Genomic DNA, 144,179 nt, shown 5'->3' on the forward strand with positions numbered 1-144,179 from the left:
TTTGACCCCTCGCCTGTTCTTTGAACCTTGCTTGTGTTTTCTTGATCTGGTTTTTGTACTGCTGCTTCCCGTTGCCAACCTGTTTTGTCCCTGACTACATTTTTGCTTCTGAGATTAAATCTTTATTTTCCTACAAGTACATTGGGGAATGTATCAGAGTCATAAATTCAGGGCTTTCACATAAATCCACAGGAATCCAAACTGTTCCATAATATTCAGTTGCAAAACCTTGTGGGTCAACGACAAGTATGACAGCTTTCCATCGATTGGAGACTTGGTGGCTCTTAGTGGTAGAGGCCTTGATATGAGATGTCAAGCCTACTAGCAGAGAATCGGTTGATGTAGATTAAAGGGTACAAATGTACTCCTGGACACTAAATTGTCAATCTGTCAACCATTAATACACATGCCATGCCTGACGCCCCTCTGAAATGGGTCTGAAGGATGTAAGGGCTGTTTTGCTGCCATTCCGCTACTCAGCTGTCATTTTCAGTGCCCACTCTGATATAATTGGTGTGGTTCCAGGCAGCTCCTTTGCAGGCAATGTAATACAGATACTAATACCTACTGATACCTTGTTTTAAACTTTAACATCTTTCAATACAAATAGTACATTCTATTTTTAAAATGCTTGAGGGGAGGCGTTTAAAAAGAAACACAGTATATGAGCATACTGAAGCACACAAGCACAATAAGCAAATTTAGCTCAGTGAAGTTTTTCCTGTACAGTCCTGTTCACCCTGACCTTTACATACTGCTACTCCTGGCTGTGAGCAGGAGACAATGAGATAAGCGAGTTTAAGCAGGACAAGAGGCACAAAGGCCTGGAGTCAGAATCAGTCAGGGGTATGAAACAGACACGAGGGAAAGACATAACCTCTGCAGGAATGAAACAAGATTTTTTTATGATGGGCACTTCTAGGCTTGTTATTGACAGTGTCATTAGCGTTACAGCACCCACTGGGTGGTTTAGAAGGGAGTGCACAAAAAAAAAAGAAAACCCAGCAGGCGACAACCACGATGGATTCAGCAACTCATCTCTGTGACTGATGCTGAGTATCACTGTGTCCTAGTCTCACCTTTGCTAGAATTTTCCAGCGTGGGTGCAAATCTCTGACAATGAGGAAAGCACAGCTTTCTCTGTTCACTGTTACCAAATACCCGCCACACACGAGATCCAACCACTGTACCTGACCTGTAATTACTCAAGCTTTTTATTCTTGCCTGGTCTCAGAACTTAATTGGATACTCTGCTCTGATGCAGCTGCATATTGCAAATGACTTTGAAGTAAGGGAAGTCATATCTAATGTGTTGAAAATCCATATGTTCCCATGCAACCTATCCCAAACCATGATTTTTATTTAGCGAGGGGTATTTGACCCTAATTGTGCTGAATACCACAAAAGGACAATCATAGAACTTTCATAACAAAGTTGAAAATGACTGCTGTATAGTCACAATTATTAGACTTTATTACCGCTATAGACTAAGTCATGTTGCGTGAGGAGTGGTTGATTCCTCCCCTACAGATGACACTCACTGTGACTCCCCTTCATGAGCTTGTCTAAGCTTTAAGTTAAGGCTGTAAGGGCTGTCAAAACTGGCTTTAACTTTATATCCCTCATCCCCTTTACTTAAACTTGTCAAAATCCATCTTGCTTCATTAGTGACAGAGATTTTGCAATTAGCTGTAGCTTGCAGTCAGTCAAGTGAAGTATAATAGTGTGGCTAATTATAACAAGGAAAATCTACATCAAGAAAAAATAAGGGCTGCTTTGGAAAGTAGTAGCTGTGTGTTCTACACTGCAAAATACTCATTACCTCTGACATTATTCTGCACAACTACCTTGAATACTACTATACATGTAGCTTGCTTAATTGTTACTGTGCCTGCCTTTATGAAACTGCTTATCTAGAAAACATATGGGCCAGGCCCTCTCTGTAATTACTTTACCTGCACATCTACTGCAACCATTGTAATGAGCATGTTACCATCATATTGCAAATGTTTTGATTGATTCAAACTGACAGTGCTAGGATGGCTATCCTATGCTTTTCATTGTACATCTCTCTGTCTGTGCTGGAGAGAAGTCTGTATTTCAATGAGGGGAGTTAGTCTTGAGTACATCTAGGTCATTCAGTGAACATGTATGGAAATAATTTCCATTTGTTGGCCATATTAGAATGTCCATGACTAGCGAAGATGGAAAAAAAAGGCGTGAAGTCATCTTATGCCAGGATTGTTTTGGTTTGGCAAGGCATTGGTTTGGCATCTGTTTTCATACCCCATAAAACCTTCCCCATATAAGTTCTCCTATCTCCACAATCTTCATTGTTGATCTCTGAAGTCCCATCTGCATTGATTAGATAAGGAACAGTTAAAAATGGTCATTGTTGGAATTTTGCAAATGTGAAATGAATGATAAGTGCCTAAAATCAGCTTGTTGAAGCACCTTAGGTTGCTAGTGAAGAGTGAAGCAAAGCCAGAGGCCAGTTACACGGAACCAATTATTTCAGCTGGCTTCAGGTCTTGTTTGTTTAAAATGTTAATTTCATTTATTTGCTGATAGACAGGTATCAAAACATAAAATGCCATTCAGCTCCCTACATTGTTAATGGCAAGAAGTTTCCATACCCTATTCCGTCATATCAAACATGGTTAAAATGAGTTCTCTTCCATTTTATGTACAGTGCAAATTAAAGTCCATCCATTGCATGAGCTTTGTAATTTGCCCACTATAGGTTGTTGTTTATTTATTTTAGAATCCCTATTAGATTCAATATTTTGCCTCCAACTTTACAGTTAGTTAAGTCAGGTCAATGCAGTAGCCTCTAGAAAAGTCCGACTTTTCGGTGGACCTTACAAAATTTTTGACTTTATATTTTGGATAGAACCGAAATGATTCATCAGCCTTTAATGTTTTGACTTTCAGCCACTGTGTACCTTTGAACTGGAGATCTACCATTGCAGAATAATTCTCAAAAGGACAGTATGCATGTTGGTAACATAACCATCACTTTACTACTTGCATACCTTTTGCTTGTATACTGTCTATGTCAATCAGTTTAACTTTATTTGCTGACATAACACAAAATAGTCATTACAACAAGGTGACCTTGAAAGTGTTTCAAACACCCAGTAACTAATGTATAAATAACTTAAGTGCTGGTGCCACTATTGTAAAAATGTTGACCACATCGTTGACCATGGCACAAAGTGCAGTATAAGATGTACAGACACACGTGCACAGGCTCTCACAGAACAGGTGCAGGGCATTCCATATTTATGTGAAGAAGGATGCATAAAGGAAGTCATGGCAATCCTTTAACATAAAACCATAAAAGATGGCTGTCTGGGCAGTCTCCTGCCCAACAGCAAAGAGGCTTCATGGTGTGCCTCACACCATTGCTTCCTGTGCTCAGTGATCTGCGGGCCTGCTTTTACCTAAGGCCAAACCATTTTAATCTGCCAACACAGAAATGAGCCTATCAATACAACTGTGGGCTGCATAATCACAAGGCCCATTCTTTATTTTATTTATTTTTTTTTGGTTTTAAGTGACGATTTGACAGTGGCTGTGAACAAATTAACAGAAATATTTAACATTTACAATAAATCATTTCTTTCTTTTGTGATAGCCTTTAATTGTTTTCCCTTATTCTAGTCAGCATCGCACAGGTCAGTCATTAGTGTTGTTGTTTCTGAAGACAGCGTGGGTGAAATCATTCATAATGACTGTCCCTTTACACATAGCTCATCCAAGAAAAGATCACTACACTTGTACTATGCTTTGTGGAACGCTATGCCCTCACATATATTGCCTGAATTAAAGTCATGAGTTTTTTTTAAATGTTTCAGTTTCATCAGTTTCTTCTTCGGCTGCCTGCTAGTCCTACTGACAGTAGCTAATGTCTTAAAGATATTTGCTAGCCAATTCATTATGAGAGTAACATATTATGAGAGTAACATATTAAATCTAAATAGTTCAGTGCTGATTATTTAGCTGCATTATCTGTGTTATACTACATATGGTTAACTATATCTGACAATAATAAACTTGTTTTATTACTGTTTTATTCTTAACACTGGATGGGAAACAAAATGGGCTGTAATGAACAGTTTGAATGTGATTTCTTTGTAAATACGATGATAATTCTAAGCAAGTTAGCAAGAAAGTAAGTAGTGTGTACCTACTTTACCACCTAAAGCTTAAACATGTGTAGCATTGTGTTTTCAGTCACAATAAAGCTGCGCAACAATTGTTATGTACAGTCATCAATACAAAAATAATGCTAAGGTATGGTTGCTAACTGATGTTGTGTTGCAAAAATAGTGCAAGAAGAGATTACCCAAACAAGAAACCAAATTTTATGACATACAAAAGTGCTGTTTACACAAAGCAAAATTTTGCAAGAAAACATACAACAATCTGTGGTATTTTTCTCCTTGTAAAATTTTATTGTTAAAATTAGTGTCAGTTACCACACATGAATCACATTATACAATGTTATTTGCAAATTAGCCATCGGTCCGGGTCTGAATATTTTTATGCTGGTGTCAAAACGATCAAAACAGTTATTTAAAATATCATCTAGCGTAACTATGGATAATGTGAGAGGAACGCATTAGTAATACAACTGATGATGACTAGCTAGCTAGCTGTCTACATAGCTTATACAGATTCACTAACAGTGGTAAAGCAAAACAAACAAAATTACTGGTTATACAATATGTTCCAGTAATATGTTTTGCTATACATTATATCATTACACACCTTATACGCTTTCTAAACACAGTGGAATATGACATTATAGACAATCTGGGTTGTGTTTACTTTCCTTTTTTACTGTTAGATTCACAAGTGCATGGCGAAATGGGCCACTAGTTGTTGAATTTAATTATCACAATGCCTTGGCAGCCTTCCAGAAAACAAGACAAGGAAGTTGAACACAATGTGTAAAAGAAAAGCGAAAATTATCAGTAATGTGGATTTGTAATAATGCAAACATATTAATAGAATCTGTAAAGAATTGTACTGTAGCAGACATTTCATGAGTGTTAATTAAAAATAATGTGTTATTTCTCCCTGCTCAAACAGTCATACCTGTCATAAAAAAAGTCTTTGAGGGAAGAAAAGATGCTAAACTTAATTACCAACATCCTGTAGACAAATTCAACAGCTTCAGTATGTAACAGACTATAGGTCAAGAATCCAGTCTGGTCTTCAAACACTTTTAGCATATCCCCAAATCCATTGTCTCCAAAGTGGCTCTGACAAAATTACTTCTGATAAGAACTTATGGAAAAGAAGGCCAGGACACATCAAAGGGAAGAGAGAGTGATAGAGAGAGAAAGAGGGAGAGAGGGAGAGACAGAGAGTTCTACTTCACAAGGGAGGGTGGAATCAAATTCCACTTCATACATGTATTTAACACACAAAATACACCAGCTATGTGCAAACCTCACAGAAGGCGCACAACATGTGGCTTGCACGCATTTGTCATTGAGAGAGATGGCCTCTGGCCATCGAACGCCCATGCTGGAACATTGCACATCCCATGGCCCCACTGTGCCACAGGCAGCACAGTTCTGAATCCCAAGCTGATTTCATTCATGCATGCATAATTTTCTTTTTCTCCTGTACTAAATTATTCATTTAGTTGAGACTGAGAAAAAAGAACATTAAAATATTTTACATTATATATCAAATCCATTAAATAATACATTTAATAATAATATATAATACTAAACATTTCGTGTGTAAAATTTATTCCCTCTGTATGCTGTCAATAACTCGAGAACACAAGGCAAAAGATTTGCAATTCAGTTTTCTCTGCTGTTCCAAAATGATTAAAACCCAGGACTGTACCACCACCTACCATGCAAAAGAACAACTGAATGGATGTTATGACAGACCTCATGGTGAATGAGCAAATGCTACAATTAGGATGACAAAGGCCGCCTTTCTAACCTTGAGAAAAATGCCACTTTGGTATAGTGTAAAGGTCAGTATTTACATAAGCAGTGCTCCATGTGAGTGCGTCTGCAGCTCTTTCCATTTCAAAATGTCATTAGCGCTAATGCTAATGGTATCTTCTGGTCTCTGCACATATGCCACGTTTGATTCTCCGAAACAACACCTTAGAGAGAGCGCACTCCACTAGAACAGCAAACAGTCTCTCCTCTAAATGGTAAAGGGCAAATATTGCTTTCTACACCTTAAATCCGGAACTGGAAGTGATGTGGTGCTACAAGGGATTGGGGTGGTATTTCAATAGCCACACATTCAGTGTGACAGTGATGCTTCAGGGGGGTTGGTGTGGGGGGGGGGGCGTTTTTATACGCAAGGAATAGGAGTCATTGATTACGCACATGGATGTCCACCGTATAAATTAGACAAATGTCACTACAGTATGAATTTTTACAAGAACAATGGGGCCTAAAAAACTGATAACTGCAACTGGGAAGAGAGGTGAGTTTGGGGCAGGGGAACTGGCATACATGACATACTTTATTTTTTCATTGACCAAAATTATGAGCAAAATGGTGAAATGCCTCTTCAAGGTGTGTCACTGGTAGCATATGATGTTTGACATGCAGCAAAGATGGGCACTCTAATCACAAATTATATATCTATATATAGAATGTCATTTTGCTGGCAGCAACAACATAATTATATGTCTTTTTTTAATGCATGGAATATAAACAGAGGTACCTATAACGTGTGGTTAGATTTTGCAATTACTCTTGTATTATGATTTAAACAGAAATTTTGAGATTAATTCTAATTTTGTTCCTCTGGCAAAAATAATAATGTGTGTTCCATTTTAAGTCAGATCCAAGTCAAATGCCAACATTAGCTGGCCAGAAATATGTAGGTTGTCAAGTTGGCTTTTTGGAAAAAAAAAGAAAAAAAAAAGAGCATGTAGGCAGAGAAGAGAAGAAAAACAAAATACCTAATGCCAACTCTAGTCACCTTTGTGAGAGGGGAAGGCTGAATGTTTGCCCAAGATTTATTCTTAAATGAGTGTGTCCATTCCAAATAGATTTAACAAACAAACCTTTAAAAGGTCTCCCTGGCTCACAGTCATTGTATTTTTTTTTCCATTATGTGGCATTTGTGGATTAACAGCTCTCTCAGACTCTGCCTCGGCAATATGTGTAAGAAACCAGGAGCGGCAGCCAGGCCCGTGTCTTTGAGCTCTGGTTGGGAACAGCAGTGATACTGAAGCTGCCCGACAGCCTCTTAGCAGGAGGGTGTGAATCTGACACGCAGCGCTCTGTCACATTAAAGGCTTATACACCACACATCCCATACTGCCGTCACATGACACCGGGGGCCTTCAGCTTTCTAAAAACATGCAATTCTTTTCAATCCTACTGCATTGCGGTCTGCCCCGGATTTTCAATATTGAAATGTTTTTTTTCTTTTTCATTTCTAGCAGTTTTTTTTCCCACATCAGCAATTACAAAACCTGTGATGCTGTGTAAGAAAGAAAGAAGATTTCAGAATTATAGCTCAAAGTGGAAGACAATCGACAGTTATGTTATATTGCAACAAGCCTTAGTTCCAATTGTCCACTGAAGGTGTGAAACCTGACTTATACATCCATAAAATATATAAATTATGAAACCTAGTGCAATGACTGTTGTAATGTTTTAATAATGTAAATATAATTCACCAGAAAAGCTAACGGTGGCTTGTTAACCATGTAGTCCAGCCAATGAATTCCTCAGCATGAGTAAGGAATTACATATTAGGCATCATTATTGGGCAAAACCATCTGGCAGCTCTTACTCAAACCAATATCACTTATTCTGTCTGTGCACTGAGTTTTATACCACTCAATCAATAATGAGCCCATCACGCTTAACAAACCTTACTAATCTATACACTGCCCAATGACTGTCCTCATAAATAATGAAGAATCCTGGGAAATACATTGATTGAGGCAGCCTCTCTCAGAGAAATTGAAATGCTGGTGGGGAGGCTTCACCACCTGGGTCATTGATTGGTTATGTTGGCTATTCCAATCAGTTCATAATCATACTGCTCCAAGACTCTTCACCGTCATGTATCCAAAACTAAAAAAGTTGTTTACCAAGTAATGAGAAGGAAAATGATATTGATGAACTGAGCTAAAGTTTGACCTCTTGAATAGTTCAGTGAGTTATCACATGGAATTGCATCACATGGACTCACATTTGATCTTAAAACAAAAAAGACAATTACAGTGCACATTGGCAGACTACTGGAAAAGGTTGCCACTGTGGTTCTGCCCACTGTCTGCTTCATTCCCTAAGGAACGTTTTCTGCTTTAGCTGCAATGCAGCAGCTGGCCAGCTATCATTGTCAAAGTTGCCTCGGTGTCTGATGTTTGTTACAGCAGAACAAATGTCGCCTAGGACACACAAAGCTACAGCGACGTCATCGGTGTATGGCAGTGCCTCCCAGGAGATAAATGCAATCTTTCTATAAGAAACATTATGGAACGATTCATTTTGATGTTATTGGAATGAACATTTAAATGAAAGGAAAGGCTGGCGGTCTTAATAGAAATAATTACAAAGACATAATTACACCAGAGCCTCGTTGAACCTAGCAATTCAATCGAAATGACTCAGAAAAAAAGAAAAATACTGCAACAGTCAGACATGATTCTCCCGTAAAGGCTCAAAAAAGGAGGCAAAATTTTTTACCTTACCTTGCACCAATTATTCTGAGACAACATGACAAAGCTGGGAAATAATGCTGTAGGTGTTAGCAGAAGGAAACATTGAAAAGCTAGGGCAGAAGAGTGATCTTTGTACTTTCTACCATCTCTCGGAATCTGTATGCAATTAGTAGCCTGTACCATGGGGGTGTCCTACATCACAGTTAACTGGTTTGAGCGCTGTTGAGTCTGGAGCATGGAAAGTTTAGACTGGGGTTAGGACCAGTTTTTGGTCTTTCTGGCAACAAGGTTGTGAATGAGTGCATGGTTGATGTCTACACTAGTTGTGAAGTTTTCTAAAGTTATTTTCATTGTACTTATTTGTTTTTGGCAAATTTGTGATGCTGTGGTTGCAGGATCTTAAATTCTCCGTATATATATATATATATGCTCTGGGCCACTGATTCTCAATCCTGTTCCTGGGGCCCCCCTGCTCTGCACGTTTTCCATCTTTCCCTGCTCTAGCTACCTGAGTGAATACATCAGTGGCACTTTTGATTAGCTGAGCACACCAGATTTATTCACTAATTTCAATCAGATGTGTTTTGAGCAAGGATAAATGGAAGATATGCAGGACAGGAGTAGGATTGAGAAACACTGCTCTGGGCCATTGCAGGGACAGTTGGGAACTGTGACATGTACCTGAACACCAGTCACTAGTCATTACACAGTCACAAAATTCGAAGCCAGGTTCAGATTGAACTCATATACATTCGCACACCTAAGACCTTTGCCTGCACTTGTAATGGTACCTTTTCAGGTTGTGCTGGCCTCTGATTCTCTCCCAAAAACTGGATCTTCTTATAATTGCTGCTCTCCCAGCAGAAAGAGAGAGATTAGCGAGTCATACTCATCCAGGCATGGCAGACAATGCTGTTCCACTCCTTAATTGTCTTACTTAGCCTCGTTTCCTTTGCTGTGGGTAATTGGTTGTCATGACAAACGTTAGGTAGACCGGAGACAGGTGTGAAAGCTGTGACGCCACCGCAGCTTGCGCATTAATACGCGCGGAGGGAAAAAGTCATCTCCCCAGCAGAGTGCCATATCTGCATTCATTTTAACGCGTGGAAATTCGTCACTATTACACCCTGCTCATCTTCTTGCAAGAACGAAATCCACATGTGTGTGTGACATTTGAAAACATGTGGCAAAATTGCTCCATGCCTGTTGATTCCAGTACCAGACAAGACAACCATGACTAACAGCCGTTGCTTCTAGCATTTGAACGCGCGTCACGTAGGAAGGTTTTCACCGTCTCTGAAATGCTTGGAAAGCCACCCTCCTTTGCTGCAGATGAAAAGCCGGCAGATGTTTCTGAAGAGCCATTTCCAATCTCCCATGAATGCTGTTAATTACTTATGCTATGAAAAACTAACAAAAAAAACACACTTGGGTCTGACATGATGACCAATTCATAAGAGTTCTAGTTGTAGAGTACTTCAGAGCTAATTAGTGCACCATACTTAATATTCAGTTCTTGGTTAGTTAGTTACTTAATATAAGATTAAATGTGAAGCACATTTCAATCAATCACATAAGATGAGTGTGATGCTGTAAATGTACTGTAAATGTGTCTTATAGCTGAGGATATCACTTGCGAGTACAGGTGTAACTCGTTTTAGCTTCCTTGATAGCTATCTAGCGTGCATCTCATGTTACCTAGCCTGCCTAGCATCAAACATAAAAATACATCAAATGTCTGTCTTTTTGAAGGAAGTTCAATCTTGCTCAGATGTGAGTGAGCAAATGACAGACTGGAATGAGCTAGCATAAATTTGGGATGTTGTAATGTAGTGTTTTTTTTGTCTTTGTGCTAGTACTTTGAGATTCATACATATCAATAGCATTTTTATAAAAAATGAGTTGTATTTAGTGTTTTTTATTAACAGCATTATATTTTACAGTGTCCTGCAAATTTTCTTTGATAACTTGTTTGAGTGCACAAAATGTCTGACGTCTTCACTATGACACGCAGAACATATATCCATACATTGAGACAGAGATCCTGAAGATATCATACTCTTCAAAATCACCTTCTGAAATGGTCGCCAGCTCTTATTGGTGCAGCACTACTGTGCTGTCATAATATTCTGGGTAACAAAAAAGATGCGCAGCTGGGAAAGGGATGAGAATGTTCTGCCAGTGGGCTTAATCAGATCCTTTTGTGTGGTAACCATTTATATTTTTTAAAATGCTGATTTAAGAGTGCAGATGATATTATGTTTGTTGAGCAAACACATATTCAGAGTAACTAGCTCCCTATTTTTAACATGCTCTACATTAATACAGCTGGATACCTTGCTGAGGCAATTTAGTTTAAATACCCTGCCCAAGGCTAACAGTAATGGCCCACCTGGGAATCCAGGCAACAACCTTAGGGTTATGTGCCCAGCTCGTTACCAATACATCACACCAGTGTTTTACTCACATAAGCTGATTTTACTATTGTTTTATTTTTAGATGAAAGTTTAGGACATTGACGAGACTCTTTCAAGCTATTTTAAGTGCATGGATTATTACATCTTCAGTTATTCAGTTATTAACGTAAACAACCATGGCCAACCGACCTTTTACTATTCATAGAGAGCTCTGTTAGTTGTTAGAGTAAACACCATTGGGAGTGATTTTATGATGATAATATATCAACCCTAGCAGACATCCAAGAATACTTCATCCCATCCATTGTGACACCATGAGGCTTTGTTTGGTGTGGGTCTGCTGTGCAAAATGTCAGGTTCATAAGAAACTGCAGTAAGCAGATCCAGTCTGACAGGTCATAGACCACTACATCTGACTGAGGTGGTCACTTCCTCTGGTCGCAACCAACATGCAGATCAGCAAGTCCATTTAAGTAGCCAGCAAATTGAAAAGGAACAGTCAATTGATAACAACACACTGTCAAACGTGATAAACCCCGTTCCCCGTTGCTGTGTAATAACATTAGTTGGTATTATGCCATTTCAGATCCTTTTGGCACCTTTAGGCATGCTTGTTTTACTGTAGGCTTCCAATCTTACTGGAAATAGGTCATGTTGTCAGGAAAGAGTCTGATTCATAGCCCAGAGTGGCTCAGATCTGCCTCCAGCTGCTTTCTTTATAATACAGAGAAATAAAAATACCTCTGACTGGTATGTCCTCATAAATAATCACAGAACATGAAAACTCAACATTGATTCAAATCTTGATGACTGACAGCTTGTATGTGCTTACTCACTTTTATTCATTTTTTTAAGTGATGGTCTTCCTTTATGCAATGCAGAATTAAATAAGTCAAGAATGACATCTGTGGATGAAAACATCTTTCGTGTCTGTTAAATACAAATGAATGCATTAATAAATGAATGAATCTTGATTGAAATGGTACACTTAGCACATCTATTCTAATTGAAGAAAAATATAGAATATATTTCCTTTTCTCCTTGATGTTTGACTACCAGATTACTAAAAGGTTATGTATGTTTATGCACTGATCAACGAAAAGTTAGACAAGTTAGAAATGTTGGTAGAGACAGAAATTTGCATAGTAATATGCATGTGTAGAATACACATACACAACAACACAAGATTAAACTGAATTTAGAAAGGCTGGGTACAATGAGTAAGATGAAACGTAAAAGGGTACATATGATTTATTCCAAGATTAAAAGGCCAAAGAATGAAGAGGAGAAAACAGGAAAACAGCAGGAGCACAATTAAATTAATTACTCATTCCACTGGTACATACTGTGTTTTTTTTTAAAACTTTGCCAGGGTGTGTCTATTAAATTTAATATTTGTCTGAGCTTTCCCCAGAATGTGTCATCTTCAGACAATACAGATTTGAAAATAATGGATAAGTTGTTCATTGAATTAATAGTAATTCATAAATTCACCTTCATAAAGGACAAATTATACACCTTATCTTATTATTAATTTATACAGTTGCATAGTTATTAGAATGACACTGAATGCCTTGATCAATGACACAAAGTAATGTTCAATTCAATTTAAATATTTATTTTTTATTTATAAGATGTACAATAAGCAATAAAATACCTGTATGCTGTGAATGTTTTGCTCTGTGGGCCCTTTATTGTACACTGCCTAGTGATTTCTTTGACTGACTGTCTCTCTATGACTGACACAAATGAATGCTAAAAAAGCTAAAAAAAAATGCTTCATGTATTTCCACATCAGCACCCAATATTATCCAACACAAGAATCTTGAATCTTGACCCTCTCGATTTTCTTGACACAATTTGTCTCTGCATAACACTACCTGGAAGAATTAATTCTTGTAATTATTCTTCCATCTTCTCTTTGACAATGGGGGAACTGGGCTGTTAGTCCAGAGGTTGCTGGTGTAATTTCCTTGTGGAGCACTGTCATTGTATTCTTCAGTGAGGTGCCCAGTTGCAACTGCCTATCCAGCCATAGTGTCAACATGTAAAAATAAAAGCTATGTAAGCAAACACAGTGCCGTGCGATTCCTGCTGAGCAACGAAACCTAGTCTAATGTATCTGATGCAGAATATGACACTACCCTCTATGAGTATTTCATTCCCAGGATCCATCTCCAGTATTTATGTATTAAGCTTCACCATAAAGAGCATTCTTATTTATGCAAGTAAAGTTTCATCAAAAAAAAAAATAAATAAATAAATAAATAAATAATAAAAATAAAAAATATATAAATAAAACAGAGATCATGGATATTGATTCAGAGTTCGGATGTCATTCTGATTGATTGATCCATCATGACTGATCAGGACATGCTTTACTCTTTAAGCACTACATCATTTTAGCAGTCAGAGCCGTGATCGGGCACAGGTGGTGAAGTGAGTTTGACCTATTGTGTGGGTTAGATATGAACATCCTACTGTAGGTACCAGTGTGCTGACTTGATCCATCCTCCATCATACTAATGGCATGGAAATGTTGCTTTCTTGCTAAAATGAGCATGTTGGTTCCTTGATGTATTTTGCTCTGTTGATTTTCACCAGGCTTGTGAGATTGCAGGCTAAATCATCACATTGCCTGTGTCCACTTTAAGCAACTGCCAGTCACGCAAGTATGACAGTCAGTTATGAGTTATTACTAACTATCTAAGACACTATTTAAGTGTAATTTCATATCTCCCAAATCATATAACCTTCATGAGAACGGCGTTACTCCCTTTTAAAGCATTCAATAAAAAAATAGAGAGAAAATAGCATATTTTGAAATGAAATGAAACCATGCATATCTACTGTATATATACAATTTTTCACTCTGTGCCAGGGATTACAAAGTGCAACATTTGTTTGTTACTATTTTGAGAGTGGATCTATAGATAATCAGACAAATGAATCGACTAAATATTACAGGTCAGTGTGGGGTTTTCATGGACAAAGTTCTTTAGAAAAGGGAAAAAAAGCATAATTATAATGTGCTACATTTCACACATCATTACCTGTCAGCCTGGGGGAATATACATCCGATTAAGGTTAGTGTTAATGGCCTGTAACCAGACAACAATTCAGCATAGTGGACGTCAATCATTTTATGGCAAGTAAGTGAACGAGAATTGCAGTTTATGAAAGATTATATGCAGACCAGATGGCCTATGCCTTCCTGTTTGTTGAAACATGAGACAATGCTTCCATTGTCTTACAATTGGCCTACAATTTCTCCTATCAATATTGTTTGAGAGAGGACTGTACCCCTAAATTATACTGCAAGAAAACCAAAACTCAGAAAAAGGCAGTCTTATATACAATGATCTAGTAGCAACATTAGTCTTTCCTATTAGTGAGTCAGTGAGTGTCACCGGAGAGCCGCGGAACTTTATTTGAGGTTTGGATGTGTGACATATAGCTTGTTCCCCTGTTGTGGGTAGACTCGTGTCTGCCAGGTGTCTCTTTTCACCTGTCACACCCCCCACCCCCACCCCCCCCTTGCAGGCAGGAGGGAGAGGATATCTATGAAAATTCATCATAACCAGAATCTGCAAAATGATGGGAAAAATATAAAACCCACACCTTTGTGGGTTTGTTTTGGATTGTGGCACACCTGCAGAAAAGACTGAAATTTGTCACTACTCTCTGTTCTTTTTTTCATTTGATCAGCGCCACTAAATGGTGACAGGGAGAGCAACGCAGTGCTGACGCTAAAATGTCCGCTGATCACACTGATATTGTTTTAAAGGAAAATATGGAAACCAATAACTGGAATGATTCAGTGATTGCAAGTTATATGGGAATGTATGGTCCACCATATGACAAGGATGGGATGGAGGATGACAAATATGCATTTAATAAGAATCAACTAAATGAATGGCGGGGATGAATGTATTTGCTGCTTGCAAAGCTGCATCACCAGGGAAAGAAAAGGAAAGAGGATGAGGGGACCAAAGGGTCATACCCTTTGACGTCCATTACTTAAAATGTGGTTACCGTAGCAGTGCAGAGATTAACAACAGAAGAAAGGGCCGCAAGATTCATTCATTTCTGCCCCTCCATTGGGAAATTAATTTCACATGTGGAAAAACAAACATATCATGACAAAGGGGAAAAAAAATGTCTGTGGGAATTAAACCTACAAGGAAAGGGCTTCCATGCACATGTTCTGCTAGCCTGTTTGCCTGAATTAATGTGAAAAGCTGAAGAAATTAAGAAAATGAATGTCAAGAGGCCCTCATGATTACACGATATTAGAGGCTTTCAAAAGCTAGAAGTGCACAGGAGCTGCAGTGTTCTCTCCAGATGGAAATCGATGTGTCTTTGGTTCTTGATATGGTTAGCTTCTCCTCTCGAGGCCCAGATATATTACATTCCTTCCATTAGCTGCCAGTTCATTTTCTGTGCTTCTCTGATTTGCTGTTTTCAGGTACTTATTCATTGGACTTGAGCAGAGCCTTTGCACAGCCTCAATGCGTAGAGTATTTAGGGGAATTCATCCAACGATGAACAACTTGATTCCCCTGGATTTAGCCAAGATAAAGACTCACTTTTTTGTAGGAAGTGGACCTGGGTGGGAAATTGCCATCCCTTGAATAAATAAGTCTCAGTCAATATTCAGCCATACAATATACAGCGACAATGCATCATGTCAGATCTATAGAGTGCGCCACCTTAGATAAGGGTATGTACTAAGCAAATATGAGGTTAAAATATGGCGTTAAAATAGGTAAATGGTAAAGGATAAGTTTCCTCTATGCTTTAATTGAGAAATACAAGGTGAAATGTACATTACCAATCCTCAGATCATTATATATAGCATAGGACACTATTTATTTTAAATTACAGCCTTTGCACGTTTAAATCCATACGCTCAATCAAACCATAGAGGAACATACATATAGAGCCCCCCGGAAACTTGGCTGGTATCTGCTTGGTGTCAGCCAGTGAATAGAGTGCTCTCCATTACGGAGTCTAAAGCTAACAGAGCTTTTCAGAGACAAAACCCCAGCATGTTTGCTCACTGAGAGAAATTGACTGCACCCAGAAGATAAACATGTCCCACACACTCTAACTGATTTTTTTTTCTTTTCCTCTACAGGAACCACTGTGTTTGTGTCTGTCTGATGTTCTGGCCTTTTTTTTTTAACCTTTGACATGAGTTTCAGGCCTATTTCAGTTGAGTCAAATGGACAAATTATATAAATAAATGTACAATTTCAGTCTCTTTCCCTCTTTATAATATGAGAACTGAGATGAAAATTATCTCTCTGCACTGTACATCCAAAACATTTGAATATCTCACAAATGAATAGCATTACATACAATATGTGGTGCTGATGTTGATTTCAGATTCTTTAAAAAAAACAGATACCTTTTACATGCTCTGGCTGTTCATGCACAACAATGCAAGGAAACAATGTGTTGAAATGTTTCACTTTGGTTATAGTGCTTAATGTTTCTCTGCAGCATCTGCACACAATTAGCATATTTTGTCCCAGTATCATTGAATGTGTACACTGTAGAGATGGTTATTTATAGGTTACTGTATATGCGTTGTGTCATATCTGCCTTGCGTGTCAGAGAATTAATTTTCTCATGTGGTGCCTCTGTTAGCCCAACAATATAACCACTAGCTATGACAATTGAGCATGTATTTCTATTTCTTGTTCTTGTTATTATTTTTTTTTTTTTACTCCTGTACATGTTACATTTTTTGTTTATTCACATGCTCTGAGGAAGGTCTGTATCAAGATTTTACATGCATGTAAAAGCATTCCATGTGGCAAAATAATACAAACACTATGTTGGTTGTAATTGTGCTCTTTACCTGAGCAATGCTGTAAAATAATCTCATTGAAATATTACTGAAGCTATTCAGTAATATTCAATTCATAAATTCAGTTCATAAATTGACATGTCATTTTCTATGAAGATTGTCAATGAATGAGTTGAACTTAAAAATGGAATTTACCCCAACGCTAAACACACTGCGTGACCAGGCTTCAATGGTTGGCCAGGCAAGGTAAAGCTAGGTTTTTTAAAATAATTTTATTTTATAATTTAGTAGGTGACAGTTTGAGACATGAGAAGTTCCTTTAGGGGGTATTGTATCACATGCTCAGAAAATTGTTTTACTTAGTTTTACAACTAACTATCTATCTAGCTAGTGGACACCTGTCATTGCCTGTAAATTTACTGTTATAATATTAATATGTCAAATTGATGTAAAGCGAGAGCTAATTGGTGCCTGTGCTTGCAAATTCTATGCATGACAGTTGAGAAAAATCTACCATTCTGACATTTTTCTCACCTGGACAAACATCAGGATCTGACTGCTTTTTCATGAGATCAGGTTGATGTATGAGACATGCTAGAGACTGTAACTGAGCACTCATTAGTCATGAATTGAAAGGGTTCATAATTCACCATGAACAATGCTGACAGAGATACACTCTTGACTTCATGTGGCAGCAGGAGCTGAGTACTAATGAATAGTCGGTGAAACCTGGAGACACCTCAGATTTCATACATTGCCTCTACGTCCTACAAGTTAATTCGCTCAGGTCTAGGGGTTATAATTTCAATTCATCTTCATGCTGGTCATGATAAAACTGAATAAAAATTCCTTCAGAGCATTCTAATGAAAATGAATCTGTACGACAAACAGAGACTGCCCTTTCCACTCTTCTTATTTTCAGCACAGGTAAGGTAAGCTCTCTGCCTCTGCTATTCAAAGTTCACAAGCTGGCTGGTATTATCTCCGCATCAGTATACTGTGGCTTTAAGCTTGGAAAAGAAAAATATAACAGCAAGAAAGCAAACCTTTAGAGAAATATTCATACGTGTTTGACATGGTGAGACATCAAAGTGATGTATTCACCAAACAAGTTAAAAAAAAAAAAACAGGGATTATGGACCTCCATTATTGTGGAACTCTGAGCTGAGCTATCTATCTGCTGACCACAAGATGGTTTGCTAAAACTATGTGGCACTTTCAAAAGCTAGCTAGCTTTCCTATGACTAAATGCATGATATATTAGGTATTGGCTGCTGTTAGATCTGTAGCTACCTCATATTAAGGAGCTAGCATTTTTGTTAGTTTCTGTAAGACATTTTTGTTGACAATATGATACGCTGTATATAGGATATATACATAGTGTGACTTTAGGACAGGTCTGCTGTAAAAGTCTAATTGAGTTGCAAATCCTGATGGGTTATTCCTGTGACAAGAGTAAAAATTATGCTTCTTCTGTGAAGATATAATAATGGTGACATGTTTAAGCATTGTAGTTTTCTGACCTTGGGGACACAGTCTGTCAGCATTCCAGCCTGAGCTGCTTGTTTCCCCCTGCCTGTCAGTGTGGGTGTGTCTTTTGTTTGTTTTTTCCCTGCATGTGCTTTTGTTTTGCTTTTAGCCTTCGCCCCACCTATCTGCCCTGCTGCCTGTAGCAAAGGGCGAGGGCAGTCACCCCACCCAGCCTCGAATCCAGGTCTACGGGGTACCAACCATGCAGCTTTGACCGCGACGTCAAAGAGCTAGGCTCGTCGGTATTGCAGTCAGAGCGCATACTCAACCGTAGTGAAGGCACTCCATCACACTGCCCTCCCGTTCGGGGAGCGGGCCCATGCGCTTCACGCACCATGGCGTCCCTCACGCATTCTCCTGCCGTACTTCTCCCATTCCAGGGTGCCCCACTCACCAGTGCTTCACCCATCTCTGGGGTCCCTCACACTGGGGTCAACCTAACCTGGGGGTCCCTCATACGGCTCATACACTGGGCACGCCTACAATGGCCTTGCAGCCAGCCATCCCACTCTGACACCATTTGTAGCGAAGGGCGAAAGCAGTCACCCCACGCGGCCTCGAACCCGGGTCTACGGGGTACCAACCATGCTGCTTTGACTGCGACGCCAAAGAGCCAGGCTCGTTGGTATGGTAGTCAGAGCACATACTCGACCGTAGTGACAGCACTCCGTCACACTGCCACACCCCCCACCTGAAGCCCATTCTGCGCACCTGTTCCCTGTTCTCTCATCACCAAGCCGTGTATATATACCCTGCTGTTTCCTTTGTTCTTTGCCTGATTGTCTCAGTTTTGTTCGCGTGTCGGTCTCGCCTTTGGATAAGTACTATTCCTGATCGGTTTGGTTTTTGACTCTGTCTGTCCCTCATTTACTCTTTCGCCTGCCATTTTTGATGCTGAGTTTTTCCTGTGGATTTTTTTGGTTTCCGATTTTGGACTGTGCTTTTCACTACGATATTGCCTGTGCGTTTGGACCTGTAATTTAAGGATCTCCTTGTACTGCCTGTTTTTGTCTCCGCCTGGGTCCTTTCCCTGCAATCCCTGACACAAAGTATCTGTTTTGTCAGGAATGTGGATTTCAACATATGTGGTTGTGTTTGGGAAATTCAGATGTTTCTAATGTACAGAACATTAAAAGTGTAGGACCATTGCACCCTTCCCACCCCACCCTCCCCAGAAACTACTTTACAGGAGACCACTCTAAGCTCTGTCAGGGCTGCTACCACCTCAGTCACACTGTGATGTCTGCTGATAGCTCCCTGTCACCCCAGCACAGCCAGTAGCCATGGAAACCTCCTTAATGCAGGCCTCTTTTGATTGGTGCTTCAAATAGACCAGCTATAGGCTTGTCTGGGGGCTGAGCATTCTTTGCGATTAACTGTCTGCAAATCAATACAGAAACTCACACATGCGGTGGCATACACTCTGTCTTAATTTATTTGTAGGTCAGGAATGGCACAGGGGAAATGGTATCATTGTACCGCTGCACACGTCTGCTTTTGGCCTACCTATACAGTAGGCTGTAGTGAATCCCAACAGAACTTTTCTGTCACAGTGCAACTTAATCTTATCTAATAAAAAAATGCAAAAAATTGATATTGAAGATTTTGATGAGTTAAATTCACTACTGTATATGTGAGATTTTTATTGTGAAACTGGTGTTTTTAAAAATGGAAAGACAGTTTGTATGTAGAGGTGTATGTTAGAAAAAAAATCTGACAAAAAAAATCATCAAATACAAGGTGATATTTAGTACTTATTTATAGTGATTTTTGAAATTATTTTGTATAATTTGTGATAAATGGCTGTAACTGCAGGACTGATGCCAGACATAGTGGCAAGAAAGAATTAATGGTGAATGCTCAGACAATTTTTGAGCAACAGCTTCCCCTAGAGCCATACCAGTGAAACTGCTTTTACTACCTTTTGAATACCAAATCAAAATAGGCCAAAAAGAAATTATTTTTCAGTAGAGATGGGGTTGAGGGGACAAGGTGATAGAAGACTATTTTATTTTATTTTGATAACAAAATACCTTGCAAGCTTTCAGAAAAGCTTGAATGATGTCCATGCAATCTATCTCTATAACATCGGAATTAATAGATGTAAAATACTGCATATTGTTAGATCTAAAATAAGTCAATAAATACATCCTGTAATGGCAGCTTCTACACTTGCTCCCTTTAGCAATACCACAGGGTGCTTATCAGTGAGATCTCAGCTGAGTCTCTATGTCTCATCTCTGTAAGATAAATTGTAGCATAAACAATCATGGAAAGATGGTGCTGGCAGTGAGCAGGCACTTGAGGTTCTTCCCCTGACAGGCCTACTCTCTTTATGGTCTGATTTGGCAGCTGAGGGGGGAGATTATCTCTGAAAGGATTACTTTGTCATTCTCAGCTGCACTGCCTGCATACTTAGGAGTCACTACCAGATGGACAGTTGACCATGTTTTTGTTTGCTCTCTCCTTCTTTTGTGTACTGCACAGCTGTTAACCATTGATTCCGGACACCCAGGTAACAGAGGCAGGATTTGGTGGCCTTTTATGATGGGTTTTGGCAGGTACCGTTTCACGGTATCTGGCAGGGAAAAGAGCTTAAAAAGAAAAGAAGATTCTCTGGTTCTGAGGGCTTTGAGGTCCAAACAAAGGACGGGCTCACACACTGCGAGCTCAAAAAAGTGCACACAAAAGGAAAACAAAATCATATTTCCACAGGTGTAGAAGAAAGAATGTCATTGGTGCTTATTGCATGGCACAGAAAAGAAAATGCATTGTATTGGCTCAGTTGTTAAAGGTGACTGTTCCGAGTGCATGCTGCAACTTACACCCCAGGACACTTCAGGTCTGTTGTGCCAACAGTGACCAGAGATCTGAAACAGCGGAATATAACTGGCACCATTCTGCTGGGGTATGGTGATTTATAGTGCATCTCTCTTTAGCAGCCTCTAGCCACTTGTCAGGAACCTATGGTGTCCTTAGATGACACCGGTGAGGGTTGTGGCTATCCTCTGGTCAGTGTTTTCTCCGCTGTGGAATACTGTAGCCACTGACTGTATGCAAGTATACTGGAGGATTGCATTCAGCATGCGTCAGTACTCCTGTGGAAATGAATAAGATGTTGGATGAGGTAAGCTTAATGCACAACTGCTGATTTCAAAGCAAGCAAAAGCAAGCAAAATAAAAACATTGTATTGAGCAAAAACAATGTGTAGCTTTGATCACTGCTTTGACCACTTCCTTTGCAACAGATGACAGGGTTTCAAGGGATGCACATATCTCGTAGGGAGATGTAAGGAGCTGGTTCGCCTGTCACACAATGGGCACTGAGAGCGATTTTTCAATGCCCACCCTGGGAGTGTGGTTTATCAAGCACAGTCAGAGCAGATTAGATTAAACAAAACCTAAGCGTGGCCTACTAATTTAGTATTCTGAATCTGGTAATATCATTGGTTTACGTACCAGAAGATGGTTCCTTCTACCCTTCAGAGAGAACACTTCCCTTGGTACATACAACCTTGGTACACCCTTTGACCATCTGCAAACGCAGATGCATTCATTTATACCACACCCCAGCTTCCTTTTACAGGGTTGGATTTTGTGCATTTTTTCAAAGCGGTTTACTGTGTACTTACCCAACCCATGTTCCAGATTGTTGAATGTGCAGACATACTGTGAATGGTTATCATCACAAAATTGCAATACTAAAGGTTTGCTTGGGGAAATGAAATTTCATGCTCTCTCTGTCCATTGGTGATGGTATTATATTTGAGAGGCCTCAATGCAATCTTACTTCACCCAAAACACAATTACTTGTTATTGCCATGTCCAATATTGCACTATAAATTGCACTTTTGAATATTATCAAAGGAAACGTATGCCTGACAACATCCAAAAATGTCTTACTGGCCAAGGCAAGCCACTGTATTGTCTGCTTTTATTTTTTCATCGCAATATTGTAAGATCAAAAACAGGTTCTTATCTTGATACACTTGTCTGGCATTCCTTAAGTAATTGAAATTAATTTATTATGCTTATGTGCACTACCTTCTATATCCTCAGCTCACCTCCCCAATAAATAATAAATAAATAAATTGCAGTATTTAATGTTTAGACATAAACTGTTCTCAGAGACCAACTGTTCAAGGGCTGATTTGTCCTTTGTCCTGATACATTTCCAAAATTTTATCTACTCAAAGCTATAGTATGCTGCAATCTTCGGATAGTGTTGAATGATGAAAAAAAGATTTGTATTCTGAGACTGTAAACATCCAGAGCAACAAAAGATGAAGATATCAGTCATATTCACATTTTCATGCTGTAGTTCTGTAACACCCTGCAGCTGGCTGCATACTGATCATTACAGAAAATGTCAGAATTTTAGCCTTAAATGTTATTGTTGCTCCCCCAGAACCAGCTTCCCACAGAATGGGTTGCTCTTCCCTGGAAGCAGGTCTCAGGACTGCAGTTAATGAACATTAAGAGAAATTTGTGTTGAAGCAAACAGAGGCCGGTTGAGACTGATGCAGTTTGTGTCAGGTCAGGTCTCATGCAGCCTGGTGTTGAAGCATATTACTAAATCCTATGATTGGATGAACAAACAGCACTCAGGAAGCAAACCAGGCAGAAATCGTCACCAGACTATGATTACATAGTCTGGTCACTTTGGCACCTGCTGTGAGATAGAAAGAGAAACTGTTCGTTTCTTTTAAAAGATGTAATTTACACAACTCAGAGGGAAAAAGAAAAAAAATACACAAAAAGTACAAGGCTTGCGCACATTTTTTTCCAGTCTTAGAAAAGGAATCTTATTTGACAGAAGTAAGCTGCTTTTCTCAGAAAAGCAGTTACTACTTACTGATATGATCTATCATACAAATTAATCGATCATTGTAGTCAATGTATTTCTTTTCCTTATTGTAGTCAAGTTGTTTCATTACATGCTAGTTGTAGAACAGTTCTGAAGCTTTTTTAGTACAGCATCAAAATATTACAGATGAGCTTGAGCAGACAAATTAAATCAATTTGTGTCGCTCGAGGTCCCAGGCTCACCATATGTTTTTTATGTCAGGAACTTATCATAACATACAGTAAGTAATTGACATAATATATGGCACATTCATGAGAATGGAATTATAGAATTCAAACAATGCAATGACTCTGCTCCTTTGGCTATTTTGAGTAACAACTTCTGCATCATTTTCACAGCTTTGCCCAACCACACGTATTGGTAATAGGGATGCTAATCTTTTTTTTTTTTTTTTTTTTTAGATGTGTGTAAATTTTTTTTTTCTAATGGTGCTTCAGCATGTAAAATATAGCTGTTACCAAACATAGATTTTGCATATTCTGTATCAACATTCTCTCTTTTATGCCATATTTTTTGAATCACCAGCCAGGCACTCAGTATGTCTAAGGGTGTTCTACAACATTTTGCTACAATTTGAGTGCAGCAAGATGTCAGAATTTTCTGCCATGGTCACTTCCTTGTCCTGATATTCTATTCAAATATGTTTACTCATGTGAATATTTTTGTCTTTATATTTACCTTTGACTATGTGTCTTTATGATAAAAGACTCAGCTTGCACCATTTCCCGATTCGAAATGTCCTATGTTTGCCCCCTACTGGTGAATACTTTAATTTTCTTCCAGCATCAATGTCTTTTCTTTGCACTTTTCATCACTTTATTTTTTGTTTCATGTCACACAGTGTATTTAACCTTACACAGTAATTATAAATTCTATAAATAATTAAACAATTATCTTAGAAGATATCATAATTATTGTGTTTTTTTTTTAACAATCCACATAAAATGTTCTTGATGAGAATGACATTTTACTTCTTAATTTATGTAAAAAGAAAAAAAGAGACAACAGATCATGCACTTTCACGGGGATATATGCAAGTACATGTCTCTGATTAAATTTAAATGTAACATTTTCCTGATTGTTTAAATGCCTGAAAACAACAACAAAAACAATTTCTGTCCAATGGCAAAGAGAGACATTCAACACTCGGTATTCATAGAATGCTGTGTTCAAGTATGTTCAAGAAGTACATTCAAGACTGGTAACATTTAAATCATCTACACTCTTATTGCTATAAACTGTTAATAAAATAAGAAAGTAAATACATAAACTTTTTCTCATTTTTGTAAGGCCATATTACCAAACTGAGCTCAACAAATTGCCCTAGACTAGTAAACAGCAATTTCCTTTTTTGCAACATTTTTTAAACCACTAAATCATGCTTCAAGGTCAAAGCTACAGTACCTAAGTCCCAGGACCACTTGTCAAACATTTCATTTTAAATTTAAAACATAACAACAGAAGGCTAAAATGATGCATCAATGATTAGTTTCTGCGACGACTGTCTTGTATTAGATAATCACTGATACAAAATCTTTGTTTCAGCTATTTGTAGTTATATTCTTATTCAGCTCATCTAAGCTATGTTTTTTTTTGAGGTGTTGCTGTGAGAACACTTAAGTTATGGTTCAAATTCAAAGAAATGCAGTGGATGATAGATTTTTCACTGGTATTTAGTTTTATGTTTCACATTACCGATGAGTATACTGTCAGGAGATTGCAAATCATTGTTGGCCCCATGCATACAACCCATGATCTTAGCATGCACACTGCGAAAAAGCACACACCCTTTCCTTCCTGTTACAGGGTGATGGGTGTGGTGGGAATCAGCTAAAGGTGTTTTGGGAATAGGGAACCTATAGAACAGTGATGACAAGTAGATGTGTGAAGCTCAGCTGGGGGTTTGCCAGAATAGGAAAGACTGGTAGGTCACCTTAGGTGGTGTGGCCCCAGGGCACAGTTTTTAGGTCTGCACCAAATACTTTGGGGTAGAGTTGGTATGACACCCACATGAGTACAGATGTGAGAGCCGTTGCCGGAGACTGAGAGAGAGAATTCATTGGTTTTATCAGTTTGATGGAGTTTTCATCTCCTAAAAAATGGCTTGGGGGTTTCTTATCAAATGGAAAGCTTCGCAGCAAGGACAGAGCTTGTTATTTTTGTTTAAGTGTTGCCTCTGAACCTTTGGGAGTGAATTAGAATTGTTCAGGAAAAAAATGAAAAAGGGAAAAATGTCTGCATCGAAGAGTAACAGTCAATCTGCTGTGTCTGCCCAACCTGGCTTCACACAGTAGGAACAGATACCAGCAGGACTGCGATGCCATAATACTGCACTGTAATGTCAGTGAGAGGCTACCAGGGAGATAGAATGTTGGTGTACAGTAACTATGAGATTTTTTTTTTTCATCCTAAGGGATGTAATCCCCTTTCTTCACTGTCTTTACCGTCATGTTCATTGACAGTGTTTGCACACCTGTAATTAGCTATTGCACACTAAGTCCCAGCTGATAAGCACCTGGGGTCTGTATTTTAGAATCACCTCTCCTTCATGCTTGAAGAAAAACACTTGTAGAAAAAAGTTGTGCAATTTGTGCTTCCTTAACTCCACTTCCAATGATATATTTTGTAGATCCCCCCAAACAATAAGTCAATTTCTGTCACTTCGGCCACTTTTCTTACTTCGGCCCCCTAGCTGTTGCTTTTGTGTTTCTCCCTGTCTGTCAGTGTCGTCCATGTGCTTTTGTTTACAGTTCCCATGTGTACCGGCCCTGCCCCGCTCTCCGCCCTGTCCTTGCACAGAACAAAACCAGCAAAAAACAACTTAAAGTCTATTAGAATATATAAACAGCACTTAATAGCAACAATATGATGGAAATTATACAGTGATATCTATCAGCAATTTCTTGCCAAGCAGCTTTCGGACAAATTATTTGCTGTAGGCATGTTGGCTATTGCTAACTGACGATGAAAGATATTTATTAAGTATCAAAATATCCTGATTCAAATCAGTGTCCTGTTATACTGCATTATTACACTGTGCCTGAAATTTAGTTTATTGACCTTTCAGCATTATTACAGGTTCATAAACACAATTGTCATTAAAGACACTTAATTATTTTGCTGTTACAATAAAACATACATACTATTTAAATTGTATTACAATACAATTTAAAGTGTTGCAATTATCTAAACTGAAATCTAATTTCTCATATCTCAAATCTAAGCATCCACTGTCATTTAGGAGTCTACACATATACGGGATTGGTGATCTCATGTGTCTCACAGTTCGACATCTTGGGATGGCCAGTTTGTCTGGGTTCCTTGTCTGACAACCTGTGAGCTCCTCCCTGAGGGGGGGTAGCCAGTCACTGAAGTTGGACTTTAGCAGCTTTCTGGCAAAACCAAGACACAGTTTAGTGGGTCTCTCTGATAGAGTGCACAGTCCGAGAGTGCAGAGAACCTCTGGGTACCCTGAGAACGATTTTACAAGCCCATTTCTGCGTGCTTTCCAGCCTTTTAGTCTGGTTTATAGTCAAGGAACTGTGCCAGATGGGGGCTTCATACTCCAGCACTGGACACAGGTAGCCTGTGTAGATGGAAACCAGTTCTGGGTCTCGGACACCAAATTTCTTCAGGTGACATAGAGCAAAAAGCTTCCTGCTGGCTGAGGTCAACCTGTGGTCCACTTGACTGTCCCATCGCAAGTTACCCTGGATGGTGACCCCCAGGACTTTGACTGAGTCACAGACTTGCAAGATGACTTGCAAGACGGTTCCCTGTGCAACTCCACAGATTGGGTATTCCCACTCAGAGAGATGTCCCTGGTAGTGCACTTTCTGACACCAATCGGTCATGACGCTGCAGATCCATGGGATCAGACCTGGACTCACTCCAAGATCAAGGAGGCACTGTACTGCCAATGTGTGATCTACAGCATCAAAGGCTTTGGCAAAATCAGTTGTAATTAGTGTGCACACTGAGCCCGGAACATCACAGGCCTTGTACACAGAGTCCATCAAACTGACTAGATAGTGTGCTGTAGAATGATTCTGGCTCTAAAAACATCAAATTTTGCATGGTCCTGTAAGCTTAGCAATGTTTCAATATCCCTCGGTTAGTCCCAGAACTTCCTGAATGCAGAAGAGTAGAATAGACAAGATATGCACCTAAAGCAAAGACACAGTGATAAAATATTACTTAGTTTTACATATCTATATGTAAGGTGTAGCCGAATGTTATTAATGTTATTTTTTGTAACTTTTTGCATTCAGCTGTAAACCAATTAATGTTATCATAAATGTGTCAAAGGAAATGAATGACTGAATGTACACACACTAGTGCCCTCTTCAGGCATCACTTTGACGTAAGCATTCAGTAGATCAACTGGATATTCATGATGAATCTCTAGTCCAGAGCCATGAGGTCATCACTGTCCCTTACAAACTGATACAATATCAAAGATGAAAAATGGTAGCTTCACAAAAAGATTACAGACTAAAAGAGAGCAGTAATTTCCCTCACAGAATCCTTCACCATGTTCCACTTTAATCTGCAATTAAAAGTGTTCCACTGTGGTTACTACTTGCCAAAACTTATATATTGCTACCTTCTAACTTTGCACCGGTACTCTAACTTTATCCGATTAAACACATTGTTTGTTCCTAAGAAGCAGTTTGTCCAAATAATGTTTTTCAGGATGTAGTCCTCCCCATTTAAAACACAGACCTCGAGGCTGAATTACCAAAACTGGCACACTTTTACACTTCTGCCCATTGTCTGAAAATTAAAGACAACCAGTTTCTCTGGTAAGTGTGCCTTGCAACACAAATGTAGTAGTAGGCCTATTTATGAATTGCCAAAGTGCTGATGCATTCAGCCTAAAATGTAACAGGGTGCACATCATGTTCTGAAGTTGTCCTGTTAAGACAGCTGTATAATCCCACAATAATCATTACAAATAATTTAATGAATTATGTAAATATAGAGTTGTCTTTTGTTGTATTTTTAAAACGTTTTCGGTCATTTAATTGACAAATAAACAACACCTGTGATGTTCCTCAACAGGTACAACCAAAGCATTGTTTGCTCATACTTGTTTTACGTCAGCATATTTCTCAATTCCTTTTTACCTTATTCCCTTTCATACAAACGCAAAACAGCACCCAAAGGAACAATCATAGTTAGCCGCACGGAATGGAAAGAAAATCCCAGCCCACAAAGGAGGGCGCAAGCTCCCTTTTTTTCCAAACGCGTTACTGGATAGAATACTTTGTCCCTTCCCATTACCCGTCTCACTTTATGCTTTATCAGCTGACGACAACGCTGGCAGAGTTTGATTTCTGTTTTGTTAAGAGTGTAGGCAGCCCGGTAATGAGAAGTGCTGCTAAGACTTCAGCTACATAAAAGCAACAAGCAGCAATAGGCAGTCCAGTTTAGAGGAAACCTACAAGGGAGTGTTGTCAGAAGCCGAGTCTGCTGTTAAAAATGTGCAAGTAAATGGTAGCTAACATTAGATAGGTAACAACAAAAGCTAACGTTAGCTAGACATCAGTTTGCTATTCCTTACTTAAACTAGGTAGCTGACCGGTGAGGCTGACACATCCGCATAAAAGGGATGTGCAATGGCATCGGTGCGAGTGGCTGTCCGGGTGAGGCCCATGAACAGACGGTAAGTGTCAAAACAGAGATGGCACATCGCATCAGACATCATAGCTAATAAGCTAACGTTACCTGAATTAGCCACTTGTTCCCACAGCCCCGGGGCCGTTCTTTCACATTCCCACCGCAATAGCAAGAACGCGATGAGACCAGTTATGTGTGGTTCATTATAAGAACAAATCTGTCACCAAAACTTTACAGCACACCTCCGGAGGTGCTGTGGTATGGGTGCCTACAAGTCCACACTAGCTAACTAGCGAAGGTAGCTACAAGGTCTCCACACCTCCCTGGCAAGTTCACTGACGAGCAGTGCCCATTGACATTGGAAGAAATAAAATATGCTCGTTCTGTTAGTTGCTGCTGCACTCAATAATTTCTCTTAACCGAAGTCGTCTTTTTTTTCCTCATGTAATTCATTATTAACGTTATTACTGTGTAGATCATACTAGCTAACTTGCTTGGTAATGTAGCTAACTAGTACTGCACTAATTACCTGGCGTTAACCATAACATGTAACAAGCAAATTAGTCAAACCCAAAATAATTATTCCACGTGTTATCAAATAGTGCAACTAATCTAATACATAACCTGCTGTGGTATCAAAAATTTTAAAGTTAGCCGCATTAGAAGAGTCTGGGTCAAGGTTGGCTAGCTAAGTATAAAGCTTAGTTCAGCCATTGCAGTGCAGTTATTTTATAGTTTCCAACTTCGTTAGTTATCGATTGCAGTTCATAACTTGTGGTTAACCATCAATATTTATCGTTGGATATGATTCTAGAATCTCAGCCGCGTCTGAAGAACACCTGCAAAGGCAGTATAATGCAGTTAGCGTTGGATAGCTATCAAGCCATCTTGTCCTCTGTAGCTAAAACACTCGCACAAAAAATGAATTTGAAGGTAACCTTTCACATACTTCAGTGATCTGAAAATCCACAAACAACCAGACGGCGTTGTGAGGTGCGACAAAGAGCAGTGGAACAGGAAAAATGGTCTGCCAGGTTTTTAAAAAATCTTGACGTCGTGTATTCACTCGCGGCATCAATTCTGTTAAACGAATGCAAGCAGTACGAAGGAAAGAGTACACTCTTTTGTGTATCGCTACAATTAAAAGCAAACAAAAACATGTCAATGGGTAGATTTTTCAAACCTCAACACGTATATTATTCATAGTGCAGTTTTCGGGCACTGTGCGATAGCTTCCAGTTTAATTTGAGCATGTCAGTGCTCTGTGTAATTGACAAGTCAAATCATTGTGAATAGTCTGGCACCTCTGGAAGACAATGAAGTTCCAGGTCTGTCCGTCTTTAGAATTGGCTGCAGTAGAGAGAACGAGCCGAAAGCGCAGTCAAGTGATTGTCTTCCTACATAAAATTAAAATATGCGTCAAGACCATTGATTGAAATATGGTGGCCTTTGGACTGGGTTATATCTAGTTATATCTGGTGTTAGGATGTCTCATGAGTTGGATGTATTTAATTTTTACAAGACGTTAATGCAAACATAAAAGAAACTGACACTGCATTGTGGCATGTAATCACAAAATTTGGTGTGGTTTCACATCTCATCTACCTGTGTGTTGAATTTCATCAAGTTCGAATATGGTTTAATATTTCCACATGGCAATAAACGCTACAAATTTGTTGGCCCTTGGGGTTGATTATGGGACAATTGTGTTTTTGTAATTTAGGGGCCACAATAAGTTTAATATATCAAATTTGACCCAATGTTGAGTGAGGTTTGTTATTTGTATATTTGTTTGTAGATTATACAAATTTATTGGCTTGTGTTAGCCATGTTTTTGCATGTAGTAACATTTTATTTGAAATTTAGATCTTTAGAGCTTTGTTCACAGATTAAACATACCAAATTTTCTGCCATTTTTCTAAATGAGTCATGATGAGTTGAAGTTTAAGTTTTTGAAACTCAATTCAGGTTTGCTGCCAGATCATGTGAGTTAAGCCTCTTATTTCTTATTGGATTTATTTGCTTATGAGGAGAGAAGTGTAGGACATGAAGTTTCAAGTCTGTATAACCATCTGTTTTGGAATCGGAGCACATTGAAAATGGGACACGCAATCGGTTGTCAACCTATTCACAAAATTGAAATGCTGACACTTCCCATAGTGTTCGAGAAGTTTGCAAAGATGTGAGTGTTTGATAAACTGTAGGATTGGTAGATATTTGGAAGTCACACCTCCTCAAAAACAGAGAAGAGTCTTGACTTGTGTACCTAGTACCAACCTATGTTTGTAATTTACTGGATTTTTTAGTGCCACAGTCAGGCATTATCAGAATCAGGCTTATCAGCATTTGCAATCATCTTCGAATCATTTTTCTAAAATGGGGAAGAAACACAAATCTGTACATTTACTAAAGGGTGCCATGCTTGCCCCCCCCCCCCCCCCCCCCCCCCCCCTTTAATTTTTTTTCTTATTTTGGAGTTTTCATTGGAATTGGTGGCAGTCATTGGATGGCAGTGTAGCATAGTGGTTAAGGAGCAGGACTCGTAAGGCTGCCATTTGAATCGCCACTGGGGTACTGCTGCTGTAGCCTTGGGCAAGGTCCTTAAGCTACAATTGCCTCAGTAATTATACCGATGTATAAATGGATAACATTGTAACAGTAAAAAAAAAAAAAATCTGTAACCAATGTAAGTCACGTCTGCTAAATGCCAGTAATGTAATGGAATGGAATGGATGGTGCTCCAGATTTTACATAAGACCCTGTATCGGGGTTATATTCCTTTCATAATTCTGTTTATTTCCTTGCTTGATCATCGTTTCTGGCACCCCAGAAAGTGTCAAGCAGATCAGAAGTGATTTCAAGGAATTGTTCTGTCAAATCTCTTAAACATGATGCCTGCTTGTAGAAGGATCTGGGAAGACATGGATCCGATGCTGTAATCATCTCCCATGCTGTAATCATCTCTTTCACTAAATATTTACCAAACAGAACCTTCCCATTTAAGATTAGTATTAGTGAGTGGCAGCGCAGTACCATTAGAGAATGTTTTGATGGAAACAGACATTTTTAACATGATCGTGTTGCCTGTTTTTCACTAGACAGAAGACCCCATTGCCTGCACTAAAGGCAGTGCCTTTAAAAGCAGAGCTTTGTCAGCGGTGGTTCAAAGTCACAAACATTTATCTTGGATTATTTCATGTCTTTTAACCTCATTTCATATGGTCTTAACTGTATTTCATTCCCAGACAGAACGTTTTAGGTTCCTTTGCCTGTGTGTAGGCACAGTCTACATACAATTACGTTATCACATTTACTACAGTTCCCTTGACAACCCTGACTTCATGGCTCTGGCTGCCTTTACTTCCGGTTGTCCTGAGCTGACCATAAAGGTCTCTGTGTTATGAATGGCAGGTATGTTGCCAGAGGTCATATGAGGATAATGCTCATTTTTTACAGCAATGATTTAGGATAATTGCTAAAATCAACTCTGTCAAAGAAATCCAAGTAGCAGACAGGGTCCTTGGGTGGGAAATCCTGTTATCCCCAAAGCCCAAACCTTAAACCCTGGCTCTGCTTTGTGCTGGTTGCCAGCGAGAGATAACATGTGAAGAGCTAAGGCTATTCAACAGCCTAGATGATAAGGCCCGTATCTGCAAAACACTTTCATGGTTCTCAGGATGTATGCTTTGAGGCCATATTTCAGTAAATGTTAGAGTAGCGAGAAGAATGAGTCTGCATTTATTTCCAGGAAACCAAAAACCTTGTTTTTAAAAAAAAAAAAAAATAATAATAAAAAAACCTTATAACTTTCTGTGTGAAGTCACAGGTAGCTGTAGCTGTGGCGATAATTGGGTCACCTGATGATTAGGACCGCTCTTGACCAGGTGTGGGTCGATAGTGACATGGGGGATCAGGGTCTGTTGAATGATAAGATTCAAAGATCAGGTCACCCAGAGTCTGCTGTGCCGCTCAATCAATCAACCCTCTTCCGCTGATGGTCTTGTCTATTTGTCAGACTGATTATTAACATGACCTAGTTACTCATCATTGCATGTCGGTGCCTGTCAGTTTGAATCATAGAGCAAATGAGCTCTTCCGGCATATGTCTGCAAGGCCACAACAACCAGATTGTATTCATTATGACCTCATTTCACAGAGAGAAGGATTTGGAAGCCAAGGTCATTATTCATATGGAAGGAACCAAAACATCCATTACCAACCTTAAGGTGAGTTTCTGGGTACAAATGTCAAATTTAACCAGAGAACTTTGACCCTCGACCAGCACTCAGATAATGGCTACCAAATGGGCAAAATCTTTTAGTGAAACGATTTGTAAAAATGAAAGAATATTTATATTTTGACACCATCTGCAGTGCCTTTTTGTAGGCCCCATTGCCTTGCTGGGTCTCAACAACACAAGGTTTTGAAACATCACATGAACCAGGTCTTCAGTACGTAGCCTAAGGAATCAATTCAGTGGATTTAGCAGAATAAAATGTGTCACTCGCAGAAGTCTGTTATGTCTTTTCCCATGGAGAGATTTTCTGCATAGTTGCATTTCATCTTGTGAAAGCTCTCTCCACCAGGATTATGCTGGATAAAATAATTTCTGTGTGGATATCCTTCCGCCAGCCCAACTTGGCTTAGCCTGTATTTCCAGCTAGACCCTTGTTTAACACAATGTAGTGTCCCGTTAGGCTTATAACCCTTTTCTTTTCATTGAAACTATGGACAAATAGTCAGGAAAAAGGGCTTAACCATTTTTTAAATTGTTATACAGCTGTGTCTGTAGACAGACTGTTGGGATATGCAAAAACCTAGCTAACTAAGCATTACCATTGTGGTAGCCTGAAGATGAAAAGTGGTGGTCTTATTTTTAAACAGGTGGTTGTTATCAATTTAATACATTCATATCTATTACCCATACTATGTGTGCTTCCATGGGTATAAGATAACATTTCAATTCATGTGCCAACTCATGCAAAGTGAGAAGACTGAATTCTACACTGTGAATCATTGCACCAACAAAACCGATAACACATAAGACTTGTTAGGCATAAGACTTATCTTCAGTAATACATTTTGTCCCTGAATAACTTCATTTTTACTTGTTCACTCAATTCATTGGTTGCAAAATTTGTAACGAGGGGGAAAAAGTGTTATGCTCAGATTAGTTACTCAAAGTTTTGAACGAAGCGCGGTGCAAAGACTGAGGCTAACAAAGCGGAGAACTATTGTGTTTTATTTTCTGCTCGCTTAATGTTCCTTCAGATACCGGAGGGGATCTCTGGGGATTCAGCACGAGAAAGAATCAAGACGTTCACGTATGACTTCTCCTACGACTCCGCTGATTGTAAAAGCATCAGCTTTGTTTCTCAGGAAAAGGTAAAGGTGTTCCATTTTGTATTTATTGTCATGTTTGGTCTTGTGTATTGTTTACCTTTTTGACCTGTAAGTTAATTTTAGATTCAGTCCAGCTGCCATGACCTTTGTGTTTTGTGTTAAACAGAAGCAGACAGTTTTCTTGACAATTATGAAACTAACAGTGAGTTACAGACTCAATGAAAATGTATAACTTAGTTTTAAATTTAGCATTAAATTTGAATTCACGGATCAAGTACATTTGTTATTTGTGTACTGTTTCATTATTTGACTATTGTAATATTTAATCCTCTGCTGTAATGATTAAGACACTGGGGAGATGGGCTCATGGACTCGACACTTATGGCTGTGTGAATATTATATGCATGGGAATCGGTAAGATGTAACAAGCTCATTGTTTTTTTTCTCATGCATTGTTTTATTGAAGAGCTGTTTTAATCTCATAATACATACTGAGTGTGGACAAGTGAATTATTCATCATTGTCTGATGTCATTCAACACAAAGCGGAAGGCCTTGGCAAAAAGGATAGGGGCTGAAGTTGTTCACTGAAATTGGATGAAATCTGCAGCGACTCAAAGGCTTACATCTCTTTCTGTCGCTTTCACTTCTGTGCTTAATTGCACATACAACAGTTCCAGTTGCCAGTAGTTAGTAGTTTCGTAATGTACAGCACTTGTGTTGCGCCTCTGAGTTCAGCGTAAAAATTTAAGGAGTGCTTTGACCCAGTTCAGACGTGGTCTTATTCAGTTCATGCTGTTTGGTCTGTAAAATCTTATTATGCAGAAATCTCATTGTTCTGCTACCCTGTGGACGGGTCGTTCTCTGGTTGAAATGAGTTGGCAGTCATGAATGCAGGTTCACAAGACTTGCATTGCTCTGAAAGTAAAAGCATAAAAGCAATAGGGAAGTATGGTGCGTTATCATATTAATATATTCTTAAAATAAATAACAACTTAATTGTAGGTACTGTACAAGAAAGAATTCATGCCACTCTGTATTCTATTCAGTTTGATCTCTCAACATATTTAATATATTCTCATGTTTATTACTGCAAGAAAATGTGCAAGAAAATCAATTCAGTTTGAAGACTATATGAAGTTTAGTGGAACAGAACACCAAATGTATACCAATTGTCCTCAGCTTGGCAGTGTTTTTAGTGGACTTGCTACAAATGTCTGGTTTAATGGTGCCCTCTTGTGGATAGTTTCGTAAGACTTATGTATTTTGACGCACACCACTGTTCCAATTTTAAAAACCTTCAAAATTAATCATATTAACAGGTCACTAGTTACTCTTTTCTTAATACCCTTCTTGATCACTTTCTTTCTGTGGTTTCAGTGTGTTATGGGTTTGTGTGTAACCAGCACAAACAGGCATCTGAGAACTTCTTAGCTGAAGTAGCTCTTCAAAGCCCATGAGTTTCAAATCAGCTTAAACGCTCCCATGTTCGCTGTACAGAGTTGGCCTAATTAAAATATACTGTGACATCTTTATGTTGGAAAAGTTTAATAGTTAACCTAGAGAATTTTGTACACAACCATAAATAGCTGAGTATTAGCCCGTTTGACAATGTGCAATTTTCAGAACTACTAGACTTTGAGTACTCATTCAGTTGTCATATGGAATGATTTGCTTAATTCTTGGAAGTTGCTTGGCCGCACTACGCATTTATTAATCGGCCTTTAAGGGCCCTAGACACAATCAGAATGGCAACAGCTCAATCTCAGCTGGCATGCTAAGTAGGAATTGCTGCCTTATGTTGTAGTACATCTACCTTTAGTTACCTTAGTGTCTGGATGAGGATTTTATTCTAAACCAGTAAGGCCACTAGTGTGTAAATGAAGACTGCTGGTTTTATTGTGGTGGAACTAAAGCATCTTTATAGGTATTGTAAGGACTGCCTGCTGAATACAGATTAAAAAAAGATGTGCTCCATGGGTTTATTTTTCAAGTTCTGTGGCATGTTATCTTCCTCCGGTGTGGATCGATTCCTGTCTTGAGATGGACTAATGCAAAATATTGGGTGTTCAGGGAACAGCACAGTGGCCTTGAAGTGCAGTTAAGTGCCACTGGAAGAATATTTCATGCCATCTAAGCTATCCTGGTGCACTTTGTTGTGTAATGGTGGCATGGTAATTATAGCCATATCAAATTACATGTTTGTTTACTACTTTAATGATTCAGTGATGTTTTGAGCAGCATACCAATCTATTTAATGGTCCACTTGAAAAGCCTCCCTTTTCACAAAAACAGATTATGCAAATGACCACCGTTAATTATATTAGAGATTCAGTTCCTTAAATTACTGCTGTTTTAGTAAAAAAAATAAAAAAAATACTTTCACACTCACACTGGTTGAAATTTTGGTTTAAATTTCAATGTGAATCACATCAGCCTGTAAGGAGAAATAAGAGGGAATAGGTGGTTGAGACAGGCTCTTGTAACCATGAATAGTTAGTTTTAATTATTCACAAATTGTGTGGGTTGTGGCTGAGTGCCTTGACATGCTTAACCAGGAAGAGAGAGATATTGTTTAAAATGATATTCAGCAATAAACATGAATTTTTCATTATTACTGTAATGATAATGATGTTTTGGATGAGGCTTGAAGTTTGATCCCAGCACATTGGGATGTCAAATCTCATACGGTATCAAAGATCATCTACTGCAAGGAGATTTGAATTCCTGGCATTCTGGCAAAATCTAATTGTTCCCAAGACTCAATGAAAAAAAAAAAAACATATCTCTGCTAATGCACTTTAATTGGAGTGTGTTGAATGTTCAGGCACAAAATGGCTGCCCCACATCACGGAGGCGTGGATTTGGCGGTGGTCAAAGCGAGGTGAAATCCCTGTAAAGCACTTTGAGGCCCATGAAAGGACTGAACTGATAAATGCAGTTCAGATTGAAAGTAGTGTTCAAACAAGTTAAAGGGCAATCAATCAGAAACCGCCGTCAGTCAGAACTATGCCTCGTTCATGCTCAATAACAAGCTGGCTGAGCCCTGACTCAAAAGACCACGTTTTTATATGTTACTTGTGGCTGTGGTTCTTAAGACAAGTGCTGTGCATTTCCCAAGAGATGGCAGTATGCACTAAAATCCAGCTCATAATTCATTCATCCACGTATTGAAATGAATTGAGTGGAGGCCTCTGCCTTTGACGTTGTGTGACGGCTGTCCCCGGGGGGGGGTGGATTGTCCGGCCCGTTACCCAGAGAGAGCTGTTGGGATCTTTCCTGAAGAGTCCCCAGAGTGTTGCGCCCGTGCAGTTTTCCCCGCTCCCGTTTCGGACCCAATTTGCAGGTGTCGGGAAGCGGCCGCCCGGACTGTTGGTCCACGCAACACTGGAGGTGTCAGACGACTGTCGCACGTGCGCGGTCTGGCACCTGAGATGTCCCGAATGGCTTCCGCGGCTGTGCGGCGGAAGGAGAGGAGAAAGGGGTCACCTGAAGACTGATAAAACCTGAATAAAGAGCAACTACAGCAGAGTCTGAGATCAATATAGCAATGTAGCAGTCAATGTCGAAGATCAATGTAGCACTAACAGTAAACATGGTGATGTAGAAAAGGTTAGTATCACAAGTACAACTGCTTAGATAAACAGTTGCACTTGTGATAAAGCATAGGTAAGTTTTGCAGACTGTAGAGAATAAGTCTGGCTTTAGTGGTGCCATGTGACTTCTGAATTTGTATTCACGAAGCATTTGGCACTCTGCCTATGGATTTGTGTCCACTCGATATAATCGTAAATCCCATCTGTCATTCATAAACTGGAGAAGTTGACCTGCCTCATTGCCACGGACACAGCGAGCTGTTCAGCAGGCAGAAGGCGGCTATCCATGATGTTCCTTTCGTCTAAACTTTCAATTATAGGACATCGGCGCGATGCGAGCAGTCATTTAGCCATGGCCCTGAATTTAAATAATGCCAAACTGTTATTAGGCAGCCTGATTTAATGAAGCTGATGGAAGAACTGTTTTGCTGATGCGGTCTCCTCATGTCACTTCTGTCGTCTTGGGTTCCGCTTTACAGGCTCTTATAAATTGTTGCTTCTGCATGCGTAGCGTAATTAACATTTTTATCTTTGTCAACATTCCTCTGTTTTATAGTTTCGATGATTGGATTGGGGGGGTTTTATTGAAAGCTTTTATGTTCTGAGGAAGCGTGTCAGGAAGACCAGGATTTGGACGGTGATAACCATCCCCTTCTGCGTGAGTGTCTGGTGCTGGGGGTTCCAGGTGGGAGGCCTTGAACCCTGACATCTCTCTCCAGACTGAGCAGATGGCAGGGCCCTCCCGTGTCCTCTTCCTGCTGTTAAGATGGGCACCCATTTTCCATTTGGGCCAACTGCGATAATGGCTGGGCCTGACTTTCTCCGCTTCTGGTAGATTAGGGATGCCGGCTGTCAAGTCCTCCACGCCCCACCAAACCTTTTTGATTGAAGATGTCCCTGGATCGTGTTCAAGTCTCTTGTTTTTTTTTTTGTCCTCTCAATGCAGGTATTTAAAGACCTGGGCTCCGATGTCCTAAAGGCTGCTTTCGAAGGTTACAATGCCTGCATTTTTGCCTACGGCCAGACGGGGTCCGGGAAGTCGTACACCATGATGGGAAACCCAGTAAGACACAGATTCAGCCGAGTGGTTGAGTTTCTCCAGCATGAAATGTTTCAGAAAAGGGCACTGACTGTGCACAGTCACATGGGAATGTGTAAACTGACATTAACACAGCTAAGCTTTGTCATTACTGCTTAGGTCAGATGGTATTACTGTTAGATATTTCGCTGAATTTAACCAGAAATTGAAACGGTGAAGCCTGCAGGTGTAGTTGCCTTCTTATGGAGAAACTGCAAACACACATTAGTCCCTGCTTGCCCCTGATTCTCCAACTGAATTCAGTGCGCAAGCAACAGTCTAGAGACTGTACAGAAATCATTTAGTGAGACCATATTGACACCAATCTGTGAGACCATAAATCTTAGTGAGGTCCCTGTTGAATGTATTGGTAGGTAGAAGGCTGAGGACAAAAGATGCAACTTTCCATTGGTAAGAGTCGCAAATCTGTTTTTCTGTAAGGTGAAGCGGATAAAAAAATGCGACAGCCCCATTGAATTGTGGTTTGAAAGCCGTGAAATCTCACTCTACAAACTCCGAGGAGTTTATCACGTTTTCTCAAGTGCTCGCTTCGTGACTGATTTTAAGGGCCTGTGATTAAACTTTTTCTTCTTGTGTCTGTACTTGCCATGGTCTGCCGCACACTAATTGAACTAAATACAGGCAATCTAACTTTTAAGAAAAGAAAGCACTCTAATGCCTTAACTTCATTTATATTGCTACTTATTTTTGTACATCTGTGTGTTCTTGTTCTTTGGGTGTTTTATCTTGCATGGTTGTTGCTGAGTTACCAGATTTTAAGTTATGCGGCAAATGTTTTTTTTTTTTTTTTGTATTATGTATTTTTGTGTAATTTGTATCAAATACTCAAAACCCACTGCTTTACATTTTTTTGTTCTTTAATTTTCTAAATTATTGAACTGTTTTTACAGCTGGAGAGCAAATTTTTAGTAGTTTGCCAAAAGTTTGTATTCTGGTCAAGAGTTTTTCTCCTTGGCTATAGACGTGACTTGTTTCTTAGTCCTTTTTTCTTTCTTTCTTTCTCCAGGGGGATGCAGGGCTGATCCCCCGCATATGCGAGGGCCTGTTCAGCCGGATTGCGGGTATGACGCTGCGGGATGAGGCCTCCTTCCGCACCGAGGTCAGGTGAGCGGAGCAGCGGGTCAGCACAGCGAGCAGGGGGGTGGGGGGTCGGGACGTACCAAGGACAGGGGCGGCGCAGAGAATCGGTCTCTCAGCCCCGTGATCTCCGCCCCGCGCAGGGCGTCCGCCCACCAGGCCCTCCACGTTAATTACTCCACCGTCTCGGCTCCCGCGGGGTGAGAAGTGTGCCTGTCTGCTTCAGAGACTGCCTGTATGCATCAGGCCTCTAATGACTTACAAGAGGTCAGGAGGGTCATGGTGAGATGCGGCGCGGTCACAGGAGGCACCCCTCTGGCTGAATTTTGGGCAGGCACGGAGTCTGAGGATAGACTCATTCGGGTGCGACTAAGGATGAAAACACGCCGTGACTCACCGGCTGTTTAATTTAAGGGGTCTTTTGGGGTGGGGGGGCAGTGGGTGGTTGGTATGTTACCTTACGATTATCATTTAACATGAGTGTAACTAGAGCTTGAAAGTAATTAGGCATTTGGATAGGGCTGCTCAATTATGGCAAAAATCATAATCACAATTATTTTGGTCAATATTGAGATCACGATTATTTAACCCTTTCATGCATACGGTCGCACCGGTGTGATTACCTGTTTAGGGCGTATGCCAAAACCGATTAGAACGCTAGATTGGAAATATTCTAGCTAATTTTAGCCTTGAGGAAATGGCGATTTAACGTTAAAAAATATAGCAAATGCTAACTGAAATTTATTTATTCATTTATTTCATTTAATTCTGCTTCATTAGACACATTTGTTTGTATGCTAATTTCATTGGAACAATGCTGTGATAATAGACATTTTTAATAATTTTAATAACAGTCAGAAATTAATCTGTAGTCAGGATAAGCCAGTGTTTTAGTAAGGTCAGAAAGTCATCTTGATTTGAGTCTTGCCCCTTTTTTTCAACTGCAGACTGAAACAATGGGATGTGGGAATTTTTTTTTTTTTGCTTATTTACCTCCATTGATGTTCATAAGCCATGCCTCTCTAATTGCATATGATGTCTAAGTTGAGCTCACAGAGGGCTTTCCGAACGGCTGGCTTAATATCACCAGCAGTGTATTACAGCAGTGTATTACATTTACTGTGGTGTGAAGCATCATAACGTTTCAATTTATTTTAATGACAGTGCTCATTGGAGCAAGCCTCCTGGCCCACCGCTTTGAGTTATTGTGTCATTTCCAGTTAAGGCTTAGATGAACATACCACTCCACTGGGTTCTGTATTAAAGGACAAAGAGTAAAGCTTTGCTGGGAAAGATTTATGGCAGGCTTTTGCAGCAAAGCCTTCCTCCAGCCTTTTGTCTTCCTGCTGTCAGGCTTTGAACAATTTCCCTGTATTTTCATTGATTTCTGTCAGCTACCTGGAGATCTACAATGAGCGTGTCAGGGATCTGCTCAGGAGGAAATCCACCAAAACCTTCAACCTTCGAGTGAGAGAACACCCAAAGGATGGACCGTATGTGGAGGGTAAGATGACTGCTACTGACAGGGGTGTTAAACAAAATGATCTGACATTTTGGACGGTCAATAAAGGATTGCACTAGGTAAGAGTAATCCACTTGGCAGAAAGGGTTTTTGACATCTTGCAGTAAGACGTCAAGGCAGTCTCGTTTGCCATCTTATGAAATGTAAGAAGCGGTGGAAAGTGTATTCAGTGGCGTGTTTGTCCTTTGTGCTTTCTAACAATTCCCCCAGCTCTGGGTGCTTAAAACAGTTATTCGGGTTTGATGAAGAAAGTATTCTCAGAATGGCCGCAATCCTTCAGGCTGTATGCCCATCGCCAAATATAAGCAGGTGTCTCAGTGTGGGGGGGAAGGGCGCTAACCTGTCGCATTAGTGCTAACCTGTCGTTTGAACCCTGCGGTCAGACCTGTCGAAGCACCTGGTACAGAACTACAGCGACGTAGAGGAGCTGATGGAGGCGGGGAACATCAACCGTACCACAGCCAGCACCGGCATGAACGACGTCAGCAGCCGCTCGCACGCCATCTTCACCATCAACTTCACTCAGGCAAGCTCACCAAACGGCACGCCCCCGTCACCGCCGTCTTGGCACCGGGTGTGCTCCATGCACGTTCACAAAAAATACTGTTTAAACATGCACTGTATGGGCAAAAGTATTCGGACGCCTGACCGTTACACCAACAGGGACTGTAATGACATTGTATTCAAATACATATACTTTAATATGGGGTTGGTCCCCCTTTTGCAGCCATAACAGCTTCCACTCTTCTTGGAAGGCTTTCCACAAGATTTTGGAGTGTTTCTGTGGGAATTTCTTCCCATTCATTCTGTAGAGCATTTATGAGGTCAGGCACTGATGTTGGACGAGAAGGCCTGGCTCGCAATCTCCGTTCCAGTTCATCCCAAAGGTGCTCGATGGGGTTGAGGTCAGGGCTATGTGCGGGCCAGTCAAGTTCTTCCACACCAAACTCATCAAACCATGCCTTTATAGTCCTTGCTTTGTGCACTGGGGCACAATCATGTTGAAATAGAAAAGGGCCTTCCTCAAACTGTTGCCACAAAGTTGGAAGCATAGCATTGTCCAAAATGTCTTGGTATGCTAAAGCATTAAGATTGTCCTTCACTGGAGATAAGGGGCCTAGCCCAAACCCTGAAAAACAGGTGTGGCCAAATACTTTTGTCCATATAGTGTATATATAACAGGCATGTTGAGGGTGAACCGTAGGCTGAATGTGTGAGTCTGGCTTGTATATTTTGACGTGAATGATTTTTATTTTGTGCATCATGTTGCCTTGGAAACAGGAGGGGCCTGGTTTTGTACGATCCAGTTCACAACACTGTGTCCTCCCAAGGGGTTTGGGTGTGCTATAATGCATGCGTATAAGTGTGATGACACAAGTAGCTATACCAACAACAATTCCACTTCTTGCAGTTTCTGCCAATTCCATTCGTAATGTTTGGAAAGCTTTGAATTTGTATAAATTATTCAGTTGGGTCATTTCAAATTTGTCATTTCCTTCGCATAGTTTATTTGCTGTGTTTTTATATCATGCAGAATGAAGGAAACCTTTCTGTTCCGGCTGCTGTTGATGAAAAGCAAGCTTTTCACATCATAGCCGTACAGTTTAAATAAGAGCCCTTTTGGTCGTACGGTATAATGACTGTGGTGTCGCACTGTCTGGGACCCCTCGTCTCTCTGTTAATGGCTCAGTGCTTTCTGTTGCAGGCCAAATTTGATGCGGAGATGCCGTGCGAGACGGTCAGCAAGATCCACCTGGTGGACCTGGCCGGCAGCGAGAGGGCGGATGCCACTGGTGCCACCGGCGTGAGGCTGAAAGAAGGAGGCAACATCAATAAATCTCTGGTCACACTTGGCAATGTCATCTCCGCATTAGGTAGGTCCACTGATACCACAAGTCTATGGAACATATTCTGTAATAACTTAGTATGTGAGACATTGTGGTAGACATGTTTTGGGTATAGGGCTGTGCGATATTGCCGTTGCGATATATCGTATAGCTATTTTTAGCGCAATAGCAGCTATCCCCGGTATGTGGCATTAGGTTTCTTCTCGTATTTTTTTCCCTTTAGTCTTACCTTATGCGGGAGCACACCTCCAAAGTTCAGTGAAATGCTTCCAGGGCAGAAAAATATCACTTGTGTCTATATGTTGGTTAGCTCAACTATTAGCTTTGAAAAACACATAGCATATGTTTTCACTCTTTATCTTTGTAGCCATTTGTTTCTATGTACCACATGGAAGCAGCATAGTGCTGTTGCTGTGATATCAACACTGAATAGATACGAGTGGCGTTTTTTCCCCCGGAAGCATTTCACGTGGTCTCAGAAAACTGGAGGTGTGCTCCCGCATCAGGTATGGCTAAAGGGAAAACAATATGGGAAGAAACCTAACGCCACATGCCGGGGATAGCTGTTATTGCTCTAAAAATAGCTATGCAATATATTGCGACGGCAATATCACACAGCCCTAGTAGGGTATATCTAGTGTATAACTATATACCAGTTAATATTGTAAATTAAAAGGACCTTAGCAAGATGTCAGAGAATTTAGACCTGTAGTTACCTTTAAATTTAGACTACTTTTATATTCTCTTTTCAGATATTAACTTTGTTGTGCTAATTTTGCTCATGTAGAAACCACCTCTGAATAACCCTTCCCTCATGTCCTTGTTGACACAGCTGACCTGTCTCAGGATGGCATGACCACGCAGCTTAAGAAGAAGCAGGTTTTTGTGCCTTACAGAGACTCTGTGTTAACATGGCTCTTAAAAGACAGCCTCGGTGGCAACTCGAAGACCATCATGATTGCAAGTAAGTTGGTGGCAAGCACGAGCTACATGCGGTGACCGCTGACATTTTGGCAAATCGTGTACAGTGTGGTCTGTCGACTTTCACTTGTTCCCTTTACCAGTGGACTCAATCATAGATATCACTTTGTCACCGTAGAAGGTAACATGATGCATCCTCTGTGTTGCCGATGTTAGCCGTCTCGCCTGCTGACGTCAACTATGGGGAAACTCTTAGCACGCTCCGTTATGCGAACCGAGCCAAAAACATCATCAACAAGCCCACGATCAACGAGGACTCCAACGTCAAGCTCATCCGCGAGCTGAGGGCAGAAATCGCCCGTCTGAAAGCACTGCTGGTCCAGGGCAATCAGGTTGGCACTCAGAATACTGTTCTCTGTGCTTATTTGTTCTTTGCAATGATGTTTCTGTGCATTGACAGAGTACCAAATAAATTTTTTTAAAATTGTTTTTTACATTTTATTTATTATTATTTATTTATTTTTTTTTAATTACTTTTCTGTGGATTGAGATTGAATTGCCCCTTTTTAGACATTTAAGTCACCAAATAATTTGAAAGTCTACGTACATTTCTCTTTTACACTCTCCCTGCTCCCAGATCGCACTTCTCGACTCTCCCACAGCTTTGAGCATGGAGGAGAAGCTCCATCAGAATGAAGCCAGGGTAAGTTGATGCCTTTGCCTCCTTGGATTGGCAGGTAATTGCTTTTTTCATTTAGTTTCGGAGTATCGGGGGAGAAGGCAATCATGTGCTTCAGCCTCACAGTGCTCGGTCTTAAAATCCACTTTTAGTAATGACAATATTAAAAGCCCCAGGGGCAATATAATTGCATAACTTTTGTCTGTGAAATGTTCAGTTTTTTTCCCCTCCCCTTTTTGGCGTCTGCTCCATTTGCTGTTACACACAGTAATCCATGTTTTTACACCTTTATTTGCTCAATTTAATCTTCCCAAGAATGATGTAGCAGTGTTTATAAGCAGATCACAGGCGTTATGCATCATTTGCTTTCTATTAATGATTGCCCTATCATTTGGTAGGTCTTAGAGCTGACGAAAGAATGGACAAACAAGTGGAATGAAACTCAGAACATACTGAAGGTGAGTTGTCTAGTATTTTAATCGTTAAATACGTCATTTTAACTAATATTCTGTGTCTTGCGTGAAAGTCCTTTCATTTCTAACGGTGTTTACACTTTCGGCACAACCGGACTTTCTTGAGTGGAACAAGAAACCCAATGATATAATTTTAAGCTTGGACAGTCATGGCCATTATATTTACAAATCTTTTCCCACTCTCCAGTGCTTATAATTATCCATGGTAGCGCAGCATCCCGCTTCGTGTTTCTGTGCAGCACGCTAGTGTGGCATCGTGGCAGGCTACAATCTGTTTGTCCAACAGCATTTCAGATCCCCCGGTGCCCATTCCTAGTCAGCCAATTAAGCGGTGGCAGCTTTGAGTTGGCGCTCATTAGCGGGCCGCGGAGCGAGATGAAACGAGCGCCGTCCCAGTCACCCGCCGCCGCAGCCGAGTAAACAAAATCAGCGCGATAGTCATGAGCTGCCCGCTTTATGTAAATCATTAATGCCACGCCGGGGGGGGGATGCTGCCAGGGCTCAGACCTGCACCTTCCCAAAGTGGATGACCGGGCTTTTGAAACATCTGGTCCCGGGGAGAGGCGGTCGCATCCGGCTGCAAACGTGTGCGTCTGAGCCAATCGCAGCATTCGTCTTTTTGCTCGGGCTCGTATGGGCTGCTGTGCCCGTCCTCCTTTTCGCTGGCACAAAAAAACAAAAAAAGCCTCACGCCAGCCAGCAGCACCCCGATTCCTAGAGCCGAATGCGTCTCGGCCCTGGTTAACCGATACTGATACTGAAAATCTGATATAGTAGGCAGATTCACACCACTTTCATATACCTGTAGCTTTACACTTGTTTTCATTTGTAGTTTTTCTGTGAAATGCAAGTGATAGAGAATACAAGTCAGCGGTCTCTGTCCTGTGCTTTCAGGCATTTATGAATTGGCGCAGTTTGGCTTAATCTGATGTTTGAATATTCTGTGACTCCCAAGATTGGAAAATTTTTGTGATCAAAGGTTTTTCTGTACACTATGTAACAGTGCAAATGTTCTGCATCTCACTCTTTCCGGCAGGAAAATTAATTCATATATTATTATATTACCTGGTATTTCTTAGCCTCTCCTTCATGAATATTCATGGTAAGGAATAAAACAGTGGAATTTGCTTCTATCGTTAGTTAAGAAGTGTTTGAATGCGGATTCAAGTAATCATTGATCCCTCACTGGTTGATTGTTTGGTTGCGTCCCCTGTGAGCGATTACGTTTGGATATATCGCAGTCTGTGGTGCTCTGCTAGCGTGTAAGTATTGGGGGGGGGACTGCGAGCAGGAGTGGCTGCAGTGAGTCCGCAGCGTGACTGATTTGTATGTGAGACTGTGCGCCCGGCTCTCTCGCACGCTCCGCGGTTGCGTACTGCGCCAGGGGCCCCGCCGACGGAGGCCGGGCGACGCCGCGTCTCCAAGCGACGATGGAGAGTCAGCGGGCGAGACGAAGCCAACAGATGGCCCGGCGCCGCCTCGGAGCCCCGCACAAAATCTGCCCGAGTATGCCTGCGGTCAGGGAGGGCTCCTTGTGAGGGCGAGTGAGGATTTCGTCCAAGGTGGCCGTTTTTCTTTTTTTTTTTTCTTTTTTTTTTTTTCAGGTCGCAAGAACAGCCGTCCTCGTAGTTGCCCGTGCTGTTAACATCTTTTTTTTCCGGGCTTAAAAAAGTCACGAAATGCCCAAGGAGCGGTTTGTTGCGGACACCTGATGTTGAGATGACTGTTTCAGGGAGTTGGCCAGTGCATTTAAGGCGCCTAGAGTGACTCTGTGAGATAGAGATACTGAGAAAAGGTGATTGGTTGGACATCCTGATCATTTAATAAACCACCTCTTTGCTTTGGATGCAACAAGCACGCACATACCCTTTAACTGGAGTTAATTTTTAATAATTTTTTTCCTGTTAAATTCAAGTCCAGTTTCAGTGTATACTCAGTGGTAACTGTAATCTTATGACTGTTCAAGGGCAGCCCTAGAATACTAAGTAAGGTGCCTGAGTGTTAGCCAGTTTCTATAGAAGAGGTCATGGAAAAATATGCCTTAATGGGAAGGCATTTGTTTACTTGCTGAGTATAGAAAACAGATGGAAAATGAGGCGTTGATATAAGACAGGCAAAGGCGTCCCAGATTAAACCAGTTTTTAGGAAGGCAGGGTGCTTAACCAGTCTCATTTAATTTGCAATGTGTGGAATTGATTTTTTTTTCTCCCATAGATGGCGCTATGGTAGGGTGGATGGACAAAGCTGAGAAAAATCATGCCTGTCAGGCTCATTGTTTCAAGCAAGCCGCCTATCATTCATATCAGGGGGTCTGTCTGGGTCAATACTAATTTTGGCACCATTCAGTTTCTACCAGCCCACAGTTTCAGCATTCCACAGGAAGGGCATGTGAGAAGAGGAAGTATTCCTCTTCATTATGTGGCAATAATTGCTGCATATTGGATAAGATGTACGTGTAAATGCAGAAAGATTAATTTAGCGATTTGTAGATATAAAGCACTCTTCCTGTACTCAATTTTTCATTCTGTAGTAGGGCTATAATTTTAGTAAGAGCAATTAAGTGGATTGTTAGTCATATGAGCAGGATATAGGCTATTTAGCCATATATTTTGTGAATAAAAACAATTAAAGCCAGATGAAGTGGATATATCTCCATGATTTATTGGTTTAGTATAGAGGTTTTTAAATTAATCCTTCTGGCACTGACATGATTATAAAGTTTTTTTTTTTTGGTTTTTTTTTTTATTATCATTTAATATCATTTGTATGTGCATTTACAGTATTTCACCATTCTAAGAACCTGAAAATATATGTCTGTCATGTGTCATGTAGCCAAAATCTTGATTTCTGAACTTCTGTCTTGTAGTGATGCTAGCGTTACTGAGACTAAGACAAGGTTTTGGGTCTGATCAGGATCAAATGTTTTGTAGGTTTTCAAAAACAGGTTGATAAAACCAAACATTTGTTCAGGCTTGATTAAGCCCGGTTTTTCATGAAGGACTCCCTAGTTTCTTTTGTGTCACCGAAGGACTTCATTCAACCCAACAGGAAAAAGCCTATGCGTAAAAGCACTTGTCAGGTTGACAGTTACAGCATGTGTTTCCCTTGTAACGATCCATAGGGCCATTGTGTGCAGCATAAAACATTCTGCCACTTATGGTGAAATACTCCCTTTGAGTATTTAACGGTTCCGGTATTGGAGACATTTATCTGTTTGTTTCTTTTTTTCGCTGGTAACGACTTGTTTTGGTGCTGCGCTATTACCAGAACCTTACCGGGTGAGCGGTTAGAGTGTTAACCGTGTGGGTGCAGCCCCAATGGGATTCGGCAAAAGGAGCAAGACTGTCTCGGGGTGAAATGAGCTGTATTTATTTATTTATTTGTACACACTTTTATTTCATTAGTGGCTTTCAAGACTTTGTCAGCATCTTGCCATATGATGGCCCCGGTGACCTTGGTGACATAACTGTAGCCTGAGTCTTGACCACTGACTTGTGAAATTATCAGAATGCCTTTGAGTACCTACCATCTGGCACCCTCAGATTCAGTAGAGAGAGATTGAAGAAGAGTAAGTGAGACTGGTAAGAATTAAATGGGATAGTGTCCCCACTTTATACAGTTTACCCAGTATGGTGTCCTTACATGTGCATGGTAAACGTCCTACATAGGGCTTGCAAATGAGAAGCATTCGGGGAGTTACCTGTGGGGACGAAAGACAAAATCGCAAGATTTGTTGGTACAAGAACTACCTTTTGCATAGACATCTTTTTGAAATGGAAGAGGGAATAGAGTAATTTTGTCGGATTCAGTGTTGCAAGACTGCTTATAGAATCACCTCATTTTGAACCTCAGCTCAATGGAAACCCCATCTCTTTAGACTTCACTTCGGTTGATCAAACACAGATGTATATGTATAATACATTCGGAACCTGCTATCTGATCAATCCAAACCCCGGGTGAAATCTATTATGGTATTGTGCTGCTTTCACACATCATTGTTTGACACAGTTTGTTGGTATGATGCAATGATGAAGTAATCTTTCTCTTATTTATCGTTGATGTGGATATTATTGTTGAAGGCAGTGCTTCTCTTTCAGATCCTGAGTGTAATGTTGGTATGGTATTAAGGTTATTGGTAGACTGTGTATACTAATTATATATTCTGTAGCGTGCTTGTTTCTATCACTGTTCTAGAGCTTGATACCTACTTGGATACAGAACAGTCTCCTTAGCATCATTCTATGTTCTTTTTTGCATCATTGTATCATTACATGATAGGCTTATAGGTTATTCAGGAAAGGGAGACTCTCAAATAAGTTATAATAATAATAAGCATGACAGCTTATGACAGCACGGTATGACACGGGCTTTGGTATGGTGATTTCCTGAAGGTACCACTAGATGTCACTGTAGCTCCATTGGCTCACGGCACCCGTCCAAGGGACAAGAAAGCGGCCGTAAAAGTCGAACCCACAAAGTTAACCCAGCGTTTATATTTAATTTTCCAGTTGCTGAGATTAGAACGACATCCAGCAGCCATTAAAGCTCACTTAATGATCCTGAAGTCAACATCTGACGCTGTGAGGAGGCTGAGAGGAGTGGAACCAGATCAGAGAGATCCGATTTCCCCTCCATATGGCACTTTATTGTTTGTGAGATCTGCACTTCAGCATCAGCTCTCCCTTTGCCTTTCCCACTACGCGTCTTTTATTAAAACGCAACCCTTAAGTCAAACAACAAAGGGAACGCTACTCATGGATCCTCCGAGTAGGTTTCTGTGCCGAGGAAACAATGTCCGGTCATTAAGGATTAAGTAAGGATGTGTTTATGTTCAATGAGATGAGCACAGCATCCATACGGGTGCAATGGTAATCATTGCATAAGGTTTAATGTACCTTTTAATTGGATCCTGTGCACATGCTGGCCCTCCACACTCTGCTTTAAATAGATGTGCTGCTGAATAGGGAAGGAAACGATGTCAAGGAGCATTCAATCAAGCAACAGCAAAAAAACAAAAAAAGCCTTTGCTTTAACTGTCGCACAGTGAATCAGTGTTTTGCTTGACGGAAGGCACAAGTGCAAGGTCTTTTCTGGTCTATTTACAGAGACTATCAACTGTAGTGTCAAAGGTATACATGCTTCTATTGTAAATGGCAACAGTTTGCATATCATTAGAATATATTTAGCATTAACCAACCATGTTGTATTGTTAAAACTGCATTTTAGTGTATTTGAATATCAAGACATTGCAAGACAATATTGCTAGGTGGCGTTGAGAGAGAATATTGCTAAGATTGTGGGTTGTGAGGAATTGGTTTCTGAAGTGGCCTTGGGGGGGGGGGGGGGGATACATTTTATCTGTCATTTCATACACCAGTCTGTATCATGCAGCCAGCGGCATTGTAAAAGTTGGCTGTTGTTGATGTTAATAGTGTGAAGGGCTGGACTAGTAGTTACGTAAGTGTAATTCCATAGGAAGAGCAGCCCTTGATGCTGTAGCTCAGAAATACTAATCCTGATTATTAATCATAATTAGGATTGTGCGTCCCAAGACAAGCAGTGTTAAAGGTGTAAGGACCAGATTAAATTAAATCCTAGAGGGATCTGCTAAGCCCAAATAATTAGGGCTGGGAAATGGGTTTTAAACCCTTTTACTTCCCATCCTTGCAATTCACGCATTGAGAGGGTATCAGACCAGTCCCTAAAATTAAGTGTCAATATATTCTCCATTCATGTGGTTAGAAGTGTGCTCCAGATTGATTTAGTGGAGATATGGAAGGTGGCCTGGGGTTTTGACGTGGAATGAGTGCTGGCCGGCATTGCTTGCGGTGGTGTCTGCATTACACAACATGGCCTCGGATCTGGGCACAACAGGAGCCTTGCTTGAAAACATCCCGTTGAAGTGAAATGAGAACAGCAGATTGGAGGTTTCATGCTGGCGTGTCAAACTCCGCTCTAAAGGAGCGTTATTGCCATGATTAATGAGGGGCTTTGAATAGCCACAGATAGTGAACCTTTCATTATGAAGATGGATACTCTCTGTGATGCGCAAGTTTCTGTACCCGTAAAACATGAGTCGATATGGATTTTGTGTCCATTTCATTCAGCGTTATCTACAAAGCCATTTCCCCCTTGTGGGGAGTACAATCATCTAGTACAATCTAACCCAAAGGCAACCTGCCAGTTGCTACAACTAAAAAGTTGTCCATTTTTAGTTATGGTACAAGCAAAGCGGGTAACCTCTACTTCTGAACAATTCTAAGAAATGGCAGAACAGCTAAGAGGGGACTAAAACCTGTGAATGAATGTCAGCCACATGCACAAATCAACTACCTACATTCCAGGCTCACATTTACAACCAGTGCCCCTGTTCACAGAACATCTCAACATGGCTGTTATAAGAGGAATGCAGGATGGCGGTCATTTCAGTTCACCTAATAGTGTGACTTCCACAGCAGACATGGAGAAATGCTGTTTGGAGGGGCGCAGGCGAGACTGCGAATCCCAAGGGCCATGCAGAGTGGAGTCGGGACAGGCCGCTGTTGTGAAGGGAATGAGTATCTGGCCTGTCTCTTTGGGGGGGAAAAGGCTGGCACTTGGGGAGAGAACACCCCTCTGCGTGTTACTTGTCATGGGTGCTGTCCTAACAGTGATTTGTGTTACCTGTGTCAGAGTACAGACTGAGTATTCTTTTCAGAGTGCCAGCTCAAATGCAAATGCAAAAAAATAGGCAGGAACTTTGACCAAAAGGACGCGTTTGGCCTGTCTTGGTGCAGTGGTTTTTTGCCCCTGCCCCATCATTGACGAGCGCATTTGCTCGAAGTGAAAGCGAATCGACACTTTAAGTGAGACGCGACGTATTCTACCAGTGTAATGTAAAGGGTTTGTTTTTATTATTTTGAATCTGATGCGAATTCCGGCTGCAAAGTTACGCAGGTGTTTGTTCCTCGGATTGGCTGGCGGGCGTACTGAAAGGCAACTTGATTAATATGAGCTGTGTTCAAGAGCGGCCACTTTGGAGAAGTGGCTCACGGCAAATTGTTTTCCTTCATACAATATGTCTGCTGGAGGAAGCTGTAATGCTCCGGGAGTGGTGGGGGGGGGGGGGTGGTGCAGGTTTTTTTTTTTTCATCCTAAAGTGTTTGTTCATTTTAAAGTGCACATACTTGAGGATGTCCAAGATTGATGGTCGACGCGCCTCTAACTGAAGTGCTTTATCTTCGAGGAAATCATGCCAATTGTGTTCATCTTTGAGAAAGCGGGTGCAAATCCCTCAGGAGTAAATATGCTCCTGGTGATGCGCCTTATCAAAAAAAAGGGTGTTATTATTAGGCAGAACCTGAATAACAAAGGAAGGGTGACATTGAGCGGAGATTCCGCTGTCACCTTTCGCGTTTAATCATGTTAGATGTGTTAACATCAACATCAATATTGCAGATGATTTCTGAAAGGTCTCGCTCAGGCATCAAACAGTAACAACAGCATGCGGAGATGTTGGCGTCTCTGCAGTTTGTTCTCTCTGTATCAGTCTGGCAGCGTACAAGAAAAAGAGTGTAACTTTTTCCAAATGGAGTTTTACATGAGAGAGCTGTGGTCCAGGGTACAGGAGAGCCCGGTTTAATCAAATTCATTTTCATATAGCCTCCTGGTAGTGGTAGCGTTCACCTGTGTCATGACCCCCTCTCCTCACTGCCAAAGTCAGTATTTACAGCCAGCTGTCTGCGGTCGGGAGGCGGTGCGTTAAATGTACAGCACCATCAGAAAAGAAGTCATTTCTCACTGAGACTTTCTGTGAAGGCCACAGCCATGCAATCTCTGGCGTATGCCGTTTCATTGTTTCACTGTAATCCAGGAAAGGGGTGGATGATCAGATGAAGTGCAGGCAATTTAAAAGCCTTTGCTTCATCATTGGAAAGTTTACGTTGCATATATTGTCTGTACTGTTATTGATGCAATAATTCTGACCATTTGTTTAGTACATTCACTTATCCAGAGCAACTTGCAATGGTTCACATTTTGCATATCTATGTATACAGCTTGATACTGACTGATGCAATTTGGGTTATTAACACTGGTCAGGGTCGCAGTGGCAGTGTTAAACCAAAGATTGGAACCTGCTGCCTTCTGGCTATGAATTCAGTTTTTTTAATTACTTAAAAACATCAGAGGGAACAGTATTTTAATTGCCTGTATGGGGGAAGATCAAGGAAGGATAGCCTCTCAGGTGTTAATCCTTTGTTACTATTGATTTGGCGCAAATGCAAAACTTGCTACCCGGTCGTCTCCTCGGGTGTTCTGTCAGGGAGGGAAACATGATGAGCAGACCGAGAGGCTTTCTCAGTTTGCAGCGATCCTGCTGTGGCGTTGGTGCTTGAAGCAGGAGAGCCTTCCCGTAGGACTCCTTCCGGGCTCAACAGCCACAGTGCTTCTGAACTCCACCCATCTGACAAATGTGTGCAGTTTGAAAAACCGGTGCCCGCACGAGTCGGGTGGGTTTGAAGTTGCAGTGCGCTTCTGGCGCTAGCTTCGGATTAAATGTTGCTTTATCACAGCTGCACTCCGCTCCTGTTCCTGCACAGCACTACTGTACGTGCCAGGTGAAAACCGTCCATCTCTCATGCATAATTCCCATGGTCTACCTGTTGATTTTGTGTTGTTTAATGTTTTTAGGAGGAGGTGTGGAATGAGGAGAATGTGGTTGAGAGGAAAGGTTTTAAGTGGCATCTTGGTTTACCTAATGCAGTGAACAACCTCGATGTGCTAAGGCAGTGGGAGGTGTTCAAGCTCACTGGTGGATTGTATTTATCCTAGGGCCACGTAATTAATGCTGTTGATGTAATCTGTCTCAGGCAGAATTTTCCGTTGTCATCGGTGTTCAGGTCTTTGGTTAGATTACAGCTGTGTTTGGGTGATCTTCTCTATCACTCATCCTTAAGGGATTGCAGAGATTACTCAGATATGAGTGATCTGGAGATGATTTCCCGGCTAGGTTTTTAATCTATACATTTCTTTAATGACAAGTTTCTGACAGCTTTCATACCCTGTCTGGCTAATTCTGCATTTGACAGATGAGATATATGACAGACACTGTAAGCGAATAAGTTGTCACAAATAGTATTAGAAAACTCATTAGGTTTCTCCTTTGTGCCATCTCCTCATATAATGTTCTCCTCTTATGTAATTGTGAAAGCAGGATACGTAATATAATTCAGGGTTTTTATTAGAGTAATCTGCATAACTACATCATTACTCTAATTTAGCTTTAATTACCTGCTCTGATCAGCTCCGAGGAGGGTGAAAGATGAATATTATTTTGAGAATATTAGGAGACTTGTAGAGGTGTACCGTAACCGGATGCTTATGTATGCTTATGTTTTTTTTTTTTTTTTTAATTCTTAGCTGTAGTAGTGCCATGAAATATCAACCCACTTTCAAAATAAAGGCATAGAAAATGGCCCTGACATTTGACATGAAGTTCACTCAGCAAATGCCAGGATGTGGTGTTCATGAAATTTGTAATGTCACAGGTCATGCTCATGAATAATGTGCAGTCATAAGAGGATATCATCTGAGTGTATATCAGGGATTGATCATTACCCAGTTTATGTTTAACCAGAGTTTTAGTTCACAATAGATATTTTCTGAAATAGTCAGTGCTTGCGTTCACTGGGTAGTGCCAAGAAATGGGTCAATAGACCAGAGAACCAAGATTCCATGCACTGTTTGCTCCCAAAACCAATTTATTCTGGAGGTGCACAGCATACAGTGTGTTGCTCTAAGGTGGATCGCCATCAGGGCTAACTTCCCATACAAAAATGGCAAAGAAAAAAGATTGGTATTTTATTTGTTGAATAACTGTCTGATGGCTTTCATATGATGGTGTTATTTAAACGAAAGAGGTGACTGTGGCCGTCGTTGGCACCAGATGTACTCGACAAACACAATGCGTCAGTTCTGTCTTGGTCTGAAAGAAGTCAGCGTGGAATAGATTTGAGACAAAGAGTCGCGTAGAGGGGCTGATCACTTCAAAGACTGACTCTGGAATGATAAAATGCCGAACTAAATGGTAACCATGGCGTACAGACAGGTCTAAGCAATCAATGCAAGGATTGCAAGTTTTATCATTTAAACGGTGAGTTTCTTGTAGAGACAGCATTTCCTCTGGGATTTCCAGTGGACCTGGGTCTGTGCAAGACATATGGGGTCAGAGTCAAGTTTGAAGGTAGTAGCAGCTGGGTGAAGAACAGCAACTGCTTCACAACTCGTCTTTTATATAATGTACTTTGCCAACAGACTGCTTGCATAAGCAGGAATTAACCAAAAATTTTTTTTTTTTCCAGCAGCAGCATAGAGATGTAGATGTTGAAATGGATGAATGCATAATGCATAAATGCCACCATGAATGAATGTTAACAGAAATAAAGAAATCAGTGGTGAATGCCACTATATAATCAAGGAAGTGTTTCTTTTCTGAATTTATTTTGTTTGTTTTCACTTCCACATACTTTAATAAATTAATATGTTCTCTATTTATACTTGCTCGTTTCTACTTCTAATATTACAGTCAGTCAATCAAAATTCTGAGGTGGCATCGAACGGGCTACTAGCTAATCAGTCTTTGGGAGCTAGGTTCCGTGATGTTTGCTTGAAGCCATGCCAGATTGAAATGTAGCCTGAGTCCCTTTTACGATGATTCTCGGCACTATTTAATTGATTCCAGGAACTATTTATTTCTTCGAGTCGGTCACATTTCAGAATGATGAAGAGTTTGCTTGCCAACCACAGGATGCTAATTTTGATATGAAGTGCTGTAGCACTGTCGACCTCGCAGGGAGGGGGAATTGGTATCCTTGCATGTGCTGCACAATTTCAAATGGTATGGCAAAGATGAGAGTCCCAAGTCCAAATACCGCTAATTATCCCAGTCGATGCTCTCATGCGCCAAGGCCATGAAGTGCTAGGGGGAATGTGATGATATGCCAGTGGTATCAAAGTATTTCAAAAAGACCTTCTGTTGTGACAAGCTCTCTAATAAACAGCACACTAGTAGGCGTGGGGTTTAATGGCAATACTTTGAAGAATGTATGAATATGTTTTACCATTCCCTTCCTGTTAAAGTGCACTGGTTCACATTTAAAAAAAAAAAAAACCCTAAGGATCGAGCTGATGCTGCAGTGGATCAGAGCAGTGCATTTCACACCTGGTGAAAACCCTCTTAACCTTCAGCTTCATGAAAACAGTTAATTACTTTACTGAATTTTATTAAGTTGTAGGATATATGCTGACATTTCGGATTTATTCAATGGGCTAGTTATCATTTCAAGTTAATAAGTATTTCAGTGAGATTTGGCAGACCAAGGGAGACTCAAGAGTGGTTTTGCTGCAGTGTGGAAGTGAGAGTGATTTTGATGGATTTGTAACGCCAACAAGTTAAGTCTGACCATGTTTCTCTCCTGGACTCAGACATTGAAGCCGCACAACAAGATCAAAATGTGCTTTATTTTGTCAAAAGGAAGCAAAAAAAGATAGATGTTAGCATCCTTTGCCCCACGATCTGATATTTTATTTGATCTGCTGTCTGTGCCTTCTGGTAGACCCTGTTAAGGCTTTCTTATTTGTTTCTTAATTGTGTTCATGAAAAAATGCAGGCAAGGAACGGTTCATTGGGTACATGTAACTAACACAAAATGATATTTATTGCTGGACATGAAGTAATTGTTCAGGTTTTCTGGGAAACCACTTAGTTTTTTTTATTCCCCCCCCACCCCCCTGAAAAGGGATTTACACCTAAATGTTCACACAGCCACATTGCTGGAAGCGGTAATGATCTTGCTGATTGCATCTCAAATGAAAACCATTTCACACAATCATTTTGAAAATGTAGATTTGCATCCACCCCTTAATCCCCTTTATACATAATACTTAAGTGGGTGTGTATTTAGGGATAACGATGGGATTATAGGGGAGGCGTGAACGTAACGTTGCAAGATCTCTGCAATTAATTCTAAATGACATTACCGGAGATGTTTATTTAATGAATATTAATGCATGTTTTTCTGCTTGTCTAGAGGAGACAGGGAAATGCAAAATGGAGTTGGATTTTGTTCAATACCTGTGTCGTTTTAATACAAGAACCACACAGGAATTCTTATTGGCTGTGACTACTTCGCTGACTTCATGCCTTTTAATATCTATGGTGGTGAAACTTTGATGCCGGAGTCACTCGATCAGCCAGTCAATGAATCAGCGTGAGTGGGCAGTGCTACGGTTTTTTGGGCCGCTTCCCTCAGCTCCAGCCAAACAGAGAGAGGTGATAAGGAAGGGCTTGTCTTTTCCTAAAAGTAAAGATGCACTGTGGTGAGTCCTACGACCTGATCGGTCTGTTAATCTCATTGCCGCTCGACGTTTCATAAAAGTGACATCGCATCAATCTGTGAGACTACCCTTAGCCTGTAATGAAGTCTTTGAAGAATTCCTTTAATTATCCATGGACTGCAGTCAATGTCTTTCGCTCTCGATGGCAATGGAGGCATCTTTCATGGTATGGCTGAGCTTGGTGCGGGGAGGAAACTCTGTTTACAAAACTGTATTGGCTTCCCACTATGATGTATTTTACTCTGCTTTGGCTCCTGAGGATATAATTGCAGTCCACATGAATATAATGCGTTGGTCTTGTGGCTTAACACTGACAGAAGAGCTGGGGCTGAGTGGGGTCGGATTCTGACAGGGGCAGCTAGACATACATTTTTGTCACCATTTAATTGGCACGGGAGGGTAATACAGAAACGGATCATTAGCCTGGTTCGAATAAAAGTTGCACATTTTACAAAACACCAGTGTTTTCAGTAATTCGGTGATTTCTAATTTATTGTCTTTTTTTTTTTTTTTTAATTTGCTCTGCAGCCAAACCTGGGAGCTCAGATTTTTTGAATAGAATACATTTATCACCCCTACATAATGGTGTTTCTGTCTGTCTGGATTTTATACAATATTTCAGTATGTTGATCATGTCGGGAGGGAGGGTTTTCTCATCCTGTGAATTTGCTCGTGTGTCGCATAGTCTGTGTTGTGACAAGAAAAGTGGCAGATTACTCAAAGCAAGCATTTTGTAGTTTCATGCATCTGCACTCTCATTTGGTTACAGTGCTTGGCCCTGCTTCTGCCAAGATTTGACAAGTGAATGAATGATTTAAATCGGACGGAGTATCCTGTCATTCCCAAATCTTATCTATGCAGACTGACATCAGGATGGTTTACACCGAATGCCTTGTGCACACACAGTGCTTGTTTTCTAGCTTTGAGCAACTCCTAGCCGCTCCTTGGCTTTGATTATTTGCAGGCATTAAGGTGGTGTTTGGCTTTGTGGTACACTTGGAGCCCTTTCATAGATTCTGTGTTGTGGTGGAAAAGCCAGCCAGATAGCTGCTCCTCTACATCTCAGCAGTAAGTCACAAGAAACACTTCTATGAACAGAATGAAGTTATTCATTGTGGCCTTTTAAGGATACATTGCCTTGAAAAAGTATTCAGCCCCCAACCTTTTCTTCACACAAACGATTTATACAAACTGAGATTTTGACTAATTAGACTGAGGTTTTTTTTTTTTTTTTTGTGAATCACTCAACTCTGCATCAGTGCAGCCCAAAAAAAGAACTAAAATTATAAACCGTTAAAGAATAATAAAATAAGATTAAATTAAAAAAAAAAAAACAAGAATTGAAATTTCACTAATTAATGAGTATTCATCCCCTTCTTTTTGGTTGAACCATCTTTCGCAGCTATTACAGCCGTCAGTCTTTTTGGGATAAATCTCTCTTAATTTTGCACAACATGATGGATCAGTATTAGCCCATTCCTCCTTACAAAATTGCGCAAGCTGTGCCAGGTTAGTTGGGCAGTGGCGGTGGACAGCAGTTTTGAGGTCCTTCCACAGGACCTCTTAACCCCTTGATGGGGTTAAGGTCAACACTCTGACTAGGCCACTCAAGGACATCACTTGTGTTCATTTTGGGCCACTCCAGTGTTGCTGTGGCAGTGTGCTTTGGGTCCTCCCTAGTTTACACTTTCTGGCAGAGGGGAGTAAGTTTTTATCCAGAGTCCCCAATGTGTTGTGCAGCAATCATCTTCCCCTCAGTCTTGATGCATATTGCCAGTCCCTGCTGCTGATAAGCACCCCCATAACATGATACTACCATCAGCATATTTCACTGTGGGGATGGTGTTTCCTGGCTGATGTGCAGTGCCAGCTTTGAGCTTCACATACTGCTTAGTGTTTGAGCCAAAAAGTTCCACTTCAGTCTCATCAGACCACAAGACCTTCTGCCATACCTTTGTAGTAAGTAGTGATGTTTTGCAAAGTCTTTGCAGGCAAGAGGCTGCTTTTTTTTCCAGCAAGGGCTTCTTCCTTGTCACTCTTTCATAAAGGCCCCTCTTTTTTTTTTTTTCTTTTTCCATTTTCTCCCCAATGTGGAATGGCCAATTCCCCGAATTCTGGAATGTCCAGTTCATATTCATCGATGTTCGGTCCCATTGCAGAACTCCCACTGTCAATCCAGGAGCGCGTGGACAAGCACGTGCCCCTGTCCGAGACACGGAATGTCAGCCGTTCCTCCTTTTCGCACTGCGGTCCACAAGTTAAACTAGCACAGAGATGAGTCGGAGGAAGACATTTCGTATGCAGCTTTGGCACATGGACCACAGGTGCCCGATCGACCAGCAGGGGTCGCTGTTACTATTGGGACCGAAGCCCCTGCTGACGTACCCACCCCTATCCCCAGTGGAACAAAGCCCATGTGTTCCGTCTGTGAGCTCCTGGTCACTGTTGGCTAGTGACATGGTCGGGTTCGAACCCGGGCCATAGCAATAAAGGCCCTTTTTGTGCAGAAGCTTGGAGATTGTTGACCTATGGACATCATTTTCAGTTGCAGCCACTGACCTCTATAGCTCACTTAGAGTGACAGTTGGCAATACAGTAGCCTCTGTGACAAGTGCTATTCTTGTTTGGTGACCAAGGTAAGGGGAGTGGCCTGCCCTAGGCAGTGTGGCTGTGGTTCAGTATTTCTTCCACTTGTGTATGATGTACTGCACTGAGTTCTGAGATATGTTCAGTGCCTTTGAAATGTCCATGTATCCTTCTGCAGATTTGTGCTTTTCTACAGTTATATTCCTCACTTGTTTTGAGTGCTCTTTTATCTTCATTTTGGTTTGTTCAATGGAAAACCCAACCGTACTGTTTGGGAAGGGAAGAGGGAAGGTATTTATGCTCAAGGTATGGTTCACACCGCTATGAAGGCGGTGGGGAGGAGTGAATACCAACCCCTTCAGTCCATATATGAGCAGTCTGTTCTTGGGCAAGCTCAGAGGATCCTGACCGACCCATCACATATCCTCCACATAGAATATGAGCTCTTGCCCTCTGGCAGACAGTACAGAGTCCCCAAATGTAAATGCAACCGTTTTAAAAACTCATTTGTTCCTGTCTCTATCAAATTTTTAAACAATGCTGCTTGAGGCTGTACGGATTGTGCAACAGTCTTGGTGTTCTATTATGGGTGTGTGCAACATGTGTTACACATAATATGCAATGTATTTTATCATGGGGTGTGTGCAATATTTTGTTATGTGCATTTTACTGTTGTGATTGGCAGAGCTGGTGCTGTTCTATTTATATGTAGTTTATTTTATTGTAACTGTGAAGGCATTTTATGTGCGCAGCATTGAGTCCAAGACAAATTTCCCTAAGGGGGAAAATAAAGTATATCGTATCATGAAGTAATTCAAAACAGGTCATCCACTAATTTCCTACACAGGTGGAGACCATCAACAAATTGGATGAGTTTATAAGACAATATCTTGCACTTGAGCAAGGTTAGCTTTATAATTATGAAGGGTATGAGTACTTTTTAAATCGCAAGGATTTTTTTCCCAAAATTTTTAGAATGTTAGAATACTTTGTATATCAGCTGGGGAAAAAAATCTTACCTTAATATATTGATATATTTGGTATCTGAGACAATAAATTGTGAAAACAGTATTGGGGGCTGAATACCTTTTCAAGGCACTGTATGACCTGTGGGGTGGCACACACTTTTGAAGGGGAACAAATGTTTTGCCTGAGAAAAAAGAACTTCTGTCCCCAATATTTCCCTTACAAGGCCTTCCTGTATTGTTTCTATTTTCATAGATAATGCAATGTACATCTTGCAAGCAATTGCAGCATTTAACTTATTCCATAAGACACATTGGCGCACATTCAGATTTAAAATATGGGTAAATTTAGATTTTTGATGTGCTGGTTAAGAAATGTGGTGACAATGATTTCATTTGTAACCTGATTCTGACTTCTGTATGAAACTAACCTTGCACAGTTGGGTGACCTCAGTTACAATTTCCAAAAATTGTCAAATAATGAAAACTGACTTTGATGTCTTGAAATGGAAGATATACCCTTTTCACATACTGTAAGTCTCCACAGTACTGAGAAATAATGACTGTTCTCCAGGGCTACTGGAGCTTTGAATCAGGGCTAATGGGCTGCAATCAGGGATCAACTGAAAGCCATAATGCCAGGGACCTTTAAAAGCTTCTTTTTCTCTGATATAAGGCTGTACATTTTTGATGGAAAAGTACCAGACTGATGTCTGTTAATATTCTGAATCGCTGGGACAAAAAAGCTTGTGCTTTCCCTGAGACACCTTATTTTTTTTCTGCATTTTTCCTCACAATCTTCAGTCCTTTTTAGTCACAGTATATTGTATGAAATTCACATTTCTTTCCATGAATATATTGAATGTTTTGCTTTTTAATCCACATTACACTAGGACAGAGTAAGAATAAGTTAAAATTAACGATACAACCGAAAAAAGCTTCAGTGCTGCAAAACTTCACATTAATTGAAACCTAGGAGTGCATGGAAGCATCGCTTCTGATTTTCATTTCCTCCACCCCTCGAAAGAAGTTGGAAGTGAAGTCTGACCCCCCTCCCACAAGAAAAAAGAAGGGAGGGGGAAAAATCCAATCAATTAGATGAACGGATTTAATCAGTTTGTATTTCTTATTGCCACTCTTATTGAGGGGATGAAAATGCCAGTAAATAGCTAGCATTCCTTCTTGGCAAACGGAATGGCTTTTCCTCATGGACGGTGATTTAAGCAAGACATTTTTTAGATTTATATTTTGACACTTGTAATATCTGGGTGTAACTATGATCTGAATGTCAGTGCTGTAGGGCAACATTAATCACAAATCCTTGTATGGATTATAGACTACAAATCATTTAGTTCATTTTTTTGACACGTTTTTGTGCACAATTCCATTTTTTCCAAAAAAAAAAAAAAAAAAAAAAAAATATATATATATATATATATATATATATATGTATATGTGTGTGTATATATATATATGTATATAAATCTGTTGAACCTTAAGTGACACGTTCACCCGTATTTAAGCACGTGTATTGTTGCAGGCCTTTTTACAGGGAGACCTCCAGAAATCGGGCTGCTCATCTCAAAAGAAAAGGAGCACATTAATACCTTTCACTTTAGATGCTTGTTGGTAAAAATAAAACGAGATGACGCGAGTGGAAGGTGGGGGGAAAAACTGGCACTGCGGTGAGCTGCGCATAGTTTTCATCCTGGCTCAGCATATGTGTGGTGCTTTGGAGGTCGAGCAGGTTTGGAAGGTTATGCATTTGAAAGGGCCGATTGTGCCTTCCACACACCACTTACGCTCGCGCACCGGTTCTCCAACTGGTACTAAATGATTCACAGCCGCGATTAATATGAGAGAAGGCTGCCAGAAATCGCGAACCCAAAACACCGAGGAGCCTGGCAGAATGTGTGCACAAAGACAAGTAAGTTGCTGGATGAAAAAAGTGATGCTTCATTGCAGCTGACAGTTACACAAAAGTGAGCTTTGAATAGAAGGTCTGTGGGGAGTTGGAACAGAAGGCAGGTGCCTTAAAAGCAAGGATAGCGCTCTTTATACTGTCACTTTTTAGGATTGTTTGGATGAAAATGGTAAACATTTCTGAGATGGTGATTCTAAGCATTTCTCTCTCTTACGTCAAACAAAACTAAGTCAAACGGTAATCTTTTGTAAGGTGCTGTTTTGAAACTTTCTTATATGAAAACTTAAAATGTCTGTTTGTTAAACACAAACTAAAACAGGCGTGCGATGTCGTGTAATGATGACAGAGGAACATGTAAGTGTCATGTAAGAGTGATGTAACCGTTTTGGTAGCTAGCTAGCTTGTGGACCACACGTGTTAGTTTGAAAATGAACTTCAATGATACTCATACTGATTAAGCTTCATGTTTCGGAAGGTGATGATCCAGTAGCCGTTGCATCGGTTTTGTTTCATTCCTGATTTGCTCTGTCCAGCTGTCAGGATGTAGTTCTGTAGTGTTTTCTGCCCTGTAGTGAGGACTTGTCTGCAAACTAGAGCGCTTTTTGACTTGCGTCCACTGACACTAGTTCTTTAGCCTCTGGACTTGCATTTGATAGCTTCCCCATTAGTGTTCTGCAGAGGCTGTACACCTCAGTGATGCCTGACTTCAGATGTAAAGAGATCCAGATATATTGAAAATTTATTCATTCTTTTCAAAGTATTGAGATGTATTACATTTCATCATTTCATACAGTGTGATCAGGATCTGATTCTGAGTCATTATAATACACTTGAACAGTATAGCGGGCCTATTGCAGTACCTCCTCAATTGATCAGAATACAGAACAGAAAATAAGACTGTTTTTATACATTTGTATGCATTTCTGTTCAGTGTTGTGGGAAAATAATTTGAGCTGACTTAATCTGGGGCAGTTGTGCTCTCAGACCTTGCTGTAAACCCAAACAAACTGATAAGTGCAAAGTATTTCACAGTTGAAATCTTTGTATTCTTTGTAGTCTGTGATGCATCATAGAGTGGGCCTGTGAGTGCCATGTAGCAAGAAAAGTGCTTCTTGCAAATATCTCTCACAATCTAGAGACCGATAACCAAGCACAAGCATTTTGGGTATTATAAACCTTAGGAAGGTGTCCACTCTATTATTCTATTGGAACATAGCTTTTTTTTCCTTGTCTTTTAGGAAGAAACCCTTGCCCTCAGAAAGGAAGGGATTGGAGTGGTTCTGGACTCGGAGTTGCCCCACCTCATTGGCATTGATGATGACCTCCTCAGTACAGGGATCATTCTCTACCATTTAAAAGTAAGTGCTGACTTCACAGACTGCACATCAAAGAAGAGTCGAAGCTAGCAATAAGGATGTGCAACTGCTGTTGTATTTATTTATTTTTGCTCGGGGGACTGTCTTGGAATGGGTGTCAATATGTTCATTGATATACAAGATAAGCTGCTGATCTTTGAAATATGCTCAGTGGCCCTCATATCTCACGCCAGGAGGGAAAAACGTACGTAGGCCGTGATGATGCCACTGGTGAACAGGACATTGGTGAGTCAAGAACCACAGCATATTCTGTAATTTGTAGCATTCTGCTTGAAGAGTAACCTTGGGTCGATTTGTCTAAAACTTGCTCTCTCATTTCTGGTCATCAACACTTGGTCCTCTCAGATTTTAAATAACTAAGCAAAGCCCAAACGTACTGCGAGCGAATTCAGTGTTAACATAAATGGTGTCCGTTGTTCAAGTTGTTCAAGTTCAAAGTGCTCTGATCTGTGCAGTGTCTGACTCTAGCCTTCCACCCCAACCCCCCCCATTGTCTTTATCCTCTTTGCTCCCACCCACCGTCTCCCAGTCCTGCACGGTCTCGATCTAGAAAGCGAGCACTGCGTGTTTGAGAACGTGAACGGAACTGTGACCCTCATCCCCCTCAGCGGAGCTCAGTGCTCTGTCAACGGAGTGCAAGTCATGGCACCGTCCCAGCTCAACCAAGGTAATGGGCACGATTTTCCGCACACAGCGGGTGGCTCTGGTGATCACCCACATACTAATTTCCGGCTCTGTGGAACACTGGCATTGTAAGGCAGCTTCTAGGTAGTGTGACTGTCCACTGGAGCTTGCATGAGATTCACCGGTTTGTTTAGATGCCTGCTTGCAGTATAGTATGTATTTTCAACTACCTCTAATGCATTATGGCATTTGACAGATAGCAGTAAGGCAACTTCTGGATCAAATATTCTCTCCACAGTCACGCTTGCTACAGCTCTATTTTGATATACGCGCGGTTAGAGCATAAAGTACAGCGCCTGGGGTTATTTTGAGAGCTATGTGGTCTTCAGAAATGCACAGCCACACTGCAACCAGAGGAGGTGTATACTGTAATGTCAGAAAACATAATGAAAGTTATCTTTATGAGGACTCATCCTTGCAGGTTTGTGCAGTAATACTTGATAATGATAAAGGTGTACACACACAATTACCACTAGTAAAAAGTAAAAAAAAAATCATTACCATGAGTGTTCAAGTCCATGTTTGAAGTAAAGTGAACAGGGATAAAGACATTACTCAGAGTGAGTTAAAAAGTGAATATGAAGGGAATTTGACCTGTTTTAAAGTGTTAACGACACCTAAGGAACATTTGAAACTAAAAGTCTAAAAACTAGAAATCGATGGCATCAGATCATCAAAAAAATGTAACCCGAGTTCCATTTCCATCTGAGCGATTTCTGTGGTGTGCTTTATCAGACTCATGGCGCAACGATCTAATCAGTTGATTCATCTCACCCGTTCAAAATAAAATGCTGATTGAAGTATAAAATGAAAAGTGTCCTTAGCTGCAGTTTTTCCTTTTGAATTGGCTTTTTTACTTCTCATAGCATATTTGAACATGAAAAATTTAAAAATTGATATGAGTTCGAATTTCATTGATGTCTCCCAGGAAAACTCACTCAAGCGAAGTGAATGATTGGTAAATTAAATTAATTGGTAATTTTTGTGAAAAGCTAAACTCTAAGGAGTTGTCACTTTTGTCACAGTTTGAATAGAAAAATCATGATCTTTGGTCCTGTCATTGTCAGATTTCTCCAAGGTTACCCTTGAATTGAATCTACTCGCTTTTCAATCTTTTGTGACCAGTGACAGCCTCTTAACCTACTTTAATTGGGCATGCCCAGATCTTTCACATTGTTAATCATGACATACAATAAGTTTACACAGCAGTGGCCGGTATCCCGCTTTAACTTACAAGCTCCCAAAAGCAGCAGGCGCAGCGTGTGAGCCTGACGGATTGAAGTGCTTGTTTAAATATCGCTCTCCAGAAGACCGATGTGAATTCTACTATCAAACATTTGTAAGGGCAGGGGGCACTGACAAAGGTGTAAACCCTCCAGTTAATTTGCAGACGGGAGTTGACAGAGCTGCCAAGCTTTCCGATGAGAAGGGGATTAAACTTTTATAAGGGGAAAGTGGAACCGAACCTTTTGGACCCCCGAGAGAATAGCGTGTCTGCCAGCAAACGGAGTCTATTCTCACCAGGCCCCGCGAGATAGAGAGGGAAGGGTGCGCGACATACCAGCCGCGTGCCACACAAGTTTCCTTTAACAATTTCAATTTATCCAATATCCCCTTTAGAAATTGCTGCATCCAAAGCCATTTTCTTCGCACAAATGATAGTAATTTACAGCCCTGCAGCAGCCGAATCCATCCGATGCTGTCGTCTTTGTCACTCGTCAGAAATCATTAATAGCAGTGGGATTAGTATTTGCCCCACAAAAAAGAAATGGGAAGGGGAAACCAGGAGGCCCAGTACGGCATGTGTGCTTTTCTGGTTTAACAGAAAAGCACTTGTGTATTGTACCACATAACTGTGCGATGTTGCTTTATGGAAGCATATTGACAAATTTTTTTGCGCTCGCAGAAATATACTTTAATCAAATGTTTACTTGAATACCAAATATCCCAAAAGGCCTCGGTTGTCTTGTTTGTGCCGGTTAAATCTATTACGGAGAGATGGAGAGGAAAGAATATGAGAGCAATCCTAAGAATGGAGGAGGCGGACAGCCAAGCAAGCTGGGGACCTAGATCCGGTTAAGTAGCCCGAGGTCTGGTGTGTTTGCTCAGTCCTTTCCCAGCATCGCTAAGTCCAATTATCCGACAGCGGTAGAGGCGGGCAGCAACATGCAGCGGTGCCCATTTGACGTCTTGAAGCGCTGGCTTTGCCCTGGGGTTTGGGTCTCTGGCAAAAGCCACCCTGGTCCAGCCCCAGAAATGTCACTCTGAGTTGAGGTAGCAATGCATCAGCATTTTAAGTATCTCAAGCACCATTTTCTAGCTAGGGAAAGTAAGGGGAAGTGGTGCTTGAGGCCTAGACTCTCCGGTACAACATCTTAACACCCCAGGGGCCTCTACATGGTTGCATCTGGAAGTACAGCTGTATCATGTGGATCCATTTTTTCATGTAATCTTCAGGCAGTCTTGCTCCATCTTTCTGTTCAACTTTGGTGCTTTGTGCAACACGACAGGTGCTGTCATACTGCTCGGGAGAACAAACATGTTCCGATTCAACCACCCCAAAGAAGCAGCTAAACTGAGGGAAAAGCGGAAGGTAAGGCACTTCCCGGTGCGCTCGTGTAGGCCTGTTAGTGAGTTTCTCATAATTATGAGAGCAGAACTTTCTTTGTCCTTACATCCTTTGCGTGTCTTGCTGACAAGCTTAAAAGCATTGTGTAGCCTAATTAGGAAACGACAAGTCATTAAAGATGCTTTTAGAGTTTGTGCCATTGGTAAAGAGCTTCTCTGAAGTGAGGTGCAAAGGATTATTTTGAAACTCAGCTACACGTCCTCCAAGGGATGACATGTATTTCCCCCCTAGTGCTCTTGGGATTTAACGTTGTCTTTAAGCAGTTACTGTCTTTGTTCTTGGAGGAAATTCATCTGAGTTTCTCCTCATAAGATGTTGAATTACTGTTGAATTACTACCCACTTTATAGCTTTATTTTCCCTTTACTTCACGGTCCACATTTAAGTAGTTCACAGATAAATGCCATTTGCTTGCAGTTAATTCAACATTTTTGAATAGTTTTTTGTGTTTAGAAAAAGTTGTAGAAATACAAAAAACCTGTGTCCTCTGTAACTGCAGTTCCCTATTTTCCAACATTGTACAACAAAAAAAGAACACACAGACTGGCATCTTAATTTTAGTATTTACAGTGTAGCTGTGCATCAGTGTGCAAACTAGTACAGGCATTTCTGTGGCAAGGGATTGTATTAAGAGTATTAAAGGATTAGATATTAGCCATTTCTGCCAGGGGGAAAAAAAAAAAGTGTGGTTTTATTTTGACAAACTCTGGAATTGATGCATGCAAAATGGTGACTATGGTATAACAGATTAATTTTGATTGAACAAGTGACGTTAATTCACTTTTCTGTTTGTGTAGTGATTATGTATTGCAAAAAGTGTCCAACTCATTGCTCAAAATGGTATTTTCAGAAAAGTAGTAATATATGAACAATTTGTTCCTTCAAGGATATCAATCCTCCAGCCATATTCTTTGTGAATGTAAAATGAGAGTAATTCTGTTTTTTATTGCACCCAACTTAATTTTGCCGTGCATAAAATCCAGCTCGGTTTTTCATTATATAATGATTCGAGAGATTAGATTGTGAATCTTGACAGAAACATTTACCTCTTTTGTTGAGTCTCTTTAGGGAAATGGAATAGTTTCTCATTGCACTTCTGAATTAAATCCACTTTGTCAGTCCAGTCTATCAAGAAAGTTAGACATACATTGCTGTGTCAGTCTGCAGAGATTTACGTGCTAAACGTCTCAAGTGCAACAATGATGATTTCAGGCAGTCTCTCACCCCTATGGAAAGTATTTCTCAAACATCTACTTTCAGCTGCCTTCAGTCTAGGCTTTGGAGGGTGCTACTCTACTTAATTATACAACAGTCACTGAAGTCAAATGAGCCCTGAGCAGTAATCCAACTGTCTGTATCATGCAGCTGTATTGAAGCTTGACTTTTGCTTTTGGTTATACTGGAGTTGGTGTGTTTCTCATCGGCCATTTTGTTTCAGAGTGGGCTACTCTCATCCTTCAGCCTCTCCATGACCGACCTCTCCAAGTCCTGCGAGAACCTCTCAGCTGTGATGTTGTACAACCCCGGGTGAGTTAGGTCATGTGACTCCGCATGCGCGACTCCGTCCGCTAAGGCCCGCCCACCTGCGTGCGCTTGACCCCCGCCCTGCCCCGCCATTTAAGGTCCGCCACGCCCATGCGCTCAGATTCCCTTGCACTGTTCCCAAACCACAAGCCACTCAGTCTGTAGGACCTTCATTAAGCCTCAGACTGGGGGGGGGGGGGGGTGCGGGGGGGTAACAAAATTGAGGTTAGTCTTTGCTGATGTGAGATGATGCAATATCTTTGAATTTAAGTAGGTTGTGTGTTTTGGGGTGTTTTATAAAGCCGTCCTTACTGATTTAACTTAAGGAGTGCTAATCTTAATTGTCGTGCCTACAGATCAGTTTCAAGTTGTTTATCTGAGTAGATCAGGGAATAAAGTGGATGCCAGTTGCAGTAAAAAGAAACAAAAAAAGACTCTAGAGAAACATGATTAAGCAGACTAATTATAAAATACTTACCATTTTTATGAAAGGAAATCTGATGGAATATGATGGAAATGTAGTCATTTGTGCTCTCATGGATCTATAGAGTAAATCTCTGTGAAATAATCTCCAATCTTTGTATGATTGAAGTGGGTTCTTTTAACTGGTTTAGTGTGCTAAAGTGATTAGTTTGGCCTTTGCCTAAACTTTAGCAGTTGTGACAAAATTAAGTTTTAAATTTGAAGCTGCTTTCTCACGGAGGCCAGAACTAGGTAAATCCTGTACTGGATGCTTTTGGTCTGGTGTTTTCACCTTGCATTTGTATGTACAGGGAGATGCCTCTAGCATTAGGAGAAAGAGCAAAGTGTCCTTGCGTCATTAGCCTGGTGATGCTCTGTAGATCTCTCCCTTTCTTTGCTTTAGGCTCCAAACTAATGTGCAAAGAAAAAGAAATTTACTCTTGCGCATTGTTATCCTAGTTCAACGGTCATTTATGATACAACAGGTAATACAGCTTTAAAGCTGAAATAAAGCTTGCATGGAAATATTTTGAGGAGTTGTTGTATGGAGGAGTTGTTTGTTCAAACAGGCTCTTTACAGGTTATTAATTCAGATACGGTTATTTTGTTTACTGATTGGTGTTAGAGCTAGCTATACAAAGATACTTATCAGAGTCTTTACTTGGCTAATGTTAACAAGGGCATTTGAAGAAGGAAGGGGGGGAGAAAAGCCATTTTCTATCTAATTTACTTGCGCCAAAGTAAAAACAAGCTTGCTTAGACAAAACCCAGCATGTATATTTCATGCTGATATGACTGATGTGATAGGTGTGGTTATAATATGTAAGCCAGGCAGTGAGCGCTCAAAACTCACAATGGTGCGACCAGGCAATCAGATTTCTATTTGGCGGTGTGAATGCACTCGGAAATTGTAAATGAATCATACGGCAGCCTGTCCGGATAAACACTCGGCTGCAGTTGTGAGTAGAGTAAAATTTAGAGGCACCGATACAATTGCCTGAAGGCACAGCGCAATACTGAAAGAAAATGAAAAACAGTCAGGAGGCGGTATCTAAGAGCTACTAGCACAGATAGTCATGCAGCCTGTCTCTGACTGTGGAAACCAAACAGCCTTCATATCCATACCCACTGGGAACATTTCTGATATTCCACAGTTTGCAGCTCTAACTAAGCACAAGACCATGCATATTCATGGAGCCAAGTTCTCTCCATGCTTGAAATTGAACAAAGCGTTTCTTTCTGCAGTTTGCTTTTTGAGGTTTAATCATTCATCTGTGTTCACAAACTGCATTTAGCACCTCCACCGTTGTATTTATCAAGATGAATTAATGTCATTGAAGAGCCATACACACGTCTGTATGCTATATATACTTGCTCCCGTTTCACCAATCTTTCATACTAAGATGCTTATCAGAGTCTTTACTTGGCTAATGTCAACAAGGGCATTTGAAGAAGGAAGAGGGGGGAGCCATTTTCTATCTAATTTACTTGCGAATTAATGTCATTGAAGAGCCGTACGCACATCTGTATGCTATGTATGCTTGCTCCCGTTTCACCAAGCCGTGAACATGGGCTGTTGTTTAGCCCCGCGTCATAGATGCGGTTCTGTGTGGGCATTTGGGTCCCGTGGGAGCGTGTCGGAGATGTTGCCGGAATGCCTTTGTCCTGATTTTGACAGGCCTTGATCCCTGCTCTGTAGCGAGAGCTGCTCCTTGAATCTCGGCTGGCATCTTCTGAAGGGTCTGCTCGGGACTCGCTGCGGGCCCCCGAGGAACTGCCTGACAGAAGGTGCTGGTTTATGAAACTTTCATTAGGAAGATGAACAGATGCTTTTTACCCCGTTTCCTCCTCCACCTCCACCTCCTCCTCTTCCTGTCAAAACTGGATTTGCATTTTTCAGCAGTCAGATTCAGTCAGCTTTTAAAACCTTCCCCGATGAATTACGAGAATCTGACTAAATAATTTTGCCCACTCAGAAAAGTAGTCATCGCTGCAGAGACCGCCTGTATCAATCCTTCTCCTTTCTTTCCAGAAGGGTTGCAGTAACCTTGTCTGTCTTGAGATTTTGAGCTGCGGGACCAGTTGTTGAAATCGTTATTGAATATTTTAGTTGACATCCTTGAAGTGCCACCTGTTTTTTTTTCCCCTTACCTGAGCTTGTGCTTTAACAACACTAATCTGAAAAGGCCAGGGGAAAAAGAGTCCTGGCCACCGTGCACCGCCTACACAGCGGTCTGAGCCAGTTCTAATCTTGCACTACCAGGCCGCTAGACAAAATAATGAATGTTTAGGTGTAGACAGGACCTGTACTTCCAGCAAGACACATGCAAACGCAACCCATGTACAGCAGAAAGGGCCTGCTTTTTCAGCTGTACCCGAAAGTGCTACTTTGAACTCCTGTGGCTACTTTTCTGAGCAGAAGTTTGTGTCTGAGGTGTAATTTCCATGAAGAGAGAACGCTGCACACAATCACACCCCTGAGAACGAGAGACAAAAAGCAATAAATGTGTGAAAAACCGCAGGATTAATGTTCCTCAAGTTTGTGGCGATATTGAAGCCGATAGCTTCGGGGGGTGGAAAAAAAAAAAATGAGTAAGCCTTTGCCAAGTAATACATCTTTCGTGGGACTCAGATAACATGCAGCTTGGGCCTCATTGCTTTTCACAGCTTGCTGTTGCCATTCTTCTTTCTGTGAGATTAGCAATTGAGGCCACAGTTCATTTAGAGATTTTATACAGCTTTTTTTAATCACGTATTGATCCGTCTTGCTGAGCTGTACAACAGTTTCTGCAGGTTAAATCCTGACTCTTCAACACCGTATACCGAATGCTCACAATGCCTTGTGAGATGGCACCAGTAACGTGTCACTGGTTTTGTTTGGCAGGGAAGATGTTAATGTAGGGCTGCATTTAAGCTGTCTAAAAAGACGCCATTTTAATCTATTTGTTTAGGAATTGTTTATTTACTTGTTTGCCCTTGAGTCTGGCATAAATTGCAAATTGAGGTCCCCACCACGTCAAGCTGTGTGAGCCCTGCTCTCAGCTCCATTTTTCTCTGTCAGTCGACTCTGAAGACTGCAGCTTTATGTTGACCTCGTTCTATTAGCAAACTAAATAACTGCGCATTTTCTATTTGTTTAATGTCGTCTTGATTTTTTTTAGAGCATGCCTCTTCATAAAGCGCCGCCGAAGGTAAATTGTTTGTCAGCGACAATTTATCACAGTTTATATTAATACCGGCGGCCTGCTTCACCAAGTTTGACCTCGCTGCTGTTTGGCAGTAGTTCCCCAGCTCTGCAGCGAGGCCTGGATAGGACCAGATTCCCGTAACGCTCACAGCGCAGAGATGAACCTGACCCGAAATGGGTTGGTTTGTGTGTGTTTCACATGGCTTTAAAACCCCGCAAACCTAAACTGAAGTGCCATTGGACTAATTGGCCCAGAAAAAAAGTGTTTTTGTGAGCCATTTGCTCGCGTACCACACAAAAGTACTGTCATTGATATTTCTCTTGTAATTCATTCAGTCAGAGTTGTCGGTCAGCGTACAGCTCATTCAAAAATGGGACGGGCGTCTCTTTGAAAGGTAAAGTCGAGCACAAGGACTATAAATTTTTAAGTTGAGAAGGAGTTCACATTTTGGCATGTTCTGTGCATTTGGACCCAGTCCGTTTTACGAAGCTTTGGTGATGATCTTTGAATGTGGATTTTACTGATATACCTTTCGACAATGCTGATTGATTGATTTAATCAAATCCCTTTTGTAGAAAGATGGAAGGCATGGCTGCTTTCGGCAAGTCTGCCTGTTGATATATTAAGGCTTAAAATAAAGCAGGCAGAATAATTGGTTTCAGCTCCCTGGGCATGGATTTTGGGAAGTGTCACAATTCTCCCCCTCCTCTCCTCTGCTTTTTTTTTTTTTTTTTTTTAAACGTGACTGTGAATGAGTAATCAGTGAAAAAGCTGGCGCTAGTGGAGCCGTTGTTTCTTGCCTTGCTCCCCACACCAGGTGGTGCCAGCTTGGGGGTGAGACGCGCTCCTCGTCCCGCTAGGACACTCTTGAGCTGGAGAGTGCTAGCGCCATCTATCTGGCCACCGTTCAGTCACATTTCGATTGCCTCGCGCCAACATTGAGCTATTGGAGGCCAAGAAATGGGCAAATGTCGACCCTGAAAAAACCATGGTAACATCTGGGTATTGTAATTGACCTGGGATATCTGTAACGCATATAACGTTCAGTGACGTCTGTGTTTTCGCAAGCAATTAATCATGTCACCTAACATAGCTCCGTTACCAAAGGAGCTGTCAGGATGTGTATCAGTGTGTGTGTGTTATGGAGAAACGGTGCAATTCATAAATAGGTCAATAAAATAAAAGGGATGATGAACCATTGTACATTTGCAGTCTGTAGCAAGATGGAAAGTCACCGAGAGTTATATTAAAAACAAAGACATGGTTCCTCTGATTTTCTGCTTAAAATTCTTGTCTTTAGTAAATAATGAGTTTTGAGATCCTTGCTTCTGACAAAGTTTTTGAGTTTCTCCCTTTTGGATGGGGTGCCAAATTATGATTGCAAATGACTGGCTGTCTGTAGAGGATTGTGTTGGTTCCAGGCAAATTTATCTGTTCTGTTAATACTGAATGCTAATCAGTTCATTTTTCTTACAAGATTAATTCCCTCCAAATCAATGCACAAGCTAGTTTGTCCACGAGCAAATTACCTTTTGTTTTTCAAGCAGGATTAAAAAAAAAATGTCAGAATGAGTCTTCCCTTTACTGAAACTCATCCATGTACGCCCCCACGGCAGAATCAATTCTATGTCTTTGTTCTGACTGGAACAACACAGGCAGGTTGGGGTGTAGTTCTGATAACAGGTGTTGTAGTACTTTCCCTTCAGGTTAAGAAGTTGCTGATGGGTCAAAACTATCCTCCATCAACCTGTGCTGTAAGGTAGAATTTTACTTTAGTGACACTTCATGTATTTATTTCATGATGTAATACAGTTCTCCCTCTACAATGATGGTTATTGCATTTCAAACCAAGCCTTTGGGGAAAGGGTCAGGTTGGGGGTGATGCTTGAGGTAAATCTAAATTCTTATAACACACTTGTCAAGGCTAAAAACTAACAGCAAAAAAAGCATGTGGACTTGCATCATGCTGAAGTACAAATAGCACCTGTGAAGGAGAACCACGCTGCATAGATATCAGACAGTAGCAAGTAACTGGCGGGTGATGCCAGTGGCTTAGCCCCAGGTAATAGACCGGTATAGTTGTCATACATCACATCAACTGTTTCATAAGGGAATACGTTTCTACTTCATCTGTTTCAGTTTGCATATTTCTTTTAATTTTCTTCTGAAATAATGTCTGCTCTACTTTAACTAATTCATTTCTGTATACCGGCAATTAATTGGTAGTAAAATAACAACAAGGAATTGGAATGCTTCTTCCGATCTCCAGAGCAAGAAGCTGACATGACTGGAGCTTCTTGTAGCTCTGAGTTCCTCAAGCTTAACTTCCCAATAAGCTCATGGTGCAGGGATGTAAATAGGCTGGATCTGTCTTAATGGTTGTCTTTGCTCTTTCTGAACCTCCTCTGGCAGTCTCTTCACTGTAAAGGGACCGGTCTTGCTAAGGTAGACAAACTCGATTAAAAATCGATTATTATGACTGCATGCTAACCTAGTTTGTAAAAGTCATTGCTCATTTGTGGCTGTAGCATTTTAAGTTGGAATGTTTAGCCTTGTTTCATGCTCATATAAATGACTTTTTTTTCTTTTTTTTTTTTTTTGTTACTCCCACATCATTGCTTGCTGAGAATATGTCTGCCAAATGGACAAGCTAACATGTCTTATGCATCTTGTATGAAGCCTGCCATTTCATTTTACTAGCGTGTGTTTTCATCGTCTGTGAACACTGTGATTAGTATTACATATTCACTGTGTATTCCTAAACAGGCTCATTTATAACGCTGCCCGCTCGCCCCTTGTCTCTAGGCTGGAGTTTGAAAGACAACAGCGAGAAGAACTAGAAAAGCTGGAACATAAACGGTACGTGAAGGAAGTCATCCGTGTAAAAGTAAATAAAATATGCTCTGCGTAAATACACACTTTGCATCTTATCGCAAGAAATGTGTTTGCAGAAATCCCACATAATGTTGAAGCAAGGAAATGTTTACCTATCTGTTAGAGTATATAAAAAAAGATGTTCTTTTGCATATTGCTTTTGCATGTCAGCGTCACAAACTGAGCAAGCTCTGTAGTAACTAGCTGGGCAGAGACAGCTTATGATTTGAAATGTGGAAAATAATTGTAAGTATAATTAACTGTAGAAGTGAAAGTTTGCGACGTGCCTGGCGTCTGTGGCAACATGTTTCTGTGATGGCGTACTCCCTGCTGCGCTGTACAAACTGACGTGCCCCGTGCTCTGACGGCAGGAAGCTGATTAAGGAGATGGAGGAGAAGCAGAAGTGCGAGAAGGCCGAGCTGGAGCGCATGCAGCAGGAGGTGGAGTCGCAGCGCAAGGAGTCGGAGCAGGTGCAGCTGCGCATCCGCAAGCAGGAGGAGAGCCTGACGCTGCGCAGCCAGGACATCGAGAGCCGCCTGCGGGACCTGCTGGCCGAGAAGGAGCGCTTCGAGGAGGAGCGCCTGCGCGACCAGCAGGAGCTGGAGCAGCAGAAGAGGCGGCAGGAGGAGGAGCTGCACCGGCGCACGCGGCGGGAGCAGGAGCGCCTCCAGGAGGCGCACCAGAAGGAGCGCGCCGAGAAGATGGAGATCTTCCGCGAGCTGGAGAAGCTGCGGCGGGAGCGCGAGGAGCAGGCGGTGAAGCTGGAGCTGGAGAAGAGGCGGCTGGAGGAGCAGGAGCGCGAGCAGCTGACGCTGGTGGGCCGCCTGGAGGAGCAGCTCCGCGAGAAGCACGAGATGATGGGCCTGCTGAAGAGGGACGACGCGCAGCGGGTGGAGGAGGAGAAGGCGGCCCTGGAGGACATCCGCGAGGTCCTGCTGAAGGCCAAGGAGGCGCGGCCGGACGGCGACGAGGAGCACGAGGCGGTGCGCTCCGCCATGGGCCGCTACACGGACTTCAAGGCGGCGCAGCTGGAGCGGCTGGAGCAGCTGCAGGACGGGCTGCTGCAGCAGAAGGAGCACCTGGAGTGGGACGTGTCCAGCGAGCGCAAGGCCCTGGCGCTCATGCTGCGCACCTGCGGGGAGCACCGGAAGCAGGCGAAGGACGCCCCGGAGAAGGGCGCGGCGGACGCCGCCGCCGCCGCCCAGGAGAAGGAGCGCATCCGGCAGGCCGAGCAGTGGCTGCAGTTCCGGGAGCGCCAGCTGGCCTGCCTCACCCAGACCCACCTGCCCGCGGTGGTGGAGGAGAGGCAGCGGGCCGCTGAGCTGCTGGAGAAGGGCCCCCCGGGGCTGGACAACACGCTGTACCAGGTGGAGAAGGAGATCGAGGAGAAGGAGGAGCAGCTCTCGCTCTACTGCGCCAGCGCCGACCAGCTGCAGCAGCTGCAGGAGACCTACGAGTTCACCGCCAACGTGGCGCGGCAGGAGGAGAAGGTGCGGCGCAAGGAGAAGGAGATCCTGGAGTCGCGGGAGAAGCAGCAGCGGGAGGCGCTGGAGCAGGCCGTGGCCAAGCTGGAGAGGAGGCACTCGGCGCACCTCCGCCGCAGCTCCACCATCGAGCTGGAGATCGAGGAGCAGAGGCGCAGACTGTCCCTCCTCAGCCGGACGCAGGCCGCCCTGCAGCCCTGCGAGGAGACGGAGCCCGGAGCTCTGGAGCAGGACAGAGAGAGGTGAGGCCTCAGGTTTAACGCACTCGTTAGCTTTAGCTGCTAGTTTACACCTCGCCTGGCCAACCGTTGAAACGTGGTCACGCAGTGCTTCTAATATCGTTAACTCCAATCAATTGTTAATTTTTCGCTTGTGTTGTACCGTAGCTCACTTGTAAGTCACCGTGGAGAAAAGCGTCTGCCAAATGAATAAATATAAATGTTAATGTAGGTTATGCAGTTCCATTTCCCAGGCCAAGCGACAATAACCTTGGGATGCAATGGTTCAAATCATTCCCCAAACTAATGTGTTATTGAGAACTGACTTGGCTTAGTTTTGCTCCATTTCCTGCCTGGATATCTAGTGAAGCACATTCATCTTAGCCATTGAGACCTTTTAATCTCCTGCTAAACATTCTATTAATTTTCAAATATATATATCGACTTGAGGTGTTTTGGCAGCACTTTGGGAAATGTCACTGCCATGGATGGAAAAAATCTTTCACATGCTGATCAGGTACATTTTGAAATTCTCCAGTTCATGGGAGAATGACAGCAACTGAGGCCACCACCTTTGTAACTTTAAGTGACAGCAGATGTTACCTGTGCTCACTTTTCTGGTCTATTTACGGAATACAAGTTTGAGCATAAAGCAGAAATCAGTCACACGTTAATTCACACGGGTATTGTGCAAACTTAGTTCAGCAGAAATTCAGGTGCATAAACTCTGGAGTTAAATTTATTTATAGAGATTAAACTCATTTAACACTAGAACAACAACAACAACACATTTGTTGACAGATTTCAGGCAGCTAATTGAACCCTGTTGATTGTTTTAGTTGACTTAATGTCACAATTGCTGTATCAATACTCGTAAAAACATGCAGAGGAAAAAAAGTCTGTTGTTCCTGTACCTTTCTTTGCGCGAGAAGGAGATAAAATGTATGTAAAGGTCAGTCTTTCAAACGCATTTGTCGGAGCACCCTTTATTAATCGTCTCGCGGTGCTGACAAAGCAGAGCATGGAACATGATTCTGAGAAAGTAAGAGTTAATCGGTAATTGACAAAAGAGAAGGATGTCATTTAGACAAGCAACAGAAGGAGCCGTGACGCATGGCATTAAGGAGCCGGAACAGGGTAAGCGGTCGACAGTTGCTTTTCAGACAGTGGCGGAAAGCAGGGATGATCCTGTGCCGAGAGGCTGCAGAGCCAGGAGGAGGGCGGAGGGGATTGCAGGCGAGAGAGCGCAAACGGAAAGGCCAGAGGCAAACTACCCAAGATCATCGGAGGGGAAAAATAAATAATGAAACTGGAGTGATGTATCGTCAGATCAGTTTCCTTGTTCTAGTCGATGCGATAACTTTTTTTTTTTTTTTAATAAAGATAATTGAGTAAAACAATTCAGGTGACTGCAATGATTATTGACAGTGCTCATGTCTGTCTCAGGGATGCAGAGTGCGGCCGGTCCATTCTAGGTCAGCCAGCAGCAGAACCTTTCCACACATTAGAACTTTTTTACCATCCAAGAATGAAGCATGTCTAACATTCGTAAAACACGTATTTTAACCCTGCCTTGTTTTTGGCCAATGTAGTCCTTACTTTATGTACTTGGCGTAGGGATCAGTGCCAATGGGTGGCCGCCTCTACCCCCTGGCCCTCAGTGCTGATGGGTGGCCCCCTCTCCCCCTGGCCCTCAGTGCTGATGGGTGCTCCCCTCTCCCCCTGGCCCTCAGTGCTGACGGGTGGCCCCCTCTCTCCCCCTGGCCCTCAGTGCTGACGGGTGGCCCCCTCTCTCCCCCTGACCTGCAGGTTGGCGCTGGAGATCCAGGAGCTGAAGCAGAGGCTGAGCGAGGGCGAGGGCAGCGGGAGGGGGCACTGCGCCGCCGCGGACGACAAGTCCAGCCACGGCAGCTCGCCGGTCAGCCCCCGGCAGAGCTTAACGGGGGTGCTGCCCCTCGCGGACGACAGGTGCGTCTCTCCCGCGGCACGCCTCCCACCGGAATCACGAAAAGCGCGAACGTTCCCTGCTCTGCCTCGCTTTGTGCACTTGCCGTAGGGCTAGATTGAGCAGAGTGGGTGGGTTTTTCCTGTTCTTTCATTCGGTCATCGCAGTGGTAATGCCTAAAGTCCTGGAAAGTCTGCTGTTCTAATCCTTTTGGGGTTTTTGTTTGATGGCGCTATCTGTTCCGCACGTGCAAATCATATTTAATTTCACAGCTAATTGAGTGGTTCTAATCTCATCCAGACAGTTGGACTGTTTGCTATTCAAATCTTATAGAATTTTTTTTTTTAAGTAAAGGTCATTAGCAGTTAAGTCTTCCTTTGCCAGAAAACTCAAGCGTTGCACCACCCACAAATAATTCAAATTGCTTTTCTAAACAAACAGTGCAGCAGCATGCATTTGAATACTGATATAATTGCTCTGCTCCCTATGTAAATATCAGAAGGATTAAATGTTTCTTCTGTTGTAGACTTGAAAATGTAATATTAGCATTGCCTTGTAGCTCACAGATGGCTTAACTTTTCCCTGCACAAGGATAAATGCGTACATCGAAGAGGAAGTGCAGAGAAGGTTGCAGAAGATGAATCTTTTCAATGGGGACAGCAACATTGAGCTGTCATTTTCGACCGAATCCCTGAGAGTAAGTATGCAGCGCAGAACTGAATGTATGAGACAGTGAATTTTGGTCATGTTGTTTTCCATACAGATTTCAGGCATGTAAATAATCCATACCAACAAGGATTGATCAAACAACGCTGTCACTCACAACAACAGAAGAGGAAGTAGGCAGTTACTGCTCTCATAACCATTTTACCTAGAGTGCAATATGAACAAATCTTCATATCGCTAAAGTAGGAGCCTTTCATTTTTCACCTGAACCGTGAGGGCCAGGCAGACTTCATTTGTCAGAGATTTAACAGCCAGTTGAAAATGTTCAGCCTTGCAGTGACCTCGGGCTGTCTTACACACTGCAGTGCTGAATGCTGTTTTAAGGTGGCAAAGTACGAAAGGCACGCCAGGAAAGCTGGTAGACCCAACTGTGTAGGTGAAGTGCTCCTTCCATTATTTTGTAAGAACTGTCTGCGGTTTAATGAGATGGAAGGATTCTGCTTGTGAGAAGGGGAGTAAAGCGCAGAATTAGATCTGCCAGACTCAATGAATTTCATTACTAGAATTTGCATTTAGGAAAATGTTACCTGGGAAAAAAGTTGCCCTAAAAAAAAATAGGGGGGAAAAAGGAAAATGAAGCCTTTCTTTCATTCTACAGGAGGAGGAGAGGTCTTTTACTGATACTCTAAAATTGACAGACGAGGTAAGCAGAGGTCACACTCCGGGGTGCATTACACAGTGAGGGAGAATATAACGGGTCATAAACTGCATGCACTACCCACAGTCGTCTTTGGCGAAATGGGCCGAATCAGTGAGGGCTCTCCTACGGCTCCTCCCATTTCTTGTAATTTGGCATGTCACATATCCTGAAGTGGCTCGCTCCTGTTCGATTTCTTCTTTTTCTCATGTAAATCGCCAGTGGTGCGTCCTGTTTTGTTCCTCTACCAAGCAATGCTTCCTGACCACAAGGGACTGTGATGGCACGCACGCTTTTTATTCCTCTGGTGTTCTTCGTGCTTTTTCTTTCCCCATAATGGCAGACCCCCCAACCCCCCCCCCCCCCCCCATCCCTGCTTGCTCTGATTTCACAGACTGCTGGTTGTAAATTATAGTCTATCCTCTATTCTGAAGCCTGTACTCTTATAGATCTGTTGATTGCAGAGCTCAGAAAACTGCTATCTTCTCTTATAGGAAGATGAAACATCTCAAAGCGGGGCAGATCTAAGGAAACTGAAATATAAGGTAAGGCCCGAGGAGCATTTTTGTATTTTTTGTGGTGGGGGTGTGGGGATGTAGGGTGTCCAGCTAACTTGACAAGACCTTGGATCATTGTGAAATAAAGCGTGTTCATCATGGTGAATCCACAAATGCTCTGGCTGTCCATCGTGAATTCCTGTTACCCCCCACAGACTAACACGGAATTTGAGCTAACCAGACGTGCCTTTGCCATGCTTTTTGTATGCAATGAGAACGAAAGCGGTCTACGTATAATTCCAGTTTTCCTTTCTTCATGGCGTCATCCAGTTTTCCTCAGCATTGTAGTGTGTTCAGCCCTGTGGAGATTACTGTTTTTAAATGTTGTCATGGCTTAACATTGTTAAACCCTTGCCTGTCAGAGCCGGTCCCCTTGCGCACCCGGCTGCTACTCTTGGTCCCAATTAGAGCCTGCCGATTAAGTTTGTAGAGGAAGGAGAGGGAGTCAGATGCACACCGAGGCACTTCTCGATGAGCACCGAGGCTTAAGGGACAGGGACTGATGTGGAGCCAGTAGGTGCTGCTACTATAATCGGCCTGTGTGAGAAATTGGAAAGGGTTTGGAGTATTTTGTCACTGTAGCTAATGTTGTTTGAGTGGTCCGCAGGTAGTTAATTTACTTTTCCTCACTCAAGTGTACTGACTGGAGAGTTTATTGATTTCTGCACTTACCGGGTATGAAAACATGACCTTAAATGGTAAAATGCAGAGAAGAAAAACAATTCTGTCGGTGGTAAAGTGTAGGGTCTGTAAGCAGATGTTTCCTTGTGTGCTTAAGGACTTTTCAGTATCTTTTAGTCGAGTGGTAGAAGTTCATAGTGAGAGAGCAGGTTAGATAAGGTGAACCAAATGACTTAAGGCTGGGAAAACAAGAGGTGGCTACAAAATGAGTATGATTTTTTTTTTTTTTGTTTCCATCAGTGCGTCATAGTTAAGCACATCATCCTCTGTACTGGATAATTACTGTCTTCTAAGTCTGTAATTTTGTCCCTCTCTGTTGTAATTGTTTTCAATTACTATGTGATTTGAATCTCTGGAGGTGAAGTAATTCCAGTTCTGAAGCATTAATTACGCAGAGATACAAAATAATTGACTTAAGTTCAAATGAGTGATTGCTACGGCTTCAAAGAACCCCTCTCTCCACACAGAGAAAGCCCGTGCCTCTGCTGCGGCCTAACTTCCCGTATCTCTCTGGACCGGGGACCGCTGCTCTCCCGGGCAGCGACAAGAACTCGGAGGAACAAGAGGGAAAGCGCTGTCTTAATGAGCAGCGCTGTCCGGGGAAGCGGGACTATGCTAATGACACGGAAGAGGGTCACATTGCCGCCGAAAGAGAAAACGTGTCAAAAAGCGGGACTGAGAGCGGGCGAGATTTGTCACCTCATAAATCACGCAACCGCGCGACGCAGGCAGCTCCGCAGGCGGGGGGCGAGGCCCGCCGGGAGGGTTCGGATGGGGGCGAGCGCGGGCCGGAGGAGCAGAACCGCGAGGCCGCCTCCCTCTCGGCGCGCGGCCGCAGAGCCGGCAGGGACCCGCGCCGCGCCGGAGAGGGGCACGCGAACAAGAGCGGAGACTCCGGCGCTGACAGCGCGAGCCGAGGTAGCGCCGTCCCCGAATCCGGAGAGGCCTTGTTAGGGAAGGCGTCCTACCTCCAGCTCACTCATTCCGAGACGCCGAGAACCCCCGTCGGCGGCGCTGAGTGCCGAGAGGCCGGCGTGTTTTCGGGGCGGTCCGCACAGAAGCACAGCTCATCAGAGGAGACCCCTTCGGAGGGCCAGTTCAGTCACACGGTCTCCAAAGTATCCGTGGACAGCCAGTTCGACAGAGGGCAGGGCACAATTTCAGAGGAAAAAGGTGTGTCCCAGGACGGTGGTGCACACCAGAGCTACAGCTTGGGCTATCTGGCTGGCAGACTCTCTGCAGTGTACAAAGATGCCAGTAGTCGCCTGCAGGGCACCCGGACAGTTATCTGTCAGGTCAGAGACGCGGAATTCCAGCGTGGAAGCAGTTGGTTTAAGCAGATGTACCTGGTCATTAAAGAATTGCCCCCTGTTCAGCGTGTACAGCTTGAAGTGGCCCTGAAGTCAGATGCCACACAAAGGAGTGCAAATTTCAGAAATTCTCTCAAAAATTACCTGCACAGTATCAATGAGCCAGGCTGCGTTGTACCACCTCAGAGCATGGCAGGGGTGCTGGAGGATTCTGTGACTGAATGCACAAGTGAGCATATTCAAGTATTTTGCCAGAGGCTGGTAGAGTTTCCTGCGGGCCTTCTGGAGCTTCAGTCTCTGCCTCCGCAGAGCTTGCTGACCCGCTTGCACAGTGTGATACCACCGGCTGTATGCTCTTACCAGCGGCTTCTAGGAATATACTGGCTCAGAGTCGCCAACGTCAAACATTCCACTCCACAGCCGGGTTGCGTCCTTTTATTTGAGTCCGTTCTGTACGCAGTGGCTGACAGTCACGAAGAAAAAAAGTTTTTAGCAGTGTTTCATAAAATACCTCTTCTGCAGATCAGGGAAATCCATGTGGGTTTTAGTGGGCAGCTGATCAGGCTCCTAGGCTCCAGAGAAGAGACCATCCTCACCATGTACACCCACAACAAGCAGCTCACCCAGGAGCTACTGCGGGCCCTGGTGAAGGTTCTGTCCCCTGCAGCAGGCGGGGAGCACTTCAGGAGCCACCCTCTGCTCCAGGGGGACCTCACGCAGCTGTCTTTGGACTGGAGATGTCATACCTCCGACCTCCTCTTACACAACAGGCTACGGGTGAGCTCCCAGTTTAAGAAGTTTCTAGCTGACCTGGTTTACCACCTCCATGCCAACATGGCAAACGACAAGCCCCCTCTGGCCGATATCCGCCTGCTCCTCTACACCAGCGTGGGCGCCGAGGTGGCCCCGTGCCCCCGCCCTGAAGCCTTTTCGCAGTTCCTCCTCACAGACACTCACGTGGGCCTGCTGCAGGAGGACGCCGTGTTCCATCCCATACCCCGCTCCGTCGCCGTGGCGCCCCGACAGGCCCAGTTTGACCGGATCGTTTTGCGGAGGCGCTCGGACATACGCTGTGTGCTGGTGGCGGACGGCGACAGCATCATCAAGCTAGAGATCGCCTTCAGAGGGGTGGACCACAGGAGTCAAACTGAGCGCAAAGCCCAGATTAGAAACGGCACAGCAGTCATCCCTCCTCTCTCGGGCTGTAATTTATTCCCCCGATCTGAAGTCTGGAAATTAACTTTCGGCTGTTCGGCAGAGGCCGCTCTCCTGATTAATCACTTGTCAGCTGTCTGATCAAGGACTCTGCAGCGCAACAACAGCCAGGCCAAAGGAATGCAGTGACTGCGATAAAGCTGAGATCATCATTTTAACGAAAACACACACGCACACACACACACACACACACACACACACACATATGCACACACACGTACCTTACTCATTAGTTCAGTTAAGAAAAATGTTAAGACCATGTTTGTCTAAGATATTGTTGGAGCTGTTTATGTGTTGATGTTATATTTGTGTTGAGTTTGTCTGTTTTATTTATGGATAATTTTGCATACATCACACAGTTAATTTAAACGCTACATGTTTTTTGGAAATATGGTTGTTTGCTGCCAGTTTTCACCTCACTCGTTCAGATGCTTAAAACCTCTCAGTTACTGTGATTTCCTATGCTGCATAAAGCACACCGTAGCTGATGAAAGCCTGAGAAAGTCAGTAAGGAGAATCTGGAAAGCAGACCTCTGATATTGAGTGAGTGTGTACATTTAATCCCTCACATTTTCAGCTATGTTCAAATATTTAGAATATTTGGGGTCTGGTTCCAAGATTGCCAGCTTTCAGGGTTTAATGTGTATCATGGAGCAAAAGACACCGTGGTGAATGAGTGGGTTGTTTTCATCCGGTCTTTTTAATTGCCTCTCACTGCAGCAGCATGTGCCTTCATTTAGCCAAATGTATCCAAACCCGAACCCATCGGTTTAGATAATCAGCCGGAGTGGATGTCTGCCTACGTAGTTTTTCCTCAACAAAGGGGCTGAATCTACAGGGCCTACTATGATTGAATCCATATTTATCACCTTAAGTCACTCTGTCCCAGAATTCTTTGCCTCTGCTTGCCCTCGTTTAATCCCTCGCAGGGTTAACGAGTACATGACACTGAAGTTAGCCCGTTAGGAAGACTATCATTGAAGTCGGTTTATGGTAATCACTCACGCTGCACGCTTATTTCCTGTGCTTCGTAGCCTGCAGCACTGAACTCACCTAATTTGAGCATGGTGTCTTAGTGGTGTTGGAGGTGGGGTTGACATTTTTAAAACGTGAACGATCAGAGTAAATTTGGCAGGTGGAGTAGCCACTGTCAGGTGGAAATCAGTGTGTGCTTTATACCGCCGCACAAAACTTTTGGTGACATTTGCTGTAGTGTTGCACAAAATGGTTTTGTAGCAGGCAGTGCCTCCACATTGACCTACAGGAGTGGTGTCTTTTTCCCCCACACTCACTGTGGCATTGACAGTGTCGGTTCTGTGGCCTTGCTTTTGAATGTACTACATAATTATGCACTGAACTAAATGTCACTAAGCACAATAGACTTAATTGGACATAAAATGTGGCTGTTCCATTTGTGGCCCTGGCAAATTTACTAGTCAATCTAAAAAAAAAAAAAAAAAAAAAAAAGGCCACAGAGATCTACCTAAATGGAAATCAAGTGGCACCCACTTCTGAGTAATGCCATTTTTAGGAGGGATTCCATGTGCTTGTATTGTTTTTATGTTTTGATAAGGATTTTAATGCCTCACTACTTTTACGGACTTCAGACTGATATGCAGCTGATACACTGCTGCAGTCATACCTTCTTGTTTGTGTGACTCTGCTCTAAACTGCCATAAGATTTTTTTTTTTTTGTCCCCCCCATTTTGTTTTGCGGAGGATTTCAATGGACAGAACAAATTTCAGAGGCTGCTGTGAAAGAAGTGATGTCCAGTGTGATTTGGACATTCACCATTATTTGCAGATGGAGGTCTCTCTTTTTCCCCTTTTGGCCAGAAATGCAGATGGAGGTCTCTTCTTTTTTTTTAGTCCTTGATATTGCTCTTGTTGGGCCTGTCATAACTGGTATTCTTACCTCTGGAATATTTGCATAGTCTCCAGAATAAAGAAATTACTTATTGTTGATGGGAGAGTATTTTTATAGCAGCAAAAAGTGAAAATAAATGTATGGGCATGATGTGCAATATGATTAATGTCTCACACTGTGACTATTGTGTGCAATAATTGTCATGTTTATGTCAAGAAATTGAAATAAAGATCATATTTATATAATCCTTTTCAATGTCCATCATGATTTTACAAGCTGTTTGCAATGCATCTTTTCTATGTATGTTTCTAAGTCGATAGGTTTGAATTATTGTCATTTCCTAAGTATTGCGTGGGTTCAGTAAGAGTTTAAATGCAGATTACCCATCAACATATGTCAGGCTAAAAGACAGGTATTTGCATAGCATTGTAGATCAAAGCTGGTGCAGAAGATATTCCTCGCGATTATGCATGCTTCATTCTGAGACTCGTAAAGTATTTAAAATATGTGTGCATGGGGTATCGAATCCTTTTCTTTCTTTAATGCACCATCATATCCCGGGTGCTATTGGGGTAAATGACTAGGTTCTCAAGTGTAATGTCATCCTCTAATGTATACTCTTGCATGAATGTTTTACTTTGATCTTTTAAAAGCGCCGAATGCCACTTCCCCACGTTGACTCCCAGTCCGAATTACACTCTTTACTCTCCCGGCTCTTCTTACTCATACTCTTTACCCTCCCCTCTCTCCCTCTCCCTCCCCCCCCTCTCCCGCTCTCCCCGTGTCATCTTTGGCAGCGGCTTGTATCCCGCTCCCTGGGACCCATCACTAACAGCCCGAAGGACCCAGTTAAAATTGGCATTCCACGATACGTTCTGCGGGGGCAGGGGAAAGATGAGCACTACGAGTTCGAAGTAAAGGTGAGCTTCGCTTCCAGGTCCTCAAGTTCTTCATGCAAGATGTATTTAAAAAAAAAAAAAAAAAAAAGAAGTGGTAATTTGCTCATCAGAACTAGTGTTAGAGCACTGGAGGCAGGTCTCTCCTTCACAATTCCTGTGCTGGATAAGTGCCACTATCCACTGCAAAAAAAGTACAGGTTGAATTGTGCAATCAGTGCCAGTTACTGATTCACAGACTGAAAGGGAGAACTGCAGCCATCCCCGCAGTATTTGAGAAATCTACTTGCTCGACTTTGGCGAAAAGCTGTACCCAGTGAAAGGGATTCTTCCCTCCCAATATACTTTTCTTGCTTGAAGACATTTTAATTAAGCGTTCGTGGCGTTGACTTTGAATCTTGTCATCTGGAGCCATTGAATTAGAAACAAAAAAGGAAAGAGTAAATGAATACGCCGCAGTGGATTACAGCAGATTTATGTTTTAATTTACTGTCACTTCTAGCTCTTTTAAATTTTGAAATTGCATGGCTGCTAATATAGCGCAAATATTGCCACAGGTTATAAATTTTTATTTCAGAATTGAAGATGCTAAATTTGCAGTTGCTGAGCCTACGAGGCTGGAGAAGAAATAATTAAACGCATAAAATAGTTTCATCTGAGTATGTAAAATACAACCCCCGTCTTACATGTTTTTATGAAAGGTATGCATTACCATGTCTTTTTGTGGCCGCGCACATTTTATTAGTTAAATTGGATCTTAGAGTGCAAGGAATTTTTTTTTTTTTTTTTTTGGTCCCGTATCATTGTCACACGAAACCGCGGAACTATGGGTGTTGCTAGAAGGTACCCTCTGACTGAACAAAAGGAAGAACATTCAATTTCAGCAATCTCTTCACAGTTTGATTTAAGCAAAGCCATTGCCTTGCCTCAGAGGGCTGTACATTCACATCTTCAGAACTGTAGAACGTAGATAAATGTAATGAAAATGGGCGAATTAGAAAAAGGTTTTAGTTAAAGTGCTGTCCAGTTGAACTCTCCTGCTACTCCATGGGAGCTGTTTTACTCAGTGTTTACTCTTCAATGGCACCTGGTCACAGTTTAGGCTATACGTTGTAAAAGAGTAGCTTCATAACATTAAAGATAGTGATTTTGTTTTACAACAAATATTTTCAAAAAGTCAAACAATGCACTTTTCTCAGTGCCTGTGTCAGCAGTTTATATTGATATTCATTTGTGTATATATATACAACTACTTTATGCTATCTTGGCTTGTGGGTGGGTCACAGCTTGATTTTACAATTTCAGCGATGTCAGATGTCAAGGATCATTTCCTTCAATAAGCCCTTGTTTTCCTCTGCTATGTGTCAATCACCGTTTTATTGTTATTATTAGAAGTAGTGTCTAAGTACACTACTTCTAATAATAACAATAAAACGGTGATTGACACGTTTACTGTACGAATGTATTACCAATGAATAAGCATTCGCTCTGTTCATGCTCATGATTCCAGTTGCATCGGCCTTTCTCTTAACAGATCACAGTCCTGGATGAAACATGGACAGTGTTTAGGAGGTACAGCCGCTTTCGGGAAATGCACAAAACGCTCAAATTGAAATATCCGGAGGTAAGACTTCGAATGATAATGCCTTAATATCGTATTGCTTGTCTCCACTGTTTGTCTCTTCTAATATTATTCCCCTCACATCTTACGACTTTTCAGTGCGTGCATTTCATAGTTTTTCCTATTTTTGCAAACGTGTTGATAATTTATAAGTTGCCCCTGTGATTAGTGGCTCAGAACAGTGAGCCTGTCACACAACTATATCGACTGAGACAGTTTCTCATTTCCTGGGAAATATTCTTCACAGAACAGCAAGTAATTCTGTTTCCCTGATCAGGCTGGGCTGCCTGAAAGAGCTAGACAGTTTCTCCCTGCATTCTATTCTCTTTGTCCTTTGGGGGGGGGGGGGGGGGGGGTGTTGTCATTGTCTCCCAGAGGATAGTGATGCTTCGTTGCATATCCACTACAGTCTCCGATTTTTTTCATGCATAGGTTTATTTATTTACTTGCTCATACATTATTTACATAGCACGTCTCATGACCCTGCCTTGCCTTTTACACGAGGAGCCCTGATGAAGGTATACAGTCAGAAATGAGGCAATAAGTGCCGTCGTAGACAAACGCCACTGTTGTCTGTGGATGTCAGTCCCTCTTGGATTTTGTAGGATGAAGGTGGGAGGCGTGAGGAATGAGGTAGGGTAAGCGAGAGGTGAAGGAGCAGACTTACAGGCAAGCACGTCCCAAATCTTCTTGGGTAAGAGTGTTCTCCCTGGGTCCTGTCGGGGCCTTGCTACAGCCCGGAGGCCAGACCAAATCCAAATGAACTGAATTACCACACGGTTACCTTTTCTCAGCAGACTGTCTGTACCAGACTTGATTTCATGAGCGAGGGTGAGGGATATCACTCCTGTCCCTATGGGCTACCTAGGTGGTTGATGTTGCTGGCTTTTAAATTGTCTTCATCACTTGCGATCAGCTGAAAAAGAAGGGGAGGGGGGTTCATTTTCGTGATGTGATTGAATGCCCCGCCACTCCACTGTGATATGAGTGCCTACATGTATTGCTCGCTTCAAGGATTTAACCAGGAGCTCACAGGCCAGGGTGAATGAGAGATTCTTGAGCCTCAAGTGACATGAAGACAGTGGATGTAGAAAGAAAAAGGGAGAGAGAAAAACATTAATAGTCCTCTTGAACGAGCTGCTTCCAAGTCCCCTTTATCACCTACACTGTGGTGCTTTGAAATGACAATGAGCAAGAAAGACTACAGACAGATTAGCAGGAGAATATTTTTTAAATGTTTACAGCACTGCTCTCTTCTGACGTGTCCTTATGACATCGCGCCACCGTGGCGCCTCCCCAGATTTCAGTGTGAGGTGTTTTTGCGAGTTTGCGAGCAGCCTGGCTTGTTTTGAACATCAGAGAACCGGCTGTTTGCGCTCCTGTTCTCTCCGTCTGTCCTTGAAGCTCCCGGGATGCTTTCGGGCGACAGCTCTGTCGTTCGCGTGCGTTATCCGATCTGACCTGAGAGCACGTACAGGATGTTCGGCGTGTGGGGGAGACATGGCTCAGTGTGAAATATGTGTGCTCGTAGCTGAAAGATGCTAGCGCAGATTGGCGCGAGACATTAGTCGAGCTGGAGCTTGACCCCAGCGTGTTGGGTAGAGCCCAGCTTTGGAGATGAGACCCCGTTTCGGTGGGGTCGAGCTGAGACTTTGTATCTGCTGCTGCAGAGGGCGAGAGGATCTCTCACTCTCCGGGTGTTGTTGGATACAGCAGGGACGGAGGATCGAAGGGGGTATCGTGAGACCTCACTAGGTCCTGTAATTCCTTTCGACAGCCGTATGATTTCAGGTGTGGGACATACTTTCTGGGATAAAGGGTTATCAGTTTCGACTTGGATTTGTATCCGCTTAAGCCTATTTTTTGGGCATGTGCCAGACAATGAACAGCTGTTGATCATCAGTGTGATCGTGCATATGTTTTGTATTTGCAGTGATATTTCTATTTACAGTCAAGTGTGTGCAGGCGTAGCCCTGTGGAATAGGTTCAAACCCTTTTATAAAATGATCAGCATCACGCACCAGCTGGGCACCCTTGGAGATGCATCCTCTGTCCCTTCAGAGTGTCTGGCAAACTGGAGGGGGGCATACCCTTTCCATGTGTTTTCAGCAAAGTGCAGGGGTGCTTTGAGGGGAGTGATTAAGCTGAGCTGACCTGTCTTGCCTTCTCCATCCTTGAGAGAGAGAGAGAGAGACTGAGGTGAAGACTTAAAATACAGAGCGAGAGAGAGAGGCACAGAAGGTAGGGTGGGGTTTTGTGAAGTGGTCTACATCAGGCTCTTACAGATGAGGTCTATTACTGAGGCCTGCAGAGTGTGTCAGTGGCCCATGACAAGGACCTCGTCTAGCCTCAGCGCCACAAGCCATTGTGGCTGCTTGCCTGAAAATGATCACTCCGTCACGAAATGTGTGTTCCTGCTTCTCTAATCCCCAAGCCCCTGCTGGTTGTGCCCCAGTTCTCAATCGTGCTGCATCAGGTAGGCTGGCCAATTATGCATGCAGCTGCTTACAAGGTAAATGATGCCTGGTCAGGTCAGTACTAATAATCTGATCATACTCCCTCACAGCTGGGTGGGTTTCTGTTGCACAATTTGTTTTTGTTGTTGTTGTTTTTAAATTCACAGATTTGGGGGGAAAAGTGCAAGGAAAAAGTACATCTCAATTAGAGATCTTTTTAATAATGTGTTGTCAGCATATCAGGTTCAACTTTGACTGCTGTGGAAGTTCCTGTTAGAAGCACGCACACACAGTGCTTTTATTGTATCACAGAAGACAGAGGAAATGTTCTGTGGCTTGTTCTGAATTGTATTATCAGCTGTTGCTGTGAAAAGCGTACCCGTTTATTTTCTTGATAATTGCCTGGATTGATGCTGACTTGTGTGACTTAAATAAATCTCTAATTCAACTTTCATTTTTGTTCTGTTTGTGCTTCGTATGTACTCCTGTTGGCCCTTGATCAGGCGTACGACTGCATTGTCCCTCCTAGGATTCTAACACGAAGCATTACAAGTCGCACTCCTGACCCAATGCTCTACATTGCGGCCTGAAGGAACGCCCATGTATTTACTAGCGCAGATACCTTTTGTAAGTCAAGACGGTATGTTTGGCTCATAAATAAAAGGAGCCTGTGTGTGCATGAGTGATGGTCGTTGTAACTGAAATTGACCCGGACAGGCACGAAGCCTCATTACCTGTAATTCAGAATGAATGAGACGTGTCACCTTCAGGCACCGGCGACACATTATCTTTGCTCTGCAGCTTTCAGGCCAGGACGTGCCGTCCTCCCTTTCCTAATCCATATTATTTCCTGGCCCTTCATTAAAATCATAAATTGACAAATGCACAAGGCGGCTAGAGGTATGCCTCCTGGCTGTGTGTCAAGGTGGGTGGAGAGAGGAGGGATACGAAGGTGTGGACATGTATCACACAGACAGTGATTGAATTAAGGCCTTTTGTACCCACAGCTGCATCAGCTTGGCTTTCCACCACTATTTTTTTTTTTTTTTTTTTTATATGCAGGCACCGTCGTCCAGTTCTGCTAAATTTCAGTTTGGCCTGATAGGACAGCACCATACAAAATGTGTCCACACATTTATGATTCGGTAGTCGGCTATTACTGAAAGGTGAAATAAGCAATAAAGCAATGAATGATAACCGAATGCTTGAAAGTACGACAAACGTCCTGAGACCAATCTGCAAACAAACGGTTAAACAGTTTTTTCCTTCTGCTGCTGGTGGATTTCCATATTTGTGACTGATGAAAGACTGAAGAAAATTAGTTGTGTTTTATGAAATGGACATGTCACCTACATTTCATGTTTGAATCCCAGGTTGGGCAATACTGCTGTACATTGAGTAAGGGCCAGTAAGATGTATTATATAAAGTTATAATCTTTAAATATTGAATTAAAATAAAAAAAAAAAAAAAAAAAAACTTGTGTAGAAAATTCATTTAATTATTTGAGTTATTATTCCACTTGTAGTGTTGAGGCAAGGAGTTATATCAATCTCAACAGGTTATAGGATATTCAAAAGACCAAATCTGGAGTCCTCTCTCCCTGTGATAACTGTGAGCTAAGAGTTTGGTTAAGGTTGTGTTCTAAAATGTCAACTCCTAGAGCACAGTATTCCCAGCACTGTAACTAGGGAATTGGTTTCAGCTTTGGTTTTGGTGGAGACTGGTGCCAAGTTTCAGCCAAGTTTCCCCAGGGCTCCAATGCAGGTAGTAACCAAGCATAGTTGTGATTAGTTTATTGCATCAGTGATGGAAGGCTACAGATGGTATGACTGATCACTTATTGACCGATCGCATACTGACAGTTAAATGGCTCAGTTTGTAAGGAAACTGCTGCCTGTAATTCTGCTTCAAAATTTTTGCATGTCAGTGTATGTAGCAGGGCACATGGACATGTTGATGTGAAGCAACCTGATAGGTCAGAGGCGTGTGGAAATAAAGGTGTAGGGTAATTTTCACTTACAAGGTTTCTTTGCTATAGCTATATATTTTGTTTGTCTTTTTTTTGTTTTTAATCTAATGTTTGAAGCATCTGGTGTTTTATTGGAAAGATACTGATCTGAAATCACATTGTGAGTCTGACTTAGATCAAAAATGTTGTGATTAAAAACCAAGGTTTTGCCGATTTGATGGCAAAAACAATATTAAATCATTTACGATATATGAAGAATTAGAGGTTAGAATATGCTTCAGTCTGGTGTTGAGCAGAACCAAATTTGGCACAGCAAGAACTTGTTTGTCTTTGTTAAAACTATTTGCAAAGTGACAACTGAAAAGGATGTAAATCCTTTGTAGTTTTACTGCCACATAATGAATTTGCAAAATAAAATATGTATGTGCAGTGCAATATGGAGCTGATTATTTTTACCTAAAGCAGTGAGGGGTGAGCTGGCACCACCCCAAAAGCATATGCAAATTGAATACTTAGAAAATTATAATTAAATACAAATCTCTCACAGCTTAGCACTACTGCCAAGGCTGTCAATTTCATGGTAGTCACTGTTAAAATGTAAATTACTCTGCCGCTTTGAAAGATTTATGGTTGCTCGTTCATTACTTTTTCTTGATATGTGTATTTAACACCCTCATGCCTGTTGGAAAAGCAGAATGCAAAATAAAGAAGTTGCAGTCCTTTCTCATCAAACTACAAACAGCTTAGGTAATGGTTATTCAACAGTAATTTCCTGCCATTTACTTAGTAATAACAAGTCAACAGTTGTCTCTCATGGTTCTACAATTATGTCCATTTATTTTGTGAAATGTCCTACCTCTTTGGTCAGTTTTTCTTGTTAATGGGGCATAAGACCAGGCAGCCATTGACTGCTTTGTTTTAAAGTCTTAAAAGAAATTGGTACAACCTAATGTGACTTCATTCACTGTGTGTGTTTGCCTCTCCGTCTTTGTCAGAACCATGAGTTTTTCTTTATGGATGTTTTGCTATTCCAGCACAATTAATAATCATCAAAGAATCAGCATTCACACCAGATTTAGGCTTTGTGACTTCGAGCAGCTCGGACGTAGCCCATCTGTTCAGCTCTCATAGTTAAAGTGAGTGTCTTGAGAATGCACTGTACAACAAGGCCACTGGGCTTTGGGCTGAGAGGTGTAGTTCACCAAGGCAGTTTATTTACAGTGCACAACTTTGTACCACCTGTTTTTTTAAGAGGTAAGCAGGTGCTAAGTGTGAATCTCAAAAATGTAAAAACATGCAAGTGAGGTGCATAAAAAACGCTCAGCTCCCTTAAGTCTGAATCAGCCCCTAACTGCATTAGCCGCAAAATGTTTGAAGAACATAGAGATTACACCTTTGTAATTTGTCAACCAGTGCTGTCACTTTTTATGGTCTTGTTTTAAGCATTGAACTTTGAACAAAAAATGTTTACATCAGAACTTGCTGCACTGAAGAAAGCCCCCCCCCCCCCCCCCGCCACAAATGGCAGACCAATTTTATATTACTGCAAGTTAAAAACACACACAATACTCTCTCACGCATAGTGGAATAAATGCTATTTTTGACCCATAAAGCTTATTTTTTCATTTGTTTGAATGATTACCACAGCTAAAAAATGAAAACAGAATTGCAGTTTGGGAATAGCTGTCTAAAATCTGAAGTGCCTCTCTTTATCATAGTTTGAAAAAGCATTTTTTTGGTATCAACAATGACTGACATTGCTTGCAAGTGAAAAGTGAACACACATCTCCTCCAATCTCTAATTTCTGGATCGCTTACTGTTAAAAACCGTTCAAAAATGACTTTCAATTTACTTATCGTTGTACCTTGTGCTCATTCTTGCCAGTGCTTCATTTGATGCATTCATTTAAATACGACCTTGGTTGACCATTCACCAGCAGTACAGGTGTACTAAGCTAACGTTGTGTATAACATGGTTAAATAAGAAGGTGTTCTTGTAAATCAGTTAATTAAAACCAGTGACTCATGGGCAGATGACTGATTTGCTTTATGGTACATTCTGAATATGTATTATGTTTGTTCATGCTTACACAGAATGCCTCATGAATTCTGCACTGCACTAACAAGCATTCTTGTTTACATGGCCATCATTTTATGCTGATCTAGACATGGCCCAGTAGGTGTGCAAAATTAAATCCTTACTTGACAATGCTGTAAATTCATATGCTAAATGTGTTTTGCGGTGATTTTAGTCTGAAGCCAGGTGAGTCTAAACCAGCTCAAATGTGAAATTTGTGTGTTGGCCAGAAGTTTAAGTAAGCAAAGTCTGGGCTCTGTGTTGATTTAATAAATACTAAATAATTGCAGTAGCTCCATAATATTTACTGAATTTGTCAAACTTAAGAACTTACTTTTCAGGCTTGATTCTGTCCTCTGGAAGTCACATGTTTTAATTTGAACAGCTTCAAATTTTCAATGTGTGTAGCTAGTTGTACATAAATTCTCAGATCCTCAGACTTTTTGTTCATAATCATTGTCCTGCTTTCTGAGAGCCTTCGTACAAAGACACATTTGAAATTAAGTTTCCGCTCCTCTGACAGATCTTTCAACAAACAAATGGTCCAGTGTTTCACAAACCTTTGTAATTTGGTAGGTTTTTTACTCGTTTGTATCATTTCACTTTAATGGAACTCCGATGCATGACCGCAGAAACTATGTTTATCAAATCCTCAGATGGAATTTATCTGGGCAGCACCTTAAAGGGACCCACACGATGCATTGCCGAATGTCACCCATGTCTTTGAGCAAGTCATTTTCGAATGCCTGTCCTGGGGCCAGACAAATTTCACTGCCCTTTTGAGAGAGATATTGTCACACGCTGTCATTTTAAAATTGGAATAAGATCCCTTTTTTTTTTTTTTTTGGTTTCCATATTATTTTGGACTTTCCATGTGCTAGATTAGCATTTGCAGGAACTGAGAGACATTCGCCACCCGGAATTGTGACAGGTTTCACAAGCGCGGTTTTGTTTGTGCCCGAGGGGACGTGGCTCACCATCTGTTGATACCAGGCCTGAACCCAGAAGATTTTAGTTTAAAGTGCTACTGCCGCTTTTGACTCCACACTTTCTTTAGCTGAACTTTCTAGTATTTTGAAATGGCAGATGGATGGGAACATGGGCATTAAAAAAAAGAAAAATCTCCACAAAGGCTGCTGACCTCATTCGGATTGTTTGTTCGAATAGATAGGCCATACCTTTTAAGCAGCTTAATTAAATTCTGATGGGTGCGGTGTCTGCAAAATAATGCTAGTACGGTACCAGTAACTGGTATTCTGGTGGAAATATATAGACATATTTATGCAAGGGAATATTTCAGATGGATCAGAGTATTAGGGTGCTTTTTTTCCCCCTCAAGTTCTGAACATATGTAATTTATTTACAACCCATAATGAAAAGAGAAAAAAATGCCATGCTTGATTAAATATAAGGAGAAGGCCGTAGAATAAATGTAGAGGATCTCATTGAGTACCATCCTATTAATTCGTTGTGCATTGCCCTCAAAATCAAAAAGAATATCTGTTCTGTGGCATTCAAGGGGTTCTGCGAGCAGTGGTGCGAGGAACAAAACATTATAAATGAATGTGTGTGTGTGTGTGTGTGTGTGTGTGTGTGTGTGTGTGTGTGTAATGTGTAACATGTCACATCATTCTTTCATTATCGAGATTGATTTTGTGCAAGTGCAAATAGCGTGAATGCAGACAGTAAGTGGACGGCATTATGCACTGAGTAAAACTGTAGGAGCAGGTAGCTGTGCAGAGCACATATCCATAATATGCATTTAAACGATACACATTTACCCCATGTGTTGCCACGGAAAAATGCATTTTTAACAGGACCAGCTGCATGTTATGCAGTAAAGGGCTTCCCCTTTACTGAATAACACACAATTAACCATTATGCAATCATAGGGACAATAAACTGGTGTAGGAAGCACAATGTTTGGTCTGTTTTCCCAGTCTAATTTACTTAATTGTCTTTTGAACGCTTGTATAGGCTGTTATTCCTTCTCCAGCTAGCAATTTATTGTAGATTAGCAGAAAGTAGGAAGGAGTAGTGAGTAAATGCTGGAATTTTAAAGTCTACACTATATACAGTCCCTAAGAATCATACTGTGTGCTTGCAATATACTGGTAATAAAAATAAATTAAAAGATTGCTGTAGCAAGAGAAATTTCCTCAGGAAAATGTAGGCAGATGCTGCTATACCAGGCAAGTATCCCCTGAGGGAAAGTAAAAAAAAAAAAATTGAGAAATGTTTGAATTGTTTTGCATCACCTGTGGAAAAGTTTATCCAGTCTGACCTAGAAAGAAATTTAAAAAAGTCGGGGTCAGGGCATTGCGGAGGTTCACAGTGTGGGAGAAACTGACGGGTCGAAAATAAAACAAGTCTGTAACGTCTTTGTTGGGTCCTTGAAGGGCCTGCCCCTCTTGTCTCTTTGAACATGTAGCAAAACAAAGTTGAGACGGAGGGCATTGAGTCTTGAGCGGTCTCAAACCAAAGTTGCCGACCCTACCATCCACTGGCAACCCCTCCACCTACACACAACGGCATTAATCTGGAAGCAACTTTTGGCTTTTGGTTTTAAGGTCAAGTGTATCGATGCCAAAAACTCTAACCCTTTTTATTAAGCACCGAGTGCAATAGCTCGTCTGTATTATTGACCACGCTGTGTGCAGATGAAAATGGAGAGTCGTGCTGCCAGTAACAGGCCTCCAAATGCCTCGGCTTTTGCCCACGGCTGTGTCTTTCCTCGTGTGTGCTGATCTTTTCCCTTTCTTCCTGCCCGTTCAAGGCGCCCTGCCAGCTGCACCTCTCTCATGGGTCCTCTGTGGGCTTTTGCTCCCCGCGCCTTTGTGCTCCACAGCAAGGCAGTGGTGACATTTTCCATTGTCTGGTGTCAGGATTTCTAGCCCCCCTTGTGAAACCACTGCTTTACGCTCACATTATGGCAAAGTTAGCAGACTTTATTCAAATCCATTTTAGTCTGTGTCTGAGGCAATATAACAGAGACTGGTCTGTTTCTACATTGAGGCTAATGCTTTGGTAAAGGTCAGCCCATTGCAAATGAGTGTTTGTATGTGATAAGGTACATTAGTCCTACAATAATTATATGATTGTTGAGTAAAGAATATTTGCTATAGCAAGTTCTCATCACCACGAAATTGTTTTAAACATACTATACATTGAATGTTTATTTCTCTTGTATATGTTCATAAATGTAGCTGCATGCGGTACACATTTGTGTTTTCTGGAACACGTGGACTCTTAACAAGATTAACATGTGCACCATCACAGTGCCCTGTCCAGTCAGACATTTTTGCTCTATAAGCAGGGCGGGCTTAAATGATTTTTGATTCTACCATACGATGCCGATCACAATGTGTCTGAGTAAGTGGGTTGCTATTAACTAAGGTTGTTAAATGTACACCTACAATATAAGATATTTTCTTGATGTTTCAGCATTAAATTTTGTGAAATGGACTGTGTAATATGACTTCTGGAGATATGAGCATAATGTTAATTGTGTTGCTTTTTTCAGACACACAAAGGATCTGCCACCTAGTGCACTTTTAGGATATTCTCTGCTTTTCAAGATGTTGTGCTCCAAGCCAAGAGGTTGAAAAATACTTTTATAGTTAGTTTTCTCTGAGTTTGTCATTTTTGGACATAGTTTTTATAGAGTGTGTAGCCTGATGTGTATGTGTAGTGTGATCAGCTATATGCAGTTTCTCTTATACCTTCATGTAACCTTATGGCTCCTTCTAGTTTAAGATGGTAAATGATTAGGTGTCCTCTGTATGTGAAATGTCACCATTACTGTTCTAGTGAAGAAAAACATACTTTTTGTTATCTTGTTGTTGCTATGGTTACTGAAATTGATATTGTGATCCTTTTGATGTTGCTTATGAGGCAAATCCAGATTTACTGGAGTGCTCAGGTTCATGATTCAAGAGAATGAAAGCTATTATTTCCAAGATGTGTTTAACAGGGGCAGTGTGTGGGTTTGGTACATTTCAGAGCTGGTATGGTAATATGAGAAAAAGTTTCCTTTTAGTAAGGTGTATCTGGAAGAAAAGAATTTTGTCCTTCTTGAGCTTGCTGAAAATGAGATGATGTTTAGGTATCAGTCAGCAAATGGCTTGGAGAAATATTTCCACATAAATTTGAGGCTAATTCGCATCTTGTATTTAATACAGTAGCTTTGACATGATATCAGAATTTTTTTCTCTCCATGATTGGCTCCTTTCCCATTGTGTTTACTTTTTTTTTTTTTTTTTTACTCTGCAAAATTGTCCAAGTTCACTAGTATGAATTCAAACACCATTAATAAAAATTGGATTTTGACTAAGGCAACTTGTTAGGCAGTGTGTGTCCCGCGCTGTATTCACATTGGTATGAAATGACTTATGTTGGGCTGTACAGGGGACTCCAACATGCACTGGCCTTCAGGATCTTCACCAGCAGCACCCTCACCCCAAAATAAATAGATAAATAATTATAAATAAATAGAATTAAAAAAAAAAAAAAAAAAAAAACTTTCACATCAGGAGGGAAGACAGTCGCTGTTGCGATGAGATCTGGAATGTTCATGTTGTAGAAGAACAGTTTTTCGTTTTTTTTTTTTTTGCTTTCTTTGCTCTGCCTCTAGCGGCAGCACTGTGGCATTAATCAAACCACTGCGGGCGTCGCGGGGTTATAAATTGCACAGGAAACGGCATGATTAGTTTGCAACAGATTTCTTCTCAGCCACATCTGTAGCAACATATTTATTCAGATGGCTTTTGTATGGGAGCCATTATCTTGCTTTATACACTCCATTTGTTGAGTGGAATGCTGTTCTGAGCATTTGTTCTGACCTGTTGTGAGATTTTTCAGAAATCGCATTTGGGTTTAAGGGGCTCATTTAAACAGGTACGACTATTGCTGCAGTGGTACTGGTGGTGACAGTGTAATTTAGTTTACTTCTAAATTCGTTGCTGTAGTCAGTCAGTTCAGTGATATTGTCTCTGGTTCCTCCATCTAGACTGAAGGTATGCTGTGTAAATACATTCTTGTGATACAATGCAAAAAATCTGTAATATGTAAATGCATTCTTTTAAGCCTTGCGTGGCCATTTTTTAACATAGAAGGAAAAAGGAAAAAGAATTTATACCCAAAGGATCACCCTCCACTTTGTGATCAAGGTCCCTGAAGTTAAATGAGTACTGTCATTAAAGCAAATTTGCTGACCAATTGCACGTCAAGCCAGTCGCTTTGATGATTTATCGGCAAACAACTGCCGCCCTAATCAACAGGAGCCCATTCTCAGCCCTCCGCATTATGTGAGCAAACAGTTGTTGTGTCGTTAAGTACATTTGCCAGGGTAAATGGATCGCAGGAAAGCGCTGTGGCTCGCGGAGAGTGAGATGTCAGCGGGGTGCACGGGAGGGTATTTATAGGAGGCGAACAGGTGCGCCGCGTGGGGCGCGGTGCTGGCTGTAAGGAGGGAGGCAGCAGGGCGCGGCGGAGCAGCGCTGGGAGACTGCAGCGGCGTAGCTTGTTTCCAGTTTAATGACACGCCACGCCGGCTTCACCGCGGGAACCACTCCGAGCGTTCCCGCATCGGTTTCCCCTCTCTTCCCTCTGCGTTCCTCCACACGAACACGGGTGAGAGAGCGCGAACCTCCACATGTCAAGAAGGGGAGGAAAATGGACCGGCTCGTCACCTGAGATTACAGGCGTCTGTTTAAGCGGGCAGGCGTAAATGCGTATGCATGTATAAAACAGAGCCGTACAGATGTAGGTCCCAATAACAACGTCCGTTGCCCCATGCCGCTTGTTTTTGGTTTGTCAGTTACCTGTCTGAACAATTGTGCAGTCTGGAAATGTCAAAAGTAGCCCATTATCCGTTTTGTCAGCGGGAGGTTCATTTTTCAGCTTGAACGAATACTTGCATATGCTCTTAGTCTGGGTAGAGGGCCTTTCAGTGCTGTGTAGCGTGTTTTGATGAAAGTGCCGGCCACCTGAAAACTATGAACAGTCGTGCAGAGTGCGGGGCTCTCAACCATAATTTACTGGTAATTGAGAGCTTTAAATGCATATACAGAATACTTGAAAAATTTTATCTGTCCTTTGTAGTGCTTGTAATGGGATGTGGGGGGGCGGGGGGGGGGTACAGATTGCAGATTATAAGTATACCATGTTTTCATCATAGTTCCATTTCAGTGTGAACCACCTTGTGTAGGGCCAAAGGTTCTGAGGTGGTGCAATGTAGCAGGGGCACAGTGTAGCATAGCATCTTTTTCTGCACATTACAGGAGTTATGGTACTACTTTTTAGGTGTACAGTAACTATATTATGAGGATTTATAATGATAATGAATACAAGGAAGCATTTCAGAGGATGGCTCATGACACTCATGACAAGCTAACATGCGTTTATTGCTAAACTTAATTTTGTGTCCATTGCATCATTGCTAACAATTCAACTGAAATGACACATTATCTTGTAGAGAGTCTCATTATTTGCAGAACAATCCTATCTAAGGTTGCATCTTTGACAAAGCATTTCTCACTGCAGATGGGGCAGGAGGCCTTATCAGGGAAATTCCATCGACAGTTTCAATACTGAAAACAAAATAATACCATACTTGTCAAATCTTGGCAAAGTAAAACTGAAATCAGATTCCATCTTTATTTTTCCTATGATTGATGTGCTCCTGGAAGAGCGTCTTTTTTGTGTCAGTTTAAACAAACATTGAAAGACATTATGTAATAGATGTGTCACATCTGACGATTTTCTCCTGGGACACAAATCCGTGAAGATGCTTTATATCTGTCAACAGCAGAGATCTCTAAAGTAAAGCAAGTTTGTCAGTACCGCTCCAATGTTTTTGTGTAGAAGGGGTCATTCAGGTTAGCTCAAGAACTACAGTGTCACCCAGTCATTTTGGCTGTTCTTCATCAAGCTTCTCCATCTCTTTAAGAAGATATTTCTTGTTGAACAGATCATACAGCACTGCCTTTATGGAGAGGACCCTGCTTTCCATGTCTTTCTAGAGTTAAAACTGACAATTTTTGTGGTGCAGCCTGGTCAGAACTTATTCATTCTTCTCCCCTCCAGTACATATGAAATAAATATACCGTTGGGGAATGTAACATTACTAATATGCCATTTTATGTGTTTCCTTAGGTTTTTTTTTTTTTTTTTTTTTTCCTCCCTTCAAATGACTATTACAGTGTATGTCATTGTGATATTTCTTTTTTTGTGTTCATTTTCATTCTTTCAGATCAGTATATAGTCTGTGTCCTCCATATAAATATGTAGCGGGAAAGGAAAGATTGGATATTCATGGAATCACTGCTTGTCATACCTAGTGGACTTCAGTGGGTTCTGTGGTGATGTGCTCAGTCCTCTCTGTTAGCCACGGGGCTACTCCAGTTGTCTTTATGTTGTGGTATTATGGAGTACTATATGCAGGTCGCAAAATGTCACCTTCCAGTCATCTGGATTTGTCTAAAAAAAGATTCCAGTGGGTGTGTTTGCTGATGCTTTTTCACCATGGTCATTTTTGTAGATCCTAGATATACATAAGGGGATGGTGGTGCTTGAAAGGATCATTATTGCAGAGATTAATACAGAGCTTTGCATTTTTGTCCACTGTCTGACATGCTGATTCATGGTGATTGTTTATTTTCTTATCTGCTGCTTGAAACACACTACCATTCTAAATAGTTTTCATCTCAGTGATATTTCAAGTGCTACCTTTTTCCCCACTCGAGTTCCAGCTTCAGTCACTCAACCTGCAAAGTACAAGCTCCCATCATTTATACGTGCATTTCATTCCTCCTACTCTTTCTCAAATGCACATCTGCCTGTGATTATGACGCCATGTGTCTTCTGGCTTAATGAATTCATTAAGAAAAGGAGTGAACCCGACTAAATTGTTCATGAAAATTGAGCGTCAAGACAGCATCCCGATAAGGCCTCTCTCAGCCTAAAGCAAAGTCGTTTCCTCACAGTTAAAGATAATGCTCCGCTTGAATTCCTGTTCCTTTTTTTTTTTTTTTGATCTCCCGCTCCTTTCAAAGTCCTGTCAGCGGGGGTGGCAGAGCGTGAAGGGACCTGACCGCAGCGCTCACCCCTCTCTCTGCTGTGATGGAGTGATTCAGCCCGAGGAACCAACACCGCGCCGAACGCCTGCTGCCACCCCCCCTCTCTCTCCCCCAGCTCCCCCTCCCCTACCAACCACCAGCACCACCAATGCCTTTTCTCGGAGTCAAGGTTGCATCTCCCTTTACATTTTTTGACAAATGGCACTGATGTTATCTCTTGATCTCTTGTTCTAGCTCGCCACCTTGGACTTCCCTCCAAAAAAACTGTTTGGAAATAGAGATGAGAGGATGGTGGCTGAAAGACGGACTCACTTGGAGGTACGTGCCGCTCCCCAATAAAGTTTGGATGTAATGGCTTGTCTCCAGTCCACCCTCAAAGGAGACAAGCCAGTTGCTTCAGGGAGGGGGTCACCACCTTGTGTGTGTCACCTGAGCATTGTTCTGAGGCTGTGACAGAGGGTGGCAGTATTGAGCTGCAGATCCACACACCAAGATAATCATCTCTCTCTCCCTCCCCTCAAAGGGCCTTTATTCTGCCACAGTGGCACCTGCCTCTTCAGCTGTATGAAACCAGAAGCTTCTGTCTCAGCTCTCACTTCCAGATTTTGATAAATAACATTCTCGCTCACAAAACTGTTGCTGCTTCATCGACCGTTATAGTGGCAAGACAATGCATAAATATTCTTGCTCAGTGCCATAGTAACATCACTAGAAGTATGTGAATGATCTGCCTCTGTTCTTTCTTTGGCATAACCAGTTGCTTTCATCACCCAGAACCCCTCTGCTTTTTGAAATATAGTAAGCGTCGACTTCAATAGCACAGTTTAAGCCTGACTAATATTTAATTTAGCTAATACCAGCTGGTGGTCTTGTGGTTTTGGTTTAAGACTGTAATGACGTAGGTTGTCATGCAACATGGAAAAATCCCTTTTCCCGTTACTTGATCATAAATAGTTTATAACGAGCAAATGTGTGAAAGGCACGCATTTGCTCCGTAAGGAAGGGGGCTCACAGACAGACACCTGCATACACCTCCCAACCCAGCATCCCAGGGATGTTCAGCCTTAAGGGTCTCGGTGGTTGCACGCAGGGGTTAATAATTCCACCGATGAACGGTGACGGCTGTCCGGGCTCAGCGCTTGGCAAGGCAACAGGAAGTAACTGGGCTGGGAGCGCTTCCCTTGACAGCCTCAGAGTCTCTGGATCATTAATTAATACAGCGCCGAGTGTGAAGGCAATCAATTCCAGCCTAACACGACACGCACCCGCTCCCCAGCTCCGCTGACCGAGACGGAGGAGGCGGAGGCAGCCGCGCCTGTACGCTCCCCGGTCCAATTTAGCTCGCTTTTAATTGCCTCCAACAGTTTTAATTGTTGGAAATGTCAAATGGCAAACATCCAGAATATCTGAAAAGAAAATAATCTCTGCTTCATCTCATTAGTATCTTTTTTTTTTTTTTTTTCCCCTCCTCTTTTCGGTTCATGTTTTATGTATCAATTTATTTATTTATTCATTCAAACACTGCAGGCTGGTTTGATTGAAATGCCACTTTCATTAAATGCATCTGTGTATGCGAGTAATCTGTTTGAGACCCCCCCCCCCCCCCCCCCTCCTCGTCCTCACCCCATCCTCGCTGCTGCGAACGCACAGTGGCTGAGGGTCCTGACTCTGTCGGCGAGTGGCAGGTGGTGCCCGGCGTTCCGGCTGGCTCTTCCCGGCGACGGCCGCCGCCGGACCGTGTCGCCGCGGCCGGAGACCCAGCACTTCATGCTGGAGGATTACCGCGGGCCGGAGGGGTGCGTGTGGCGCATACGGGACCAGCCAAGCATGGCCGGAGTCTCTAACCAATGCTACCAGCAGCTGGGCTCTCCCTTCACACTCGGCGATCTCGCAGTCACATTGACCCCTGTGACCAAGGCGTGGGTACGATGGGTGTCTTTTTTTTTTTTTTATGAAGACAACTCCACAAAACGAGTACCCCACGCTGCTTGCATTCTCCACCCCTCCGTCTGCCCTGTTTGCACTGTTGTTTTTTATCATTATTTTCTCCACCTAAGCAGCTGCAGGTAATAACCAATGTGTTATTGACCTCATGTCTCACGGAGGGTTGCCTAGTGAGTATCCCTGTATTAATTTTCAGCTCCAAGGTACTGTGTTTGTCATTGACAGCAGGGTAGTGGGAGAAAAAAGCAATTTTGACTGGAAGAGCGGTTAGCCTGTGTGTGTGTCGGTGTGTGTTTGCCTGCTTTAGTGGTCACCATAGATGTTGCTGCGGCCTTGCTGGGTACACATTTTCACTCTGTCTAGGGGCTGTGTGTTTGTGGATTGATGTCCACTGGAGGTTAGAGAGACAACATGCAACCAACCACATGCTAGGCTCTTTCAGATAAGTACTGGAAAGGTGAGAGGGGCTGGGGTGGATTCTGTCCTCTCGAGTCTTACCTAGCCGAGAAAAATAAGATCAAAAGCATAGGCTACTGGTCTAGTGGTAATGGATATTGCAGTCTAGTCCACCTCTCGAGGTCAGGGTACCTCATAAAGGTTATTGTACAAGTATACAGTACCCTCACTGTTTTTAAGGAATGCTTTTAAAAGCTTTTTCCTTTAAGATTCACCTGCATGGGCCTGAATGCATGTCCCCCATATCGAAAGTGCAATGGATAAGGGCTTTGAGTGAAGGTGAGACACTCAGCTTCTCCTGCACCCAGGGCCATCATGTGTGAAGATAGCACTGCGCAGATAAAAGATGAAATGAAATAATAGCCCAGCGAGCGATTAATGAGTATATAAGCGTAAAGGAAATATCAGATGACGGACTCGATGTTAATTAAAATGTCATACCGCTTCTGGCTCAAGGAAATGTATTCTGGAATATAAAAGTCATCCTTTAATTAATTCATACTTGTATTTTGAAATTGAATGACTCAATCAAATAGGAAGAGCTGATAAGAACATTACATAAAAGAAAGAAAAAAAAAAAAAAAACTTCTCCACTCCACTGAAAATAAATCTAAGAGAACATCAAGTCACAAATCCTCTGAAAGCAGGCTGATGACATCAAATCAAATGACAGTGAGTACACAGCCAGGACTAGCATGTCCCCCCACTGAACTTGAAATTACTTGTTTTAGACATAGAACACCATAACTGCTGTTGAATCCATAGCTGCCTATGACTAGACTAGCCTGCATAAACTGGTGAGTTGATTTTTACCCGGGTTTACAGACTGCGGACATGGGTGTCTGGTTCCACCCCCACTCACCCCCCCCCCCCCCATATCATCCTTTTGCTGGGGATCAGCCTTCCCCCTTGAGTGATTTTGCCGAAATAAGCTGGATCCTAACAAGCGACTCAAAGCAGGGTGACGAGTGTCAGCCGCAGCAATGGCCGGGTGTCACACCCCGTTATGGTGCACAACAGTCTGCTGCTGTCGCTCCCCACTCCTTGGGGGGAAACCGGAGGCTTTGGCCATTGTCCAAAGATGGCTTCCGACATGGCTTATAGCGGGGTGGCTGGCGGAGGAAATAATGGATGAGTTTTCCCGCTCTCTCTTTCTGAGGATTATTTAAGTGGCCAGGGAAACGGATTAGTGAAAAGGCAGGGTGTTCGATTTGTAACCATCAGCCCATGGAGTGACAGATGGTGAAATCCAGCTTTTGGTGGGTGTGTGTGGGGGAGGGGGGGGGGGGGGGTTGATGGAACTTTCACCTGTTGTGGAACCATATAGAATTGGCTAACCACATGGGATAGCTATAGATACACTGAACCGAACTGAAAGGTAGTAACTCAGATAGAGGAAGATGGAAAGACCATCACATGGGTGCACCAGGAGTGGTATGAGACAGTTGGTGTGATAGGTGTTGTTGAAAATCCAACATGAGAGCTTATTTGTGAAACTAGGAATTCTGATACAAGGTAGGCATTTCCCTTTTTAAAAAAAAAAAATAAAAAATAAAACTTTAGTGAATGAAGACTGGCTTTGAACATGCAAATATGCAATAACTTATTGATATACATCTGCACGGGGTTGTGTTCCTATAATTCTAAATGGAATAGGCTTCAAGGTTATAGTTGTATAGCCATAATTTTTGTTTCATTTTACGTCTGTCCTAGTCTGTTTCTGTAACCGTCAACGGTGATGTGGAGCTTAATTGGAAGAAAAGAGGCAGAGATGTCTGTGAGTGATTTTCAATCTGCCGATGGCAGCCGCTTCCTGTGACTCCCCATTCCAATTTAAGCCTCTAAAAAAAAAAGCGATTAAAAAAAACCAAAACAAACAGCAAAAGAAACAGGGGAGATAAATCAAGCAATTAGCTGTGAATGGCACACGGGTTGTCCATTTCCTTGATTATTTAGGGCACTATATTGATTTAATTATTTATTTTTTAACCCATTCTGTCTGTGTTTGCAGAAAAACCATTGCTTCCTGTGTCGGGAAGGATTTGGGGAAAAAAGGGCTTTTGGCTTAATTGCAGTCATAGTTGTCAGCTCCCTTGGATCATTAACACCTCTGCAGGTTCTCATATTTGAGAACGACGCTAAATTAATCATAGAAATAAATTAATTGCGTCATATCTCACGTAATTAAGCGCCTGGAAATTTTAGTGCCGACATGTTTTCCCTCCATTTTCTGTATCCTTACAGGATTCATTGTTTTCTGTTTCAGTGTAACTTGGTTGCGTCCGAGTAGCTGTAAAGCTATCATGGTGGCAGTTGTTTCACCCTTTACTTAGTGTGCAGTGTTTTGAGCATAATGAATGGGAATGGACCTAAGGAAATTAAATCAGAATTTGCAGTATTGCATTTACCAGAGAATGTTTAATAAATGGTCTACATTTCCATGCAATTTGCCAACCCCGTAAACAATCTATTTGCCTCTGAACTGCAATTTATTAGGATCCAGACTTTAGTATTAGAAACCAGTGGCAATAACGTAATTAGATGTGAAGTGTAGGATTACTTTGCTGCCCCCCCCCCCCCCCAACTTAACTTTTTTTCACCCTCTGCCACTTTTAGAAGCTTAAAAATTCTCTGAAATATCACAGGTTCATCCCACTGTCGTTATTTTATCTATTACATTAGTTTTAGCTTATGATATTGGATAAAAATTCTGGGGAAGGCCACAAGCATAAAGCAAGGTTCAGTTACATGTGAATTGTACAGTCCCCACATTGGCTCCTCATTACAAGCAGTGCAGATGCCACAACTGAGGCATGCTACTTTAAGTGTTGTTGGAGTTTTTGACTTCATACGAAATGTATTATTCTTCAATGATCGTAACAGAAGGAGTCCAGAGAACGCATTGCACTCTGCTGTCAATTAACTATATATCTCTTGAGTGTTTCTTCAGATGTACGGTAATGTCCGCTTAATATGTGCAGAGTGAAGGATACTTGTGTTTACAATGCAGTTCTGTTGTTCAGCTTTCACACATTTGCAGTCGTACTAATAAATTACTACTTAGCAACATTGCTGTATTCAGACCCATGAGAAATTAGCTTCGTTTACTGCCTTTGCTAAGGGAGCAGGGGTCATTTTTGATAAAGCATCAACCACATTTCAAGGCTTACAGATCTTAAGAGGGAGGAAATTAAATGAAACAATGATTACTTTAATCATAATAACGATCTCGATTTGCCAGCAGCGAAACAGAGCCAGCACGCTACTCCTTGCAGATGAGTAAAAGGCCGCGCAGTCGTGAGCATGTCTAGCAGGGCCTCCAGTGAGAGCATAGCAGAGAAGAGTAGCGATGAGGTCAATTCAGCAGCAAAGCTGAAGCTCTCGAGAGCTGAATTCCCTCAGTTTAACATTGAAGAGGTTCTTCTGAGCTGTATACGTTTGTGATCCCAGCCAGCTCTGATCTGAAAAACTTGAAGTGACGTTTGATGGCATGGTTTCTAAAAATCCTGTTTGTCATGACTCACTTACCGCAAATGGGACTCTTACGATTTGTTTCCAGTATGATAAGCTCATAGGGGTCCCCAAAATGTGATTTTTAAATATTTATGCGGCATGCATTCCAAATGTGAGAGAACTATTATCCAGGGACCTGAATTGGCCTCTCCTTATGAATAAGCATATTTCACAGCATGCGCTTAAGCTTGCATGCCTCTGTGACCTTAGGGCTAAATGGTGCTTTTTGAGTCTAGCGAACATCTTGGCATTAGTATGCGAACCCATGAAGCGCAAATTGCCTCCTCTCATTTTTCAACATCCACAGGTACCCGCTCACCGTCAGGATTGAGGGAGATTGGATTATTTTATGGAATCTGTCATGTCAGGGAACGTAGTTGCCTTCTTGGCATGTATGTACTGTGAGCTTTGCCCTGTAGTCCAAACTGTAACCTTTGTCAATTGTCTTTTTCCAGAGGTACCTCAGGAACTTTTTTCGGGTGATGCTGAACTCCTCGTCCTCCCCTCTGCATGCAGAAAAGACTGGGCTTCAGCTCTCCAAGCACGCGATATGTGAGTTCTCCCCGTTCTTCAAGAAGGGAGTGTTCGACTACAGCAGCCATGGGACGGGCTGAGCCCTGCCACAGAGAGTCAGCCGGGGGCAGCTCACAGAACCACGAGAGGGCCAACCGAGTAGATTAAAAAAAAAAGAAAAGAAAAAGCAACCAGTGCCTTGCCTCTCATGGTTCAGGACTCCAGCATGCAACTGCGCGGCACAGCGCAGGACTTCAGAGAGCCGTGACTGTTGTTTAGGCTTCTTCGCCTCCCCTGACTCTCTGGACCCGCACTAATCCGTACAAACCCAGTCCCGACCCGCTCGACCTGCAAATGCCTGCTCCCCTTACACAAAAACCGCTGATAGCTGCTGCGCTGTCAAGGCGTGAAAAGACAAGGCACTGCTGAGGCGCCGCGCTCTGCGCTTTTGTTTGTCCGACTGTCAGTGTCCGACGTCAAGATTACAGCGTCGTGCACCTGTGTCCAGCGTCTGTCATGCACCCTGCTCGGCTCCACCAACGAACGGGTTGTAAGTTGCTGGCCGCTGCGCCGTTCGGCCCCTCTGGCTCTCGGCACGCATTCCGAGAGACTCCCGGCCTCTCGTTCCCTCCATGCCTCTGGGGCAAAAAAAAAAAAAAAAAACCGAGAAGGTGCAGCCTTCAGGATTGAAAACAAAATAGTCAGGCGCACTGTTCACAAGAAATGTGTTGCTTTCTGCAGCTCAAGTGGCTCAGGCGAAGAGTCATCAGAGATTTTTACATAGTGTACAGTCAAGTAAATTAGTTATGAAATGGGCCCGAACTAAAGCCCAGAACAAGCAATTAAAAGCAGAGCGCATCCGAGAGTAGCAAATAGACCGCGCTGCAAAGTTCAGACCGGCACCCAAGTTAATCAGCCATAGTTTTCAATTATGTCAAACCGCTGTGCGCCACATTTTTTTTTTTAACTTCACTTCCTCTCCTCCTCCACCATAAACCCATAAACTGGAAATGACCCTCTGAAGTCGTGAATTAGAGTAATATTCACTTGCATTTTTAATGTGGTGCTGTTCTCTGTGGCACCTCTCGCTGTCTCCCTGCTTCAGTAATGCGTACCGGAGACTGTCTTGCGCCTGTTACTAAGGCAACTGACCCTGAATGCAGTAGAGCATCCCACAGCTGTCGGCTGGTAAAAGAAGAGGTGAAATCCAAAAGACGCCTGCTGTGTACTGAAGCTGTCAGGTTTACCACCCCCCACCCCCCCCCCCCCAAAAAAAAATGTATGTATTCTTTTGAGAAGATTGATCTTGCGATTGGATTTATCACATTGTTGAGCTTATCCATATTACTGGAACAACAGCGAGGATGGCCCTTTATAAATGTATTACAGTCATAACGATCGTTTAGATATCCATTCTAGAAAATGGCATTTTCCAAATTGAGTTTGCAGCTGGGTATTGGGTCTCAGTTGTCAGCTATCTTTCTCTCTGCAAAGCACTGCAAGAGTTGATGAAAAACACTATAAATGTAATGATAACTTATCTTTGTAATCCTAAATGTTGCTATGATATCAGTAGGAAAATTGACTGCAAAAGACAGGAAAACTGACCACAAAAAATATAAAGCTCAATATTGTTTATTTTTTCAGTTTATTTTATTCAGTTTATTTTAATGTTACATTTACTTTTGGTTTCCATTTTCTCTGTGTCACTAAGTGTGAGGGAGGAAAAGGCAGAATGTAAGTTCATGCTGTCTGTTAAAATAAACATACTGAGACATCTCAAGCTCTTCCACAGGCTCTACAGGCTCTAGTTCAGCTCTTTTTTTTTTCCTTTTCTTTTACTTTTTCACCAAAAATGACAAGTAAAAAATCAGGAAGTTGTTTCATTCTCAGCTCAAGATTTTAAATTATATTATTGTTTAACATTGTGTGTGTGTGTGCAAACATTGTGTGTGTGTGTGTGTGTGTGTGTGTGTATGTCAGGTGGTAGTCATAGGATTACCCATTTCAGTAAGTTTTACACAGTTTACACTCCCAGTTTGAGGGTCATTGCTCACATATTTAGAGGTTTGACAGTTAGCTAAGATTCAGAGGTCCTAACCACCACATGCAAGCAATTACCCGAGTGGTTGAAACTTCTAGATCTTCTAGATTCTGGGCAATTGTTTTGAATCTTGAAGCAGAAAGCTTATAATTATCTACCTTCACTGTCTAGATTTCCCCCTGTTTGCAAACTGGGGAGAAACTGAAAAAAATGTTTGAGAAAATACCAATACTGTGAAAAGTTATTAATAAATCACAAATAAATATAACCAACCACAATTCAGTCATTTTATTAACATGTTATGTCAAGTAGAATACACAAGTCAATTGCCTTGGTATAATAACAGTCCTGATGATCATCATCATTAGTCAAGTCTGATATATGCAGTCTCCTTTAGAAATTAGTTCCACTCATTCAAAGCATGTAGTGCACTTAGGTTTTTACAGTGTCATTGTGTTATACAAAGCTGTGTTGTTTTTGAGTGCAATAAAATGGCATAATTGAGTATCTTGCATTATGGCACAAATAGCACACTGTCCATACATAAAAGGTGTCCTCAGATACATTATGTTCATACAGTTGATTCTCTTACTGCATAAATGGGGGAAAAAATGAGGTATGGGGTATTGTAGTGTATAAGTGGAAATTCTGTATGATATGAGTGGATAATACATTCATGATTACTTGTTTTAACTTGTCACTTTACTGTATTTGATTCATAATTTCATCCTTGTAAAGTCTTATAAACTGAAGCAAATGTGTATATGAATGTATTTTTTATGTCCAAATCTGATGTAGTTATATATGTAAATACAAAAACACATTAAACAGGAGTATTCATTACTTAATTGATTATATGACATTACTGTTAATGTGCATAGTGTAGGTTTAAAGCTTTCTTTCATTCGAAGCTGATTAAGAAATCAACCGTTAATGCCTAATGGGGAAAAAACTCCAGATGTAGACAGAATGGATTAGCATATTCTCTGCATTCAAAAAGAAACACTGAAAAAGAATGGTGAGAATAATGCATGTATTAGTGTCCAATATAATTGCTGAATATTTAAAAAAAAAATACTGTACATTTTTCTTCATTACGTATTCAGTCTAGCTGCCTGTTGGAGAATCAACAGCAGGAAATGCAATCACTCCCAATGCAGAAACGCCAATAGGGAAACTGTCTTATCTCAGATGTCATCTCACTTCACTCATTTCGTGTATATATTTGAAATAATTAAGCCTACAACTGAGATGGGCTCAGGTATATCACTGCCAGACAAATAAATAAGTAAAACTTTACCTCTGAAGTACCAAGAACCTTGCTGCAGTTTGATGCTGGTTAAAATGTTCATTTTCAAAAACATATCACAAAAGAGTAAGAAAATGCCTGTGTATTTAGACCAACACTGATGGAAGATGTTTCTTTTGTTCTTACATGACAGAAGCCACAAACAACTCATACCTTGAGGCATCCATAGCAGTATGATAATTTCACAGAAACCACTCTACTGAAAACTTGACAAACTCTTTTGTAAACTCCATGATCAGTCTTTCAGAAGGTCCTGAGCACCTTCAAGGTAGGCTGCATTGTGTCTGGGTTAATTGTATGTTGGTGCATTGTATTTGAAGTTTTAAGTTAGATTATGTGCCGAAACAACTAAAAGATACACTGTGTCTTACTCAGAGTAATCTTTGGGTCTCTTCCTTCAAGTAACTCAACTTCTTATTTGAAAACACATTTGAATACTTACAGCTGTCTGCTTTCAACACCTGATACTGTGAAATGTCTTCAGACCAAGTAATCAGTTCTATATTACAAACACATCATGTTTTCCATTTTTTGATGAAATGGAGCTAGACCTTCTCTTGCAATACTCACGCTATGAAACTTTACACTCCAATTAAAGAGAGCATGGATTGGCACATGGGTAAAAGATGTCTTCCACTGTAAAAATGCATATAATTTCAATGGTTCAATTTGTAAATGTTTCTTTGAATTACAATGTGTGAAAACCAGTCTCTGTTCATCTCTATGAACGGTAATTGTAAATAAATGCTGACTATTGAGGCCCAGAACTTAAAATGTCAGGTTTATCTCAGAGTAACAGATCATGATTTTGCCTCTATTATGACAATTTATAGTCATATGCCTTGTTAAATTGATATTAACCTGCTTTATAGCCACCAGAAATAGTGACATCTTTCAGCTTTATAAGCCATATAAATAGAATGTACATATGCACTGTATTGCTGTTTTCGAGAAGTGTTTGTATTTACACGACATACGTAAGAATTTAATGAATGTCATTAAGGGAATGTAGATCAAAATTAATCCAGCTGATTCCCCCCCAGTGAAAACAGTCATAACAGACCTGTTCCCAACTCCACTGTTATTTGCATTTGCATTTCAAAGAACAATTAAGCTGTGTCTCCATATTGTCTTTGACAATCCTGCTACATATTTATTTGTGCAGTTACGCTGATGTTCCGAGGACAGTCTTTAGCTGTTTTGGCTTATATGGCTGCTAGAAAGGGGGACAGTTTATGAAGTGTGTGAAGACTGTAAATCAATAATGGTGTAAAAGTATATTGTAGTTGGTATAGGAAATGAGTGTCTTTTTTCCTCTACATTTTGTAGAATAACTTAAGGACTTTGTTCTGTACATGCAGAGTAAGCATAACTGGATTGATTTAGTTTGTCATTGAACATGCATTTCTATTTATTTTCATGTGCTAAATGCTTTTTTCCTTCCTTTTTGTTAGGTCATGTATAACTGAATAAATTGCCACCTCAAACACATTTCAGAAAATTATTGGTGTGGTTGTTACTTTTGTACTTTGCGTTCATTTAGATGTATAATTCCAGTGTCATCTAAAGTGTCTCAGAATTAATTCATTCTGCTTTTATAACAAACATGTGAGAAACTTAAAGCGTAATTTACTATTTAATAAATGCTACACCATGCATCACAGCAGAAACCAAGAGCACATACTCCAGTTACCAGTATGCAGCTAGAGGCAGTAACGTTTTTATACTCATGGAAAAAACACATTAATGTTATATTACACAAACATGTATCATCAACCTCTGTTTGCTCTTATTTGCTTAGCAGTGCAATCGTGATTATTTATTCATGGAAACATATTAATTATTAATTAATCTAAAGTCATATCACCAGAAATTATGAATTTAAGTTGATATGAATTTAAATTAATATGAATGAAGAAAAGTAACTGCCAGCTGCTGACCATTTTACATAGACATTTCATACTCTTGTACAGTCATGTCACAGTGCTCAGTGTTTTTTTTTTTTCCCCTCTCAATTTCTTTATCAATTTTATGCAATGCCAGTTGCTAGCTAAGATTACTACAGGCAGGACACTACAGTTGCCTCTTTTAGAAAAGTACTTTGTTCAGTTGTGTTAGTGGCAGACAAATTTTATCATTTTAAGTAGTTACCATACTGATGTAATCACAGTGTAATTAATAACTAAGGAAAAAAGCACACAATGTAAGACTACTTAAGTCCATGTAATTACATTTTTTAATTACCTTAGTCATTATGTTTCATTTCAAAATAAACCCTAAATGCAACATCAGACCCTTAATTATGTAACGAAACACATACATAGCAGATGTATAATACCTGCTTGCAGTTACACAGTGGTTATTTAATAAACATAAGCCAGTTTTTCATGCTATATTCAAAAGCATACATATAAATTAGTTTTGTAATATATAAGGCATAAATCTGAATGCACTGGAAATGAAAGAATCGGTGTATCCAAAGTCAACGCAAAATAATTTCAGGCTTAACAAATACTGTAGTATGCTCAGAAGTTAATGGTTCAATGATCCCTGAAACGTAACATTTCATGGACAGTTTAGCCTGAGGTGGATCTCTAGTAATGCAAAACTGGAGGCTCCACAGAAGGAGCTGCCTTTCTGCAATGGGTTCAGGCCTGTCTTGCATAAATAAAATGCCTGCAATCAATGCACTCCTTATGATAACAATAATCACGAGAGGGCATCTGTTTTACCGTGAAGTGTGAAGTCTTTTTTATTTTTCATGTCTTAAATTCACTCTCTTTCATGTACACACTGTTTGCACTGGTATAATCTCCTAAATCTTGGTATCTCAAATACACAAAGCTCTATTCCCCTGAATTCTGGTTCAAGTGGGTTCAGGGATACATGGGCCCATCACTGTCAGCCCTAAGGCTGTCCTCTTCACACTAACAGAGAACACCTCTAAAAGGCTTAAACTCACACAATTATATTCACCTCTATTTTTGCTAGTGCACATAAGCATGTCTAATTTCTGACGTTGTTTCACCCCCACTATGTATGTCAACATAACCACAAAATTTGAATATGTATTTCAGGGGCCTGCCCCAAACCAAAATTCCGTCTGTTTCAATGTCAGTTTGTACCTCTAGCATGTGGTAAGCATTTACCAGCAGGGGCTGAATGTCCTGAAAAGCTCACTCTGAAAGTAAAGTGCATGATGAGTTGCTTAAAATGACTCATGGGAAGGTTTATAATCAAGTCGTTCACAATGGTTAGTCTAACTCAGACAAATACGAGTAGTGTCATTATATGTTTTATTGGATTATTACTGTGTAGTTAGATAAACATTTACTTAATTGGATAGTATGGCCTGGAAACTAGCTGTCATTTCACTGTGCCAAATGTCATCCTTTCCACAATGACACTATTCACTTTATATATTGTGAACTTAATTTATTACAAACACGCTAATGGATTGTGATTGGTTCACATGTATATCTTAATAAGAGAAGGCCTAGCAACATAAAAATGGAGCAAAGATTGATGTCATTATCTGGGGACCAAACCTTTTCTGGTTCATTGCTGAACTCGTGATTGAGATGTTAATTTACATACAAAAAGTTGACTGTCAGAGATAGTGATTTAAATTTCACTCTTTTAGTCCACATCAGACGCCATCTGCGTATGCTTGAACTGAGGCGGCTAACAAGTTTATCAGCTTCAGGATAATGTCCTACTGTCGGTTCCTACTCTTAATCTTTGTCTTTGATATGTTTGCATTTTGTAAATGAGAGATTAAATTCAAAGTAAGCCTGCAAATCTAAAAGCCAATTTTCTTCACTCCCCTCAGTAGCTTCCCACTCCCTTTGAACACAAACAGCGTAATGAATGGCATCAAATTTCATCCCAATTAAAGTGTTTATCTCAGCTTAGTTCACCTATAGTGTCTCTTTGCTGGTGTGAGATGATTAATTTTCATGAAGGGCAAACACTGTACATCAGTGGAAAAGATTACCCAGTGCTGGGACTTAAGCTCTGAAGCGGGAATTAATTTCTCCAATTTGTTTGTCTTGTCAAAACAGACTTACAGAGTGGGTCAGTCATGGAAGTACGAGCATTGGAGGTTGTATTGATCCATAGAGAGGGCCTTCTTTTGTAATCTTCCGATAAATCTAACATGAAGTGTTTGAGAACTTACTGTGGGTCAATACTTAAAATGATTGCCCCTCAGCACCTAAAAGACAATGAGGGGTGGGGGTGTGGGGCGGGATGGTGACCAAGAATTAAAGTGGAAATACACAAAAGTGCTTGTGATTTGATTATTGAAGTTTGAAAGGGCATGTCTGGTGTGGAGTTTTCAGACAGTTCTTACATGACTCCTCAGACCTGGCTTAGCCTTTTTTGTCATTGCTATTTTGTCATTATTGTATCAGCTACTCTGAGCTTTCTTCCATCCAATCTTGACCTATTTCTGCAATCTCAGACTCTCTTACACTTGGACATAGAGGGATCTATCTATCTATCAACAAACTGTGGGTTACCACTCCTCGCTTTGATGTTTTATGATAAAGATATGATAGATTACTATATGCATATCATATGCTGGTTATTTATCAACCCTGTCTCCAGTGTACACTGCACTTCCTGAGTGTGGTTCTCAGATATAACGGTGATAGAATGCCTTGAGCTCTCAGGGTTTAACTGCACGATCCTTATTTTGCTCCTGTCTTATTTAGTGGGACTGAAGTCTTAGTCCACAGTCAACTCCACATCTTACTGCCATTCCCCTATATCCACTATATTTGCCTCTTTTGTTATTCCACCAATCCACTACTAAGGTAACCTTTGCTTTATGTGGAAATAACATCAGATTATGTAAGACATACAGCAATTTTACAATACATTTAAATATATGAAGGACATCTACTAATGTAAGAAAATTTACAGACAATGAAAGTAGAGCTTCATTACTTATGAAGAAGCAAATAATTATGAAATACCAACAGTTGCAAACATCTCTGTAGCTCAGTGCTTTACTTTAACTGTAGCATTTTCCTGATGTGTGGGCATACCTTTATCTCATGTCCACTGTACAACCCCTCTGCATTGGTGTGTGGAACCAGCTGTGATGAGAAAGATATATGCCAGCACATCTGGAAAGCAAGCAACCATAAAATTAGCATACAGAATGGCAGCAATTTGGTTATAGCCATCATTTCTTGTGAGCTCTCCTCAAACTAAGAAGCCAAAGTATTCACAGAATTTTTCTACCCAGTAAATTAATGTCAAATTATCTTAATACTTGACCAGAGGGATGGCGGTACCATTACACTTAAATTACACTCAACTTCCTCTGTATATATTGAAAAGAGGACAGGACACAGCCCTGAGGGACCAGAATATTTAAAATCAGTTCCTTATATTAAAAGCCATAAACAGTGACATGATGTGGACCACCATGCAAAAATTCCCTGACCCACAAAAGCATTTATGCTTCTTTGCAATGCACATTTGACATTAACCACTAGGCCGAACAGTATTAAATGCAGAGAAGAATTTCATGAATAAAATCCATGTATTGGGGCAAGAGGCTTCAAAGTCGCAGGACAATAAAAGTGTCAGACTCACATCTTTTACCCCTTGCTCTTATGAATCAGTGTAGAAGATCCACATGATCGGCAACCACAGCTGTCAGCTGGTACATAAAATATGATTTATTGGAGCAAATTTCACTTCACCATCACAATAAATACATAATGTAAAATAAAATGAAAACATTTTGTTTACATTTTCCTTTTGTGTAGACTGTGGCTACGTTCTCAAAGATCACAAAATCGCTGTTACATTTTATGGTCATCACACACAGCAGGTTTTGGACAATAATGATAAAACAGTATTTGGACATTAGATTTCTGTGGTGTGCTTAACTACTTTTCATCTTTAATATTTTTACCGTGCCTTTAAGATATACAACCCAGCTTCTTTCTGGGGGGAAGGGGAAGTTCTATGAAACAAATGCAAACTGCAGTCACACAAGGCACTAGACCTTTTAAGTAATAGTCTGTTCTGCTAAATTCATGTCTTCTTTTCTCAAGTTCCCTGTGTTGTGAATATAAAATATTCAAACCACACAAACTTGTATAAAATATTTATTTATTGTATTATTTGAAAAATAATAACACACATCCTTAAAAAACTAAAAAAAGTGTCATCTCAGGAGTACCTTATAGGAGTATGGTCACATTTAGAGTATTCAAAAAGCCTAAAATAATGCCACAGTGCTGTTTTGGAAATTCTTTCTAGAAAACATGCATACTGAGAGAGGCTAGCCATTGTAAAGCTATAGATTTCACATGTATCCATTACAGAATCTTTTCACTGAACCAAAGGCTTTCCTCATGAGACATTATAATTCTGAACACTGTTCAAGGATACACAAATAACAGGCAAAAATACATGTGCAAAATATAAAAGCATGCCTTCTGATTGACACTTTGAGGAAACGAAAATAAATAAAAATAACTCATTTTCAGAACATGTGGGCAATGTGAACATGCATCAGTCTTTCCAATGTTCCCAAGAACAAGTCATTATCTTTGAGTGACCTGTGAACTCAGCTGCATCCTCAAGCAGCTGCAGGGCCTCTCCCAGCCTGCCTACCATCATGTGCTCCATTCACACGCAGTTCATTTTTTATTTCCTTCAGTTCCCTCTCATTTCTCTTTCGGTATGTTCTGGATCAGATTTTACCATTGGGAAATTTGTATGTGTGTGTTTCTGTTGTGTGTGTCTTAACGGGGACTGGAAATAAAAATACATTTTGAATGTTTTGGTCTGACATAAATTGATATAGCCCGGTCTCTTTGCCTGAATTCAAACCTCTCAATAATCTCCAGGTCTGTTTAAATATACAATGGGTTATTATACTCTCCAACGACTTCTTAGCCTACAAGCCGAATGCTTGGTCATTGTGAAATCTGTAGCTTATACACAGTGTGTGTTTCTGCCTTTTTTTAATTAGAACACATATTGCAGCAGTCATCCATCATTTCCATTTGTGCCTCTATGGCAGGCACAGCAGAAAGAAGGGCACAGATATATGTGGTTCAACAGGTACGCATTTTATGTCGAGCTTAAAGCTTTGACCTTCACTGGAAGTACTATTAAGCCCAATGTTGGTCCAGCTGGCCTCCTTCCATGTCTGTGACACACTGGCCGCTGTCTATTTGACAGTCCAGGCCTTTGAGCAGACCAGGAGTACTGCAGGACCTTGGACAGTGGCAGCCTTACAAACAGGCATGCACCTCTGTGGTTTACTGCCATTCAGTATGCCTAGTAGCCTTCATGAGGCCTTATAATCTATAAAGGCACCGCCAGCATGCCTTCCAGAGAGAGGCTCTGCTTGTTATGCCTCTCCATGTTAGTATTCATTTTCTGTCACTGTACATTGTGAAAGAATATTTCCTTTGTTTTTTCTTATTTATGTTCCAAGAGGGAAAGAAGCGATGGGCAGCCAATACTTTCTCTGAGTTTGGCTGTTATTCCATCACTGTCACCCCTGCTACACGCCCTTGGTACCTAAAAAAGGTAATACACCATTAGTGTGTTAATGTTCTTCTTGATGATCCCATGTTTGGAACCGAATTTTTACTGGTGTATTCATATAGCATGTGGAACAGTCTGTGGAACAAACTACCACCATTTAAGCATAAGTCTTATGATCTAAATGTCTTTGAATGCATGTTTCCCATTATCTCAATCAGATGTGTTCAATACATATAAATATATAAAATCTTTGGACTGATCTGAAAAGAGCTGTTTATAAGTGGCCCCCTCGAAATTTAAGTGAACTAAAACTCTACTGCTAAGAAGAAAGGTAGAAAATTGGAAAATCTAAATGTGAGAAGTTGGTAGAGATTTATCTAAACAGATTCACTGCAGTTAGCTACCACATCAGGATTGGATTGTCAGTTGAGTGTAGCGATCTTGCTGGAACGTATGGTACGAAGTCCAGTTGCAGGTATGAGGGGGCTCTCCCATTCACCGTCCTATATGCCAGCATCAAGGATTTTAACTTGCTGCGAGCAATAACAGGAAGTCAGTGAAGTGAGGTGAGGAGGGGTGTAACTTGACTACCTTTAGGGAGATTGTAGACAAGTCCTGCAACTGCATTCTGGATTGGTTGTAGGGGTTTGATGGCACAGGCAGGAAGACAAGCAAGGAAATGGCTACAGTAGTCCAGGTGTAAAAGGACCACAGCTTGAACTAGAGGCTGTGTAGATACATAGTGAGGGAGGGTGAATCCTTCAGATGCTGTACAAAAAGAAACTGCACACCCAACTCACCGCTGCAACCTGAAAGGAGAAGGACCGTTGGCTATCAAGTATTACACCAAGGCTTTTAACAGTGCTATTGGTGAAAAGGCTTGTAGAGTCTAGGCTGAGGGAGAGGTCTTGACACAGGGAGGACCTGGATGGCGTGTAAATCATGTCAGGCTTTGCTAGGTTAAGCTTTAGGCAGTGGTCCACCATCCACTGTGAAATGTCTTTCAGGCAAGCTGAGATGCACGCAGAGACCTGTGTGTCACATGGCAGAAAAGACCATAGAACTGGTATGGAAAGGCATGGGATGAGGTGGCAGAGCCAAGAGACTGCACATAAAGTGAGAAGAGGGGTTAAGTACAGAGCCTTGAGGGACACCCACAGGCAGGCTGTGGGGTCTAGTAACCCACCATTCCAGGACACCCTGAAAGAGCATCCAGAGAGGTAGGACTGAACCCAAAGAAGAGTGGTGTCAATGATCCCCAACGTACCCAGGGTAGCCAGAACTGTGATCCACTGTATCAAAGGCTCTAGAAAGGTCCAGAAGAATTAAGACTGAGGATTGGGAGGATGCTCTGGCTGATTGAAGAGCCGCAGTAATGGAGAATAGGGCAGTCTCTGTGGAATGGCTAGCCCTGAAGGCAGACTGAAAAGGGTTATGAAGGTTGTACTGGGAGAGAAAGGGGGATAGTTACTTAGCTACTGTGTGTTAATTAGCCACTGCATGTTTTAGAGAGAAAGGGAAGGAGAGAGACAGGTTGATAGTTCTGGACAGCAGATGGGTCCAGAGTCCTTTTCTTCAACTGGGATGTGACTCCTGTTTCCTTGAAGGCTGCAGGCACACAGGCTATGGAGAGTGACAGGTTCTTCAGACCGGAGATGAATGGTAGAAGGCTGGGAACAATGGTCTGCAGGAGAGGTGAGGGAATGGGATCCAGGGCACAGGTGGAAGGTCAATGTGATGTAAGGAGATGAGTGACATCAACAACTGAAAGTGGAGAGAATTTAGAGAGAGGAGGGGTGGAGAGTGGGAGGGAGGAAAAAGAGGAAGAGTTGAGAGATGAAGGCTGTGGTGACAGGAGAATTTCTTTTTTTGACACTTAGATTTTATTAAGCATCTTTTTTATATCAAGAACAGTGGTACAGAATAGCAATATAATTGCAATATAATTGCCGGCACATCAACATCCATTTCTTGTACTGGGATGTCCCTATACACTCTCTCCATCTCCTTTCATTTGGCCTCATATCCGCTATCACACCAGAGAATTATAGTTTTCATTTGGGCAGAAAGGTAATAATCCCTGAGATTAGGAAGTGACATTCCACCTCTTTCCTTACTGATGGTGTAATGTACTATATTTTATCCTTGGTTTCCTCCCTTTCCAAATAAATCATGAGATTTGCTTATCCCACTTGTAAAATTGACTGGTTGGGATTTTAACTGGTAAGGACATAAATAAGTACAGCAGCCTAGGTAAAACAAACATTTTAATAGTCTCAATTCTTGCACTGAAATTCAATAAGAATGTTGATCTTCTTTAATTTTCTTGTTTATGGTAACATAGTTTTTTATATAAGTCACTAGGACAATGGGTTAACCAAACCACTAAATATTTGATTGCTTTTTGAAACCAATCAATGGTGAGTTTTTGTTTAAGTTCTGGTGATGGGTTGTAATTGAATGATAATATTTGTGTTTTTGGTATGTTGATCTTATAGCCTGAGAATGTGCCAAATATGTCAAGGAGATATAAAAGAGCCCGGAGAGACATGTCTGGATTAGAAAAATATAACAAAACATCATCAGCGTACCGTTTTCTCCTATTGCTTGTGCCAAAGGTTCTATGTAAAGTGTGAAAAGGGTTGGTGAAAGAGGGCATCCTTGACGAGTGGACCTTTCCAGTTTTATGCGATCGGTTCAACGACCGTTGATCTTGATTCTTGCTGTTGGGGCTGAATATAAAGTTCTTATACTTTTAATTGAATTTTCAGCAAAGCCAAATAGTTCAAAGACCAAAAACAAATATTCCCAACTAACACAATCAAAAGCTTTCACAGCATCTAGACTGACTAACACAGCATTCAATTCATTTTCCCTGATGCTTTGTATTATATGAAGAGAGTGTCTGATATTGTCTTGTGTTAGGCGGCCCTGAATGAAACCAGTTTAGTCATCGTCAATCAGTTCATGGATAAAGGAATCTAATCCCCTAGGTATAATGGACGTGTACAATTTGTAATCCTGATTTGAAATTGAAATTGGCCTATAAGAGCTACATACACATTTTATTCTTTCCCTCTTTTGAGATGATGGCTTCATTCCATGAAGGAAGAGTTGACATTTTCTGAAGTGTCCAGTTCAAAGATTTTAAGAGCACTGGAATCAAATCTTCTCCAAAAATCTTATACCACTCAGCTGGTAGGCCTCAGTTCCTGGTGTCTTTTTTTATATCTATTCAATGCAATTCTTTTTTGTGATCTGTGACATTAGGCAGTTATTTTGATATTCTCCAATTGAGGGCTAGTCTAATGGGTAAATATTTTCATATTCTCTTTACTGTCTTGTTTTGGTTGGGAGTACAATGCACTGTAATATCATTGGAATGCAGTATCAATTCCGTCCAAATTGTTAAATATTTGTCCTGTCTTGGGATCTAATATTTTGTATATCGATTGTGAAATCTGTTTTTTCCGTATTTTCTTTGTTAATCATTTTGTAGCTTTGGGACCTATTCATAATACAATTGTCTTAAAAATGTATGTTTTTTCTCTAACACTTCTTTATAAATGTTTGAAAACTGGTTTCTAATTTCTTTAATTTGACTCATTATCTGGTCATTCTGATTCTCACTGTGTTGCTTTTCTAATTCTTTTAGATTATTTTCAAGATGATTAAGTTTATTTTCTTTTGCTTACTTAATTGCTGTACTGAGGGATATCAATTTGCCCCTGACAACTGTCTTTAAAGTGTCCCATAGTATATTTGGGTTTACTTCCCCATTATCATTTAGTTCAGAAAAGTTTTAATTTCAGCTTTTATTTGCTGTGTGACTGTTTTGCTGTTAAGTGAGCTTGTGTTGAGTCTCCAAATTGTTTTTTTTTTTGGTCTACTGTCCAAATGCAATGTCAGGTAAATTGGTGAGTGGTCTGAGATATCCCTAATTCCAATATCACAATTCAGGATCCTGTGTCTGTCATTCTTAAAAATAAAGAAAAAATCTATTCTCGTACATCGCGTGGGGAGCTAAAAAATATGCATAATTTTTGTCTGTTGGATGCAGGTCCCTCCAAATGTCTAGTAAGCCATTCTCATCCAGACCCTTTCTCAGTATTTTATTCTGAGGTGATACAATTCTCTTATTGTTAAATGTATCTCATCTATTTATTACTGTATTAAAATCTCCTGCACAGATTAATATACCTTGTGATTCTGAGGTGATGAGTTCAAGAGCTTTCTTCAAAAGTTTTTGATTGCTTTGTGGAGTCAGATAAACAGAAATAGAATTTTATTTTCTATTTTACCCTGCACTAGAATATACAAAAGTATTTGGCCACACCTGTTTTTCAGGGTTTGGGCTAGGCCCATTATCTCCAGTGAAGGGCAATCTCAATGCTTCAGTATAACAAGACATTTTGGACAATGCTATGCTTCCAACTTTGTGGCAACAGTTTGGGGAAGGCCCTTCTCTATTCCAACATGACTGTGCCCCAGTGCACAAAGCAAGGACTATAAAGACATGTTTTGATGAGTTCGGTGTGGAAGAACTTGACTGGCCCACACAGAGCCCTGACCTCAACCCCATCGAGCACCTTTGAGATGAAATGGAAACGGAGATTGCGAGCCAGGCCTTCTCGTCCAACATCAGTCCCTGATCTCATAAATGCGCTACAGAATGAATGGGCACAAATTCCCACAGAAACACTCCAAAATCTTGTGGAAAGCCTTCCAAGAAGAGTGGAAGCTGTTATAGCTGCAAAAGGGGGACCAACTCTATATTAAAGTATATGTATTTGAATACAATGTCATTACAATGTAACGGCCAGGCGTCCGAATACTTTTGTCCATATAGTGTATCTGCCTTCACTATCCCTGATCTCCTTAACTAATCCAACATTTATTGAGTTATGTAATAATATTGCAACGTCTCTTTTGTGACCTGTCTTAAATGTGCTATAGAATGTGTTCTTGTTCCCAGATTTTTTTTACTTTTTCATGTTCACTTTGAGATGGATGGGTTTCCTGTAAAAATATGATTTGGTTCTTTTCCCTCTTCATCTTAGCCATTACTTTACACCTCTTAACAGGGTTAAGAGGCTGCTGCTAAGGCTTCTGCTAAGGCTTCCTTTTATGAATCCAAGATTCAAAACTCACTTTCTAACCCACATAGACTGTTTTCTACCTTCTCTTGCCTTCTCAATCCCCCCGCCCCGATCTCTGTACAGACAACTTTACAGATCACTTCAATCAAAGGATTATAGACATTTGAAACTCTCCTGTGAGTGCTTCAAGATGGCGGCATAGACTATAAAACTCTCCTGGTCAATTAGTACAAAAGCTCCACTACAACATGATACTGTAACTCTCACAAGAAACTAAAATGACGTAGAATGAGTGGGGTTAGAGGCAAGAAAGTTGCCAAACTGAGGATTCACTGGGAAAACGGACCCTGCCTCTACAACAATGCAACTGAAGCAGCTGAGGACATGAACAGGAGAGGCTATCCTGTGGACCTGCCACGGTCATCTGATACGAACTGGGAACGGAGACTCACACAAGCCGGACGCTGGAGTAAAATGGACGGAAATCACTCCGAACAAGTCCGGCAGAGGCTCAGAGGTTTCCAACGGCAGTAAGTATAAAGCAATATTAGTGTAAATCTGTAGCAGGGGGGCAGAGGGTACGGCTGCCCCGGGCCCACAGTTCTTCCAGTTACAAAGGGGCCCACCTTGGACCCAGTCTGCCTGACTGAACATCCAATTTTATTGTTTAGTTGAATATTTTGAATAAAATTTGTTTGTGTGTCTTGATTGCGGCAAAAAAATAAAAAGTCAGACTGAGGGTGTAATGATTTTGACCGACCCCTAGCTACGTTTCTCACCACGATATTTAGCTATTTTGAGTGAGCAGAGACACAATAGAGTTACAGAAAACTTTATTCGCTGTTCAGTATCCTTGTGTAAGTGTACAAACAGACAAATTACACCCTCTGTTCGAGTCCCAAAGTAGGAACTAGGCAATTGCCGGCTGTCTTGTTTTATTTCCCATTGCCGTCACTGCTGATGGAGCCGCAGTATTTAAAAATGGTCTCACGCAATGAGGTGTGCTGAAATAGCACCCCTCATTGTAATCCGCATTTCTCTCCATTCCGCCCTTTTGTCTCCGTAAGTTTCCCCTTGGATCTGTCTTGCATCTCCATACAGCCTATAATAGGCTGTATAAATGCCCGCTACAGGTCCTCGCACCCTCTGCAATGAGCCATCGGCTCTGCCCCTGGTACAAGTGGAATGTATGCATGACTAGAAAAGAGACAGACAGTCTTGTGGAAAACTAACTGGACAAATACTAAACAATTTCTGTTTAATCATTGAAGACCTACACACAAGCCCACATGCAGTCAAACTCCCCTCCAAACCTTCAGGGGTCTCCATGACGTACAAAAGGTGACATCTATAGGTTCCAGTGTTCTGGATTCACTGGCAGCTTGTAGCTGCACTTTGTATTTTTGTGGCAACTTCGCCCTGCACTTTCTTTGACCTTTCCTTCGGGGTGCCTCTGGTGGTTGGTAGTTTGCTCAGCTTGGCGTCTGACCTTCTTGCGCCGCATGGCGCGCTCTGCCCTCAGGCTTAGCTGAGAGACCAAGCCTGAAAGGAGTCCTGCAGCACTGCACGTCCGCTCCCATCTGACACATTTAAACCTCTCACCCAGAGCAATTCACATCAACCCAACACAACCCCGCCCTGTCCTTCCAACGACGCGCACCAGCTGAACAAAATAAGACTCCGGTGGAAGAAATTCTGTGATTTTCCATGGCCAAAAACAAAATATAACATGTCCACCCTAAGTATACGATATGTCATACACCGTGATACCTAAAAAGGATCATTGCAGAAGGATCTGTTCTACGTAAAGACATTCCATGGTGTAAATGTATCAAGGACATAACAGAAGCAGTGCTAAATAGCAATTTTTAAAGTATTGAAATGTCACATATTATTTAGGGTATGCCTTAAAAGGTAACTGAAAAGGTAGCATAAAAATAGCCAAGCCAACTTAACTACAACTTGATCATGGTTTTCAAAATGGGATATTTTAACACATGGATTATTCAAAACTAAACTGGCAAGTTCCCAACAGTAAAGCAGAAAAAGTATACTGTTTGAAGTAATGGCAGCAATTTAATGCTTCCGCACATTAGTTGCCAATAGTGGAAAAATTGCAGCTGTGATGAACATACTTTGGGATCCTTAAGCATGCAGCTGTGCACAGTCATCAGCAGAAACTCTGCGGTAACTGCCATCAAGTAACAAGATGCGAGGTAACGGTTTTTCTTTGTCATAAACATGTTCCGTGTCTTTCTTTTTCACTGTACTGGTTGACCCCAGAATGCATGCTTCTGCCATTGCACGTCTCACACAGACCAGACAGGTTTTCCTGGTTAACATCACACCACCAGTCTGAAGTTAACCCAAGCAGAGCAGAAAGTCAATAGGAGAACGGAATGAAACCCACAATTATCATTCTGTTCCATCTCTGTGGAAGGATGAATTTAACCTAGCGGAGGAAAGCACTGATAAGGATATCTGCAAGGGGCAGGCTGAACGCTTGGATTGATATTCAATAATGGCTCAGTGGGGTGTCACCACTCGCTGTGGACTATTTCATATTTTCCATTTTATTAGACAGCTAAAGGACCAAATCTATAATGATTGAATCGATGCGACACTGAAAAAGCGTCACAAAGTACATAATGGCACAGCATACTGTTTCTGAATCAACATGATATCCCATTCTGAGACAGTTTGGTCGAAGTCAGCTCATACAAAGGGAGGATTTCTTTTACATTTTGTCTATAATTTTTTCATTACTTCCTATGTGAGCACCATGTTCATTTAAAAATAGATTTAGGAGGAGAGGGTATAGAGGTTATTAAAAAAGCTAGATGAGGTGAGATGCATGACACAGGTAGGTGTAAAACAATTGCTAGATTATATATATTACTCATCATATGTTGGATTCAACTGCATTCTGTCATCATCTCAGTCAGCTAAAGTAGATCAGGCTCCACTAGGCTCATCATGTACAGTATGCACTTAATATATAGAGATGAGCAACAAAAAAACAAATGATCATTTTATTGGCTAATAAATGCTCAGGGATGAAGTTCTGCCCAGCTGTCAACGAGTTCAGTCTAGCATTATAAACAGGTTCCTCTGCTCATCCTTCACTTTAACTCTGGAGTAGCACCTTCAGGAAGATGGACTCCTTTATCGTCTCCACGTGGCAGGACAGTGACTGGTCATTGAAGCCGCCTCTGATGAAAAGCAGAATGGCGCAAGGTAAGGGTGGAAGGCGGTATTTTATTTTCTTTTCCACAATAGCAATCTTTCTTCTCTTCTGTTATCCTCCAATGAGCAAAGTGTCATTTGGTCTCTGTCTCGTTCACCTCACTCCACTAGCTCTAATCAGGCATCAGAATTGGTTCAAAGTCTGTGCATATATTCTCATATAATCCAATCCCCTGACTAATCAGAAGCAAAAAAAAAACAGATTATATTAGTGAGAAAAAAAATCTTTATTTCTGATGTGATATTCAAGTGAAACATAATCTTGTCTTTTCATGTATCATATTTGAGAATAAAACTGACCAATAATATCCAGGGAACTTTTGCAAAACATCCATCATACAATATATCATTTTAGAAAATGTAATGATATTTTATTAAGGACAGAAATTTGCCTAAATTACAAAAGGAATGGCCACAGAAAATATATTCACTACAACCACAACAGTGTTCAAGCTATTTTTCAATGATGTATGTATATTCGAAAATTATTTAGTATGAGGAAGATTATGCATTATACATGAAAATTATACATTTTCATAATAAGGTCATAATTAAGAAGTGTTAACACCATGACATTATAACAACAGGGGAAGTATTTCCAAATATGCTAGCATATGGGTACCTGAGCTTTAGAAAGAAAAAAAAAAGATGAAAACCAGATGGAGATATGCTTCACAAATTGCTACTGATGCCATAAGTCAACTTCACCTGGAGTGTATGTGGCTTCACATGGACTTTACATCAGACTTTGCACATAATGATTAATGCCTGAAACCCTAATAATCAAGGGTCTTCTCTGCAATATGAAGCACCTCCAACAACAGCCACAATCTTCAAACCATCAACTTATGGTGGGAATGAAACTGGTCTGCTATAATAGAATTAAACTTACTTGCTTTAAGTTCTGGGTTGCACAATTTATGGGCATTTCCCAGAGGGAAAGCAACTACGTACTCACACTGATTTGTAGTGATATTGTTGCCATAGGAACAGATATTCAAATCTGTATGTCTGAGTCTTTGATTGTGTAGTGTAGTGTGTGTGTGTGTGTGTGTGTGTGTGTGTGTGTGTGTGAGAGAGAGAGAGAGAGAGAGAGAGAGAGCGAGTGAGGGAGAGAGAGAGAGAGAGAGAGAGAGAGAGAGCAAGTTCATAAATATGACTTGATGTGCATGAAAAGAATCCATGTGCATGACTGCAGGGCAAATGGAGAGCTTGGGAAGGAGTATGGAAATGGAGACAAGCAGACAAGTTTGCAGCATTGACTATTTGTTCTCCTGGGTTTCTCTTTGGCAGAGGCTCGGGTAATTAACTGAGCCTGGGCGAGAGTTGCCGAAGGCTCTGGTGTGCAAAGCATTGTATCAGTTCTTATGCCTTTAATCCACAGAGGACTTCAGAACAATCGTCCTCATATCCCAGTGAACAAAATGTTTACCTAAAGCTCTGATGTACCACTTGCTTTTAAAATGTTATACTGACAGTGAAGGAAAGGCCATAAATTATGGCCCATAATTTAGGAGGTGCAGTGATATTTGGATTAAACAGAATTTCTCATGGCATTGTTCAAAAAAGAACATTTAGTGCCTTGCCTCTCTCCAAACTGAGCGGTTACCCTGCTGATGTTGTAAAGGGTGCTTGACCAAATGTAATGTAATTGATTATCATTGATTATTGGTGCTGATGTTGTTGGAGCTAGATCTTGACATTTCATAGAATTGTCCACATTCAACATGTCAGTGGTTTTCAAAGTCATATAAGTGTGCTCAATTTTTCCCACTAACAACATACAGTATATCAGAAAACATTTAACATAAGATATTTGGTGTAGATTAAAAAAAGTTCGTCTACAGCCATACAAAGGTTGATGAAGATCAAACGTTCGATATGGGGATAAAGTAGAGTCTGGGTTATGTGACCAGGGATGACCATATTTGATTCATTTAAAATCATAATATTACTGTGCTTTGTTTAGTGGAAAAACTGTTCACCACCTGTTGCTAGTGGTCAGCTTTGTGGGTAAACAAACAATGCAGAAGGCTTGTGAACAGTTAAATTGTTATTATTAATGTATGTTTTTGTATCTTATTCTATCTATTTTTCTATTCATATTTTCTATCTATATTAATAGTTTCCATATATCTGTTCCATATATCAGCTTTCAAAGGAGACTGCTATGCTAAATCTCCCCTACAAAGGCAGATATCCAGAGCTCTTGAACATGTGATGGGTGTTTCTTAGCAATAGACTCATACTGTTCTAAAATCCAATATGAAGCCAAGCAATGTTACCCCAGATTATTGCTGAGATTATAGCAACCTACATGCAATCCATCGACTGTTACCCTTCACACAAGTGTCCTACAGTGATGATGTTAGCCTAGGGTGGAAGGAAACCAAAGTATTTCCTTTCACTTATTATGGGTCATCAAAAGAGTCATGTTTTTGAAACAAATATTCTTAACTTTACTTTTTTTTTTTACCTGTGCTTTTTTTTCTTGAATCATTTTTGATATCTTTTATTTAGCCACTTACCATAATGTATAGAACTGCAGAGGCAAGGGCTGATTTTGCATGAAGAGGTACTGTTTATTTTTAACCTAAATGGGAACTGCTATGTAACATTAATGCTTAACAAATAATATTATATTAATACTTGAATGGCACAATAAACTAAATGGATATTTATAGTGGCTAGATGATGGAGGTTAGGCTATCTACAGTAACTATCTTGACTTTATTAATCTTACTCCAGATCTTAATGGAAAATTATTTCTTTCTAAATACACAATTTGTAATGATCTGGATTGAAAGTACAGGGGTTAAACTGAACTATCTTTCACACATTCTCTTCTCCACAACACCAGATGGTGCTTTTGCTATTCCATATAAATTTTCTAGGACTGATTTCATGAACTTTCCCTCTTCAATATCATACTTTTATAATGAAGGATTGCTAACCTCTAGGACACAAATAAGACCATGCTCGGTGTTCCTAAACTGTGAAAAACACACTCCTTAATATTTCACAAACTGCATGAAATTCAATACCAGCAGCACAGCTTCAATGTGCATGAAAGGTGTTGGACTTTACTAACAGGCAAGGGGATAAGATTTGATGAGCACTGGGTCACGTAATGATAGGCTTCTGCTTATGTCAATAGTGACAGTGTATGCGTGACCTTTGTTCAGTTGGTTTACAGCCTTTGAAACCCAGCACACCGCTTTTCCCATGTTTTCCCAAATGGCTGTAACCAAGATATTTAGTATTTTTTAAGCTTTGTCTGAGCTCTAAAGTGTTTGCTGTGGTGATGTGAAGGCCTTCTGTGCAATCCTCAATGGTACTGAACAAATCTCTTCCTGCCAGCTTGTTATGTCGGAGACCAATTAATGTGAATGGCCCATGGCTACTTTTAGCTCTCAACTCTCAGAAAACAAGACGAAAATTGCCTCTGCAAGTTTTTTTTTTTTTTTCCAAACAGTATCATCTATTAGCAAACTTGTCTATTGTTCGTAGATAAACATGTACCCTAATTGCCACAAGTTCCACCATCGTTAGCCAGACAACAGTAACAGACGTGATTGGCTGGACTGCATAGATAGAAGTGGACGTGATTTTTTTCTTTTTAAGAAAAATAATTGCCAATTTCTTTTTTTTCCCTGAAAAAAAACCAGACTAGATGAAGACAGGTTCTTAATGAACCTATGAAGCTACACTGCAAGGTTATGAACACACCGGAAGTTATCGGTAGATGTGGAAAATAGCCTTTGATCAGTGGCAATCATTCCTGGGATCAGCAAGCAGGACATCTCTGACTCCCAGCACCAGGTGTGATTAACAGCATAGTATGTGGTGCCTTCACCTGCGTTGGAGGTGAACATGGAAATTTAATTAAGGTGTTGCTTTTGTGTAAGCTGTCATCTTGGCCCTCACTTCCCTGTGTAATTAAATTTTTACAGAGAGGGTTAGCCCATATAATGTGGCAGCTGATTATGAAAGCTGTAGGGAGTGTTTTGTCTATTAATAAGGAGTTTTGCACGCTAAACATTGTCAGTGGATGATAATAGGTGATATTTGCTATAGTTTCATATGAAAACACAGGGTTGAACAGGCAATTCCAATAATTCCGATACTTAAAATAAGCTACGTTTTCAATGTGTTTTCAATTCCCACCTCATACCATTTTGCAGGGCACGAGTCAAATAATTAGAAGTTGACAAGATTTTGGGACAAGGTTTCATTTCCATGAATCATATGCTGCTTACAGTTGCACCATTGTGTTTTTAGGACTAGAGAACTTGCAAGTAGGGCTATTGGCAGACTAAAGAAGCTGATTCCCACAAAATTTTATAGGCTGATTGTGGGGGATAGGCAACAAGGCCCCAATCACACTGCAGATAGGAGCATTCAGGCAGGTTGAGAAATACAAAACATGTAATTGTTTCAATAAACCATGACACATATTTTTCGCCAGGAAGGTCCCAAGACAACTGTGGTGCATCAAACAAGCAAACAATAAAATAGCCATGTCTTAACTACACAACATTATCATTTTTGTCAAAAATGAAGGAACACTCTCATGAGTGAGAACTCTCTGGGCCTTATGCTCATGTTTTGACATGACACAGTTACAACATTTCCTTATTCACCATTCTTGCAGCCATCACCATCTCCATTGAAAATCAGATGTGACAATGGCCATTTTACACACTAGACAGATTTTGTTTTGCATTTGAAAAACAATAACACTCTGCATAAATCAATCTGCTTTTGCATTCCAGAACTGAAGCTGCTGCTAAGAACCGTAAATCAATGTCCGTATTTTCCATATTTGCATGATAGAGAAATTCCATAATTTCAGATATTGCTTGCTGCTCTCCCAAACACACAGACACAGACACAGACACACACACACACACACACACAAACCGCAGCATTATCTTATTCCTTAGTAGTTGACTGTGAGTCAACCAAAACCAAATGCATTCATCTGTACTTTATTTACTGTATGCATAAAACACATAGGCCTACTGTTGCTTATTTCTTTCGGTGTGTTTATTGTGTGTCATGTGAAATATGCACAAGTGCAGTAAGTGGACCATGGAGTCTGGCTCCACCTCTCTGTTTTATCATTTTTAAAGATTTCCTCAAATCATAGGACATCTTTGATATACCAAGGAAAGACACTCGGGTCCTGACAGAATCTATAAGCACATTCCCAGAGTCAACTGTCATGACCTATCATGAACTATTTTCAAGCAGGAGTAGCAAGAGTTGTGTGGCACTCTTATTTGAGTTTCTCTGGAATATACTTTGGTCTTGGACCACTTTATAATATGGCTAGAAATCACCACTTCTTTGGCAGAAGTCATTCATTTGGTAGAAGTCATTAATCATACTTTGTATGTTACAGAAACAGGATTTAATTAACTTCAGGAATTAATTAACCCAGGTCACCTCCACCAAATTCTTTAATATTGAGATGAATTTTTTACTTTGACATTGTTAGAGTAAATGGGTTTGCATTTTTAATCAAGTATTTATTTCAGGCCTGTATACACTGTATTTTCAACATTGTTAATTCTTTATTAATTTATGCATCATGTCTGAAATGTTAGACAATTGCACATTTTGAAAAAGGAAAGTTAAACCCCAAATGTGAATAATGTGAGCTCTAAGCTTCATTTTCACGGACCTCTACTATGCTTTGAAGATTATTCAATATTTGTTAATGTTGTAAAATGTTTTGACATTCCACATTTTCAAAAAGGAGAATAAAATCCCTTTAAACATTAAATGAGAAAACAGAAATGTCATATTGTAACAGGACTAAAGTACATCTCACATGTATTGTCTGAATGCTAAGTTTCTTCTCTTTGAAGATTATTTGTTTTTTAATAATATAGTTGTAAATTGTCATGCCATTCCTTGTAACAGACAAGGACAATAAACCTCAAGCTTCCACAATAATGATAAAATTAAAATGTCATATTTATATATTATAAATTTATGTTATATGAACCATAAGTGCATCTCTTTGAAGATATTATTTATTAATATTGTTGTAAAATGTTATGACATTCCACATTTTCAAAAAGAATAAAACCCAAGGTTCAATTGCAGTACTGAACAGTGCAACAAAATGTCATACCTCTAACACACCACACAATCAGGGAGCGTTATTACAAAAAGCAAGATCATTGCCAACACTTAATTAAAAAAAAAAGAATCTCACAAGAAGTACCTTGCGTAAGAGTTTTATAAAAACAAAAAAGTCCAGTCCAGTTGTTTCCATCATTGTTGCAGTTGTTGCTTCATCTCATTCACTGAAGAGCTTGATCTTCAGTACTTGTGCTTTCTGTGATAACTGATTGGCATCCAGCTCGAAGAAGAGTTTTTGGATGATTTGAAAGGTGTATCTGAGTTCTGTGTGGTAGCTCAGGTTCAACGTATAAATGAACCAAAACAACATTGCTACAGCAAACGGTATGTTGCCAAGGTCCTCAAGAGCTATGACTCCTTCCAACACCACACCGACATCTGCAGGGGGGTCGTCAGCATCTGCTCCCCCAGCTCTGATCAGATAAATCCCCAGGACGGTCTCCTGTATTCCCTGCTCAGTGCTCGACACATTGGCATCCTGGAGGGGACGTACATACCACATTGCTAAATCTCATGGTAGTAAAATCACCATTTAACAGCTATTTTCACTCAATTTTAGCAAATAGTTTAGCATATATACCATACCTGTCAACATTTGGGTAAATCCGGGAGACCTCTCAGCCGGGGGGGGGGGTCGGGGGTTGGTTGGGTGGTGGTGGTGCTGGATGGTGGCAGAGGCAGGCTAAATACACATAAATAAATACATAATACATAATAACGTGACTTATTCATGTTTCTTTTTATTTGTTTTTATTATTATTACAAAGTTTATTACATAAACAGAAACAGCAGTGAAACACTGTGGTGCACGTAATGTAGCACTGTGGAACATGTAACATGGCATGTCCGTCCGTTAGTGAGGAAGGTCGAAATGGCCGGTGTGCCCTTCTGTGCCTCCGCTGCGCGATTGTGCCATTGTGATTTAATGTGCTGAGTAACGTCATTTTTCCCACCATGTCCGATATCAAAATCAGTGCGACACACTTTGCAAAAGGCGTGGGCATTGTCGATATGGCTTCGAGATATGAAATTAAATTCTTCCGTCCAGCTGTTGTTAAATTTACATGTATATTTAGTTTTTTTCGCCAGAGCACCACCTGAGTCTTCTCCTCCCATTTCTACCAGCGATGCTTGATTCATGCGTCTACTACCTGCGCAGATATCAACAGAGCAACTGGGTTGTAGGTTGCCAGGTTGAGGTCACAAATGGGCTGAAATTTGTATGATGTGTCGATTGTGTGAGTAGGATGCGTTTCATACAATATCTGGCAACTGGACAACCTTGGAATAATATATTGATGTGAATATTCATAACGAGGTTTGGGCCATACAAATTATGGGGGTTTCCCGGGAGAAATAACAAAACGGGAGGGGGGCAGGAGATGGGTGTGAAATACGGGAGACTCCCAGGAAAAACGGGAGTGTTGACAGGTATGATATATACTGACCACATACTGCCAGATTAGATTGCCTGGATCTTCATTCATGTAGACACACAAAACTTTGAGGATGCATTCTCTCTTTACACTGATTTCATCACTCTGAGGAAAGAATAGGACAATACACAGAGACAGAAAGAGAGGGCATGAGGAAGAAGGCTTACAGTCAATGAATTCTGCACCGTTTGTTTCAATTCCAGACATTTAGTGTTAATTCTGATAGCAATGGTGACCCAAAATGAACTCCAGTACAAATTCTGAAGTTTCCAAACTGAGATTAAGGTGATAGAAAGGGTTTAATGAAAATTATGCATCCAAAGACTATACACAACCACAAAAGATCTTTACCTTTTCTGTGGCAAAATCTCACCCCCAAAACATTTTTGCACACTTATCCTCCACAGTCCTTTTCTTTACCAACCTACCCATTTGCCCATCCCATGGTCCTTTCCACTGTGCTTCTTCTCACTTCATGCACTTGTTTTACCTTCTCTCAGTCCTCTCATCTACCCTCCTGGTATGACAACACAACTGCAAGTTTAAAAAGCATATCAAATTTGATAACTGCCGTTCCTGAGAGTGCCGCATTACATAAGAAAGACCTAGAGGGGTGTGTCTGTTCATACCTGTTCCATGGGCATCATGAGGCCCCTTATACTTCAACCTTGGGCCCCTCCTTGTCCAGCAAACACTTTTTGAAGTTTAGTGGAGTGTAGATACAGCTTGGAGAAAAACTTTGATACCAGAGGGACAATTGTAATTCGTTCGAATTCAGCGCTGACCTATAAAGGAATTCAGAGTAACACAATGGTTCATTTAGAAGAAGTTTTATATATACTGTATGTCTTTAAAGTTTAATGTCATTCAATGTTTTGTTTAATTTATTCATATAACATTTGCATTCAGTTACCTCTTTGGGCTAAAAAGAGCTGGCCGTCTGGTTTAAAAGTCAGCAATGAGGTGATTTCTGGAGCAGCTCATGCCTTCTCAATGTGAATGTCTTGTCCATTAGCATTTTAATAGTCTGCTCATTGTTTATCTTCTGTACCTCAGAGAGAAGCGCAATCCTCATACTTTCAAGGCTGTCAGAAGTTTCACCTCTCAGATAGGATGGACAGTAGTTGCCTTCTGCTTTGCATGCTTTCTTGACACTATACACTGGACTATGTTTCCCCTCTGGTTTGTGCTTGAGGGAATTCACAGTGACCGCTGGACAACCAAGATTCCTCAATCTTGTTCTGTAATTTCTGAATTTACATTTCAGACTTGTCTTCCATTCACAGTATCCAGTGACTGAGCCCTGCTCTTTTAAGCAAGGATGCTTCTTAATGAGTGCTTCAGCAACCTCAGTAAATTCAGCATTAGAAAGGTACACTTTGTACTTGACAATTTCTTCAGCAAGTCCATCTAAAATTGCAGATTTTAGCTTGTGATCAGGACTGAGGAGAGTGCCATCCGCTTGGATGACAGCATTAGCTTGTTGGAGTTTGAGCTCCATGTCATAGGTGAACTTGGGCACTGTAAAAACAGTAGGCCTTGCTGTAGTCTTCAAACTGGAGGTTGACTCTAAAGATCCAATAGAGTCCTCAGAGGATGATCTTGGCGTAGTTTCAGAAGATGACAATATAAATGTATCACAGGATTACACTGAAGGGGATCGGGTTGGGGAGATATTTCTGTTGTGAGTGGCCTTCAAACATGGTACTGGTGGATTTTCATCTTGGCACTGTGTATCCAAATATGCAATGAAATCTGGAAAAAAAATATAACCTTGAAACGCCCTGAAGTGCTCCCTGTACCATCCACATAGCTGTCTAACCAAAAAGCACAATCTCTTCTGAACAAGACAAATCTGGACTGTTTCACCAAAGTCTGGGAGCCCACTTGTAGATCCAAGGATTGCAAGGATTATACCATTTCTGAAGTTCAAACCCTTACTGGAGTCAGCCTTGGCAAAATGAACTCCAGCTGCATTCGGGTGTTTTTCCTGGATAGCCTGTGCTATTTCTGCTCTTAAATCATCTACAGTAACTGTTGAAACAGTTGACACATCTACTGTAGACTTGTCCAGACTACAAGCTTTACTCAAATGATACGAAATCATAAACTGGTGTTTCACTGCAAGTGACAGGGGAATGTTTCTGAAGCCATGCAACCTGCTTAAAAAAGCTGTGCTTCGCCTCGAAGCACATAGTCCAAAGCCCAACAAGAGGACCAAACTGCTTAATCATCTTTGGATAATGGTCCAAATAATGGTGCTTCGGAAGCAGCTTGATGTCAGGAAAAAGTTCTTGATACCTCTTCCTGTGCTCAGAGATTTTGCTCTCAAGGTAAGCAATGGACTCATCAGTATGAACTGGTGCAACCACAAGCTCAACAATATCCTTCAGGTCCAGGAGCACCTGCCATGCAGGCTCTTCTGGTACCCTGTTCCCGACTTGAAATGGAAGCAATCTTATCAAGCTCCAATTCTCATGAGCGTTGCCACCTACTGTTCTCCTACTTGAGAATATGCCAGGGACAATGTGAGGCTTGTTTGTCCGATCCGTCCACTTGTAGGGGAAATGCAGAATGGCTGCATTAAGGCCTTCCAAGGTCAAATACCTTTTAGCTATAAGACAGACGCTGTGCAATTTCTACTGGTGCCGCACCCTCACAAATGTCAAGCATGACATCAGGGGGATAGCCAGAGAGAAAAGTCATCAACATACAAAGTTAAAGAAATTGTTAAGTCCCCTCTTGATAGAAGACTATTGTCTTTGAAATGACAACCGTCCTGATAAGATCTGTACAAATGTTTCTTGCCACTCATTGCAATTTGGCTCTGTGCTCTGATTTTCCACTACTTTGTCAACAAACTCCTGTCTAGTAAATAGCTGCTGTGTGGATTTCAGTATAGAGACATACTGAAAAGTTTTTCCTTCTTTTGCATCAAGGATATATTCAACAGGCTCCACAATATTGAAGTTCTCCTTAAAATACTGTTTTCGTTTATACACAGTACTTAGGGGTCCACCTTTTCTTATGGCTGTGTGCAATGGGTTGGATGCACCCACAACAGTAGCTATTTCCTCAACAATTGTGTCATCAACAGTGAGATCATATTTAGTGAGCACTTCCCGCAATCTGGTTACTGACTGAGGCGGAGCTTAACAGACAGTGCAATTCCTCTAGAAATTCATCAATGGCTGTTGCTGGAACATGAATAAAATGCTCCAGTTTCAGTAGCATTGAAGCAAAATTCTACCATATTACCAGCCAAGTCATTACTTTTGTCACTGTCTAGATGTGCATCATGACCCTCAGCAACTACATTATCTTCGGCACTCGGCCTGCAGCCTCGTACCTACAACCGAATCACAGCCGTGCTGATATTCAGTATAACAGCACTCCCTCTTGTATGATATTGCTTAATTGACAATGACTTAGTCAGGAAATGTTACAACATATATTTTTTAAAAATGGGCGCCCTTCATTACTCTACAGTTTAGATTTACGTATGATACGCAATGACTAACGTTAAAGTGCTTTAGAAATGGAGCAATGCGAACGTGATAAGGTGTAGGCAACCTTTAAGCGGCTAGCAACGTTAGCTAGCTCATTAGCTAACTGAAAACTAGGCTAAATGGGGCGAAAACTGCAATATGCAGGGGAAAGCCCTTATTCAACCAAACGAGAACCAAAAGAACTCGAGTAAAACCTGTTTGCTACGTGAATACACCAGATATATCAGCTATCTGTTTAGTTCAGCGAGAGCTAGCTGGCTTAACATTAGCTAATACTGTTATGTTATGTGATGTTACAGCAACAATTATTCATACTACATGGCGTAACAATATGAAGTCATATAATATGCAGTTAGTATCATGTTATTCAATGGAGGGAAATATTTTTTTCCATTGATGATTCACATACCTGAATTGTGCGTGAAGTCCTGCTTAACTGTTGTCTGTACATTGCTCTTCTCAGAAACTTCTCTGGTGTTTCGTCATATCCGGATGCTCATTTAATCACATCGAGCAGACTGAACCAGAGTGGTTATGGACTGAACTTAGGTGAAGTTATTGAATTAAGCTGTTTCTACATGAAGTAATCACATATAGCTTACATCTAATCTCTTGCAGTTAATAAAACACTAAACATTCACGTTCAGAGAGAAAATTCAATGTATTTGCTTTGTATTAGCGTAATTTTCTTCAGTAAAATGAACAGCCACAGCCACCCTTTTTTTGAGTGGAGGTTACCAGGTAAACTACTAAGTCATTAATGAAAAAGAAAATGCAAACAGATTGAATGTCAAATAGTAGAATGCATTAGTATAACAACGGTAATCCTGAGGCAGAAAGCCCTAAAATGATTATAACACTTTGTTATGTGTGGACCATTAATCACACTAAACTGAGTGGGTTGATCAGATTTACAGCCTGAATATCCCTCTGGGGATGATTGCTCCAGAAAATGATTAACCACTATTCAATAGCATCAGATGAAATAAGCGTGGCTGAAGCCAGCCAGCCAGTGTCAATGCCAAGCAAAAAGAATGGGTAGGTCTTGGGTAATGGCAATCCAAAGAACGTCAGCTGTTCATGGAATATCTTTAAAGATTCAATTTTGATGTTTATAAGTCACGTGTATAATTTTACTCATTGCCATATTGATGGCAGGGGTGAGTTGCATCCCTCAGAGCCAGCAGCATTCTGAGGGATGCAACTCACCCCTGCCATCACCTCTTCTCTCTGCTGCCATCTGGAAGGCGCTACAGGGCCTCAAAGACCTGCACTTCCAGGCTCAAAAACAGCTTTTACCCCAGAGCCATTACTGAACTGAACTACACAAAACACTGACCCCCCTACCACCACCACCCCACCCCCCATGTGCAATAACATCTGTAAATAATCTGTATATAATGTGCAATAATGTTTTATACGGTGCAATGATATTGGTACAGCGGTACATTTTGGCACAGTGCAATAATATTTTTACATGGTGCACTAGCATAGGTACAATACACAACAGTAGCTCTTGATATGCCACTTCTTTTTTTATTCTTTTGTGTGCGTGTACATGTGTGGAATATTAATGTACCGTCTCAGGGGCTGCACAGCAAATTTCGTTGTACAACAGTGTGCAATGACAATAAAGGCATTCTGATTCTGATTCTGATTCTGATACTGATCCAGCTGAGGGCGTCTGTAGTGATGTACTAATGTCATTGTCTAGATTAAGTATTCCTCCTATGATAAATTGGTTACAGATTCCTTAGCCAGGAGCTGTCCCACATAAAAAGCCGACAGAAATATTATTCATTCTGAGATTTGCTACACTTTTTGCCGCACCACTAAGTGAGATACAGGTATATCCAAGCATAATTTACAGCACATTTACTTGGAGGAACCCTCCCAGTAGAAAACATTTTGGAAAGAGTGCAGGGAGAAAACATTCTGTTCTAAATTAGGCCCAGAGGCAGAGTTTTATCAATACATGGCATTTTCTCAGAATGAAAGCCGAGTAGGGATGGGAGGGTGGGACTGCAATTACCTCATAATGGGTGGAGCTAACACATGATATCAATCCCAAAACTGGCGAGTCACAGCTAACACAGATTAGCTTCATCCATTTTGGGGTCCATGACACATCACTCTGGTAGAAATACTGGAATATAAGTTCATTTATGGTGATCTGATTCAGTATTAATAAAAATATTATTGCAACTCATTTGACATGTTAATATGGAATGATGAGTATATTTCTAACCACAAAGAATGAATTGAATTTTAAACCCTCTTATGTTATTAGTATTTTATTGACTATTAATATTGTGGTATTGAAGGACATTGATGTTTTCTTTGGCAAATTGATTTTAGAACCATAACACACATTTACATTGAACCTATGGGACATTATCTTGAGGGAGTGACACTCTTGTGGAAAGGATTTGCTGTCTCATGGGACTGATTCAATGTGTAGGAACAATTAATATCTTGAGGGAACAAGATTTTTGTCATAAGTTGCTCCCTCCAGCTATTAAGTCACTCCCACAAGGTATTAAGTCATTATGTTAAGATAAGCATGTTGTTTCCTCAGACTATTAAGATGTGTGCACGAGATATTTAGTTGTTCCCTCAAGAGAAATATGTTGCTCTCCATGTTCCCAAAAGGGCTCTGTAAAATAAAGTTCTAACATTTATACAAATTTTATATATAATTGGTAGGTGGATGTTGCAAAGGTTCCCTTAAAAACCAATATTGCCCATAAGGATCCTGTCTGTCAGTTCATCTAAATCCATAAAGACTATTAATAATGCCACACTAAATGATTTAACACCCCTTCTGCATCAAGCAAAAGAAAATCCTATAATTGGACTGGCATATGTAAGGTGTAAGTGGTGGCAATGGAGCTAATTAAAGAAAGGAGACAATACAGTGGCATGAAGTGTTGGAAATTTATGATATATATTTATGATCTACCTAAACCTGTGGACTATACATTCCATAAGTCACAATATAGACACGTTTCACGTATCATTCATATACATGTGTTATAACACATGTAGTAGAACATCAAATGAAGGTATGAAGTTTAATCTGGTTTTCTATCCATCACTGATGGATGATTCATCTGAAGTTGATTTCGTTACATACAGGGAATCATTAATCACCGTCTTTGGCAAGACTATTGCATTTATTTATTTATTTTTTTGAAAATATGAAGTTCACCTTGTGGAGGTAATTATAACTGTAATTAATTTGGAATACCAATTAATTTGGTATGTTCACTATTTATGAGGTGCAAAAGCTATTACATTTAATGGACTCTTGAATGTTTCCACAAATATCATACTTTTAAAAATGTTGTTCTGTCTGGAAATAGTTTGAGATCTAATTTGGGACTCATCTGCATATTTCCTCATTAGAGCTTTTCAGCTCACCGACTTGTATCAAATGAGATTATGTTTTTTTTATTATTTTTATTTATAGAAGTGTTTCTATTGAATCCCTGACAGTACACCAATCTCCAGGCTCTGTTTAACCCAGGGAGCCGTGGCACCTGCTGGTTAGCTCACAGCAAGCCTTCTCTCCACCGTCTGTGATACCCGATCTTTACAAATGTGCTCCAAATT

The 144,179-nt window shown here is 41.2% G+C and overlaps 1 protein-coding gene across 3 annotated transcripts; it reads left to right on the forward strand.

The window, feature by feature from the left end:
• Positions 1–28,696: 28,696 nt before the first annotated feature.
• kif16ba (kinesin family member 16Ba) lies at positions 28,697–111,500 on the forward strand. Of its 3 annotated transcripts, XM_036534326.1 has the most exons (26): positions 28,697–28,977; positions 33,088–33,157; positions 34,203–34,316; positions 38,816–38,932; positions 39,975–40,072; positions 41,440–41,549; positions 41,951–42,093; positions 43,273–43,441; positions 44,247–44,378; positions 44,552–44,727; positions 44,973–45,038; positions 45,413–45,472; positions 64,576–64,695; positions 64,887–64,938; positions 65,243–65,380; positions 67,908–67,990; positions 69,464–69,552; positions 76,005–76,058; positions 76,445–77,800; positions 79,586–79,744; positions 80,313–80,418; positions 81,579–81,629; positions 87,512–87,634; positions 89,145–89,234; positions 104,047–104,130; positions 110,181–111,500. In XM_036534326.1, the coding sequence occupies exons 1-26, from the start codon at positions 28,931–28,933 to the stop codon at positions 110,337–110,339; spliced, it is 3,966 nt and encodes a 1,321-aa protein (XP_036390219.1). In that variant the 5' UTR covers positions 28,697–28,930; the 3' UTR covers positions 110,340–111,500. The 3 variants fall into 3 exon arrangements, with proteins under 3 accessions (XP_036390219.1, XP_036390210.1, XP_036390202.1); XM_036534317.1 differs by lacking the exons at positions 28,697–28,977; positions 33,088–33,157; positions 34,203–34,316; ... (2 more) ...; positions 41,440–41,549; positions 41,951–42,093 and adding an exon at positions 75,612–75,644 and having other exon boundaries at positions 43,281–43,441; XM_036534309.1 differs by lacking the exons at positions 28,697–28,977; positions 33,088–33,157; positions 34,203–34,316; ... (2 more) ...; positions 41,440–41,549; positions 41,951–42,093 and adding an exon at positions 81,046–81,090 and having other exon boundaries at positions 43,281–43,441.
• The last annotated feature ends 32,679 nt before the right edge of the window (positions 111,501–144,179 follow it).

This window comes from Megalops cyprinoides, chromosome 1 (genome assembly GCF_013368585.1).
Source record: "Megalops cyprinoides isolate fMegCyp1 chromosome 1, fMegCyp1.pri, whole genome shotgun sequence".
Taxonomy (NCBI): domain Eukaryota; kingdom Metazoa; phylum Chordata; class Actinopteri; order Elopiformes; family Megalopidae; genus Megalops; species Megalops cyprinoides.

Coding starts and splice junctions, on each gene's coding strand:
- kif16ba (XM_036534326.1), top strand. CDS start 28,931: ATGGCATCGGTGCGAGTGGCTGTCCGGGTGAGGCCCATGAACAGACG. Junction 34,317..38,815: donor GCTTTGTTTCTCAGGAAAAG/GTAAAGGTGTTC, acceptor CTCTCAATGCAG/GTATTTAAAGACCTGGGCTC. Junction 67,991..69,463: donor AACTGAGGGAAAAGCGGAAG/GTAAGGCACTTC, acceptor ATTTTGTTTCAG/AGTGGGCTACTCTCATCCTT.